At 41.8% G+C, this 144179-nt stretch overlaps 2 protein-coding genes across 6 annotated transcripts; one reads left to right on the plus strand and one right to left on the minus strand.

Annotated features, from left to right (window-relative positions):
* Positions 1-35275: 35275 nt before the first annotated feature.
* On the minus strand, positions 35276-94566 carry LNX2 (ligand of numb-protein X 2). 5 transcript variants are annotated; one of them, XM_014879675.2, is made up of 10 exons: positions 94433-94566; positions 61519-62040; positions 53491-53729; positions 52225-52424; positions 48289-48660; positions 46659-46805; positions 44306-44483; positions 42355-42586; positions 40461-40619; positions 35276-37680 (listed from the first exon to the last, which is right to left on the minus strand). In XM_014879675.2, the coding sequence occupies exons 2-10, from the start codon at positions 61917-61919 to the stop codon at positions 37545-37547; spliced, it is 2064 nt and encodes a 687-aa protein (XP_014735161.2). In that variant the 5' UTR covers positions 61920-62040; positions 94433-94566; the 3' UTR covers positions 35276-37544. The 5 variants fall into 5 exon arrangements, with proteins under 5 accessions (XP_014735161.2, XP_014735162.2, XP_088015649.1 ...); XM_014879676.2 differs by lacking the exon at positions 94433-94566 and adding an exon at positions 87410-87430; XM_088159523.1 differs by lacking the exon at positions 94433-94566 and adding an exon at positions 76276-76379.
* A 526-nt stretch (positions 94567-95092) lies between these two features.
* POLR1D (protein) lies at positions 95093-112586 on the plus strand. Its single transcript, XM_014879695.2, has 3 exons — positions 95093-95239; positions 103124-103198; positions 111228-112586. The coding sequence occupies exons 1-3, from the start codon at positions 95214-95216 to the stop codon at positions 111511-111513; spliced, it is 387 nt and encodes a 128-aa protein (XP_014735181.1). The 5' UTR covers positions 95093-95213; the 3' UTR covers positions 111514-112586.
* Positions 112587-144179: the final 31593 nt, after the last annotated feature.

Raw genomic sequence — 144179 nt, forward strand, 5'->3', positions numbered from 1 at the left:
GCTGAGGACCTCTTTCCTGAGCCCAGGGATTCATCTCTATCGAGGGATGCTGTTTAGCCATCCAAGCAGGAGCTGGAACAACACTCAGACTGAAAGTGTGCTTGTGTTCAGAATTTAGTACAAAATGAAACAGCTGTCCTTCCGGCCTAAAAACAATCAGAACATTTTAGCTTATAGGCTTTAGGCCACAGCTAAGTGACCCTTCTTTCCTCTCCCCCTCTTCTGTCCAGGAAGAAGAAATACAATGGAAACCTGACCTTTATGCTTTTGGGTTGAAAGCTTTCTGTGCTTAACTGTGGTCTTAGAATGGTTTCATTTCATGTGTTTGCTGTTTTTGTTTGTCATTGTGGTACATACATGTAAAAAAAGGTCTGCCATTACCATGTCTTCTTCACAGAAGACATCATGTGGTAAGCATCTGCAAACCCAGAAAACTTTACTAAATCAGTTCACAATATGAAGTTCATATCACCTTATCCTCATTAGAAGTCCTTGCTGGTAGTAATGAAATTGGAAGAATGCCAGTAACAGAATTAGCCAAATAGATGGTGAGCTAAGACCCTGAATGACAACTGTAGCTTCTCCTATTATATGCAAATAGGGCCGAATTTTTCCATCCTGCTCTTTTGTGTTTTTTTTTTTAAATTTCACTCAAGCTCTATGCCTTTAGAGTTGTAAGCTCTTTGGGAGCACGAATTACCATCACATACAGCAGTAGAATGCCTAAGAAAACTGGATCTCAGTTTGAGGCTATTGAAACATAAATTATTGAAATGCTACAGTATCCAGTTGTGGAGAGTGAAATATTCCACAATAAGAAAAGGCGAGACAAAAAAAGGTTTTAACTGCTCTCTTCATGGTCTGGAAATCAAGTGTGGAATTTGAATAAGCATGAAGGGAAATTTTGGCAGAGCTGAAGCCTGAAGAGATATTTTTTTCATCATGGGCTCTGCAATATGCATTAGAAGAGAGCGTGTCAGCAGCCCCCTTGCAGTTATCGACTATTGCCACTCTGAAAACCATCCCCACAAGACAGATAATTTTCAGCACTGTTAGTAGCAGCAATAAAGCTAATAATCCTTTTCACTGTGATAAAAACTACCTGCATGAAAGCAAGGTACTTCAAAGCATGCAACTTGCATTCCTTCTCTCTTCGTGTTGTTTAATTCTGTTAGGTTTAAACCTGATGCTTGTTTTACTTCGTGCCTTTCTAATTAAATACAATATGCCAAGAAATAGTGCAGCCTTCTAATGCTGTTTGTCCTCAATTAAATTGATCTTTCTGAGGGTTCATTGTACTCTTTCTCCTCATTCTTTGTCTCATGTCTGTTTACACTGTAATTGTCCTGGGGCCATTTTTTTAATATGTGCCTGCCACAGTGAGACTGCAGTCTTAATTATTTGAAAGATACTATCATAAGAAGTGCAGTTAATAATAACGTTCTTCCTTCTACTTTGCCTGATGCACATCATCTTCTGCCCACCCCTGACAATACACTCAGTCATATATTTGCTTTTTAATTCTTAAATCTTCATCTGCCTTTTTTTATATGACATTTACTTACAAAATTGTTGTTTTCACGTTGTTATTTTTTTATGCCATATTAAGGCCTGTTCTGCTAGACCTTGTGCCAAGCTGTAGATATTTCATTCTCCAGATAATTTTAGATGCAAATATATGAGAAGGGGAAAGGATGGGTGGGTGGAGAGATTTCTGATCCTTGTACATGAGCAGTGCAGTGATCTGCTGTCATGGATGCTATTAATGTTGGTAATTATTGTGAGGCTCAAGATGCTACTGAGAAACTTCTTCCACATTAACAACTGATCTCTGGGGGATGGTTTCAGTACTCCCTGAGGACGTTGGAAACTGGTTCCAGCCCTTCTGTGTTTTGGGCTAATTTCAAAATCAAAGAATCATACAATCATCCAAGTTGGAAGATACCTTCAATATCATCTAGTTTAGCCATCAACCCAGCACCAGCATAGTCTCCTCTTAAAATCTTCCCCCAAGGCTGTTCATTATGGGTACAGTGAGAGCAGTTTGCAATGCTCAGCAGAGAGTGAGGATGCCTGTGTGTTCACCTAGAGACCCGAGGCTATGGTTTACTGTCATTCAGACTTCATCACTCACTTTGTGGGAGCAGGAAGCAAGGTGCTGAAGTGCCTTACACCTGCAAAGAGCTCTTACCTGCTGGCTCTGGGTAGAGGACTGTTCTTTCCTTGGTGACTATCTTGCTGCTTCCTAAACTGGTAAAAAAAAAATTGAGTGCAAACAAGATTAGGAATTTATTACTGATATTTTTGGGTTTATGCAATGCCTGGGACCCTTGGACATGGAGCAGTGAGTGGGACAGCAGGTTTTTCCACTCTTATTACTAAATCCATGATTAGTCTCCTGCACACTTGTGCTTACAAAAGTACTGAGCCTCTGGAGGGCTGCTTACCCTATGCACCTCTGTTTTCCTGTTTTTTTTCTGTATAATTCCCTCTTTCACAGGGTGTTTCAGCAGGGAAGCTTTGGGGAAGACTTGGAGAGAGTCTCTTACTCCTCCCCACTCCCCAGTCCTGCTGGCAGCTGGCATAGCCCCCCTCCACCTTCCTGCTGGTTATAATCGTGGCTGTGTGTTTCTGCAGACCCCTGGTTCAGAGAGGGGCCATAGCCTCCCCTTTACACTCTTAGTGCTCCTTTTCCCGTTTGTGTTTATGAAAGACTTTTGCACATAACTCAGATGAAAATCTCCCTTGTGCTGAGCTGAGCATTGCCATATGGCAGAGAACACGTCAGAGTAAACATGTATTTAAAGGACACAGAAATTCTGGATGTGTAGTAGGTCCATATTTCTGGATCTGCAGTAGCTCATTTACTCCTTTTCCATCCACAGCTTTTGAAAATTTCTTCCTACACAAACTTCTCTATTTTTATTCTATCAAGACAGCAAAAAATTAAAGCAAACCGCAAAATTTTGTTGTAGTGAGTGGTAAATGGTCACTGCCAACTGATGCCTTGCACGGAACATACAAATATAGTTGAAACAGAGAAAGTTTTGTATCATTTCTGAGATCTGCTCCTGTTGTGGGAATTAAAACAAATCTTTTAAAGATGCATGCTCTGCCATTAAATTGCTTGGGCTGAATTACTGAACCCAGGCAAAGAACCAATTTTGCTCCCTGAAAAGCAAGCTGACTGAATTTGTTAAAATGTTAATCATAGAGCAAGCCTGTGGGTCCCTGGGGCGAGATGCAATTAGAGTTAAAAGTTCACAGTATAGAAAGATTTTTAACTGTCTAGTTTTACATCTTGACTGTAGGGAGAGGAGTTTCCACTGTACATTGAAGACATTGTTCTACAGCTTTTGCAAGTTGTTGGGTTCAGCTGCGAAGATTTTAAAAGCTGCTTTTGTTGGCAGCCTAGGACACATCCGTGACCTTATTAAAGTGGAAGTGAAAGCTCTCTTCTTTATTTCTTCTTTTTTTTTTTTTTTTTTTTTTTGCAACAGTAAATCTACTAATTTTACAGTCAGTTGAACAGCAATAGATTAATTTGTTTAAAGTCTGCATTCACAAAGAAAATGTGAACTTTGCTGCCTTGAATACCCGAAACTACAGTGCGATATTTAAAGGGTAGAAACTATTACAACTTGCCCTAGAATAGTCCAAGCAGTTCCCTGTCACCTGCTTCTCAGCACAGGTGCTGACCTCCCCGTCTATTCTATCCCTCCTGACAGACTAGCAGCCAGGCTGGGGCTTTGTGTGCAACAGAGAGCGCTTTTCCAATGACTGGGCCAGTTTTCTTCAGCAGCCACAGGAAGCAGAATAAAGAAAAGGTTAAGGGCCACCGCAAGGGTCAGAATGGGTTAAATTTAGTTAACATCAGAGGTTATAGCTTTTAACAAGAGCATGAAGGAAACTTATTCGAAGATGCAATTTGTTTCTTCTTTGTCAACCATTATTTTTTTTTACTCTATTGATAGTGACAGCTTAACAAAGTTTTTATATGCCAGGGTTTTCATCCTTTAGAGGATAAAGAACTGTGATGCAAAAAAGAGATGCAGGTGGAAGACTTTATAAAGCCTCCATGATTTTCAAATTGAGGGTTGAAAGTAGGCTCCCTGCGTGGCTAAGTCAAAAATAATTTGTAAATGTTAAAAAAAATACACATTATGGACGGAGGAGCTGCCTTTTTTTTTTTCTCCAGTGTAGCTTGCCAAGAGTAGTGTTTTATCGGAAGCCTTACAATCTGCCTGATTTAGATTGTATTTTTTTCCAAGGTAATCTTATTTTTTTTCATCACCCTCTAAAGATGATCAAAGTCAAATGCCTTTAACAACAGTCTTCATCATCTCCCTTCAAGATATTTTAGGCTATAATGTACAATGCTGGGGTTTTTGTGTTTTTTTTCTCCCAATTTATTGAAGAAGCAGAAACTAGATAATGCACTCAGTGTAGCTGCAGTGTGAGGTTCTCAGTCAAATTCTTGGAATGCAAAATGAGGAAAGTTTAAGTCTTTCTGAAAATTATTGAAGAAAAATAATTTTTAAAAGGTTCAGTAGCATTTTTCACACTTTTGTACACTTTTGTACAGATCATCATCTGCCAATTATTCTTTTGGCAAATTAATAAAATCACTAAATTTTTTTTGTTGTTTTATCCTGATACAAAGTAAAGAACTGAAACTAAAATGTAATTAAATCTGATAACAATTCATAAACACGAACAATGCATTTTGGTAGGTTTCTTTTTTCTTTTTAACATATTTTCCTCAAGGGGAAAAAAAGCTTATGTGATCATCTTGTCTCCCTATCCATCTGTCTCTGCAAGTTCTCTCGGCAGTTTTAATTGCTTGGACACTTCAGCCCAGTTTGGCAAAGAAATAAGAACCTCAAAGATATTGTGCATTTATAATAACTATATGTATTTCTGACAAGTTTTGTGAAAATAGTGGAGAGACCTTCAAATTGGTGTCTTATTCTGACAGAAGGGTTCATCCAGCTGACCAGGCTATGTGTGTCTGTGGGCTGCCCAGGTAGCACACAGATTTTATCAGACCTGATTTTAACCTTTCAGTACTTCAAGGGGGCATGTAAAAAAAGAGGAAAATTGACTTTTTGCACTGACAGATAGACGTAGGACATAGGGAATGGTTTAAAACTAAGAGGAGAGATTTAGAGTAGATGTTAGGAAGAATTTCTTTACTCAAGAGGGTAGTGGGGCACTGGCACGGGTTGCCCAGAGAAGTTGTGGATGCCCCATCCCTGGAAGTGTTCAAGACCAAGCTGGATGGGGCCCTGAGCAACACAATTTAGTGGGTAGCATCCCTACCTTTGACACAGGGGGTGGAACTAAATTATCTTTAAGGTCCCTTCCAACCCAAACCACCCTATAATTCTATGATGCCATGATCAGCTACAGTCCACAGTGTCTTTTGCCTTGCCAGCTGCTCAGGGACTCCACGGATGTTGTGTAAGGCTGAGGGGGATTTTGAGATGAGAGAAGGAGTCAGAGCATCTTGATAGCAATTGAGAGGTGTAGGGAATGTGCTGGGCTGATTTGGATCTATAATCTTGGTATTTGATACTGTAGGTCTGCTGTAGAAGGTAAGAAGACTGGGAACTGGCAACACAAGCCTCAACAATTCAAGTATCAGTTATTTCAGTGCTCATTTGCTCACAGGAGAAATTTCATCTGATTTGTGGTGTCATTGCTATCAGTGTGACGGAGGCTTGGAATTTCCAGTCCACTTGCTGTTGATTCAGGCTAGTGGTGGGTCCCCAGCTGTAGAACCAAGAGCTGATTTTGCTCTCCAGAGAGCTGGATTATGCCTTTTGGTGCACTGATCACTTCGACCTTTCTGGGAGGGTTCTGTTTGGAACCAGTTAGTATGAACTCTTTTGTTGGTGTAGAATTAATTCTTCTCTAAGGGACAGCTAGCACATCTAGAGAAAGTCTGTGCAGATCACAGACAGAAGCATTTGCACTGGTAAGGTGTACAGGCAGGTATATAGACTCTTGACTGGCTAAGGACTAGAGAAGGGGAAGAGGGAGCTGGAGAAATACAGGGCCTGCTCTGTCCCCAAAGACAGGGAAAGGGGCACAATCCAGCTCAACCAGCTGAGCACGCTGTACCCCCCTCTCTTTGGTCCACACAGGGGCAGCCTCTGCTGAGGAGGTGACTTTGAAAGGCCTAACTGCAGTGAAAAACAAATGAGAAAAAGTGTGGATCTCCATAGCCCAGACAGACTGGCCTGGAAAAACACAACAGAAACTCCCACTTACTATTCTGCTCACAAGCTGCCACCAAAACTCAGCTGTGAGGAGAATAAGAGCATCTTTTTAAAAATGTAAAACTGTCTTTTTTTTTTTTTTCTTCAGAGCTGCTCTTACAGGCTTTAAAGCATTAATTTCAAAAGCTTCACAAAAGCAGCAGGCATCAAACAGTTCAGGCTGAGTGGAAGTTTGGGGAGGAGAATTACAAAGTAAGTTGTGAGGGTGATGGCTGCAGACACGGAAGCAAGGTTATTTGTTTGTTACAAGTCACCAATCATAGCTTGCTTTTAATGGTGGAGCAGCAGAGTAGGAGAGTTAGAGCAGCCCAGAGAGCCTTGGATTCACACAGCCTAAAGTTCAGCTACATCTTTTGTCTCATGCTTCTGTTGTCTGGGTGATTCCTGAATTGGGAGTCAGGAGATGTGAGTTTTGTCTGCAGTGCTGACGTGCCCTGTGACCTTGGACAAGTCTCTTCATCCCTGTGCTTCTCCTCTCATCTTTTTGCTCACTTAGAATCTCGCTTCCTTTTTCCTTGCAGTGTCTTTCCCTAATTATACATCTGGATCATGGCTGTCAGAATGCAGCTGTGCTCTCAGGTTAGGCATTGCTATTGTCTGAGTCAACCATAAAGAAATCCTGCACTGAGCACTTACCTAGGACTCTCCTGTTATCTCAGGGTTTCACTGACAACCTTAATAAAATGAAAGTCCTTCAAAAGACTGAGGGTTCCTGCCTACTGCCCAACTGCCTGCTTTTTCTGTCGCATCTTGAACAAGAAAAAACATAAATTCTCATCCCTGGCTTGTCAGAAAATAGTGATTTATAGTATTTTATACTTCCTGATTATTGGTAACATATTTTTTGTTCCTGAAGTCTCAGCAGTAACTTCATCGCTTCACAGTGCCTAATTTTCTTCAAAGTGAATTATAAACCAGCATGGTGCTATATATCTTACTCGTTTTGATAGGTTTTCCTTAACTTTGCTCTTTTGTGGAGGTGCAGTTCATGTGCCTGAGACTAGGGACAAAGCCTCCTCCAGAATTAATTATGCAGTACCTCTGAAACCTATTCTATTTTATCCTCATAAGGACCAGTGCCGGGATAACTGCTCTGCAATGTGTTCTCAGCAAAATTGTGTATGTTCTTTAAGTTCAATTTTCCCTGTATACGCTGCTGTACCTTGTCCAAGATGTCAACGTCATATACAAAAACCCTACTATAGTCTTGGGAAAAAAAATTATCCTTCAGCAACAAAGCATGCACACCAATAATCCATATCTGCCCTTGCATCTCCTTCTGTTCCAACGAGAATTCAGACTGGATTTTTCCATGAGATCTGTAGGGAAACTCATCATCCAGAGTTTTGTGCTTCACGTTTTCCTACAGTGTTGTATGTTTTGTCTTTATATCAGGTGTGCTCTCAGACAGCATCTACAGCAAACCTCTCACAGCTGTGTCAGCTTTCAGTGTTCTGCATAAATTGTCTGATCCCAAAGTTTGTACAGTTGTGGTTCCAGATCCCAGAGTGCATTACCTCACGTTTAGACTTTGATAGTCTCCCTCCCCTTTCCCTTCTGTCCTCCCTCCACATCATATAGGATTATAAGAACAAGTTTTTGGCTTCAGGAGAAAGGGCTGTCAAAGACAATTTAGTTATTTGTGATAAAAGTGCAGAATTGGAGAATAATTTGGCTTGGAAGGGACTTCAGGGGAGTCATCTTCTCCTATGGTATACTAAGAATTTTGGACCATGACCTCAACTTGGGTGAAAAAAACCCCTTACTTATCTGTGAATCAGTTCAGGAATCAGCAAGACCTGAGTGATTCTATGATGCTACCCTTTTACATTCTACTGAAGGGTGGAGACCCTTAGGTATACATTTTCTTAGAATCAATTACAGTCCTACGAGCTCAGTCCACTTCAATATAAGAAAATAGTCTGTATTTGAATAGAACATTGAAGATTTGCTAATGATTTTAAAGCACTTTAGTTGTGCTGACACAAATCTACATTCCAATCAGTTTATATATTTATTTGGATTCATATGCCAGTGATGCTTACATGGTATCAGACCATAAGTTATTTACATAAATTAAACATGGATGATGGAGCCACAGAAATGAGTCATAAATTTTTCCTTAAAGAACAGCAGGAGGTAATTGTTTTTATAAAGAATTCAGAAACTAGCTCTGCATCAGAACATATAATTGTACTCAGAAATCAAACAAATTATTCCCATATTCAGCTAAGATCAAGTAACCATCAAACATAGATGGTGTTTGAAGGACTGAGCATTTATTCATGCTGTAAAGGCTCACATACATTCATTCTGTTTAAATTTGTAGAAGGAAAAACAGTCTGCAAAATATGCTATTAAGAAGTTTTGTAAGTATTATTGACCACAATACTATCTTTAAAAAAATCTGAATGTATTAATCTGCAGCTATATAGTTTCCCTGTGTTCAGTGTAGTATAAATTTAGTGTCTGGCCCTAACAAGTAAGAGCATGTGCATACATAGAGAAACTGAACTTTCTTGTTTGTCTGTTTATTTGCAAGGAAATAGAGCAACAGAGCTGGAATAATTTTTTTAAGATGCAAATTCATTAATCTGAACCAACATGTTTCAGCATGTCTTTGAAAAAGATAAGAGTCCTTGTTAGCTATTTCATGTCTAGTTAAAAATAAAGTGGGAGAAATCACAGTATCTTTTCTGAAATGGCCAAAAAAGGGAAAAAGTTAAAAGCAAGCCTAGAAACCAGGCCAGTTGGTGCTTTATTTAGTGGTTCTTTTTCCATTAGCTCACCCTGCTTTTGTAAACTTTGGAGAGGAATGCTGTGTTATAACAGTAGCATTTGCTTTGCTTTTATAGTTCCATATGTGGATAATGAAAAACAACTGTAATTTGTGGGCTTGAAGTATAATTAACTGATGCCCTAAAAGGTAAACAGTTTCTTCTAATTATGTCAAAAAAACCCAGTCACGAGCCAAGCAAAGTGATTTATATAGAGGAAATGTAACAAATGACTGAATAAATATAGAGAGACTGTCCCACTCTATTTTATTTTGTTTTACTTGTATTAATCACAGATCCTTTTATGTATTTCTGAAAAAATTAAATATAGTATATAATGTAGCATTTCTTTGGAGCCAAAGGCTTTGCTCAGGAGGAGCAAAAGACAGGTTCAAGTTTTCACTCTATCAGCTTCATATCAAAATTTGTGATCTCTCATCTCTCCAGGCTACATATGTGAACCTAGTTTTCCACATTCCCATGTTCACAAACTGACTGCAGGAGAAACAGAAAAAGCCTACAGAATTTCCAAATTTGTATGTAGTCAATGAAATTAAATAATTTGCTTTTGGTTGGCAATCAGTATATTTTTGTACAGTGGACAAAGCTACTGATCTTTTCCTCTTGAACAGATTTCGTCAAAGTGTAGAGCTGAATTGATTTGATATGGAAATGCCCTGAGGCTCTTCATACCCTCATTGCCCTCTGCAGGCTGGGTTTTCTAGCTGAACTAAATTTCATTAAGTACACCAATTACTAATTTCAGTAAATTGTGCCTCAGTAGTTAAGCTGAGCCCTGAAAAGAATAAAATAGAAATAGAAATAGAAATAGGAATAGAAATAGAAATAGAAATAGAAATAGAAATAGAAATAGAAATAGAAATAGAAATAGAAATAGAAATAGAAATAGAAATAGAAATAGAAATAGAAATATTTAAGTTGGAAGGGACCTACAGCAATCATGCAGTCCAACTCCTTGACCTCTTCAGGGCTGACCAAAACTTAAAGAATTTTTATTAGGGGCATTGTCCAAATGCCTTTTGATCACTGGTGGGCTTGGGGCATCAGCCACCTCCCTAGGAAACCTGTTCCAGTGTTTGACCACCCTGTGATGAGTCAACCCACTCAGCTCAAAGGATCCCCACTCTGAATATTCAGAGTAGCATATCCCCATGGAAATGTGCTTTGTTTGGGACACTGTTCACTGGGACAGAAGGGGGACAATATTCCACAGAGAGGACACATCTTTCAGTAAAAAAAAAAAGCTGTTCATTTTCAACTTGAAATTTTCCATAAAAACAGTTTCAGTGGAAAATTTTTGGACAACCCCTAGATAATAACTGCAAATAAAGTTTGCCAAGAAAAAGGGCAGAACATCATTGTTTATTGACCATATAAGCACTTGTCTTTGTTGAAGACTATATGGGTTGGAAATATGTGCTGTAGACTGAACAAATGTGGAGTCCTAGGATGGTTTTAGTTCAGTCACTGGAATTGCATAATGTCATTTGCATAATCACTCCTGTAGCAGTAACTACTCGATACCTCTGCAGTTATGGTGGTAGTTTTGTTGAATGCATAAAAGAGGAGTTAAAGAACCTGCTTCTCCTCCCATCCCAGTTCCCTGTTGATGGGAAAAGGGCCCATTATCTGGGGCAGGCACATAGGGATGTGCACTTCAGCAAAGGGTTATGATCTGTGTTCATTATATGCAAATTTGCTGGAGCATTAATCTGCTAGGCATTAACATAATATCAGTTGGGGCCTCGGAGTAATTCTCATCTGATCTAAAACATTCCTCATGCAAGCAAAACAGTTTGGCTACATAGCGAAATTATGAACTAACCATATCAAAATCAGCAAATATGAACCAGAGTTGAATGTGACCTGATTTTATGTGCAAAACCCCACTGCCTTACAGGCAGTTTATTCAGTTAAATAATCAAATTAAACAAGATAGTCCTAAATAGATCTTGCTTAACTTGATTACTTAAATAAGCAGCCATCTGGCTTGAATGACACAGATTAAGTTCTTCCTTAATTTTTTCTTCTTTTCAGTTTTCAACACCAGGATTGTTTTGTACCTTGTGCTTATTTCATGTTACTTCTCTGCTGGAGTATCTTCACGTAGAGATTGGGGGCAGAAGTTAATAGATATTATTACACAAGTACAAGCTGAACTCACTGTCTCTACAACTTGATATTAATCAGCTGAAAGGAGTTGAAAGATTAGCAACCCTATTTATACCATTATTTTAGCCACAGGAGAATCAATTTGTTGCTTGAGGAATACAGCTGAAATTTGTCAGTATTAGAAGGCAAGGTAGTGTAAATGAAAATCCAAGCAAGTTTAAGTAATCCAGTTCCCTATTTGAGGTCAGAGACCTGATTTCATTTAAAGTATTTTTGTCTCATTGAAAAAGAAACACTTTTTGCCAGTCTTCATTAAATAGAAAATGCTTTTGGGTTAACAAAGCATTATTTGGGGTCTGATTCTGTGTGTTAGAACTGCTTTACACATAGGGGCTATCCTACTGATTTTGAAGGTATAAAAGGCTTGAGGGAAGTTATGTATGCAGGAGAGTGCAGAAGAGCTGGGACTGCTGAGGGGCTCACTGGCATGTACCTGCACAAATCTTTGCTTAGAGCTTTGGATAGTTATAAGGATTGTAATACAGTGAAATTAGTAAAAGCAAATGATGTTTAATTGAGGTGGAATGTTTTTTACAATGGCTTTATATAGTCTCCTGCTTACAAATATGTGCTGTGCTTGGAAGGGTCTTGAGAAGAGAGGATCCTCAGTTCTGACACTTGTGTATGACCAGCAGTTCCTCCTGTCTCTTGATGATGCAGGCCTGTGGAGCTTCACGTAGCTCCCAGCACACACATCAGTTCTGACATTTGGGTCTCTAAACGTTCACTTTACCAAATGCTTTCAGCTCCCACCTTCTTTTGTTATGTGATTCTGGAAAGCCCACGTGTGTGGGTATTGCTGTGGCATTCTCCCCATGCATGTCCTGGGCCTGTCAGCTGGATAATGTGCCCATCTGCCAGCTGTATCTTGCTGTGAATGATCTGACTATTGCCATTCCCCTCCCAACTGCTCCCATTTTGCAGGTAGAGGGCTGTCCATGTGGAATAGTTGCAGGCAATGCTGGCAGTCATAGCTGTACTTGCACTTATGCAGGAGGAGTGTGATGGAGAGGAGTTGTTCTTTTTCCTTTGTATCCACATGCACATAAGGTGAATTTCTAAAAAAGGGAAAAAATTGTGAGATGCTTGTGGTGGGCAACTGTGTGTGCTGGCAAGGTGGCTGTTTTGATTTAACCCCATCTGGCAGCTAAGCACCACACACCTGCTTGCTCACTTCACACACACCCTCTCCCCCTCCCACACACACACACAGTCTTCACCTGTGGGATGGGGAGAGGCGTGAGGAAAGAAAAGAAAATCGTGGGCTGAGATAAGAACAGTTTAATAACTGAAACAAAATAAAATATAATGATAATGCTAATTCTATTAATAACAGAAAGGAGAGGGAGAGAGGCCAAGAAACACAAGTGATGCACAACACAACAGCTTACCACCCACTGGCTGATGCCCAGCCTGTCCCTGAGCTGTAGTCAAGCTCACTCCCAGCCAGCACTGTCCAGTTAATATACTGAGTATGATGCTCCATGGTATGCATGTCCTGGCCATGCTCTCCCCTGGCTTCTTGTGCAGCTCCTCACTGGCACAGCATCTGACACTGAGAACTCCTCGACTTGGGGTTAGCACTACTTAGCAACAATCAAAACATCACTGTGTTACCAACATTATTCTCACACTGAATCTGAAACACAGGGTTGTACCAGCTACTAAGAAAATTAACTCTGTCCCAGACAAAACCATGACACCGACTCAATGAGAAGATTCCTTGATTTAGTATTTGCCTCCTCTTACCCCAAGACCTTTAAAAGTAATTTCATTTCTTTGTACTGCCATTTCCCCCTCACCTGTTGCCTTGTTGCATTAGCCAGCAGGTCCCCAAGGAGTTTTCACTGTGCTTCACTTGATGTTCATACAGTGACCTTCATCATAGGGATACACAGCTACCATGGCATCAAAGAAGACTTTGAGCCCAACTGAGCCCCGGTTCTCTGACTGCACAGCTGCTCCTAACCTGTGGGACACACAAGGAAAATCTTTTAATGCACAGCTCATTAAAAAGGTTCCTGTTAATGCTGCTGATTGGTTCTGTCACACCAAGAGCTTACCACATCCACCTCTGGCTCACCTCTCAGGAGGAACTGGGCAGATCAAGATAACTCTGTGGTACATTCCTATCCAGCCAGGGTCTTCACACAAGCAAGTAGGAAAATATCCTGAGCAAGGATATTTGTAGAAAAGGACCCGAGTAGCATTGCTGTGGTATTGAACTAAGTAGTATTACACAAATTCAGTTTCCTTTTCTTAGCTCAAAATGCACTGAACATCACAGAGTCATGTAGGAATGGATAACTAGAAGACTTGTTACTTCTGATTTATTAGCTTCAGAAGATTTCTGCCATGTTTTGAATATTTTTTATCACCTACAGCAAAGATTCCAGTATGGAAGGTAAATAAAATGGCAGGTTTATCTCATTCCAATGTTATTCTGAATTTAGATTTTAATGTAAATGTAAGAATGAGGTGTCTTTCATTATTTAGTTAGAATAACCTTTCCTCCTCCCCACCCTGCCCATACTCACACCTACTAGTGCTGTTAGTTGTAGTAATTAGCTCAATGTGCTAATGACAGTTTCCAGGGAAAATGCTGACAACACTAATTAATGGGTGAATTTCACTTTAGTAAATGTATGGGCAATTTTCTAAATGCAGATGGCATGGTCCACCCTAACAGGGGCCCAGCCTAGAGCTACTTAATACACCAAGTGTCTGGGGAAAGTGGTTAATTTGTAATGTGCTTCATGAGACTGCCTTGGGTTTGCATGTCGAGGTTTCGGTGGTGGGGACCCACAGGACTGGTCTGTGAGAAGCTGCCAGAAGCTTCTCCAGTGCCAGCCAGATCCAGGCAGTGATGGCAGCAGTGCCTCTGGGGTAACACAGTCAAGAAGAGAGAAAAGATATTGGGCAGAAGTAAACAGCAACCAGAGAAGAGGGACAGCTCTGCAGACACCAAGGCCAGGGAGGAAGGAAAGGTAGAAGGTGCTCCAGGCACCAGAGATCCACACTGGAGCAGCCTCTTCCTGAAGGATTGCACCCAGGCTGGAGCAGTTTGTGCAGAACTGCAGCTTGTGGGAAGGACTCACATTGGAGGAGTTCATGGAGAACTGTCTGCTGTGGGAGGGATCCCACACTGGAGCAGGGGAAGAACTGCAGGGCTACTCCCCCTGAGGAGAAGCAGCAGCAGAGACAACGTGAATTGCCCGCAGCCCCATTCCCCAGCTCCCTGAGCCACATGTCAAGGGGGAGCTAGGGAATATCAGGAGTAAGGTTAGGCCCAGGAAGAAGGCAGGGGTCAGGGGAAGGTGTTTGAAGATTTGTGTTTATTTCTTATTATCCTACTCTGTCTTGATTGGTGATAAATTATTTTTCCCCCCTCTAGCTGAGCTTGTTTTGCCCGTGCCAGTCACTAGTGAGTGATCTCTCCCTGCCCTTATCTCGACCCATAAGTCTTTTATTATATTTTCTCTCTCCTTCCCAGCTGAGAAGGGTGATGACAGAGCAGCTTTGGTGGACACCTGGCATCCAGCCCGGGTCAGACCACCAGATACTGATTAGAAGAGAAATGATGCTTATACCTGCTTTCCAATGCATTATTCATTTCTCAGTAGTAAGGAAATGCGATGTCCTTTTCGATGTTCACCTTTTCCAGACCTGTCCATTGAATCATGCAGAAGGAATGAACGTGCAGTGTCATCAGAGCAGTCTCACATGGTTTTCCTGCCAGCCTGCACCTCCCAGTCACAAGGTTTATTTTGTGTCACAAAAGGAAAAGAGCAACAGGACACTCACTTTGGTATAGCAGAAGCTAAGAGTGTGACATAGGCTAAAACATTTGTTTGCAAGCCTCAATCCTGCCCTTGCAGGTCCAAGGAGACTTGGACCCTCCTCCTGGTGTTTGCTATCTCTTTTGTTCCAAGCTCCTCTGTAAACATAGTATTTATTGACTTAATTTTGTCATACAAAATTCCAAATCTCCATATGACGACAGAAAAGCAATATTCTTACCTGTCAGATCCCAGCAGAATTCAGGATTTTGCAATTTAGTTTCCTTCTGGCAGGAGTAACCAGAAAATGTATAAATTGTGGGTTATTTTTTTTTTACCACGACCTTCTTAGTAATGCACAGATGCTGTTCTGTGAACAAAGATGGTCACAAACAAAAGCACCTTCTCTTGCTAAATGCTCAAGACAGCTGCCAGTGTCCCAGGAAGCAGTTGTATGTGAAGAATCAATTCCAGTGAGAGACTTGAGGACAGAGAACAGTGCTTGACGTCTGTGACAGTGATCCAGAAAGGGAAGGGAGCGGCATGGGAATGAGTCTTGGGAGAGAGAGGCCCTGACAGTGCTCAGGGTGGATGTTTACAGTAGGATGTACTGACAGAGTACGTGCTGTTTCTTCCCTGGTGTACCCTTTTGGCTTTGGAATAGTTGTGTTTGTGTGCATTCATATACATGTTTGTATTGACATATCCATTCCTGTTTGTGGAAATGTGTGTTTCTATTTTCTTGAGCTAAAAATTGCGTTGCCTTCTTATTTTTTTAATAGAGTTTGATTTTTTTCATATGCTATTTATATTTTATCCCTTTTACAACTCATCTGTGCCTTTATGTATCTCATACCTTGTCACAGTTGCCAAATTTAAGTATTTTTCTGTTCCTTTCAAAACCTGTTCTTTGAGAAGCAGCAAATAGCCATTCTATTTGGTTTTCTCAATGTTGCTAATATTTTTATTGAGAATTTATTAATAATTTATCTGTATCAGTCCTCATTTTTTTTTGTAAGTATCCTCATATCTGTAGTCACTTCCCATAAAAGTAACTTCATAGCTTTAATATCCTTATCTCATCATTTGTCAGCTCTAGCACATGCTTTTAGGGTAGTGAGACAGAACTGATAGAATATCCAAGGTCTGAGTACATCCATACCAGAGCATAATGGTGTCTTCTGTTTTGCTGTCCCTTTGCTTCCTGATAACTCCTGACATCATATTTACCTTCTTGACCACCACTGAGTAATGAGCTGTTATTTCAGAGAGCTGTTCAAAGAACACTTCCCTGGTGATAATACCTAATTTAGAGCCCATCACTGAGCATCCATAGCTGGAATTGTTTTCCCTCATGCACATTACTTGGCATTTTCCAGTGTTGGATTTCATCTTCTGTTTTATCCTCAAAGTCACTGCACAGCATAAAATCCATCTGCAGCTCTTCATACCCAGTTGTCATTGTTACTCCCAGGCAATTTTGCAACATCGGCAAACTTTGTCACCTCACTATTCTCCCCTTGTCCAAATCACTTATGAAAATCTTGGCCAGCACATCTCCCCAGTGGGCATCTCCTTTACTGTGAAAAACTGTATCATCTTTTTCACCTTTAGTTTCACATCTTTTAACCACTTTAGATTAGTTGTTAATCCACATAGGAGGATATTTTGTGACAGCTCCACTTCTGTAAGATTCTTCATGAGGCACCTGAGTGGGAGCTTTTTGGAGAAAAGAAGAAGAAAAAAAAAGCAACAGCACAAACTTCCTTGTGCCCAGAGGGAAAAGTACTTATGAGGGTGGGTGAAGCAAAACTCCTACTGGCCTTGTTGTACCTGAGGTAAGATGAAAGCAAGTGGGGAATGAAATATCTAAGGCAACTCTTTAGAAGTAAAGATGCTCCATGGAGACAGGGTGTTCTCCCAGCAGCCAGAAAATCCCAGTCCTTGCAGAGTTTCAGACTCTGGCTGAAGAAAGCCTTAAGAGCCACGTTTTAAATCATACTTTTCAGCAGTCAGTGCGAAGTCCATAGGCTCCAACCACAGCAGCTGCAGCTCTGAATGTTTCATTTGTCAAGCTCTCCCGTGACTGTCCTGACCCAAGATGGCATTGGCCTAGCCTGTGATGGTCCCCATGAGCAACCCAAATCATCTCTTTGGGCAGCACCTGCATAATAATTCATTTCATGTCCCTCGTTTTAGATAGAAAATTATCTTTCTCCCAGTCAAATCTGATATTAATTGTCATTTATTACCGCAAATTATTGCAATTAGAGATGGCTTGCTATTAATGGGCTCTAAGAAAGTGAATTGATGTTTAATTCAAGCTGCCATTCCATGATTTAGTTATGACTTGCTTGTGTCCTTCAGGCCAGTGGCAATGGTGCTGTGCAAAATGCTCTGTCTGGAGAGTGCAGTGAGCTCCCTAGGTGGGACTGAGGCTCTGGGGTGCAGTTCATCACCCTGGTACACCTGGTAGTGGAGAAGAGGATTTATTTCTTACCTGAATGGGCACAGCAGTGTGAGTGGATAGGCGCCCTGAAGAAAGAGCATCAGCTCTTCTCTGATTCTCTATGGACAGCAAGGGCACAGCTGTCTCACCACGGTCTGCACCACAGGCTGCAGGGGAATCTCAGTGCCAGCACCTGGAGCACCTCCTCTCCCTCTTTCTTCACTGACCTTGATGTCAGCAGAGCTGTTTCTCTCACATGTTTTTGCTCCTCTCTTCTCTGGCTGCAGTTGCTTCTGCAAAGTAATATTGTCCTTCTTAAATATGTTATCATAGAGGCATTACTACCATGTCTGATGGGCTCAGCCCTCGTCAGCAGCAGGTCCAGATTTATTTGTTAAGCCTTGTTTATTACATTAATTAATTTATTAAGCCTTATCATTTATAGGGCTTGATTTTTGAGATAAAGTTCAGGGACCACAATATCACAAAACAATTTATATTCCATGTTTATCTCTTCAGTCCCCATCACGAAGTGTGACAATGTACATCTCCTGCTTCCTTTGTTTTTATCACACCAATCTTATGAGAAACACAGACTCCTTTAAGAAGCCTTACATCATTAGCCATTCAGCAGATTGCACTTGCTAAGCTTAAAGGGGTGTGGGGGTGTTGAAGAATGTTGTGATTATTGTTGTGAAGTCTTTTGTGGACCCACACATCCCACTTTGGTCCTGACTTGGAGTGCTCAATGGTGTTACTCTATGAAGCAGTCTCAGCAGCTGCTGTAAATTGCATTTCCCTTGTTCCAACCCATGCTATATCACACCACCCATTGAATTGAGTGGGAAACTTACGTCTGTGCTGGGAATCGTGACTAAAAAGCTGATCCTGTTTAAAAATAAATATTTTGCAGATTTTTTTGGTTTTTTAGAGTGAGGCCAAAAGCACCAACTCAATTCACAGTGTGGCAGCAAAATGGTTGCTCCAGATCCATGATGTAACAGGGTGCCAGGTGGGCAAAGGAATGTGCTGCAGGAATGAGGGGGCAGAGATGTGTTGCTGCTTGCCACAAAGCTGCAGTCTCACGTGGAGACAGTTCTCATCAGCCACTGCTCTCCTCTCCTTTCCCTGCCCTTTCATGCCCACCCACCACGTTACCACCTGTGCTGTACTGGCACAAGCAGCTTCATGACTGCTGAGCCAAACAGCTGAAAAATGACTTTGCAAAAAGGTGGGTTATTTGTCATCCAAGTAAGTACAGCGATCCTGTTCACCCTGTGTTGCACAAATGACTCTGCTGGCACAATTAGTGGGCAGACCAGAAGCAGAAGCAAATGCTGAAGATGGATTTGGGAGGAAATATGGACTGACTGTCTTGTTAGTGGCGATTAGAAATGTACACAATACAAATACATTTGAAATGTGTACAGCCCGAGAATCATATCCTGTGCTTCCCATGTTTCCAAGGTCCTACCATGCCTCACATGGAGACACCAGAGTCCCCCAGGCAGTGCTGGTATCAGGAATGTTTGGACTTGTCATACCTGCCGGGTGTCCGTGTGCCCCCATCCCTACTCTGGAGCCCAAACACACAGGCAGAGCATCAGTGGCTGCTCCTGATACCTGAGAGTCTGTGCACATGTTCTTGTGTCCCACGGCTGCTGTGTGGTAAAGTGCTTAATTCAAATACCACAGGGGCACACTGTCCCTCTGCTCTCCAGCTGGAAGCCATTTCCAGGACAGGAGACACAAGACAAGGCTGCTTAGCAGGTTTCCATGTCAGCTTTCTGTGCGTGTGTGCCTTTCCTCTCCTCACTGTGGGCAGAATAAGTCGGTGCTCCAGCCCTGCCCGTGAGCTCAGGCACACACACGGATAAGCTGTGGAAGTTGACAGCCTGTGGGTGTCCCTGAGCCCCCTGCCTTGGCAAGGTGTCTGTATCCTGCGTGCCAGCAGAGCTCTGCAGGGGTAGGGATGGCAGGTCCCTCCTGCAGCCCTGGAGCAGGCAGGTCAGGGTCCCCTCAGGCATGGCAGGAGCTGCTCATCTCCCCACAGACAGGTACACCAGAAATCTGCTTCCCTAGACAGTTTTTGTGCCAGCTCCTTTCCTTAACTTGCTGAAGTAAGTCATATAATGCCCATGTCACCCAGCACTGCTCCAAAACTCTCTTGGACCAAATAATTTCTCTGTTTAGTTTGTTCCAAGCTGGCTATAAATCACACAGATGGTATTGTCCCCCAAATCCCTCTCAGGCCAAGAATACACAGGTGGATCCTTCTGAGAGCATTCCCAGCTCTGAGGGCACCAGAGCCCAGTGGCATCTAATGTGGGTGAAGTTCTGAGACACCCCAGGCATGGCTTGACCACCAAAGGCACAGAAGCTCCTGATGGTAACAGGGCACCAGAGAGAGGCTGGGACAGCCTGGCAGTACCTGCATGCAGAAGGTGTGAAGGAAAAGGCAATTCAGTGTCATCCACTGGGCATGAAATACGCTCCATGGCAAAGCCTCTGCAAGGTCACCTGCTCACAGGGCCAGCAAATGTGGGCTGCAGCCTCCAGACCCAGCTCTGCAGCCTTCTCTGGAGGCTTCTCTGGAGGGAGCAGGAAGCATTGCTGGGATTAAAAAGCTCCATTAGTGCAGGGACAGCAATTACTACCAGGTGATCCATTCATCTGGGGGGCAACTGTGTTCAGTAGTTGTAATCTTTTGTTGGTTTTATGGAAGGGAACACACTTTTGTCCATCTTCAGAACAGAATGTAGTTAATTTCTCCTGGAAGAAGGAGAGATGCTTAAAGACAATTAAGGAGACTACAGCTTTTTTTTTTAGTACAGCCTGGCACACCCTGTACTATGGATCATTTTCCTGCAAAAGAGGCTGAGTGTCTGCATCCAGCCTGGAGAAAGATGTAATAAGCTGCTATTAGCATCATGTCTGCAGGTTGCTGAGCACTGCAGTGAGCTGGTTGTTGTGAGCTCTGCACCAGGTTCCTGCTGCCTGTGCTCTTTGAATGGAAAAGTCCTTGAAAACCCATCTGTTTCTTAAAATAGAGAGCTCTGATGAAACTCACCTCACTGTAACTATGCAATAGGATCAGTTTGATGCTCTTTGGTTTGCCAGCACACTTCTGTGTTGTCTCTGTGCTCACAAACTTCCATTTTCAGTAAGGTGCACATTGATGACTTTGTATGTTACTTCACTGTTGCTTAAATTACTGTGCTAGCCCATGCCCTGGAGTGGCTTGTGCCAGGCTGCCTGCAGGCTTTGACCACCATCTCATTCCCTTGATCTTGGCATGCTTGCATCAGCTATTAGCAGGGGGAAAGAAAAAATATTTGTGGAAGTGGGAAGAGGAGATTTCTTTGTCACTACCCAGGTTGTGCTTCTGAAGTGTAGAGGGAAAGCTTAAAAGCAAACTCAGAAAAGTCCAGAACAACGTAAACCACGTGGTTTTCCGGGTTATTCAGGCTGGATCTGTTGCAGAGCATCAGCTTGATGGACAGGAAATCTGCTGATAATTTTCTGTACTATATGTCATGACAGAGGGACTTGCCAGGTGAACTGGGACTTTCTGGATTTTGCATGAAAAAAGGCAGGGGCAGGGGGGAAAAGCCAGCCATGGTGTTTTACGTCTCTTGCTAAAGCATGGAGAAATGGGGAAAAGCTCTGTTCTATCTTTCACCAGTGATCCTGCAGCTTTTTCCATTGTCTGTCCCTCTCCTTAACACACATACACAGACAAAAGCAGTTTGGGGAAGAGGCAGGATGAAGGATGGGAGAAGAATATCCATCTCCCTGCTTGGGTCTGTTGCTGCAGGAAAAGTGTTAATTTTTATTACTCTTGCACAAAGAAGATGCTGAGCAGCCTGCATGAGGAGGGAGAGAGCAGCCCCAGGCGCCTGGCAGCACAGCTGAGGTGCGAGACGTGGGGCTGGTTGTCTGTCGGGCATCTGATGCTTTCTGGCTGCCTCTGCTGCTCTGCTCAGCGTCCGCGGCTGCCAAAGCTGAGCTGACCTCCAGCTGCCTTCATCGGAGGCAAAGACGCGTGTGGGGTTCGTCTGTTTGTAGTGGAGCAAGGAGAGTTGGTATTTAAGCATGGCTCCTGTGGTAAATCTCTCCCTTCCTGCCTCCACCACAATCCTGTGTTTGCAGAGGACCACACACACGCACACACAAAAATTTAAAATCCTACTTTCTCAGAAACTTCCCAGGGTGTTTTTTATTTGCAGAGCTGGAAATTCTGGAAAAATCAGCAAATGTGCGACTGCTGTGGTATTTCCATCACAACCCTTTCAGTGAGTGCCCAGGTGAGCTCCTTGCTGACCCAGCTCTTCTGCCTGCTCACAAACACAGTTCCTTCTCACAAGCCCGCAGGCTATTACATTTCATTCTCACCTCTGTCTGGAGCCCAGTTTCTTGTGTGGGAATACAGGCATCCAGCCTTGAGCTGGCAAGCACTATTGCCTTTGGCACTGAGAGTTAATGGTTAAGCAGCCTGGCTGGTGAAGGTTTGCACCCAGCTTCCAGGCTGGATTTGCGAGGCTGCAGCTTCATTCCTCAGTTTTTGCTATGACTTTCTCCTCTCTATCTGTGCCTTTGCAACCTCTGTTTTCTCTCTGAACAAAAGTTCGTCAAATTGTAGCAAGGTCAGCTCTCACTATCCTTTACAAGCACTTCAGGTTTTTCACAGTAGTGTTTTCTCCAAGTCTTGAAATGTTTAGGTTTTTGTTTGGTTTTTTTGTTGTTGTTTTTTACTGTAACTTCTTAAATATTGAACAGCTTCTAGAATTGCAGAGGTGAAAATCGGATACCGTGATCAATGTGAAGAGTTATAATACCCCTTTCAACTCCTTTGGGTATGCAAAGACCATTTAGGCACACAAGGGACATGTTTTATTGCTTTTTCCCTGAATTTCTCATCCCTGCTTGGATACAGTCTTGCTATCCTGCCCCCTTCCCTGCTGCTCTGCATCTAGTTCCAGGCTTCAAAAGCCTTTTCTCTGTAGGGCTCGGCAGACTGAGAAGCCCAGCTTGGCTGCCCTGTGCCTTCCAGCTGCTCCTGAGCCGCTTGGAAAGGTGCTGCTCTCCCGGTCACCAGAGGGAATGCCAGTCCCTGCTGTCTCCTGGAAGCCACCCCATCCTGCACCCGCCTGCTGAGTGTCCTGGGGATGCTGACAGCTGCTGGATGAGGTCATCACCCCTTTCAGGTGCCGAATTTTAATTCTTTTTAGCATCGTTCTGAGGTGGAGCAATGCGAGTGTCTGCCCAGGTAATGAAAAATGCAGGACAAAGCACAAGGGCCAAAGGCTGCCACAAGACAGAAACCAAAGTGAAGGTCCCAAGGGCTCAGGCATCCATCCGAGTGACTGAGCTCACTGAGCCCCTGCTGTGTGATGCCTGCCGGGCTCCAGCTGCTCCTGGGAGAGATTTAGGAAGGTTTTAAGCATTTTTTATGAGCACTCACTTAGGCGGTTACTGCAAAAAAAAAAGCATTAGAAAATACCTTGTTGCAGGAGCTCCCAGGACTTTTGCTCTTGCATGCTCACACAACCTCAGCATCTCCAGCCTTCAGAAGCAGCTTTGAGCAGGGTGGATGGTTCAGCCTTCCCTAAATTGATGGATGCATGGTCCATCACAGGGACATTGAGTCAAATTTGCAGATAGATGCAGCTTCTGTTAAATCCAGTGCAAAATCAGTCATGTAAACCAAAGCTGGCTTTCAGCTGGAGTCTCTTTATTCTGTAATAAATTCCTAAATGGACTGTCAGATTTGATATTCTCTCATAAACGTCTAATTAAGGAAAAATAAAGCCTCTGCTTCATAAAATTCCTGACTGATAGTACTAATAAGATGTCATAAATAACAATGAATGTTGTGATAATGCTTTTATAGACTAATTACCTTCCATAATCATTAGCACAGAACTGATAAGCATCCAAACTAAGATATCTCGGTGCCATGGTGGTGTTGCCAGGTGCAGGACAGAGAACGGCCAGGAGGAAAAGGAGAAAGGAGGGGTCTTCTTGTCAGCTGCTGGTTTTGGTGCCTTCCTCACCTCTTCGCTGGCTGGAGCTGACACTGTGGCCCTGGGAGCAGGGAGCCCTGTCCTCAGGCTCTCGGGAGTTTGCTGGCACAGCCTGTCCCCACGTGTGGTGTGCCCTGTGGAGCATTCCCCTTGCAGCAGGGACTGAGAACAAGGGCTGTGGCTTGAACCACAGCAATCTGGGGAGGCTCAGCTCAACCCCTTCTGTGTTTGAAGCAAGAAGGAAGCTCCTGGCCCAACTTGCTTGTCCCCAAGCAGGGATGAAGGCAGAGCTTTGTTCCCCAGGCATCACACCAGGGAAACAATCCCTGCAACTCACACTGGCCCCACAACCCAGCCATGCAGGGGCTGCAAAGTTGGAGATGGTTCCCTGGAAATTATGTGCAAATATGCAAATTATTTCATTATGTTGCTGGCATGAAGTGGCACACATAGAGCAGTTAAAAGCTTGGCAGCTACAGAAATGGGGAAAGTGAAAAGGAGTTCAAAGGGGGATGCTAAGCTTCCTTATCCTGTTTTTGCCCTCTGTGTGAGTGAATGAGGTGGGGAAGAAGACTCAAGGCTGGCCAGGGAAAGCGTGACATCTCCACCTAGCACTCCATGGCTGCCTCCACTGTGTTTGGTTAATGCAGCTGAACATGGATACTTTGGCTGGAATGTGTTCATGTACCCAGCAGCATCTGTGCTGTGTTTGCAGTACAGGTGGATCCTTCCTAGCCTTGTCCAGGAAATCCTGAGTGGCAGAGAAGGAGGCACCACGAGCTTCTGTTTTCTTTATCCTCTGAAGCAGAAAGTCAAGCAAATACATTCTTTTTGCAGAATTCTCTGTCCAGCGCAGTGGTGCTGGAGGCTTGAAGGGATGGGGTTGTACATGTGAAACACCCGGAGTTACCACATCGAGGGAGTTTTGAGAGAATACATGTAAATTTTCCCAGGATGTGCACTGTTTCCATCCACAGCTGGTGTCACACTGGCTGCCTGGATCCAAGCCCGGGGCTGCCAGCACTGACCTGCCATTGCTCTCACCCCAAGCTCCACAGCCTGCTCCAACATCCTCACCCTGGCTGGTTTCTGTTGGCCATGTCCAGCCTCATGCTTGGAGCCTCAGCAATTAGATCATTCAATAACCATCTCAATTCGGGCTGTTCTGTGTAAAGCATTTTACCTGGCTTTATTTCTCACATTGCTTTGTATTCCTTCAAACTCCAAACCTGCAAATCGATGCGGTGCTGCTGTTTTTGCCTCTAAAATGTTTACTCCTGGCTCTCTTTAGGACCTAAAAGGCTGAAAACTGCATCATAATTGTCTAATTAGTCCTAATGCTGCGTAGTGTTGACTGTTTAGTTACCATATATTGTGTACAGAACTAATTGTGGTGAAAGTAAATGAATGTGAAGGAAACAAACAAGCTACTAGAAAATAATTACTTGGAGTGTTTCTTTTTAGTACCTGTACAGCAGATTTCATTATAGTCAACAGCTTCTAAAGCTGCTTGAAATAGCGGTATTTGTCATTTTCATAGAAACTTGATAATGACATTAATTTATCTTAATGGTCTGTTCTATTGTTATAAATAGTAAAATTAGCTTAAATTGTCTTGCTTTTGCTGGTTTTGGATGGCTCCAAAGGGCCCCACAACAGCAGATGAGTAGATAATTTGGTGTGCTTGACAGATTTCCAATAATTTGTTATGTGGAACATGAGGTAATGCTAGTACCATTAATGTTCATTTTCCTCTAAATTCATTACTGCCCTTTTCCCTTTTATCTTTTTTAATGTCTGGGCCATTTTTCTATATTTCAAGTGGAGCTACAAAGCCTATTCATATTCAGCTATAGTAGCTATTAACATTCTGCACATAGAGAACATCATGTAAGAAAACAACTCTTTATGAAATGATGAGGCTGGTGGCTATTTATGCTGAAAAGTAGGAAAAATGGGTTGTTTGCTGGTATTAGGGATTGGCTGTAATTAAGTCAAATGTAATTTTAAAGAAATTTAAATGTTTTCATTTTTATAGCTAAGGTAAAACACAATTCAGGGAAATTCTAAGATGGTGTAAATGCATTAATAAAAACTATTTTCCCTGTTTTCTACTCCTCCTGATTAAACTTCACCGAGGATTTTATGCATGGCTAGTTATTTGCACAATATTTTCTACCCAATTTAAACCTAATTAGTCTTGGGAAAGTATTAAAATTAATGGTACTTTTATGTGGGTTTGCTGATATGGTAATGATCTGAACAAACAGGAGAGCTTTCCATAGGGGAAGAATCATTTTGCCTCCTGCTTCTTCTCTTTCTTTTTTACCTTTTTCTCTAAACAACACCAGTAGCCTCTTCCCCTCCAGGTGCAGAGCCATGGAAGGAGAGGAAGGGACGAGGTTTTGTTGTCTGTATCTCACTGGTGTGTCTGCAGCGTGTGTGGAAATCTGAGCAGGAGGAGTGAGACACGAGGCTGGGGTGAGCATGGAGGGATGCCTGGCACCACAGCCACAGCCCCATCATGTGCCAGGGAGCAGGGACAGGCCAGGCGGGGAGGGGGTGCTCTGGGAAGAGGATGATGCCCTGGTGCTGCATCCCTGCTGATGCAGTGGTGGTGATGACCCCCTGTCAGGGTGGGAGGAGGATGATCCTTTCTGCTGGAAAGTGCTCAGTGAGCCATGGATCTTGGCAGGCTTCCATGAAAGTGTATTTTCATGAAATTTCAAACAAAAAGTGCTCCCGAGTGAAGGAAGAATTTTTGAAAAACTCAGTTGTCTTTCAGGAAAAGCTTGGTTGAGAACATTCTAAATTTCTGTATTATTTTTAATAATGAAATTATTTTATTTCATAGGATCACAGAAGGTTTGAGGTGGGAAAGGAGGTCATTTAGTCCAGCACCTTAAGCCAGTTCTCTAGGACCGTGTCCAGCCAGCTTCTGAATATCTTCAAGGTGAGAGTTGACATTTCTTCAGTTTAGGTATAACAGGCAACATGTGGCTCTGAGAAACCATGAATTACCATAATAGTCAAACCAATGCATTATTTTTGTGTTTAAACTCAGCCACTGCTTATGCCTGATGTAAATGCCTGCCCTCTAAGCCTACATCCCAGCACTGTTGCTTGGTTGTGACAGTGTGATGACAGGCCCCCCTCATCAGGGTTTAGGGCAGCCCTTCTCAGGGCTAGCTTGAAAATCTAGCTTGGAAAACTCCTGCTGTCTATGGTAGGATTCCTCTCACCGAGCTCTAGACACTGCTGTGCAAAAGCTGCTCTGCTCGTCCTCGCTCCCTTTCAAGAGGGGGAGAAGAAAAGCTATGTCCACAGGGTGAGTCATCTGATTTGTTTTAGACAACACACTAGGATGAGATGAACAGCACCAAAAGTGCCAGTTTCTCTCAGTAAAGGAGAAAGGGAGCCCAAGGTCCCTGGTATAAACATTAGGAGATCAGATCCCTGTGCCTGGGCAAAGCATCTCTGTCCTTGTGCCTCACTCCCGGAGCTGGGTGGGACAGATGTTCATCTGCTGCAATTCATCTCCATCACAAAGGTCCTGGGTAGCCCAAGGATTGCACAGCTGTGTTTTACTTCTGGGTATGGGAGTGCAGCATAATTACACAATGGCAAGTTTTTCCAGACTTCCAGGGTTTATGTATCTTTCCAAGTTTGGGCTGAAGCTTACCTGCAGTCTCCCTAGAGGTACATTTTGCTTTTGCTGGTTTGTATATATGAGTTTAATTTTTTTTTTTTAAGATGTGCTTATCTTATTTTTAAATTTTGTGGATGTTGCTGTGCATGCTGAGTTTTAAGAAATTTTTTTTTCTCTCACTACTTCTGTACTGAGAAATGTATTGACTTGATTGAGCATTTATAATTAAAATATCTGCTACCCAAATCTTCCAAAGACTCACTGAGTGGCAGTCAGACACACCTGGCTGAAGCTGGAATCGGCACACTTTGTCTGTTGTTTGTGAGTGCCTGTCACAACATGCCAGGTTTGCTCCTTGCTCCCTGCTTAGCTTTGATCTGTTCCACAATGAAAAATAACGCTAAACAAAGGGAAATTTGCATCACAAAGATGCATCTCTGTGCGCAGCCTTCCACCCAGAGATGAAGTAGATAAGTTTCCCATTTCCAGCATCAGAACCCATGAGATTGGTAATCAAACACTCCTAAGCCCAGGTGAGCATCTCCTGCGAATGGGAGAGCAAGGCAGCAACTGAAGGGTAGGGCTGACAAAGCATTTACCCTAAACCAAGGCAGATGTCCACCTGCCTTCTTATTTGGAACATAACAAGGGAAGGATGAGCCTGAGCCCCACCTCATTCACTCTGACTGAATACCTGGAGTCCCTGAGAAGGAGCTGAGGCTGGTGCCCAGGAAGACCCTGCCAGCCTGGGGCAGCCAATGGCCACCACAAGGCCACCAGCATTGGGCAGTGTCATGATTGTGAGGCAGTCATCAGAGTGGCTCTGAGCAGGGGACTGGCAGCATTGCCACTAAAACCTCCCCTTCCAGGACTTTGGCACACGTGTGTAAAGGTTGATTTGCTTTGGAGCTCTGCACAGGGAAGTTTGTTTAGGGAGCAAGTTTTTTGTGTAATTATATCTCCAAGAACAGGCATTTGAGTGCCCCAGCCATCATCACCAGCAATAGCTGAGGAGCTGTGGCTTCCTGTGCTGGCAGAGCCCAAATTAAGGCACAGCCATAACAGAGACCTCCTGTTGGTAATCCAGGTGCAGCACAGTTGTGTGGCACATGGGACCGTAACACACACACACAAAGACGTGGGTGGAGTTGATCTATTTGCTAACAGAATTAACCAATCATAGCAAAAAAAGGAAGGACTTTCTAAAAGCAAACACTTCAGACTTCATTAGATTAGGCAAGGTTTCCTCTGCCTCACGGCAGATGGGATTTCAGCAGCAGCAGCTTCCAGAAGATCTTTCCGTGGTGCTTCTTGATTGACTCCACTCCTGACGAAAAACCCCTCCCTGTGCCTTCCTTGCCAACAAAAATAATGACACACAGAAGCACAGAAGCATTGCTGCTGGATGCCTTCAAAGCCTGTGCTGGGGTTGAACCACCTGTCCTGGCTGTACTCAGCAGCAGTTCTGGTCCAGGGTGGTGGGGTCAGACCTTCCCAGGTCTTTGGAAAAGGTAGGCTGTGCAAACACTGAGGGAAAAGTGAATTAGGAGAGAAGGAAGAAAAGGAAAGCTGAGTGTGGGTGGTTTTTTAGCCTAGCTTAGGCTGATTTACAGCTGTGTAAGGAAGCAGGGCTGTGCCTTGAGGAGCTGCAAGTCTGGAAGGAGAGAAAACAAGCAAAGTTCAGTCTTGCTCACTGAGCCACCCAAAAGCTGCAAACCTTTAGGTAATTATCCACAATTTGTAACCTATATCATATAGGTAGTTTTAGTTAGTTATAATATATGGGTAATAAGTATCATATAGGCCATGAAAACATATTACCTATAAATATGCTAGAAAACTACCTACAGTCTCATGTCCTGAGGTTTTTGTTGATTACACACCCTCATTCTTCATCACATCCAGCCTGCCTGGGAAGCAAGACGTTGCCAAAACCTGTTCTTGTGCAAGAAATGCTGTTACAAGTGGTTCTGGGCCCAAGCCAGAGATTTTGGTTTGTTGCTGGAAATTGGTGCCTCTCACCCTTCCCGAGGGTACCTGAGGAGGCAGATGAATTACAGGTTTGCATACATGGCCACTGATAGAGAGAATATTTTCCTGTGATTGTGTGACTCCCAGGAGATTCAGCTAATGACAATGATTCCTCTGTGATTGATTGTCTCCCTGGATTTCTGGCAGATATTTTTGGAGAGAGATTAAAAAAAGAGTGAATGTTTTGTTCAAGGAACTTCATGCAAAAGTTTCTTTAGATGGCAGTTCAGGTTGCTCTGGACAGCTGAGGGCCTTGCCCTGAAAACACATCTATTTTTGGTTTCAGGGAAGGTAGTAAAACTTCCATAGGTGATGCCATCATCCGGGAAAAGGCAGTAAAACTGGCACTACTGACGGATGAGCAGCTCCTGGCAGGATACAGCATGTGGGAGCAAGGACAAACCCCGCACCTTGGGAGGACTGCCCAAGGGAAAACTGCTTGGGCAGGAGGTGGGAATGCTCAGGGCTCTTCTTGCCTTGCTAAAGGAACCAGGATAAGGGAGCCTACCCTGCTGTTAATCCCAGGGAGCTGCTTGTGGCAATCAATGACTTTTCTGCTGCAGTATCACAGTGCAAATGTGTTCAGTTAGATGGGAGATAAATCTGGGGGACACTGAAATAGTGTCTGTAAAGATAGGGTGGCTCTGCAGTACGTCTGCTCCATGGGAGGAACAGTCTGAACCTGCTCTGAATCTCCAATATCGCCAGGGAAGAGGAGCAGTGGGACTGGTTTCACTGTGAGAGATGCAGAGCTGGATCCTGGTCCATCCCCCACCCAGTTCATATGAAAAAGGCACTGGGGACAGAGGGACTACTTGCTTTTCCACTCCCCTGGAGAATGATGCACTAAATGCACCTCTGCTCTGCAGGAATCTATGAAAGGAAGCTGATGCAGCAGAAGATGCAGAAGAACCTGCCTCCTATGGGGCAGGCTAACCAGGATGTAGGAGAAGGGCTGGCTCCTTTCTCCCTGATACGGGCTGCAACCCACCAGCAGCACTCCAAAATTTGCCAGTTCTCAGAGGCTCAGTTTAACTGAGCAAAGTTGGAGATGGAGTAACTGAAATTCAACAAGGCTCAGAATATTTGTTGTTCTGCCTTGCAAGAACTCACACAAATCTGTTTTTCAAGGTTCTAGTAAAACCCCCTCATGGAGCTCAGCCCAGGCTGGAGCTCCTTTCTGCATCAATTCCTTGACTTGTTTTTCTTTTTCCAGAGCTCCCTGCAGGTCATTCTTTTCCAGTGCAGCAAAGGATGGAAAAGCACATTGAAACAATTATTGATAAATAGTTGCATCTCGAAGCTACACAGAGCCATTATTCCTCAAAGATGCAAACACAAAATTATTTTGCATTGTGTGAATTATTTTCCTATTTGAAACACAGAATATCTCTCAAATAGCTTTAAAACCCTCATTGTAGCAGAGCATCCAGTTTGTTCCATTAACTACTCACAGAGTCAACTGGAGAACCACTGTTATTAATTTCAATGGAAAGCTAAAATGCAGTTCATTTTCTGTAATTGCAGGCCCATCACCTAAAGACCCAGGAAAAGCTTTTAATCCGAGGCATTTTTAGAAGGGTATGATTACATCGAATATCTTCATAAGGTGCATAATTACCAGGGCGCCAATGACAAAGAAACACAAAGAGCCAAACTTCCCAGGCTGCTAGAGAGTGGGCCCTGCCCACCAACCTGGGGCCACCGGTGTGTGGGGTGCTGGGGTGGGCACCAGAAGTGGGGGACGTCTCCAAGAACCAGCCCTGATGCGTCCCAGTCTTCCCCCGGGTGGGGAGAAGAAAATCCAGCAGTTGTCCTGGTGCCACCATGAACCCCCAGCTCCAAGCAGCCTTTACAGCTCCCTGTCAGAGGATGATGCAGAGATAATCCTGGGAGCCAGGATGAAGCATTAGTGGGCTGGAAGATGCCTTGGAAAAAACAGCACTTGAGACAGTTGTAGAGAAGCAGGCAAAGGAATTTGAAGGGAAGAAGCAGTTGTAGGGAAGTTGTAGGGAAGTAGCAGTTGTAGGGAGCGCAGAGGGACAGTGGTGGAAATACGCAAAAGAGCTGGAAAAAAATGGTGGAATGTTTGGGAAGAAATATCTGAAGGTAAATGCTATTTAATTTAAGGATGAGAAAGGCTCTGTGAGGTACAAAATATTCAGCTGAATAAAATTTCACCCCAAGGTGAAAACCACAGATGCGTTGGTGTGGTTTCCACCCTGGGGTGAAAACGGGAAGAAACCTGCTGCCTCTGGAGAGCTGACCCAGGATCCCTGACCAGCTCCCCAGGATGGGATGAGGGCTGCAGTGGCATGGTGGCTCCTGGCCTGTCCTGACTGCCCTCTCAGCCATCACCCCGTGCCAAGCTGCCAGCCACATTCACACTGCAGCCAGAAGAGACTGCCTGGTTGGAATTTGAGGTCTTTGGTACCCTGACTCTGCTCAATCAAAACAAACCACACAGCACCTCCGGCACGTCTGGGGGAAGAGGCAACTCCAGCTGCAGGGGAGAAGAAAGGAAAACCCTCAGTTTTAAATTATTGCTTGGCTGTTTTGCCCAAGGCGGCACAGCCACAATCGTCTGCCACCATTCAAGGCGGCTGCAGCCCGGAGGTGTCCTGGCAGGACTCACAGCTACGGGCAGAGGTTCAGTGCGAGACCACTGACTCCAAGCACGGTCCTTTGTACTCACAGTGGTAACTCAGGTCTGTAGGAACACAGAGATACCAGAAAATCAACCCACTTAAATCAGGCGTTTGAAATGCATTAACATCCCTTTCCTTTGGCTCTTGGCTTCAGTCCTCTCTGGCTTTAAGCACTGCTGGATGCTGAGCACTGGCTGCAGCAGTGGAGGGGCAAGAGAGCTGAAGATGTTTCTTTCCAGGGGTTTCACCATTAAAGAGGAGCCACCTCTTGCTGCATCCTACAAGGGACACTTTATCTGATTGCAAAAAGAGTTAAGTGTACTTAGCACCTTGGTAGATGAGGGCTAAGGTGGGTAATAGCCACGACAGAAGTAGCTGCTTGGGAAGCAATTTAATTAATAAAAATGTAAGAAACAAAAAGGTCAAGTCTTGCCTCTGCTGTGCTGCATTTAATCTGCACATGTACACAGGACTTCAGCCTCGCGGGTGTTGCTTTTTTTTCCAGCTGGCACATTTCCCCAGACACGATAACATTTTTTAACTTTAGTGGATGACATTTTGTAATATGTTTAAGGATGTGTAATATTTTATGCTTACAGCTTTTTGCTATTGTTGTTCCAATATGGCACTGATGCTGGTATTAAAGTTTAATATGATTAGAAAGCTCAATTGTATAACCAAGGGGTTATACTCTTTATCTATTCTAATCTGATTAAAAGGCTTCTCTTCTGTAGATTTCCACAATCACTTTGTATCAAAACCTGGGGGCAAAAGCAACCAGCACTTTGGTTTGTCCCAGATCAAACAAAATATCAAATGGATTCCTTAATTGTGTACGTAATTCCTTACCATACAAAGCTGTGTCCAAACTGCAAACCAGCTTGTTTGGCTTTAGTGGAGCTGCTCACTGAGAAAGGGCTGTGGAACCAGATGCCCAGGCTTGCCCTAAGGCTGCTTAAGGCTCAATAGCTGCCTGTTCATGGGCAGAAAAAAAGGCATTTTGGGTGTTGCTGCCTGGTGGTTTTGCATCACCATATACTATGCTTTGGGGTTGCCAGAGAGAGTTGGCAGAATAACCCCCTATACAGCAGAGGTTACTCTGTGTGCTATGGATCCATAGCATTAGCAAGCATAGCTCCAAGACCCGAGTTAAGAGAGTGCTCCTGATGTGTTTGGATCAACCCCTGCACCTGATTCTTAAAAGTGCGTGGGGGGATTGTTCTGACACCTCCCTCTAAGACCCCCCCCAAAACTGAGTCACCACTGGGACCACCAGCTCCCATGGAGGTGAAGAAGCTGGTGTTTGCCACCATGGCAGCTGCTGGGGGATGTAAAGTGGCCTCAGGGCTATTCCCTCTTCTCTCTAAACCTGAGCCATGGTCTCTACACCTGGTTGCTGTGGCTAAGCCAGGGTAAGAAAGGTCTGGGGGGGAAGTCAAGGCTAGTATTTGTGAAGGACAGCAAAGAGGGGCAGCCCCTCCTAGATGTGGTATTTGCCCTTGAGAGTCACAGAGCAGGCTCTGTCTTTCTATTTCATGCCCAATTCCTCCCCAGCCTGTCATGGGAGCATTTGGCCCTCACCCCTCCTTGTGCAAACAAACTTGGCTTCCCCACCGAGGAGCATGCTGTTTGTTTGGCTGTGCTTGCAACCCACAGACTCCCCCAGCCAGCCCTTACCAGCATAGCTCAACAACAAAAACAAAAACAACGCCCAAGCCCAAACACATTCCTTCTCCTTCTAACCAGCTTCAGGCCCAGTGGATGCTACAGCTGATGCTGAGCAGGCTGCCTGTAACCAGACTCTTGAGCCAATTTGGTTTCTGAGATTTCTGCGTGAATCTACAGAAGGGATTTCATCACCACTGTATCAGCTGCAATGCATCATTGACATGGGTGTTGCATCCATACTATTCTGCTGATATTCAGGAGACTCATCCACGTGTGGTATGGCAACAAACAGAAGGACAACATCAACATTTAGTTAAGAGTAAGCTTTCTTATCCACATGTTATTTGAATTGTCCCAGAAGTATAAAGTCTAAAACCTTCTCATCCTCTGAGCAACAAGTAATTCAAGAATTGTTCTTCACTACTGAGACATTACTTCAGGTGTGACAAGGTCTGTCCTTTCTCTATGTGTCTACAAAGAATCACTTTTTAAATAAGTAAGCTCACCTAGAAGTTGTCTGAGACAACTGGGATGAGGATGTTCAGTGACCTTCCTCAGCATTACACCACCTTTTTTCTTGGACCGTGTGGCATGTACTGGCTTAACTCAGTGTATGCCACCACTGCTGTCCTGCCTGGCATACACATACTTTTGAGTCATCAGGATCTCCTACCTTAGTTTGTTTATAAATGTTTATGATCCATCAAAATTGCCTTAGAAGTAAATGGTCAAGTTTCTTTAAAAAAAGGAACTTGCCTTGTATCTGATGTTGTCTGGGTCACATTCTGAGAACCAGGCTTAGATTTTCATCATACCCACCCCAGATCTATTACAGAATTTGGAAATATATTCTTAATATATATTTTTAATTCTTCTGTGACGTTGATTTTCCCCTGAGTTGTTCATGACTATAAAGAGAAAGTTCAGCGTGGCAAAAGAGCTTTCTAGATTTCACTTTATTGGCATGCTATGACGCAGAATAAACTCTAACATTCCTAACTGGAGATCCCTAGGGTTGTTTGGAAAAGGTGTTCCTCCCATGAAGCTCCAGCACACAGATGACCAAGCCCACTACTTCACACAAAGCTCTGTGCACCTCCCCCTGCAGCAAGGAACTCTTTCATCTGCCTGTAAACTAAAACTCTGATGGTCTGGCTCCTACCTTACAAGAACTCATAGCCTGCTGGCAGATGTGTACAACGGCCTTTCTGTACACAGGCATGGTTCTCTTTTAAAGGAACTTAACTATTCATAACTACTGCGAGGAGCAGCAATACAGTCTGGGCAACTTTACTGCAAATCACTGAGAAATTGCTTTTAGACTCATTCTAGCATTGCAGACATCTAAGGATAGATCATCCTTGCCTTCAGGAGATGGAGATGGGAACTGATAACCAGGAGGCTCGAGTTTCAGCTGTAAAATGATGTTTCCAGCAAGACTGTCTCCTTGCATCAAGCCTCTGCTGTGAAAACATCCTCCAGCTGATCAGTACCAGCTGGCATGGAGGGGGAAAAGAGGAAACTCTACTTGTGGCAAAGTACCATAAAGCACAGATCTTACCTCCACTTTAGAAACATCTCTCAGGGCTGGGACTAATGGTTAAACAGCTGGTATGTCACCCTGGCAGGATGAGCATACCCTCAGACTCTTATGGTACATTCACTAGCTGTAATTTATGATAAATCAGAAGAGGAAATAAAAATTATCATCAAACAGAATCTGCACCAAGCTCCCCGTATCTTCTGCAAAGAGTAAGACGATACTTTTGAGTTATTACAATGTGTAGAATGAACTTTTATTTTCATTCATCCTTCATTAATACCATACAATTAGATAGCAATATTTGGAAAAAAAAAATCTTGAAATAATTTAAAACAGAAGGCACAGAAAACCAAACCCAACTATGCTGCTACAAGAGAAGGGGGGAAAAATGACTGAGGAAGCGAATTTATTCCGAAAAGTTTTATCGCTTAGATATTCTCATCAAAAGCTACAGCACACAGAAACAAAACTGCACAGTTTAAGCTAACCCATGCTTTTGTTACATTTAACATATAAAAGGAAAAAAAAAATCTAAAAATATTTTTTGCAGGATTTTGAATGAAAAGTGTAAATTTTAAAATAAAAAACACTAAATCTAGTACATATGTCAAAAACTTGCCTAAAGCCTACACACTAATATGTACTTCACAAAAAAGTCTGCATTAAGGGAAGAGCATACAATTAAACACCATCTGGGGATAGGAGAAAACTGGTTCTTAAATCAGTTAGAGTATCAAATAAATTTGGTGTTTGCTTCAGAAACAAGGATTCTCACTACAGTAATATACTGGAGAGGACATTCTTTTGTATTGTAATATTATGAAATTTAACCAATAGTATACATTACAGAGAGGAAGAGAACCATCCATATGAGATTTTTAACCTTTTTTTTCTTTTTTTTTTTTTTTTTCTTTGCAAAAGAGTAATTTTATTTATTTTGAAAGCAAAGCTACTGGAATTAATGACATGCGATAATATGTCCCGATATTGTACCAGCTAAGTTTGAAAATAAAGTACATGCTTCACAATTGAAATATGCTGTGACACTCAAATACATTCTCTGGTAATTAATAATACAATACAGAGGTCATTCATAAAATCAGTTCAGGTGGGGAACCTGGTTTATAAATGAAGCTCTTTTCAAATATTGAGAACACTGACAACACACAGGGTTAGCTCCAGGTCAGCACATTTCTTTCTGTGCTCCACCCCTCTTTTCTTAAACAAGTGGGTGCTTAGCCTGCAAATACCATGGAAAGGCAAAGTCTAGAAGTTACAGGTTGGTTTGCAAAAATATTAAATACAATCCAAGACAAACAGTATTACTGACAACTTAATAGCAGGTGCTCTCTAAAGGAAAAAAAAAATATCCTGAAATGCAAAAGAGATCTTTTCAGCATTTGATATCAAGGCATTTGCATGTTTGTCAGGAGGTGACAGTAAGAGTGAACTTTGCAGCTTACTTTGCAGTTGGACTTGAAATCAAAGAGCTTTCCTTCTAGCCTGCTCACCTGTAAACCATAACATATGGTTTCTTAATAGCTTGCTTTTTTCCCTGGAAATAATTTTCTCATTTAGAAAGTACAAGTCAAAGTATTGTTTCCACACTTGAATAAAGAGAGCTGACAACTACAATAGAAACGGTAAAAATGATCCTCATAAAAATGTTCATCAAAATTCTCTGACATAGCAAAACATTCATTTGTAAAGTAAAGTCTAATACTGCAAGCCATTCACTCAAAGGCGACCTTGGGCACATGAATCCTTGCCAGCATTGCAACGGGAATTAATTCCGTATTACTTGTCATTATAGGGTACAAACTCTGTAATATATTAAAGTTTCCTAACAAAGAGTCCAATTATTGCACTTTATAAAAATTCTAGTAATATCAGGCTTTTGTCCTACTTTTCTATGAACACTGATGCCCTGCAAAAAAAATTTGGGGGACCAAGTAACTTCTAATGAGCAAGACTGAATACTTGAATCAGTCCGAAATATGGAATCAAAAATGGAAAGGTTTACGAAATGAAGAGATGTAACCTTTGGAAACAGGTTTTGGTTCATAGCAGCTGACAGATGTGTCATTCTGGTACTGACACACGTTCTCTTTGCTGGGAAAGTGGGCACATGAATGTTACATTTATGTACCACAATACAACTTGAGGACTTTGCAGAGAAACCCAAAGAACCACTAAGTTCTTCTGCTGACCCTAAAAGCCTGATGTGAAAAGCTCAATGACAGCCATATTTGAGTGGGAGTTTCTCTGTGAGCTTGAATACATTTGCATTTGTGTCAGCAACAGACACAGCAAACAAAAATAGCTATTTCAGGATGGCAAAACAGGTAGAGTAGTCTGAGAGGCCTCTAAAAAAGGAAAATACAGCAGTTTTGGCCCTGCTTTTAACCAGCTGTATCAAGAGGGAAAAAAAAGAGAGGAGATTTTTGTGCCAGCTATCTAGAAAAAGACACTCCTTGAACCGAAGTGATTCACAACTCTATATGAGGCTTCCAGGCCAGCAAATCACGGTTAAAGTCACTTTGTTCCTCTGCTCCTTCAGCATGGGAACGAGTGCAGAATGGCTCATTCCAACCGTGGATAGTCCGTTTACAGCAACAATCATATCACCACACCTAAGAAACACAAGAAGAAAAGAGAACACATTATGAGTCCTGCTCTGCAGTAATTAGCACACCAACACACAGCACTTCACTGCTGGGGTGGTAGATTTGCATCAGGGTGGAAAGTGTCACTAAAATTCCCAAAGCAGTTCAATTTGAAGTCTGTCCTATTACTGAAAGATGCCCCTGCTCATTGCAAGAGTGTTGGACTAGATAACTTTTCAAAGGTCCCTTCCAACTATTCTAGGATTAATCCAAAACTCATTCAGGAAATTCCCAAATCACTCTATTTCAATTCTAATAGTTCAGGATAGTTCTGCATTAAGAGCTGACCTGTACAGAAACATGAGAAAAGACATTTGGAAAGACCTATATGGAGTCAAGAGAAGATAAGATAGCATGTGCATGACAGAAGCACTTCTGTTTGTTTGTGTGGATTATAACACATTTACACCAAACATGCCTTCACTGTAGGAGGTGTAAGTAAAGATACTTATGGTTACCAACCAACCACATTCCAACTAAGAACTTTGTTTTCAGTGGCTTATGATTTTGTCAAATATAACCATTTGGCTTGAAATCTCCCTCAGCAGATGGTTCAATTGCAGCATCTCTGCATTTTGAAATGGGTAACAGAAATTTGTGAGGGTGCCATTTGCTGGCCCAGAAAAAATTCACCTTGAAGGGTTAAGTTCTGGTTTTTTAAACCTCAAGAGACTTCAAACATGCACCTAATTTCTTTCTGTATTGAGCATCCTCCTCTAGACATCTCTATTTTGCAACTTAAGTGTGTGACGTTCCCCAGAGTAGTCAAATGTGACTCGGAGATCAAACAGGACTTTTCTTGAAACTGATCCATTCAAGTATTGAAGGCACCAAAATGGGTGGCAAAAAGATGCTCTCCTGAGCTTTCTCATGTCTTTTCTCTGAGCAGAGGAAGAGGAAGCAGAGTTACCAACACCATTCAAATGTGCACTCAAAAGTCCTTCTCTGCCTGAACCAAGGAACCCCATCACCCAAACCAAACCAGTTCACTGAATGACATCTCACTCCCACAGCCTTTCCAAGGAAGTCATTTTGCCTTCTGTAAAATCACTCCAGACAGATCATGTAAGCAGAAAACTGTTCTAAACTATTCAACTGTGAAGTTAGTTACTCCCTTTCTCTCCAGCCTAACATTTAGGTAATTTAAACAGAACAGAACAGCTTTAGAAGAGACCTGCTCCACAGTAACTCAAGGTGCAGGTTCTAAGGGGCTCTCTCTTGTTGGGGCCCATTTTTAAGGCCATATTTTCAGTTGAACAGTACATTTGAAAAGAGAGTACTATATCACATTATCACACAAGAGCATATTTTCCATAGATTACAAGAGGGTAAATGTGACCATGATGATTCTTCCACTCATCTTAGGAATGATGCTTGAATTTCCATTTGTGTGAATACTTCTAGTTATTAAGTCCCCAATCTGAAATTATTTGAGTTGAATTGAGATCTTTAATTTAATTCAAACTGTTCCACAGTTGGAAAAAAAGGTATTTTTGTGTTCAGCCAAGTTATTTTTTCATTTATTTAGTCACTGAACTGAAAAATCAATTACTGTCAAGGCTTTAGGCATAAGTACATTCTTTTCTTAAGTCACTTTGTAAGAAAATCTGCACGTAAAAATCATGCCACAAAACTTCAAGTTGCATATTCTTGACTGCTACCTTCACAAAAAATCAATTTTATGAACAAGAGAATCCTTAATGGGAATTTTAAGTCCTAGTTCTGAACTAATCCTACACGAGGCTAAGATGTGTATCTGGATACCAAACAAGGGGGCTTCATCCAAATGTAATGTGTAAGTAAAATCATATTATCTTTAAGGTCAAAAGGGACCTCAGGAGGTCTATAGCCCAACCTTTACTGCAAGCAAGCTCAGTTGTAAGCTCAGACCAGGACTCTCAGGGCTTTACCCAGTAGTCTCAGAAACCTCCAAGGGCAGAGACCATGCAACTTATGCCATTGCCTGACCATCCTCATGGGGAAAGAGTTTCTTCTCATAACCAGTCTCAAGCTCTTTTGTCCAATTTGTGCCTGTTGTCACTCATCCTCTCACCCTGCACCACTGAAACGCCTGGGCTCTGTCTCCTCAATAATCTCCAGGAAGGGGCTGCTGGTTGACCTGAAGCTCTCTCATTGTGGGGCAAGTGCTCCAGCTCCATCATCTCAGGGGCTTCTGCTGAACTTGCTGCATTTGTCAGTGACTTTCCTGCCAATTAATGACAGAGTAATGCCATGGGGACTTGGTCCCTTATCAGTCTTTTCTATCATCTACTTTCTTGCCCTTCTATTAAAGCAGCAGCACTCATCTTCAGTATCAGTTTCCAGCAGTAGCTTTAGAAGGCTATGTGAAAGCATAAAGCAGTTTTGCCTGCTTTGCAGACATTCTAACTTTTAGCTGTTCTATAGGAAGACAAAAACTAGCTAGTTCTGCACATATACAGTGCACATTGTCTCCTGGCCTAAAGCGGAATTCAACAGGGAGACAGCAGGTGACATCAGCAGCGCAGCTGGGGAAGAGAACAGGAGATGCCATCACCTCTGAGATGCCCCTTCCCCAGCACAAACACCCTGTTACTTCCCTGCATCCCACTCATCAGGGAGGGACGGCACTACAGGGCGGCATGATCCAGCAGCAAAAGACGTTACAGTTTATTTCCTTAAGCAATTAGTTGCACATAACTATTTAAAAGTGGTCCATTATTGTTGCTGTTATTACTATTATTTTTCCCATTGTTACTTTGGCTTACTTTAATCTTCCATCAAAGTAGGCAGGGGTTCCAAGAACAATAGTTTTAATGAAGAAAGGCTGGTTTGTGTGGTTCTCCTCGTAGCCACCGACAATGCTGAAGCCCCAGCTCCCTAAATTGCTCCGCCGCAGCACCACGTCATGGCAGCTATGCAGGCAGCTGTGGAATGGAAGCACAGGGTAACAAGAGAAAAAGCCATGCGTGGTTTTACAGTAGGCACAACATCTGCTATCTCATCGTTATCACAGCACTAAGTGTGGAAGAGAAGGGGAGGAATGGCGATTAGACCTCTGTTCCCAGAGTAATTTTGTAATATTCAAACCAATTACCAAAAAACCCCCACAATCTTGAGACAGAAAAGCGTGTTAAAAGAAGTAAGGCAGTGCTAGAATAATTACTTAAACACAGTTAACTCTGCAAACTGACAGCAAGAGAACTGCATTTTAGGGATTTCACAGGTGGCAACAATGTGGGTGGAAAATCAATACCTGATGTGTTCAGTTTGCAAGTCAAAAATGCAGAGCGTTTGTCTTCCACCCCCAGCCAGTTTAAGCTTTTTCTGCTTTAAGTAAAAATTAAAAACCCATGCACAATCTTCATTCCCCTGTACTTATTCATCACCAGCAATGAAAATATGACTAACCATTTTATTACACAGAATGTAAATAATTCAGATCACTAACTGTACTGCTGTATGTTATCAGCCCTAGTGAAAATTAAGTCTTGCCAGTGAAGTTGGCAATGATTAATTTAAAAAACAAACAGACATAGGAATTAGCTTTTCAGCAAAAAGATACCAAGTTCTTTACTGTTATTTGACACTGCTTTAAAGCACAATGCATAGCATAATATTAGGGGCCATACATGGGCATCTGTAGCATGAAAGCAATAAACCACTAGGTAAGAAATAAACTGCTGCTAAAGCATGAAGAGGAAGTATATTTACCAAAACTGAGAGCCATTTATTGAGATAACTCATTAATAGTTCAATAGAAGATACATTAATTGACAGTTAAACTCAGACAAAGTGAAATCTCAGGAGGGCCAATGCATGGTTGTGTTATCTTCAGCTGTATTCTGCTTCAAGCCTGTCTGGGTCGTGGTGTGGTTTTACACTTTTACATACAGACCTGGTAAATGCATCAGAGGGAAAGGAATTAACCTGCATGCCCTGACTGAAGTTAACAACTCTACTAGCTGCAGTAGGAGCTCTTCTTGACAACATGTGATGCCAGAATGAGATTACAGCTGCAGCCTCAAGAGAGTGAGGAGTACAAATGAAGTGATGTCCAGCAGATTGCAGAGTAGTTAAGGAGAGGGAGCTCGCTGCAGACTTCTAAGAGTTTTTGTGTATGGCAGAGATGGTAGTGGATTATTGAAAAAAAAAAACAACAACGTGAGCTTATAGTTACATGGCTACAGTCTTGGCACTGGACATGTCAAGAGTCTGTCAGAATGGCCAAAATCTGATGCAATATTCTGAAGTTAAGTATTTGGCCTCATAAACTCAGGTAGCAGATTTGCAAAGAGACAGATGGATATATACTTTGTGGTTTTATTAGTAATTGCCCTGGTTTTAGATATCCTGTAGAAAGTTACATTACAATAAAACACTAAAAAAGATGAATTGTGTCTGAACAGAAGATTCCACATGAGTAGTTACTATGGTTTGTGAAGGGATAAATCCACTCTATTCATCTTTAAGTTTCCTAAGGGAACACTGTTCCTGTTCACAGCCCAGTTTCTAAGCACACTGCCAACTGAATACAGCCGAGATGGGCAGGCAGAAATAAGGACAGATGTGCTGCAACTAAGCAGGTCTCTGCTTCTTTATGTCTCTTGCAAGACTTAGCTTAAAACACCTAAGAAAGTATTTAATCAATTAATTCCATACCTTGGAAGTCCCAGCCACATGACCCACGAAGGTGACCAGCTGGCATCGTATTCATTTTCACTGATGGTACTCAATTGTTCTTCATTAGCCTGGGGCTGTTCTTCTACAATCTGGACTTCCAGAGCTTTCAGGGCAACTACTGAAGAGGCAGCACTAGCCTTCAGCATGGCCACAGCCTCACTGTGGCTCAGGTTGGTCAGATCAATGCCATTGATGTTGAGCAGCACATCACCTGTTCAAAGCCACGAGGGAGAGCACATGGGTCTCACAGTCCTGCCCACCCACAGCACCTCCCACGCCAGGGCTCCATTCCATACTGGAGTCTTTGGACCTGAGACAGTCTGAACTAACAGACTAATAGCTCTGAAGCCTTTATATTGTCAGTTTGAAACTTTCATCTGTTGAACTTGTATCAAGTTGGATCAGTATAATTTATTTCCACATAACACATACTGTGACTCCTATGTATACTGCCCTGAAAATCTGAAATAGAAATTACTTAAGTACCTCACCAGCTCATCTGCAACTGCTACTGCAGATGCCATGACACAACTGTTTCCAGGTGTGCATCTTGGGTTCACCCTAACTTTAAAAATGGAGAAAGAATGATGGCAGGAACAATGCAGGCAACTCAAAGTTACCAATTATTGTAGACAGGTGAGGTTCCAGAGAGTGCTTTAATTAATCTGGTTTTAATAACTTGCTACTTAGGAGAAGAAAATGGAATTCAAAAACTACTGGAAACAAAACAAAGTTTGTACAAAGTTGGTACAAGACTCAATTAATTCAAAGACAGAAACAGAGCATCCCTACAAAGATAATCTGGAAAGAGTCAAAGCCAGAAAAAGATTTCCACAATTTTAGTTTTACTTTTTTTAAAAGCACCAGGATGAAAACAACAATGTTATTAACCATCCAGTGGCAGACTCCTTTTCACATAATGTCTCCCCAATGAAAGCCAGAAAAACCGGAGCAAAAGTGCAAACACCTGGGTCACACTTGGTTTTTAAAAGGCTTTTCCTCCCAGTAGTATCTGTGGCTACTTTAATGTTACACAATGAAAGGACAATAGTGCTTCTTCTATCAAGTGTGTTTTTCATAGTAGTACAGAAAAAGAAAGCATACCTGCTGGTGTGTAGGTGTAAATCTCCCTTTTTCAGAAGCATAGAAGGATGCTCCCACACTGTTCTTTTAAATGTACAATCTGTGAAGTTTTTTTCCTAAATTTCTTTCCTGAAACATTCTGTAATTGTGTGAAGTGTGAATCGCAGAGATCCCATAGGCAGTCTCTGATTCACATATGACATAATATGTTTTAATCATCAAATCCTTTGCTATCAATTACACAAGATTGCCTTCACCTATGATGACTAACCTCCATCTCCTAATTCTCCTCTTTTCAAAGCCAAGGAACAAGAAAAGGTATTGCAGCACCCCTGAAGACCAGCAAACTCATGCTGCCCCAGAGGACAAGAAAGCTTTTGGGAACCAGGATTAACACTGATTACAGGATTAACAGCTTTTGGGGCAAATTTTGTGTGGGTGAGCTGTGGCCATCAGAGCTTCTCTGCCATTCAGATATTATAGTGGGGAGCAGAGATTTCTTGGACAGAGATTTGGTACAACCCACTAAATTAAACACAAAAACAGGATGTGTCTGCATCAGAGCAGACCCTCAGCTCAGGGGATTATCATCTGGTCTAAAGAATTTAACCATACATTTCCTGATCTTATCCACTTCCCCTGCTATCATGCTGTAAACATCCCCTTCCCATAGAAGGTGAAAGTGCAACACTAAATACTGTATTTCCATTATCGAATCACGAAGAAAAGCATCCATAACCACTTTCCTACATCTGGGAGAAGACTTTGGGACACCACTTGACTCCAGAGAACACAGTGATAAAAAGTAACCAGAGGTAGCCAAGCCACCAGGGAAGTCAAACCCCACCTCGTTTAATCCTGCCGTCTCTTGCCAAACACCCGTGAGGCTGCACACTTGTCACAAAGATGGGCAGTTCGCCACTTTTGCTGCCTCTGCCTCCTGCCACTGTCATTCCCAGAGATTCATGTGGCTCTTTTTTCACAGTAATGTGCTTTTCTTGGCATGTAACACACTGGGAGAGATCCTGTTTAATAAGGATAAATAACATTGTTAAAATTAAGGAAAAAACCAAGCAAACCAAAACCAAAAACCAGAACAAAAGAACTAAATACACCCCAAAGCCACGTTTTGGCACTTTAATAGAACAGTTTAAAAGGACTAAATAGTGGAAACCAGCTTTGGCTGGATTTCTTCTAGGTCAGATCCCTGCCCCCTCCAAAAAAAACCCCAAATCACCAACAAAAACCCCATGGATGTAGATATTTAAACACAGATAGAATGCTTATAAAAGGCCTGTTTTGAAATCTCACCTTAGTTTTTTTTTAACATCCTACACTGGAAGAGGCTAAATTTTAGGACTGCACTAAAAACCATATGGTCAAAATGTCTGGACACAAACCATTTTTGTCAAGATACAAATCTTTTGATGTCTTGGTGAACGTCAGCATTACTTCATTTGTCAGTAGAATTTGCCCCAGAACTACAAAGAAGCTCCTAAGAAATGAAAACATGTGTTTTCATGATGACAGTAAGAGACCCTTTAAAGCCCTTATGCATCCTTTTCTCTTTTGCAGCTGTTATGTAGAACCTCCCAGAGCACAAACTATGGCCAATTGATGCTAATGGCTTGTAATGAGTACCTTGGGCATCCTCCCTAATGATTATAATGAAGACTCAAGCTTGAAACAAGAAGACATCCTATATAAAATTTTCCAACAACTGAATGATGAAGTTCAGCCTGTATTTAGTTCTGCCCAATAAAGAAAACATCTAAATCTAAAGCAAAGTAAATTTTATTTGCCAAAGCCTTTTCCTCAGGCTATTAAGTAAAAGATTCAAACCACTGCACATACACCTGTGGCAGCATCTTAAATTGACAGAATACTTGCAAGGAATCCAAAATAATGAAAGAAATAACCTGGGATATTCTTCAAAGTGTGTATATGCATATATTCTCCTGCCTTCTCTTGACCTCCAATGCCATGTTGCTCTTTCTGACTGGCTCTGCTCCTCACATAGACATTGATCATGGAAGTAGCTATATGTAAACACACTGTGGCTTATACAGACAGTTCAATTCTAAGGCTTCAGGCCTGGCTGTTGCTACACAATCATATAAACATATTTTAAGCCAAAAGGCTTCAAAGCCAACTACAGGTTAATGAGAGAAAGATAATGATATAAAACATGAGAAACGTCCACTTGCTGTTACACGGGACTTCCAACTTTAAAAGAGCCCACAGATAACACTGATCTGTGAGGGAAATCCACTCATCCAACTTTGGATCAACTGTGGTAAGAGCACAGCTCATGCTGGCACATGCAAACTTGCTTCAAGCTCTGACATCATCAAGTTAATTACTGTGTTTGTATGGTCCAGGGCTGTGGCCTGTACCCACAGCCATGGTATTCAGGAGCCTCACCTTTGTCCCTCAGGAGGAAAACAACTTTCCTAGAGCCTCATTTGTTCTTTTCTGAAATGATTCCCACTTTTAATGCGTGTAAGTTTTCCCAACAGAAGTATATGACTCTAAATAGTAAAGCAAATAGAGTGGACAGGTGGAAAGGTGGATTTGTTGACATGGTCAACATAACAATTATTTCATAAAGTCAACTTCTTAAGAGTGACAAGTTGTATTTTTGCATACTTTGATACTAGCATATTTTGCATATTTTGATAGTAGCTTCACAAAAGCCTCTTCATTTTGCCTTTCTTTCCCTGCTTGAGACCCTGCAGTACTCAGCAGCCTTGCAGCCAGGGCTGTTGACTCATGAAGGAGATGACACATCCCTCCAACATACTCTTTATATGCTGGATGATGGGCACCACACCTCTTTCCTGGTTGCAGCCAGCACAGCAGCAACAAAAACTGTAACAGTCTTGAATGACAGCCCTTCCATGCAGGAGTACCACCCGCTGTCTTAGACAAGGCCTAACAACTACAGCTGTATGAGCTCAACAGAACTTGCTTCTTTCACTGTAGTCAGCAAATCCAAAAACATACAGAAAACCTGTTGTGTATCTTTTGTTCCTACTCCAGACATGATGCAGGACTTGAGTACTTAGAAGTCATCACCACTTTTACATTAATTAGTTTTAAAAAAATATATAATCCTTTCTTCTAGCTTTACCTTGCTACACACACCACCACATGAGCAAACCAGTATTTTTTCCCTTTTCAGAAGGAGAAGCACCAACCTTATGTGAGTTAGGTCTGCTGTGAAACAGCTGCTGGGACTGGTGTTGGTGTGAGTTGCTGTTGTGAGTCCCGGTGTCACGGATAATGCTGACTGTCTGTGACTTCAGGGGTCTAGAGATGATCAAGTTCACTCTCTCCCCACTCGCCTGTTTAATACATTAGGTCATCAAACGTCATCAAGTTTGATAGGATATTGATTATTAGAAAGGGAGGAAAACATATGACAGAATGTGAAACAAGACAACCAAAGACCTTGTTTTCCAGTTCCTTTTTAGAGTGCACACTCCCTTACTTGCTTCTTTTTGCAATTCCCCCAAGAATGGAGGGGAAATTAACACCAGAGCTGAAGGAGGAATGTTACTTTTAAATCAGCTAAAAGTCCTTTGACAAAAGGACCATTTCTCACTTTGTGTTACAAAGCTTCAAACACTAAAATTCACCCCTTTCCATTTACAGCCTCTATGAACTCCAGCAACACGTAGCAATAAATGGAAGAAATGCCTATGTGATAGCTCCAAGATCTGCAGCTTTTGATCAAAAGCTCTGAACACCTCTGGTACTTCCCAAAGGTACTTGTAAGAAAGATGTTACATACCAGCATACCATCATATTCTGGATTTTGGGGAATACTGGGAGACCCAATTATCAGATGTTAAAAGAACATCAACTCTTTTTATTGCTGCAAAGCCACACCTCAAAAGGTAAGTTACCCAATGCTAAATTCCAATCACTGTATACAAATATTGGGAAACGGAACTTAAAATTCCCAAGATCGTTGTTATTTCTTTTCAATGCAAGGAAAACTCTTGAAATGATCCCTGAAAGAAGTATTTACTACTCATTTGTATCAGAGTTCTCTATGGGGTGCTTTAAGCAAAGATGACTGTAGGAACATACCACTGGTATATTCCAACTTTCCTAAAAACAGAGCCATTTTCACCAACATCCCATCAGCAGGAAGTAGCAAAGTGCTACATCTGTTTCCTTACAGACTGGGAGAAAGGCATGGAGTACAGGTTTTCCTGTAGGGACACAAAAGGGTCACATGTCACACTGCAACAAGCTTTGGGTAATATTTATGTCCAGAATATAGCCAGACATTGGAAATAGCCCTGTTTTGAACATTCAGAAAATGAGTTGTACCATGCACAACTCGTGGAAAACCTCTATTTGACTTCCCAGCTGCTACCTGTTGACTCTAACATCTGACAAATTACCTTCTTGTTTTAACTCAATTCCATGCACAGGCAAATCAATAAAAAACAAAGTCCACTTCTATAGAGCTTACTGAGAGATTAGAATACAATACATACATAAATAGAATAATAATAACTCTCTTTTTGTCTTCTTCTCTGCTAAACAATAGGGTACTCTCCTGGCTCACATGAGCTGTTTTCTAACCTTCAGGCTGCATTCCAGGGAAGACTAATACATTTTTCACTTCTGAGGAGGTAAAGTTCATCTGGTAGGTACCAAAACAGATCCAATTCTTCACTATTATTTTCAGAACATACATCACTGTAAATTACATTGACACAGGGGTTTTAGGGCTCACACAACGTGTTCTGTTTGGGAGCAGACTCTAGAAATAAAGCCGAGCTAAGGGCTCAGGTAGGGAAAGCCAATCACCTGTATAACTTGAGCAGCAAGCTCGGGCGTGCCGTGCTTCAAGTCGTGCCCATTAATAGCCAGCACGCGGTCGTTACTGCAGAGCCGGCCGTCCTGAGCAGCCAGCCCGCCTTCCAAGAGGTCGAGGATGAAAACCCCGGGCTCGTCTGTTCTGCGCACCAGTTTGATGCCGAGCTGCTCGCTGGAGTCGCGCTTGTGCAGGGTCACCTGGAAGCTGTCCTCCCGCGCGGAGCCCGCCGCGTCCGCGTGGCCGTGCGTGCGGCCGCCGAACCGCCGCTCCCGCAGCACCGTCAGGTGCAGCACCGAGCACGGCTGCGACAGCACGGCTCGGGCGTGGTTGTGCGACACGTTGCTTATGTCAAAGCTATTGACCTGCAAAACAACGGCAAAAAAAGAGTCACAACCGTGTTTGCAGATGTTAAGTCCCGTCCAAAGTAAGTTCATGCGCTGCAAAACCAGCCTTGGAGCAACCTGTATGTCTGAACTTACCATGCTTCCCCTCGTGTCGTTCCATTCTTTCTTGCAAACTCACACTGGATATTCAATCTACAAACTTATTTTTATGCTGGAAAAGATCCTCAACATCATCAAGTCCTAGTGTTAACCCAGCACTGCTACCTCCATCACTGAACCGCGTTTCCAAATTCTACATCTACCTGTCTTTTAAACAGCACCAGGGATGGTGACTCCACCACTTCCCTAGGCACCCTATCCCAATTCTTGACAACCCTTTAGGGGAAGACATTTCTCCTAATATCCAATCTAAGCTTCTCCTAGCACTATTTTCAGGCCTTTTCTCACAAAGGTGACAACATGTCCCCAAAAGTGAACACCTGCCATCATAGGCCAAGGTTTTTATCCTCTTGGTCTCCTATACTTGTCCTCCTTAGATCTGCACATTGTTCTCCAGGAGAACATGGTATGCACTTTCAGTGTCAAGCCCAGCATCACTTAAAACTGCAAAATAATAGCTATAAAAAGAATGCATCCAAATCTCTGAAGCAAGTTTGTGTCTTACAATATGCAGTACTTTCATTATGTGAAAAAAACATTTTTTAAAAACCGAAGTAATGAATAATGAAATTGGTTCATTAAGGCAGTATAAAAAAGGCAGTTGTTCTAATTGTCAAGTCTTAGCATGAACTTAGATTTTCCACAGATTTCAACTAGGCCAGAGTTTCAGACTTATATTCTGTATTACCCAAAATTCACCTATAAATGAAGAACAGATTAAACTTTCTCTACCTAGAACTAAGAACTGTGTTTGTTATATGGCCCATTGATCCAAAGACCAGTAATCTTCAGTCATTTCCTGCACTGAAAAAATAAGAACTGACAGTACAATGAGATTTGGCAGAAAAGAGGAGTATGACAAAAATTCAGCACAAAAGCTGTGTTGCCTTGTTTTGTAAGAAAGGATTCAAAGTTAATGTTAGAATTTCATCCTTAGCCTTGGTGGAGGAACCCCTGCCCCACGATTTCAGCAGACAGAAACGAACACCAAATGGTCTATACTGATTGATGTGCCTTACCTAAGCCTTTTAATACTCCCCCCATGGCAACCTAAATAAGTAAAAAACCAAACATGCAGCTTCTCACCATCTAACAGCAATATTAAAATTATAAAAATATGCAAAGTAATCTATGTACAACAGCTGCCACATTTACATCTGAGTAACACATCTGAGCTGAGGGGCTCCCAGAAGTCTGTGCCGAAGCATTTGGCTGTGGTGGTTTCTGATGGTGAAGGAGGACTGCACCCTCCCTGAGACACCTCCAGCCCAAAACCCAGCACTGCTGCTGGCAGCATCATGAGCTCAGACAGAATCACGGTGCTGTCCTGCTCTGCTACTGCCCTGAGACTGGCTGTAACCCTGGGCAGAGGGAAAAGAGGCACAGCTAGGAGAAAGAACATTTAGAACTGCCTCCTGCAAAAACCACCAAGGCCCATCCATCAGAGTCTTTAAATTAAATCTATTTTTATTTTTAACTGTAGCTAGCTAAAGTAAATACATAAAATATGGGAGTACTCAAAGGGCACAGAAGAACATACACAATAAAATGTAATTCTTCTTTCTATAAGGCAGTTTAAAATTTCAGAAGAAAATAGCCTTAGCACTTCTTGGGCTAAGAGATTCTCATTAGGACATGCTTCACATGAATTACAGTCACAGTCCAGCACAAAAAAGAGACGATTTGTAGAGCACTTTGAAAATGTTAGGCACCTATCTGTACCTTGCAGACAACACAAGCTTTTATGTAGCTGTTACTAAATGCTGTTCCCACAGCTCTTAAAAGGGTAATACTTCTTCTTTGACTGGGCAAGAAAATGCTGAGTTTGATGTCACAGTCCTTTCTGGCTCTTTCTTTTAGACCTTTACAGCTCAAAAAAGCCCTGGAAGACATTTTCAGAAATATCCAGCTAAAGTGTGCATTCTGAGCTGCACCTAAGTGCACCTAATTACAGATGGCAGAGATTGAACCTGATCATTTTAATACAACAGCTCAGCACCTGCACAGGTAAATTCAAAGAAATAAAGATATTCTATCTCCCCAAAAAATTTAGGTTTTACCCTCTTTACCTCTCCCTTGGCATGAGAGAAGGACTTTCATCTTAGCACTCAGCATCTGACAGCCCCACTGCCAGGCTGTTGATAGGGAAGACTCACTGCAGCTAGTAAATTCCTATTTACAGTCAATTCATTGCCATTTATGGCTTTGGAAACTGTAACTGACACCTGCCCAAACAGCAGGAATTTCCAAAGCTTCACTGGAACTCAAGCTCCCTATTCTGTCAAACAAGTAGAGCCCTTAGTATAAAAATAAATGAGGCAGCATTCAATCAGTGTCTGCAATTACTTGTTGAAAAGGCAACATCTTGGAAACCTCTTGGGTTGTTTTCTTGGCCAGCCACTATGCTTACACTCCAAGAGAGGAAAAAGGCACATTTCTCAAAAGAGACTTTATTTTCTGAAGTGCAAGCTAATTCTATGCCAAGGGTAACTACTGTATTTAAGCTACGTCTATCGGCTTGATTTCAAAACAGTAAAAGAAGAAGGCTTACAACTACATTTGGACTGATCTTAGGCTGCCAGATCAAAAGCAAACATTCTTACTGAAGTAACTTTGAATTTACAGTAATATATTTGTTTCAGGTGGAATGATTAAAAATAGAAGCTGGATGACTGTTCTGTTTATGCAGCACTCAGTTACTGCCATTCTTAAGTGCAGTATAAACAACTCCTTCCCCTAATATAAAAACTAAAACTTCTAAATTAATAGAATTTGGTCTTTTTCTACTGCCTGTGGTTAATTACTTAAAACCAAAACAAAAATACACACTCGCTCAAAACCAACTTACATTTTGTTATTTTTTTCCTTAAATACTTCAAGCACCTTGCTTTAAATCCTTCCACTGAAGCCTATCACTGAGTCTTTCATGCATACTGAAAGATGCTGGTCAACTGCCTCAGCTTTTGGAAGGCAAGAGTGAAGTCAGATTAAAATAACAGTTTAAATGAAGCCAGCCTTACAATCCACAAATTGCTTTTTACATAGGACAAGTTACGCCAACTTGCTAGCCAGAAATAACCTTGGGCTCCTTTGGAATGCATGCATAAAGTTGAAATAAGGACCAAGTCCCCACAGCATTTAAAAACAGAAAAATAAACTTGTATTTTAAAAGTTGACAACAGATGCTAGGGAGGAAAGATAATTCCAGGGAATGGTCCGACAAACAACATAAAGCACGATAGCCAAAAGTGCTAGAACAACAGGCTCTGCTCTGAATATTAATTTGCTTCCCAGCTGATAATTGCAAAGCTAACATTGACACAACACAGTCTGACAAGGAAAATCTTCCATCTCATTTTAACAACAATTCTGCAAGGAGCGAATAGACAGCAAGCAAACAGAATATGTAATTAGATTCCATACTTGAAGTATTTGGTCTCCAGCAAGAAGTCTTCCATCTCTGGCAATGATCCCATCTCGATAAACCTCTTGAATGACAATGTTGATCAAAGGTGTTTCATTGCCACCCACTATGCTAATTCCTAATTCAATATAAGGATTGGACCGATGAATTTCAATAGTAGTGATCTCTCCTTCAGGCAAGGTAGGTGGCTGTTGATTTGCTGCCAATTATTTTTAAAAAGAAAGACAATTAATATATTTTCTACCTCATTCACTTCCAATAAAATAAATCACAAAAAGATAACGTAGACAGGCCACAAAGCAGCAGTTTATCAAAAAACTAAACCAGTGCAAATGGATCAGTTCCACTACTTGTTGAAACCCCTAGCTTATTAGAAAGGAACTAATGACTTAGTAGCATCCATGCTTGCTGAAATGGGGTAATTTGGATTGGAATAGGATAATATTTTGAACCCTTCAGATCCCATCCTTTATAATAAATTTCATATCATTCATTCGGTCACCTGGGGATTTGCATTTGGTGATGACAACAACAACAACGTGTTTTAGGGGTTACCCCGCAAATAACCTCTCTGTCTTGCAATTGCATGAGGAGCTGCTATTGAGTTACTGGGTAAACTGAAGGAGCCCATTTCTGAAGCAAACATGGAGACAAACTATGGAGGAAAAAGGCGAATGCTAAAGGATGGCAAATACAGAGAAGAAGAAAGGGGACAGGACCACCTTCCTCTGTGGTAAGGCTCAGCACTTCCTCTCTAAAATCCCAGATGCTAAAGGTGTTACTGCTCATTCGGTGCAGATGAGTGCAGGGGTAACTCAGCTGCCTTTTTGCTCGAGCAGGACAGCACTTCATGTGTGAGAAGGCTGCTGATCCAGTTGTGGGGAAAGGGTGAAGAGGGAAAAACAAATTTCATCTTGGAAAACAAAACTTTTGTAATTTTACAGAAGCTACACTCCTTCCATGCCACTTGTGAGGCCAGTCCCACTAACAGATTAACATGAACTACTGTACCATGACACAATAAATAACGATACAGTACCACACTAGCCATCACACACTCTGAGATATTTCTTTCCTTCCTGCGACTTTATTTCAGTTATAAACTTGCACATAATCAAAACCTACTAATATTTCTCCAGAAATTGCAAAAGAAAAGAGCCAAAGATGAAGATGCACATTCACAGTTGGTAAGAGACAAAAGCTCTGACACCACAAATGTTTCCACATCTGATAAAAGAGACTTGAGAAGATAAATGATGACATACTGTCTGCTACTGTGCTCTCCTCAAAAGGCGGATTGTCGATGCCGGGCTCGTCTGTCCAAGAGGGCAGGGCGGGTGAGGTAAAGCTCGGCTCAGCTGGCACTATTCCCTGCTCAGGGTCTGGAGATAAACTGCTGGGCTGCTCCGGCCCGCCAAGACCACTCTCGCCCTCTGCTTCTGCTTGCAGCTTGCTTGCTTTCCTTCTCTCCAGAGCAACTCTCCGATGAGAAGCCCCAGGACACCTGTAAAGACAACACTGACATCATGCTTCAAGCCTGCAGCCCTGCTTGTAACACAAAATGCCCAAGTACTTCATCGAGTTAAATCAGTCTTCTTCAAAGCCACAGCTCTAAACACAGCATAAAAAATTATTAAATACGCTAAATTTTAAGGCCAAAACATGTTTTAGTCGACAAAACCCCAATACTGCTTTCTTCACAAAGCTTCTACTAGGTAGTTTTTCGGCCATGAAGTCAATGTGCTGTAATATCTTCTGAATGTGGACTTACTCTGTTATCACAGAATGGTTTAGGTTGGAAAAGGCCCTAAAGACCATCTAGTTCCAAATCCTCTGCCATGGACAGAATCACATTCCACTAGAAGGTTGATTCTGTACATTTCAGTTTCTGGAAGATAACCTGCTGGAAAGATTAAACAGGATGGTCAAAAAAATCCACATAAGAGAAGTCCTGTTCCAAGACACAACTGGAGACCCAACGAAGCCATCTCCTTTCACCTTACTAAGCCAAAAGAAATAAATATCATATTTTCCTGGGCTCATTCAAAGGAGGAAAGAGATTAAAATTTCACTTATTTTGCAATCTAAGTGTTAAAATACTGAAAGAAAACTCTGCTTCCTCTAGAAACCTGTATGAGAGGTTGAGCAAAAGTAACAGCTCTATTCATCATCTCTTGGCCCAATAGGTGTTCTCATCTCCCTCCTGTCTCCTTTCTTTTCTGACTTCACATAGGAGGTGCAATTTTTGTTTCCCTTATGCAACAATGCTCCCTTAGCATTTGATGCTTTTCACTACAGAATCAGTTTTGTAAGTTTCCATTACTCTCAATGCAGTATTTGTTTTTGCTTATGTTTAAAAACCTACAATAGTTTATTACAAAAAAGGGCCACAAGGTAGCAAATGTACGGAAAACCTTCATTTATCGAATTGTATTAAACTTATGTGCACATAATTAGATGTGGACATCAATTTTATATCTGCCTCTGTGACAGTTTTGCCAGTGTCTGATAAAACACTTCTTACAGTATTTAACGTCCCTAAATTTACTGCTTCTGAAGCTGCTGACCACCTAAAAACACTCATACTGTAGCAGTGTCAGAAAAAAAGGAGCCACTTTCTCTAAAGGATTCAGTGTTTGGGAACTTGGCAGATCGTTATAACAAAAGAAGAAATTATTTATTCTTGCAAGAGAAGAAATGTGTTAACAGAGTAAAAGACAGCAGAAGCCTAATGACATCCTAACTTATTAAAGCAGAATGTTTTGAGAATCACAATTCTGTTCTGACATTCTGTAAAATGAAATTTGGTAATTACATGGTTAGACTGTTTCAGCATGGATTTTGAAGATAACCTGCTAACAAAGTTTTCAGATCCAAAGAATGTTGATAAAGCTTTTGTAACCCCCAGCCACGTTATACATACATAACATTATATATATATATATATATATATATATGTCTCTGAAAATACCTTTTTTCTCTATTTAATTATATACATAGAATCATAGAGTGTTTATGGTTGGAAGGGATCTTAGAGATCATCTAGTTTAAACCCCCCCTGCCACAGACAGGGAACACCTACTAGACCAGGTTGCTCAGGGCCCCATCCTGCCTGGCCTTGAACACTTTCAGTGATGGGGCATCCACAGTTTTTCTAGGAAACTTTTTCCAGTGCCTCGCCACACTCACAGTACAGAATTTCATCCTATTATTTAATATAAATCTATCCTTTTTCAGTTGAAAGCCATTCCCTTTAACCTATCACTACATGACCTTATAAAAAATAATCTCCAGCTGTCTTATATTCCTTTTAGATACTGAAAGGTGCTGTAAGGCCTCCCCAGAGGTTTGTGTTCTCCATGTTTAGAAGAATAGAAAAAGGTAACCCAAATATTCTTTGAAATATGCATAAAAACATACATTAGAAACAGTTCATATTATGTCACGATGCATTTCAGAAATAATTCCTTGGGGCTTTTCCCAAAGCAACTGCTGATCGTTTTGTTCTTCAAAGTTAAGCAAGTGTAAGCAGGAAAGATGAAAATTATTTGAAAGGTTTTGCTTTGTGAAAACATTTCTCTTATTTTAATGATGGAACACAACTCTATTTCTTGGCTTTGCCCAGACAGTATTTATTACAGTAAACCACTGGTATAGTGGGACTGATTGGCCAATATATCTGTCTGGTGGCCAGACACACAATTACAGGTGAAAACCAGCAGGAAATTTCTATCATTGACCATTTCACAATGCAAACCTCAAAACAACAGTCCCAAGAGACCAAGAAAAGGAGAGATGCTAACACCTCCCTCAGTATTTCTAACATACTTTAACTTGATGGGTTAGCCTCATGCTCCCTCAAATCTTAATGCTGGCAAGATGAAAAAAAAGAAAAAAGGAGAAATCTACAACATCACTCACTTCTGCAGCAACACAGCAAGGGGTAAATGCTCTTGCAGAGAAAACCTGTTGTCTGCTGGGAGCTCAGACAGACATGCTCTCCTCCACACTGATTCACAAGAAATTAGGACAAAACCACCCCAAACCGTGCCCTTGATGTACCTGAACTGCTGTGCTATAGAAGTAGTGATTTCTCAGCAAAGAGGTGAATAAACAGTTCAAAACCAACACTGTCTCAGAGAACCAAGCTTCAATCCCTCTGAGCCTGACAGCAGAGTCCAGCCTTACTGAACTACATCCATGAGCCAGACGCTTCCTCAGATACCTCCTACAAACCACTGCACTGTTGCTCACTCTGACTCAGCCATCTCATAAGGCCCGAGGAGCCCAAAGGACCTGCTCGAGGTGGCAAAGCACACATTAGAGTTTTGGGGTTTTTTAAGCTGTGTCAAACCAGGACAGCACGAAACTCATCCCTGGAAGTGTCCTATTTCTGTCAAAGCCTTCTAAACCACAGTCAGGTCCTCCTCCACCCTCCTTCACAGAGCACATTCTCCCATCATTACCTGGCAGCTGATGAAAGTCATCACACAAAATATAAATAGATTTGAGGTTTATTTTGGCCAATGATGTTTAATTATAATTTCAAAAGCTAGTACCAAGAAATGTAAACAGCCTCCTGAGCACACACCTACTCAGTTCAGTGGAAATCCTTTTGTGCAGCACTGTATGAGGCAAAAAAGGGCAAAACTCCACAGATTCTTCCCCAAATTAACCAGTAATTGTAATAGACTCTGAATTTCAGTCGAATTCAGTGCAATGGCATTGCCAGGAAAGTAGCAGTCTAATGGAGATACTAATTCATGGGATGCCAGCTCCTAGGTCTTTAAACACAGCATGCCACCTACCAAACAGCAAAGCCCTGTATTGGTATTCAAGCACATCTCTACGGAGATTTTTTTCTTTCCACTTGCAACATAAAAACATTTTTGTTGGCAGTAAGAATGTATTATTCACGAACAGCAAAACCATACAGCAGTTGTAACACTTAAGAACCAATAAATCTCTAGAGGTGCACACTTTCACTAATACCAAGTATCTGGGATAAAGAGCATTTTGGACTAAACCTTTTAACAAGTTTTGTACACAGATGGGCATCTTGTGATCAAAACAAGCTTTGAAGATTGGATTCCTTTACTCATAAAAACATTCTCATAAAACAAATTGCATAAGTAAGGGTTGAATTCAAACGTAGAGAAATGGTATTTCATAGCTAACTACAAAGCCAGAATATCTTGTCTAGGAGCAAGAACAAAGGCAGGACTACTTTAAGAATTTTTAGAAATTCTTTAATTTCCTTCATGAATCAAGATGCTCAAGAGTAAGACTCCAAATCAAACTATTCTATGATAATAGAAAAACTATGATAGTAGTAAAACTACTCAGCTAAAGCGACTGAGTAATGTTACTTAATGGGAAGATTGAAGGGCAGTTATTCTAGAGATGTGAAATTAGCTTCTGCTTATATTCAGCTTTTTCCTCTACCCTCTTCAGCACCAGCTTCGGCTCAATTCTGGATGGTGACAAAGTAGCTTTTACCTTCAATTTTTCTTAATTCATATCAGACAGAGAAGAAAAATGGATCTTCTTGTTTGGTGGGTTTTTGTTGTATTTTTTACAGCCAAGTCTGCTGGATTTCTCATTTAAAAGCTGACTTCTTGGAACACTAGCAGCAATCCCTCTTTGCTGATAAAAAGAGCTTTCATACAAAATTAAGATGTAGTTTACAGGGTATTTCTGCAGAATAACAGTAGGAGCTTGAAAAACACATTTGCTCACTGACTACTGAAAAGAAAGAATTCATTGTAACCTAAGCCATCAGCTTCTGCCCAGTCTAGTGATTTGATAAAAGCAAACACACTAAGTAACCTCAAACCAGTTGCACTAAATCACTTTCCAAGCAGGAGCTGTATTTAAGCAAAGACTGCAAAGAAGCAACCAAGTGCCTTTGCTATTGCTCATAAAACTTTGCCAGCAAAGTGACCTTAAGCAGTAATTCTGGCAAGATTTACAGCCGCAATTCAAAGTAAAACCTGGTGCTGCTTTGGAAAGTTAAGCATCTGGGTGTTAGTTTCTCTTTTGACAGGAAAAAAAAAAAGGAAGGGAAAAACAAAGTCGGGAAATTGAGGCACCAGGAGTTATCTAGGTTTGGGAATCAGAGAAGACTAAAGATAAATAAAATAAGAGTGACTTTGTTTCATACTTCTCTCTCCCACCCAACAATGTGAGAAGCTTACAAGGAGTCAAGTGGCTTCACAGCAGAAAACAACCACGTAGATATTGTTTACCTTTCCAGCTATGGCTGGAGTCCATAGGACATGTAAAAACTGTAAGGATCTGTTGCCTATCCACTTATTCAAAAGAAGGTTAAATCCCAGAGATCCTCTTCACTTCTGGTGCTCCAAAGTGCCAGGCAGGGACAGTGCCTGCAGCTAACATGGGAGAGGGTGGGAAGAACAGGGCTCACCAGCACTGTCATAAACACAAAATACCTGGGATTGCCATGATTTTTAATGATAAACTTCTGTACCTTTGTAACTTGTCTTCCTATGGATTTTTTTACTCTAAACCCATATATTAAGCATGCTGAGCAACACACAGTGAATAGCTCAACTGTTTCTTCAATTCCAAAAAATGCAATACTATATAAAGTCCAGACTTAATTGGACATAAAATTATCTGCAATCTTACCCAGTTGGAAAAATGTCTCCCTCCAAAATGGTAACTTAAGCTACCATAGGGAAATACAGGAAGCAAAAGCTAAAGCCCAACTCAAAAGCAATAAACACAATACTCAACCCTTTCATTATAAAGTTGTAAGAATTTCACAGTATGTCTTTGTACAATAGACTTATTTTACTTCTGAATAACCCATAAGAATTAACTCAGTTAAAATCGTAAAAATCTTATTAACTTTTTGTCAGATTTTCTTCTCATAACTTTACCTTTGATATTTAAGAAATCACAGAATCACAGCATTAACTAGGTTGGAAAAACCTTTGAGATCATAGAGTCCAAACATCACCATGTCAACTACACCATGGCATTGAATGCCACATCCAGTCTTTCCTTAAACAACTTACTTTGCCAAACATTAACAAGTTTTCTATACCAAGTGACTGAGAAACAGTACAACATGACTCATATGGTTCTTCCCTTTAAATCATATTACAACACTGTGTTTAACTTTAAAAACCAAGTTTGCAAGTGAATATAATGAAACTCAAGAGTTGGAGAAATCAGGAATATTTTCTTTGTGCAATGAGGTATCATGGAGTGCAATTAGTGACTGTGAAGTAATCAGGTTTGTGTCTGATGCCTCTCATCTCCTCGTGGGAGCATCTTGCAGTAATGCTCCTTACATTCTGAGGCACCTGGTGGATACAATGACATTTTCTTCCAGCTTTTATGCTCAAATGAAGTCAATAAAAAACCACTGGAAAAACCCTGGTGTGAAGGTTTTTAGACAGCGAAAATTAACCAACCATACTGCTTTCTTTAGAAACACAAACCAGTTGATGTAAAGGCTTGTTGAGACTGGTTTATATTAATCAATGCTGACAATTACAATAATACTGAATTTTGTATTACTTTCCTAAATGTAATGATCAGTAGTAGAAGTTTACTAGATTCACTAATCCACATAGAATTAAATTCAAACTATGCAGTTGCTGCCATCATTTATGTCAGCAATGCTAATTTATAGGTGCTCAGATGTTTGCAAATAAACTTAATTGAAAACTGTAAATCACCATATATTCAAAACATGTATCAGCCAAGATAACCAAGACAACAGAAGGAATTGAAAATGAGCAGCCTTCTGCAACTGAAAGCTTTTTTCCAGCCGACAAACAGGAAAAGCCTGTGACTCAGCTCACTTGGATTCCACGACAACCTTGTGCATTAAGCAAATGGATATTTCATGTATACTAAAGGAGTGCATACATAGTGTTCTATGTACAAACAAATTACATGACCCTGTGGTAAACAGCCCTAATATAATTCAAAACAGTGTCAGCCAAGGAAAAAGGACTGAAGAGGTGAGGGATATGACAGTGGGAAAGCAGAAGATGAATCAAATACTTAGCAGTAGTCCTGCTAGCATTTTGCCTTTCATTAAAATCGAATCAGTTAAATATCAGGATTATAAATCATAAAACAGTCAGGCCTCCTCACCACTCCAAGTCATCATATAGATCAGAAACTACTTGCCACAAGTAAACAAGCAAGTCCTTAAGCTAACACAGAAGCTATGTGGAGAATTTGAAAAAAAAAAAGAAGATAAAAACCTAGAGAGAAAGGCTCCTAACATGGACACCATACAACAACAACCAAAAATACCCAGGCAGCTCCATGCTCACCACTGTCCACAGGGCTGCTGCATGTTCTGCATGCCCAAAGTCCTCCCAGCCTCTGAATCCCCAGAAGCCTTCAGGATGTGTGGAAAAAGGAAGAAGGCACACTGGAAATACGAATGTGAACAAACAGTTTCCAAGGCAGGTGGTGTCTGTCTTTTTCCTTTTCTCTGCAGGCACACCCACAGCACACACAAGCTCTCAATCTCCTCTGCAATATCACTCTCCACCCAAAGACAGTCTCCAAGAGTCTCCAAATGGACAAAGACCAAGACTTGGAAAGAAGTCCATGGAGTTGGTCCATGCACCTCTCAAATGAGCCTTTCTGTCCATGTCACCAGTGTCCCTGGACTGGACAGAGGGCAGGCAGAGAAGGCCCACCAGTCCTGAGAGATACTGTGTCCATCTGCCTACCTCAAAGCAGGATCAATTCTGATATAACTATTCCTGATGAAAGTTTGTTTAACATGTTCATAACACTTCTAAAAATGGGGAATGGACAACTACCACCTAACCAATCTATGCCAGCGCCTGACCATTATAAAGCTTTCTCTACTAAAATATGACCTTGATCTTCTTTGTTCCTACTGCACTAGTTCTCTCCTCTCTGCAGACAGAGTTCGCATATCTCTCATTTTCCCACTCCCTCAGCCTTTATTCCCCTACTGTAATCAACTGCCACTGTATTTTATTTTCTTGATAAATCATTTTCTTCAGATCTCTAATGATCCACGTCATTCTCCCTATGGCTATTACTAAGCAGCCTTCACTATTTTCTGGTGTGATATACAAAAAAGGGTAATCCAATGCATTGCCTCTGCACAGTTACAGACTGACCATTTCCTAGGGTCTTCTGCTGTGAATTTAAAAGCCACTACCATCTCTCCACCCGTCTCCTGCCCACAATTTCTACTGCTACACAAACTGGCCACAAACAAGCCTCGGGGAAAATGCAATGCAAGCACGTGCAGCACTCACCTGTTTTTAAGATGTGCCGCCAGGTCACATCGCTGCATCACTTCCTGACACACGGAAGAGAAGGGGCACAAAACAGCGAGCTTGTCTAACAGTTTATGAACAAGGATGCTCGATTTTTTGCAGAGTTTAAAATGGAGTCTTTTTCGATCCAGTGGGCAGAAATCCTTCTCCTGCAGAAAGTTCCTTAGGCACTTGTAGCAGAAAGTGTGTCCACAGGGAGTGTCCAACGGCTGCAACAAGGGCTGAAGGCAAATGTGGCACACCAAGTCATCATCCACTTCGTTCTGGTAGTTGTAGAGATGGTTCTCCCTTGTCCAGTGCTGCTGGCCACACTCAAAGCACAGAGGGTTCAAGGAGGCATTCTGCTCAACTGCAGCCATGTCGTCACCTGTAGTCCCCATTTTACAGCTAAGAAGGCTGACAGATCCTTCTCTTCCTTCTCATAGGATGGGGATGCTCATGTAAAGCTCACAGCGAAGCGACTGCTTCCAGGGTGACTTATATATGCTCTTCAGTCATTTTCTGCAACACATAAAGAAATCGAAATTATTAATTTTACAGGAAATATGGAAGGTCTCTTCAAAACACTTGACTTCTGGGTTTACCAAAATACATTAGCAAGATAGAGCAAGGGAATATTCCTGTTTTCTGTAAGTTTGTCATAGAAAAGAACAACAAAAAATCTACAAGTATGAATCCTTTTATAACACAAACATTTTGTGGTTGGTGCAGTGCAGTCTTCACCTGCAAGATGACCATTTTGTGACAGCAAGGACACCACATTATGCATTGTCACAGCAGAAGCATGCAATTAGCATCTGGCACAAAAATACCCTATTGTGGAATGATGGTTATATGATCAAATAATTAAATGTGTTTTTTAATATGACATAATTTTAATCTAGTCCTACTCTGGTTTTAGGATTTTGACTATACAGAATATTAGGTTATTAGTAACGTTCTAAATACACTTCATTAAATAAAATAAAGTTAAATAAATAACAGCAAACGGCTTACCCTGGTTCATTCCATTAGTAACATTGCAGATATACCATCACTTACTTCTAAGTTTTCTCTGTGCATTGCTACACAGTAAGAAGGACAGACTCCATCCAGTATGCCCCATCTGATTGAGTACAGAGGTCAGTAATAAAAATATGGAATAAACTAATCATATGAAACGACTGGTTTCAAACAACTCACTTGTTTTGCTTTTTACCTAACGAAGTTACAGCACACTCAGTGTGGCAAGAAAGGACTCTAGGTCTGTCAGCATGGATTTATTTTCTAAACATTTTATGTTATTAAACTTTGCTCCTCTTAAAATAGCTGCTTGGGCAGGAAGTTGTGCAGCCATCAGTCTGCAATTTCAAACACTAAATCCTTTTCCCTCCCAACCTTATTTACCCTTCTCTCCCTTACAGAATCACACTGCTTGACACACGTAGCATGATAATTTAGAAAATAAAACAGATTTTCTCACAGTCTTAAGACACCTCCATATTTGTTAGTTTTGGTAAATGCTCTCACTTGTGGGGGGAGAAAAAAATAAAATTTGAGCAATGCTTGCTTTGTACCTAAATTCTTGACTGCAATTCAGCAAGCAACACTCACGACAGAGACTGTTTTCTAGCAGAGCAGTAGAAAAGATACAGAGAAATGAAAACTAGTAGTCCAGGTATCAGCCCATCATCTTTATTTCTGACTGTTGAAATGCAGTTCTAAACATATATTCTGAAATTCACATGGAACACATACATTTCTCCATGTCTAACTTTTTACTAGATTCCCTATTTTGATTTTTGCCCCGTAACCTCACACAGTCAAGCTCAAGACTTAGAGCACATTTTACAAGGATTATTATCTCTTTTGACGCAAAAAGGATTAAATAGTAATTTGTAATCCAGGCTTCTGTTCTGCCATGGAAATTGATGCTCATCGTTGCCTTGTCTCGTAGTAGATAACGTGCACCTTCTGGAAAGGATTTCACAAAGGAAGAGCATACCAGTTCTTTGTTGCTGGAGACTAAGAACGCAAAATGAGACCCCAAAAGAGATTAGTCAAAAAAACAGTCTTAAACATATTATATAAGAGCTCAAAGATTGGAGAGCAGATAAGGAAAGCAGCGCACGGGGCCCTTGTGCTCAAACCACAGCTCTCTCGCTCTGCATTCATGCTGCTGGATTAACACAGAAGGGATGCAACCCATCTAATGGCTGGTCTTTATGTAATGCAAAATAAACCAGATAAATGCTCTAGAAAAACACAGCACTGATTAGTGCCTTTAGCAAATTATTCTGACAGTCAAGGCACCAGGGGAGGAATATATGGCACGAGTTGTATTCTACCTGGGGGTACATGCAACACCAACAAGCCCCGCAGAGCAAACTGACACAGAACAGGCAGCAAAAACCACTGTATGAGTGTGCTGCCCAAATTGTAGACCTGTTCCTACTACTGACTACAACCAGCACTCTTCCTCCTTCTCCAAGCAACCAAAAACCCAAGAAAGGACCAAGTCCTGATACGCAGAATCATAAAATACTCTGAGTTGGAAGGGATCCATCAGGACCATCAAGTCCAACTCCTGGCCCTGCACAGGACACCCCAAGAATCAAACCATGTGCCTGAGAGCACTATCCAAACACTTCTTGATCTCTTGTCAGGCTGGTGCTGTGACCACTTTCCTGGGGATACCATTCTAGTGGTCAACCATCCTCTGGGTGAGAAACTTTTTCCTGATATCCAACCTAAACCTCCCCTGCCTCAGCTTCATGCTGTTTCCTTGAGTCCTGTCACTGGTCATGAGGAGTGTGGATATTGGTATTGTCCCTCCACTTCCCGCCTTGAGCATGCTGAAAATCATCAGTGAGGCTATGGAAAAACCCAACACCATTCTGTGCACTACTGTAACAGAGATCCAGTCAGGACTCCTGAGTGTGACCATCCCAAATTCACCTCTTTGAAGGCTTCTAGCATTTCTAACATTTGAAGCCTATGTAACTCACATGGCAGTCTGTGACAGAGCATGAGTCTGTGCCATACAGTAAATATACCCATGAGATACTTTGACCTCCGTAACTGGCTATGGTCAAAGATCTATATGGTGCAAATCTGCACTTGTCTTTTAGGAGGTTGTAATTAAAGCTTTTTTTACATTAAAAATTTTAACAAGTTCCTTTAAATTTTGAAAAAAATGTAAAACCAGAGAAGTTATTGAGCAATCAGGCATTCGCTGCCATGTAAAAAATTGTAATGACAAGCCTTCTCTCTTAGGAAAGGAATACCCAGAGACAGGCTCTATTTAGTGTCATCACAAGACCTTGACACAGGCAGTCACTCTACTGCCCACCGCTGCAGAAGGTGAGCAGACAACCTGTTCCTATGGTTGACTCATCCCAGTGTCTGAATGCTGCTGATGCAGGGACAAATGCCCTGGGCTGTGCTTTGCTGCAGAGGTGCTACCCCAGGCCAGAGACAGGCTGTTCCTGGTGGCAGCCAGCATTGCCTCGGTGCTGCCACTGCCCTGGTTACTTAAACCATCAATAAACGCCATATAACTAAGCCCACCACCTCTTCTGCAGCTGACGAGACCACCCTTCCACCACCTCTCTGCCAGCAGAGCTGTGGAAGAAAGTGAATTACAGAATGAAGATTCAAAAGAAAAAAAATCTCACTCCCACCACAAAAAAACCACCCCTAAACCAACATAAATAAATAAATAAATAAACCATCACTCCGAGAAAATAAAATTTTTAAAAATCGATTTCTTTACTTTCACACTGCTGTGCTGTACTTGGGGCAAGCACATTCCATGACCGAGGAAAAAATCACCAGGATTTTTATTGATCATATACTGTGGCTGCCTAATTATTAATCTCATGACATTTTACTGTCTGTTCCCAGAGCAAAATATCAACTTATTTACAAAGTTGACAAACACAGAGTTTGTGTTCTGAGCAACAGCGGGGATGACAGGTCAGGTCAGGTCAGGTCTAAATTTCCCTGATATAATGTACTATATTCCTGAAATCCAAAATACCAGAGCACTGCCATTTATACCACCCTACTTCAACCTTCTTTCTGCATCCCTTATATTATTTTCTGTATCTCTTATCACAGCAGATCACCAGCTCCACAGGATGATAACAGCCCAGGAAAGCTGCAAACAGGAAAAATAACTAGAATTATAAAAAATATGAAGTGGGTAAAAGAGCCAGCCAGGCCTGCTATTCAAGTAATATAATTCCCTAGAAAATAATTTTCCCAGGACCTCATTAAAACAGTCAAATAGTGCAGGTGGTGCCCTGCTTTCAGTTTTAAATTACAATCCACTTGGGAACTGGGCAACACTGGACATCCAACTGTGCAAATTTTTATTTTAGTTTTTTAAGTGGAATGTGCACAAGAGCGATTTTACACTGAAAAAGGCAGCCTTATCCTTAGGTCTCCTCTAGTTCTGATTTATTCATTCAAAGAACATTCTCTGAAGAAGCTCAACACATTTTTACAAAAGCATTAGATATCAGGCTTTATACCTACATCAGATTTCACAATATTTATTCCTTCTGTCTGAATGGGTGCTATTAAAAAAACCAAACAAACCACAAGCAAACTGGAACTGTAACAGTAAGTTAACATTTTACCTGTAGTTGTCTTTACATAAGTCACAAATAATTAACACTAGTTCCAGTTTGAAGTTAATGGAAACATGTATTTTGCAATTAATGCTCTCAGAGATTTAAGCAATCTATTTCTAAATTATCTTATTAAAATCCTATAGATTTACAGCCCATTAACTGACTGTTCAAAATTTTACAAAAAACCCAAGAATACCCCAGAAGTAAACAACTATGCAAAATATCCATCTTACCAACTAATCTCTTTTAAAATTACTTTTGATATAGCCCAATTTTCTATTTTGTTTACAACTGTCTATGCAATTTTCTCAACCAAAAGCACATGTCAAAAGAACACCCTGAGATGAATGACACCCTTGTTCCTTTGGAGGAACTCTCTAACCAGAGGGATGTGCTTGCATGGATATCTATTTAACCACTGAATTGATGATTAATTTCTTCTGTGTAATTTAAACCAGCTGCAAGTGAAAAACTGTCCACTTGTATTTTCCCCTCGATTAAAGGCCACTGGGTATTGGTTGCTCCTTCTCTTCACCCCAGAGGAGATGAGATCCCAAAATTTTGCTGCCTGCTGGTATCACAGGAACACCTTCCCTACCCCTCTCCAGTGTGGCAAGGGAGCATATGGAAAAAATTATAACAGCTATGGCGAAGGCTTCATGTGACCCTAAATTCAGGCAGTCCTGTCCTGGCAACACAGATTTGACCTTGAAGAGCAATACATAACACACACCAATCAATAACTCTGAACAACAGCACAGTCGTCACCCTGGATATCAGGAAAGGTTGGTTTAATTTTAAAATGTCACAGGATTTCCACAATCTGTTCTCCACGGACAATAGTCCCTGACTGCCTAAGCTAGCTGGGAAGGGTCTCCTAATTCCCAAATTCCCCTGCTTTATTCAAATGCCACGGCTGTGAACAGGATCTCTGAGCAGTCAGGAGTGGATTGACATAAGCCTCAGGAAAATAAAACTAGACAGTGGTTAAACCCGTTGCTTAAAACCGCATCGTACACATTAATTAAACATTACTTCTTGGTTCCGAGTCCAGTATACTTCACAAGAATTACAGCATCAGGCTGATGACTTTTAACTGTTCTCAAAGCAGACTCTAACTTAAAAGAAAGAGTAAAAGACAGAAGAAATTAATAAAAAACATAATGAGAATAAATAGCTAGCAAACATCACCATAGGGGAAAAGTGTTATTTCCCATCTCCCAATAAGTATGACCTAGCTCATTAGATACAATCTCTGCTTTAATAATAAAGCCATATAGCAAACAAGTGAAGCAGCACTAGCAACATGTATTGACTTTACAATATCCATGTTAATTATACTGATATCCAGTATCTGATGCCTTGAAACACTACACTCCGATTGAATCCTTGTTCAGGTTTATCAGGCAATAATCCTGTTAGACTACTCCTCTTTTGAAAATGCAGACAAATGAAAGTTTTGTCAAAACATGGCACCTGGCAGCTCCAAGTCAAAAATCTACAAGAGATGGACAGGGCACAGCAATTAGCCTGAGACACTTTCTGCTAAGGCTGCAGCTCCACTGTCACTGAATGCCAATTACCCAATACACCTATTTTCTGTGCTGATTAGCAACCTTTTCCATGTTTTTAAGTCGTTCAGCAGAATGACTAGAATTTTTATATTCAAACTAAATAACACTGTGCCTGAATGGTGACTTTGTTCCACTGAACCACAACCAGGCAACATTGGGCTTTCAGTAAAACCATTTCTCCAGAGATTATTTTTTGCCTCTGTGCTAGTCTTTTTGTTCCATCAAAGGAATGCCCTCACAGACAAGGAGTCAGCCCCTCACCAGGTGTTGATATGGCATCATCACTGCAAAGGCAACAGGTCACAGGTGACAGTTTTTGTTCCTCGCCCCAGGGGTGAAGGTTTCTATATGCAATTCCTCAAAAAAAGTGCACACGCACTCCCTTGTGGGGATTTTCACAGTCCAGCATTTTTCAAGGATGCAACACGAAACTCTGCTTAAATCTGACAAATAAGGAGCATTTGGGGAAAATAACAGGACCGTAAATTGTGTTTTGTATTTGTGGAGTGCTGCGTTTCCGTGGCAACTGGGGGCTATGGGCTTTAATTACCATCGCATCGTTAAGGGTCCCTGCTGCACAGGGGCAGAGGCGCAGCCAGGCAGGGGGACCGCAGGAGCACCGCCTGCACTCCCCTCTCTGCCCCACAGCTGCCTGCGGAGGTCGAGGGGATCCGAGCAACCAGCACACCAGAGAGCAGAAAGATGCCTGGAATAGGGAAACCGAGGGGAAGCACAACAATGACCATCTTTAGGAGAGATGACGGATGATGCCCACCTCCCAAAACCACCACCTCAAAGCCAGGGGGATGCTTGACATCAGGGGATGACAGGAAGAAAGAGGGACTTGGTGCCCAGAGATAAAACAAGTGGGCAGAAGGTTTTTGCTTAAACAGGAAAAGATCCTGCTGCAGCCATCTTCTATGGCACAAATGGAATGGCTTCTATTTTGGGACCAGGGGATTAAAATAGCTTTACTTTAGTCAAATTGGTCCTGAATGAGACAGGAAAAATAAGGATAAGGACCGTGACTGTACGGAGGTCCCTGCAACGAAATATCCATTTTTTATAGCAAATACAGAGCTACATCTGATAAATCATCTCAGAATGGAAGAAAAGAAGACAAGTATGAATCTTTAACAAAGATACAGCTACACATCTACAGATTAAATTTTGCATAGTCCTGCTGAACAAGAATAACGCTGAAAAAGGAGGAAATATGACACATAAACCAAACCAGATTAGAGCCACCCAGGTTTGGATGGCCAGTCAGATGTCCTGGTCTGGAGGAAGCACAAACCTCACGGAACAACTTGAACTTGCACCCTCTCTTCTGCAGGTACTGCTGCCCACCCTATCGAGGTGTTACTCAAGTATCTGCCTTTCTCTGCCATCATGTTTCATAAGAGAGGTGGGAGCCACATTTACAATTTGCAAGAAGATGTATTTTCTGTAGGTACATTAAATTTTCTTTTAAGTGGAAGATAAAGTGCCTGTTTCTGGGGACTAACAGTGCTTTGTATCAGAAATCACTCCATGGTAGGAACCCCGAAACACAGGACAACCACCTGAAGAGTTCAAGGTGCTCCCAGGACTCTCAACAATTGAGTAGGTTTGCAACTTTTAGGCCTAAGTGTATTAAAAAAAATCTGCAAGAAACCTCCAAGTTCCTAAACTCGTTTCTGGATTTTTGCAGCAGTGAAAAAGTAAATAGAAAGAAACATAATTAAATAGAAGTGAAGAAGCTCAGACTTACCTGCCAGGAGACCCAATGACAAATTTCCTTCCTCGCACAAAAAGAATAAGGAAAGCAGTATTTAATTACTGCTGCTGTAACAGGTGGGCTTTTATATCCAGTGGAAATGAAAAAAGTACCCCAACAGTCAAAAACCCATGACAAGGAGACAATTAGTGAGGCTTTCTTCCTGCTGATGGAGCAGAGGAGAAAAGCAAGAAAGAGTAAAACATTTGCTTATCCGCCATGGATATTTTCTGCCGTGCAATCTGTCCACCAGCCCTTGCCATATGTGCCACCCTTTCTGCTGGGAGAGATGAAGGCAGCAGAAAGCTGTCCATCAAGATGCTAAACCTTCTGGAAAGCCCTCCCCTACGCACTTTGCCCTGAAACGGGGACTTTTGTGGATGAACAGAATACACTTAAACTAGATTAAACGTAGCTCATTCCTGGGTATGTACAGAGAAAATTTGATTTGATTAATTCAAATTTTAAGGAGCAGTAGTGGTTCAAAGAAAATAAAGGAAACTGAGAGCTATGTTCCCTTTTTCTGCACTTCTTTATAACCAGCCCCCATCTCTGCGGGTGTGCACGGAGGAAATTCAGGGAGACAGCACTGGGATTAATCACGAAATGGCTTTGATGACAGAGAGAAGCTGGGGGTGGAGGGGTGGAAAGGATAAAAGAACTTTCTGAATAGTTAAATTGTAGGACTTAACTATTTTCATGGAGAAACACCATCCCATCTCTTCCTTCAGGCGTATGCCACCTTGCATAACTTGTTACAGCTGGTTTCCCCCATCAATCACAACTTGAGTGATGGTGAAAGCTATTTTCAAAGGTAAACTATGCCGTTACTAAGCAGTTTTTTAGCTTAGACGTAGCACAAAAAGAAATGAAGCTACCTCCTAAGCTAACAAAAACCTCCAATCTCTTTGAAAACAGGCATTTCTAAGACAGAGCCAAGAGGACATGGCTGAGAGACAGCTCAGATAAATGATAAGCCAAACACTGTCCTCCTGCAGGAAAGGAGGTAGAGTCCTCTGCAGGAGTGAGTGCCTGTGCCTTGCAAGGAACCCATGACAACCCATGGCCAGAGGAAGAAACTTGAAAGTACAGCAGAATGAGTGCAGAGAATGGTCTAGACTTGGTCTGAAGCTTGCAGTTTCAATTTTCAGCCTCAACCTGCCAAGCCTCAGCAGCTAAGGAACATCACTTGGTGAGCTAAGTCAAGCCCCTAAACCGGTCTGCCCTGTCTAGAGACTGCTTATTTTGTATCTAATGAAATAAAACAAGTATCACCACATCAGAACTCTCAAAGAAAAGAGGAAAATAAGAGCCTTCTTGAGCCCATAGTCAAGAGTATTGAACTCAGACTATCTACATGCAAGCCAAATTATGACTTGCCCATGAGCAGGAGTACTGCATGCCGAGTGACTGACTCACCACCACCACTGCCTCACTTGGTCTGCAACCCAGCACAACCAGGGATCAGGGAAAGCTGGGCTGGCTCTGGCCACCACTTGACAAGCAGGTGACTCATTCCAAAAGCACTGCCATTCCTGAGCAGTCTCTGCTCATGCCTGGGAATTACATTAGGATGCCATGCACTAGCCATCACTTGCATTAACTCCACAATAAAAGCAAGTTCTTAGATTCTTAACACTTCAGGATGATGGCTGTGCCTCTCTCTATTAAGTCTGCTGAAGACATTTCACTTTGCTGCTGCACATAACTTAATTTCCAGTTAATTTCCAGGAGGAACTTCCCTTCTGATACGTGTAACAAGCTGGCTGACCCAGCTTTGGGCATGCAAAAAAGACAGAACATGATGTACACAATACCCCCATATTATTTTGTAGGATGCTTTTCAGAAATTAAAACCTTTACATTAAGGCCTTCCAGTTAGGCTACCTACTTACTGCAACAGATACACTCTGTACAGATACTGAAATTAAATGGCTCCACACATCAGCAAAATTTACATAATAAGAACATGTTAGATCTCGAAGTTGTAGTCTTAAAATATACAAATATTATCTTAAATAAAATCCATTTGAATATTTTGTATGTAAACAGGTCTTTACATACACAGTAGACTAGTGCTTGATCTGAGGCCTCCAGACAGGATTCAGAAAAGGAAGTGGACATTGAGTTGACTATGTAAAATCCAGTCTGGTTATATGTATCTAACAGACACAAAGAATATGGAAGCAAAGATTGCATTTTCTTTTAGTCCTTCTGTAGGAGCCATATATTCTCAACTTCAGCCCTTGTAATTACAGAGCCACCAAGAATGAGACAATAACTGTTGAATGAAAAAAGACCCAGACTTTTTCCAAAAACACTTCTCTATTTTTATTAGAGCTGTTTATTTCACATTCCCTATTAGCTTGGCTGATTGCATATTTTATATATATATGTACACACACACACACAAATATATGTTAAAAAACATAATTTGGTAGCTATTACATAGGTTAGCTTCTATGGTGCAGCTCTTTACCTGCCTAAGGTGCAAAGTTTGGCTGCTTTCTCTGAATCCTGTTAGTGCCCTCAGAAAGAAGCTACTTCAGTGGTAACACTGCTGGAAAACAGTTCTTTAAGATTCAAGTGAGAAATGTTAGCAAAGCTGCATAGTTGCACACACACAGAGCAGGCCAGCAGGCCCTGCTATGTATTCTCACATGAGTGACAAGGGCTAAATATTAAGCAGCAATCTAATCTCCTAACTCTCCATTGCAGAATGAATAATGTGGAAGAGGGAAAGCTCAACTGCTGTTACTGTATTTCTGTCTGCTTTTCTTGGTAGTCTCATTCTCTTTAAAAAAGGTAATATTCCTAAAAAAAGGCAAAAAATTAAAATCATTATCTTCTGAGTAGCAAAAATTAAAACTAAAGAAAAAAGAAATTACACTAAAAACAAGTAAGTGGCAGCATCTATGTAAAACGACAAACTGGCAGCCATATGCAGAAATTATACAGAAGAGATACATTAATAGAACTATAAATCAAGAAATAAACGACAATAAAATTGCTCAATAAAATAAAGTCCTCAGAGAAGGCTACAGGCAAACGGGGAAAGCTCAGAAGCTTGCCAGGGTGGGGAGGCATCAGGGCTCCAACTGCTACACTCATCTAGCAAACAAAACCCAAGTCATTAAAAAAAACAAAGGCATGAAATTACGAAAGAAAAATGCATTTCAGTTCTTAAGATAGTTATCAACGAATTTGCAAAATATATACAAGATATTACTCACATCAGCAAGGAATTCCAATTCACCACGTTTTGAGAAAACAGTGGTAAAGGAGAACTGTGCTAAAAAGTCCTACCAGTTCAGATTCCTAACTTCAGGCACCACTTTTCTGTATCCATGGTCAAAATGGTTGCAGCAACAGAGGCTGACAAAAACATGCTACATCGGGAAGGAGCCAACCTTCTCCTCCTCCTCCCTGTCCAATCTCTTCTCAGCAGGCTGAAATTTTGCATCTGTGGGGGATGATACAATTTTCGCTTCCTCATTTATTCTATGTATTCAACCCTTAAGAGCTAGCTTTTAAAATACCAGTCTTGCTTTGAAGGATATTACTTCATTAGCAGTGCTTTTGGAAAAAGGTCTTTAAAAGGCAGACGACTCACCCTCTGGAATATCCATCTTCTTTGCACTCCCTAACCACAATTTTCATTTTCCCAAACCAAGCACTTCTCAACAAGTTAGGCTAGGTTCACAGACATAAAAAATTAAAACCACCTTTTATTTCCATAATTTTTTTAAACTCCCAACTCATACTAAACACTTTCACATGTTTTATGCCAGATGCTTACATGAAACTATTTTTTAAACTTTATAAACTTTATTTTTTAAAATTGCTACACTGTCCAAAAGCCAGAAACCACTCCAGGCAACACTCCTGCTCCATTGGGAGCAAACGAACCCAAAGTATCATGGTGTCTCCAAGGTAAGGATGAACATTCCCATGGGATGTATTTCTTTTCCTCAGAAAGCGGTGCTGTGCACAAAGATTGTGGGATGCCAGAAATGCAACACGAGGATCAGAGGGGCTGTAGACACCTGCCTAGCTTTTGCACAGAGGCAGCAGCAGTAGCTGCTGTGTTCATAAGACCAGGACATCTTCACACAACAGACCTAGCATGCAAGAGATTATCTGGAAATAGCAGACTTCCAAGCTTTTTTTGCTCCTATGAGCAGCAACAGGGATTCAAGGAGTTACTCGGAAGCTCACCTGAAAACTGCCTGTTTGTAAAATCCAGATCTTTTAAGAAGTAACTCAAACTTACCATCAAGTTCAGACTAGTGCAGTGACTTAGAGGAATGGGATCTAGTTGATCAAACAGATAATGCCACAAGTCATCTTCATTTGGCAGTCATTAAAAAAGCTAAGGAAGACACAGAAAGCAAGTGCACACTATCCTGAGAAGGATCCCTTCTGCAATAAGCTTCTAATACAGGGATGTATGAGGGAACTCCCACAAAAACCCCCAAACAATAGTCTGCTCTGTAGTTACTAGCTTCCACCTGAACACAGACATTCTTTTTGCACAGAACCAAACTTTTTGAACTTCAGTGAAGAACTGTTTAATGCAGCAATAAGAAAACAGCCTTGATTTTCACTGATTGTCAGAGTTAAAAAGCTAATAGTTTCAATTTAATGAATGAAGAGGAGGGCAAACAGGGTAATGAAAAGCCTTTATCCTATCCTTTCTGCGTGCAACATGAAAACCAGAAGTGCAGGCAAGAGCACGATGAGAGTTTCATTCAAAGATGACAACTTGCTTTAAAAGCAGAAGGCTCAACTACAAGCAAACTGCCTCTTAATATCAGAAACAATAGATAATATCCCAGGCAACTTGACACTGTAAATAAAATATACAAGGAGGACAGAGTCATGAAAAGGCCATCCTAGCTGAAGAATTTTAAGATGGAGAAGATAAAACTACTTATAGAACCAAGGAGTTACACTGGAAAGGTACTGCAATAATACATCCTACTTTGGCTAAAGGGAGTTATTTGCATATATTTTCCTTTTTAAACTTCAGGACTAGAAATGTATGAACTCAGATTTACTGCTTGTCCACACAGACCAGTTTAACTGAATATTAAGTTTCAATAAAGTTAAATTCTGAAACGATACTTTGCTATTAAAGCATGTTCTGTTGCTTTAGCTAGTCCTTATTACCAAATGGAATATAAAACAGAAAGTGTTTACAAAGACTCTTTTTGTTTCCACTGAGTACATGAAAATAAATCACTGCAGCTTTCTCATATATAATAAAAGGTGCGTTTTTTTCCTAGATGATAGATTTGGAGAACAGTACATCTGCTAAGGCTCCGTCTGGCTGGAGACCCCCGTTTTCTACTGGCCTCCTGACTCCTTTCAAACTTGCAAATGCAATCAAAGGGGTGCTTTGGCTTAGAGATTACTAGTTAGTTCAAAACTGGGGGCCAAAGTGTGCAATGAAGTTGCTATAAAACCTTATCCCAAATAACTGGGTTTAACATTGATACACAGTATGCTTGGTACACACCAACAAAACCACTGAACCTCTCTTCAATTAAAAAAAGAACAACTCCTGACAGCCTTTGCTCTTCCATTTTTCTCTTCCCTTCCTTCCCCTCCTCAAATCCTGGAAAAACAGCAAAATGGGAATTATCCTTTCAGACAAACACTTCCACTTGGAAACATTAAGCACAGTTTTTTCAAAATTCCTACACATCAAAAAATCCTGAAGGCAGATTTAGTGAAAATAAAAGGAACAAATGCCTGAATGATCTTCAGTTTCTCATTCTGTTTTTCAGAAGCATATCATCCCGTCCTGATTTTTTTAAAAGCCTTAATCAAAGGACTTGTGTTACTTAAAGTCTGCATGCTCTGCACAGCACCTGGCAAAATGAGCAACCTTTTTTTTTTTTTTTTGCAGGGCGGTTAATAAAAGCTACCTGGAAGTTTACAGGGTTTCTAGGATGCCCAGTGGAAAACCTTATGGTTAACTACAACTATTACTACATACGTATCCTAGGAGACCAAAGAGCTTTCACATTTAAGAGCTTATTTCCCAGCCACCCTTTCGATACACATCTCATGCAATTATAAATAATACAAATAGCCATGAGAAAGGAGGACAGTAGTTTAATTTCAGGCAGAAGGTACACAGACCTCCGCTTGTATCTGCATAAATATTTCATTTTATTTCACTTCTTCTCACTTCCTGACTACAAAGATACTCAGAAAGATTATCTCACGCAATTATTGACGTGTGTTTTTAAAACTGAATTTCACAACTGTGCAAAGCTAAATTTTTTTATCTTTAAAAATTCACACACATACATACAAATCACCAGAAAGAGCCTTTGTATTTAGTAAAGTGAAATCTAGATTCCTGACCACAACATTCAGAAAAGCATCACCCTGTTAAAAAAAAACAAACAAACAACATACCAGAGAACCATATAATTTAGCAAAATGCCTAGGACAAATTTATTTAAAAAAAAATAAACAAAAAGCACAAACCAGCTAATTTAAAAGAGACTCACTTTACACTTCATGTATGAATAACCTATGCATTTGAAACAAGCCGAATCAAAAGCATCCCCCTCATTTCTTGTTTGTAATTCTCATCATAGGGTCTAACCTGCAGTTAAGGACTTGGCACCCAGTCTCTTAAAAGGAGCATCCTTAAAATGCCGAGCAGAGCCCTGGAAACACCCTGGTACGATGCCTTGGCAGCCAGAACCCAGGATCTGTTACACAACCTGCAACACAGAGCACGACAGCCCCTTCCCTTCATCACCTTTTTAGTCTACATTTCTTAGCCTTTCATCCCAGTGGAGGCGAAGAGGCAACACAGAACACCTGCCCAAGAGGAAAAGAAGAATATACTGTTGGTCTCCTGGAGGAGGGGATATCACATGACAACAGGGAACTCCAAGGAAAAAGGTTGTCGGCGTGCTGGTATACACAAATTAATTCACCAGTGGGTAATTAAAACAGGACCAGTTCCTCCTAAAGCCACTAAGCAGCTCCCAGGGTTTTATTTCCTTAAAGTAGCAAATTAGTCACCTAACCTCACACGAATACGAGTGATGCCGTAACAGCTGTGGCTCAGCAAATACTAACCAGAGCAGGAGCCAGTGTAAAAGATCTGCAGGCACTTTCTTACACCGTGTCCTTTTCAAAACCTAAACTTAACATTAAAATTAACTGCGGGCTAAAATGTCACCAGCAATTTCTCATGAATGCATAATGAAACACTGCTAATCCACGTAGCACTTCAGCTTTGTAAGCACACCCCAGAGTGTGCAGAGATGACCCACCCAGGAACCCTTACAGGAACTCCATGCTATGGTGGCTTTACAACACAGATGGGACATGTTGGGTCCCTGTCATGCTATATGCTATAAATACTATGTAAAGCAACACAACGTTTGCAAGAAAAACAACAAAGTGGATTATGTAACATTCTTTTCCTTTCTTCCACTCCTCCATTTAAGAAAATTCTGTTTTTTCAAAGAAGAAAACTAAAGTGAAATATTGAAACTGTTCACAAAACTGCACATACTTTCTGAAAAAGTCTCAATTTCTGTATAGTTTTATAATTCAGTATCTCAATTCTGAAAGTGAAGTGTATTCAAGGCAGAAAGCCTGCTTTACATCCTGAAACTGCTTTACTTTTGTCGATTAAAAAAGGAGTGGAAAAATTACTATTATTTTCTTTCAAATTAATTAAGTTTCTGGCTTTTTGAATACTGTAAAATCGAGCTTATTTGCAGACTCACAAATTACAAACAACTATCTTCCACAGGAGCTTATGTAAAGTCTAGTAATTCTACTTGCAAATTGAATACTTGAGTATTATTTTTCCCTTATACTGGACATAATACAAATTACATACAGGAGAGCTGATGATCAGCTAAATATGATAACCACCATATCCCTCAAGACCGCCCTCTTCCTTCATTTAGTTCCATGAAGTGGATGAAAAAAAAAAACAAACCCAAATCTACAAACACCAGGATAAATGAGCAGTACAAGAGTGTTCTCCAGCAGCAAAGTGTTCAGTTTGAGGTCTCAGTGGATGCTTCAGAAGACTTCAGGGTGGCCTTTATAATACACTCCACTTGAGAAAACATGACTGCAAAGTAAATCATCCTTATGAAAAAGCAGCAAAACTGTTTTCCTGCCTTTTCTTGGCTTGGTATGGCTTTAAACAAACAGGCTTGGATAAACAGCATAATGAAGAGGACTGATGTCATTCTGGTTCACAGAAGAACTGCACGGCCTAGATGAGACATCACCCCTGGTGAGACCATCAGGCCAGTTAAATAAATTGTCCATCAGAAGTGAGACCCATTCTGCTCCTTCCCACGAGATAAAACCTGTCATGGTATTTCAAAGACATAGCACTAAGAAAACTTTTGACCTCTGCTAGAGACACTTCCAACAGCATTAAAACGACAGTGTCAATGATATTTATGCTAAGCTAGCAGCGTTTTCTTTGGGATTTTACATCTACTTGTAATACCCCATTTCAGCTGAAGAACCAACACAAACCAATCCCAGCTACTGTACTCCTCTATGAGCACACCAGTACTACACCTACGTGGGCTTTCTTCAGCACACGTCATTAATTAAAATGAAGTCATAGCTGGAAATGGCATTTTCTAAGACAGAATGATTTTTACCATGAGGATCTCAGCTGTATGGACGGCGTGGTGAAACACCACATGGCAAAGGAAGGGAGTGTAAGCACAGCCCTTACCCTGACACACAAAAGCTGCTCCACAACCCAGCCCTGCTGCCACAAGCCTCCCTCTGAACTGCAAGCATCAGCACTGCTCCTTCTACTGAGGAAAGCAGAGGAGGACAGTCAAAATCTGCCTGCTCGGCCAACGGGCTGAACAAGAATTCTGGGTGTGAGCCCCAGAAATGCCTGCAGAAGCCATGTCTTCAAAAGACCTGAGTGGCCAAAGGAAGCCTGTTCTCCTGAAGTGTTGAACCTGTTCCCTCCAACAATGTGAGCCTGTTTAATGCACAGGCTCTACAGCTTTAGTAGTACTTTCCAACACAAAATTTAACATTTTAAGATTCCATTTAAACTAAGATATGACACGTGATTGCAAAGAGCAGTTGAATAATGAGATTTACGGGAAAGAAAAACCTACCACAAAACTCCATATTATACTACCCTAAAAAAAAAAAAAAAAAGGCATTTACAAAGGAAGAGGTAAACAACTTTTACCCTCATTAAAAAGTTGAGAAATGCACACACCACCACTAAAATATAATTAATACACAGCCTTCAGGAGAGTCCAAAGGAGCAATTTAATTAACCACCCACTGATTTCATAAATGACAAGAACACACAAAGGTAATGGCACCTTATAATTGAAAATGTCCTGTTTATTTAGCTGAGCAATTGTGCTGGTCTATGTTGTGCATAAATATGAGGAAACATATTTTCAACTCATGACATTTTAACTTTGTAAGGTGTAACAGAAAAACATACTGCCCATAATACAGTCACCATATACTCTACTTATTTAATGCCTTTACCCAATAATCTCTAAGTCACTGATAATCATAAAGGTTTTAACCTTTACAAACTTTTCTGATGGGCTTTTTCCATGGCCTCTTCAGAAATGTGGAAGAGCTGAAAGAAAATAAAAGCCCAATTTTGCTGGTATGCCACTTCAAACAAACTATTGCCTCATCTAGGGACTTAGCTTGTATCTGTAGTTCTGCCATTTTTGTACAAAGGGACCCTCTGTAAGCACCATGAAATATTTCTGCTGATGATCTTCTAAACTAATTTTCTCACTTTCTTTCTTTTCTTTCACATAAAGAAAGCTTCCTTTCAGCCACTACATCCTTTGTAAAGGCTAAAGAGAAGCAGCTCTCACCAAGGTACGAAAAAGAACTTAGCAAAATATGTGAAAGGCTCTTGCCTGCTTTTTTTCATTGAACCTTTCAGGGATAAAGCTGGAATTAATATTCCTTTTTGCATTCACAAAACTCAAAATGGCTTTGTGCTGCTACATTACAACCATCAAAGTCTATTTGACTGAACATGAAACAGAGCAACATCTGAATTTATGAGCTGTTCATCTCCCTATCTAATGGACACATTAGAAGCATTCAAAAGAGATGTGGAGAAGGCCCAGAGAGGGGAAAGATGATCAAAGGACTGGAATGTCTGCCATATGAGGAGAGGCTGAGAGAACTGGGTTTGCTCAGCCTTGAGGAAAGGCTTAGGGGAGACTTTATCAACATGTTCCAGTATTCAGAGGGTGGCTACAAAGAAGCTGGAGACTCCTATTTTATAAGTAGACAAATGGAAAATATGAGGGGTAATGGGTACAGGCTACCTTTGTGAAGATTCTGATTGGATACAAAAGGAACATTTTTCACAAGGAGAACATCCAGCCATTGGAATAATGTCCCCAGAGAAATGGTGGATTCCCAGATGCTGGACACTTTCAAGATGCATCTGGAGAGGGTGCTACACCATCTTGTCTAGGCTATGCTTTTGTCAAGAAAGGTTGGACCAGATGATCCTTGAGGTCCCTTCCACCCTGGTATTTTCTGATTTTATGATTTATACTTGCTTTGAGGCATACATAATTAAAATAACAGACTGAAGAGATTCTTCAGGCATAAAAGCCTCCATGGCAAAGCTAACTTGCCATACTTTTAAAAGGCTTTCCTTACAGGATTCAACAACATACCATACAATGATCCTCAGCAGTCCAACACCACCACAGCAGCAGGGTGTACAAGAATGGATGTGGCTACCTTGTACATCAGTCTCACATCTCTCATCCCACCTGTCCCCCTTATCAGCCACCATGCAATGACATCAATGACTTTACAGAACATTGTCTTCCTGCTCACTTAACATAGGGAAAACATTCCTCAACAGAAATTGCAGCATTAAATGTTGATCCCAACAGCATCACTGCACAATGGAATACTTGAAGCAATTAGTTCACGTGTACACATTAAATATACGTTTCTGCAATTCTGGGTCCAAGAGAGAAAGCTTTACCTAGTGTTATTAGCTGGTCATGCTTACTGCTCCTAAGGGTTTCCCATCATTAGGTGTTTATGATATTTACTCAGTCTGTAGCAAACTGTTACCAGGCATACCTAGCTGGATTAGCTGCCCATCAGTTATGCCATCAGACCTGTAAACATCTTTTTAAAATGATTAAAGCTTCCATTACATTTATGCATTATGGTTTACTTACCAATCAGATGAGGAAAGAAGAGTTCTTGAATAAATACCATAAAGCATCCTCTAACATTTTTTCTAAGCTCTTTTCTTTTCAAAATCTTTCCAGCTTTCAGTGTTAACTGAAAACTTTCACATCAGAAACTGGCAGGTTCCAGCTACCACCTGTGCCTCACACCCCAGCAACAGCATCTTTGAGTTCCTTGTTACAACTCCATTTGGTCCTCAAAGGACTTTTGGGCACATTACTACAGGATTGAGCACAGCAGTGTCTTCCAATGGTTAATCATGGCAGTTGCTGCATGTTTCCAGGATGCATTCACCCTGTGAAAATGGTTTAGATTTACTGCTTCTAAATGTTACAGAAGATACACTGCTTAGATTCTAATACATTGTTCAACTGCCTGCAGCTCCCAAAACTATCTAGACTGCTCAAACTGAGTTGTTTCTAATGTTTACTACTGAAATGAACTTAATCAGACATAGTTACCTCCTTCCATGCCATAAACACATTTTGAAAGAAAATCAGACTCCACAAGTCTCTGAAAGAACTCCATTTACCCATCGTATTTCTCCCTAACAACCGCACTCAAAGTTTCTCCAATGGTCTTACCTGCAATAAGAGCCCACCCATTATACACAGATTCCACGTGCTAAGTTAATGAGGTAAGAAGCATTAGGAAAGATACTGACCACAGCTAGAAAAAAACCTTTATCATACTATACTTGTAACAAGTGTTGTGCTCCACTGGGAAAAAGCTCTCAAAGATAAGCAGTGTTTTGTAACTCACCAAAAGTCATTGTGGATGCAGGACAGATGGACAGTAACAGTGAGTCCTCACTAGCACAGAAGAGCTCTTAATTCTTCACAAAGTATCAGAACTTCCCATTGCAGCAAGCAGAAATACTGAATCTTGAAAGCTACCTTCCTCAAAACCTTCCTGTAGGAACTCCTGTATTGCCTGTTTCTTTTTAATTGGGTTAAATGCTGCCTATTTCCCCCCTACTGTTAGGAAGATTATTTTTTCCTTTATAACAGCATTCTTCCAAGTTCTTTCCTACATAAGTTTGAAGAGAGAGCCAAGGTGGTCTGCAGCTTGTTTATGAAACTGGCCCTCACTATCTCCCCAGTCAGCTGAGAAGGACAGGCAGTAGCTGGCCATCCTCCCTCCCGAGGTGATCCCTCAGACTACTTCTACGGGATGTGGGATGGATGCAAGGAGATAATTTATTAAGTTATCAAAATACACACAGAAAAATAATTCATTTTAAGTATTACACGAGGGATATAAGTAGTATATTAATTGCATCTTCTAGATTAATTCCTAATTCCATCAGGTCATGGCACAGTGAAGTAATTTAAATCAAGAGATTTAACAGCATTTTGCATTGGTTTAATAATGCTAAACCTTACTGTATATATTCAAGTATTTAACTCACAAGAGTTGTGTTTTTTACCATTTTGTAGTATTAGTTTAAAAATCAAATGAATTTCATTACCTTTCCTGGTAGAGAGTCTTATTTAAATTTTACAAGAATAATGAAAACAAACAATATAATTTCATGTTTAAATACAACTTAAACCTTTAAACTTAAAAGAGCTCGATTAAACAAATAATACTGCTTATTATCACAGAACTATTTCTTTTGGTGCAGTAATATTACTCTTTTCCCGTCTGTCCCCACTGCCACCAAAGGCTTGTTTGTATTCCACCACAGCACACAATTTTGAAAGCAGCAGAGTCTTGCCTTGAGCTTGGATCACTGCCCCCAAAAATCTCACCCTTACAAAGTTTCTTTTACAGTCTCAAAATTACAATAAATAGAAAACAAAGTATTGTCCAGAGTGGTTTTTCAGTTTCTCTGCACACCAGCTGTTTGACATCAACAGGCATGCTCAGCATAGAGCCCTCTCTAGTACAACCCACGCAGATTCCTCAATCCAGCAGCTCAGACAACACTTGCTGTCTTTTAGCAAGTACCTGCTCCTGACTGCTTCCATTTCCACAGGCTTTCCCATGGCTTCTTGTATGAGCAACCTTCAGGGTGCCTTTCAGTAGCTCTATCCTATTTCACTTTTCAAGAGCACAGGGCTCAGCTCTGTGTAGCTCACAAATCCAGATCTTATGCCATCTCCCTACATCTCTACTAGCATCATAGCTGGAGGGTTATTTTTAAAATGTCTTATGTATGTGTATTACCTGGTTTTAATGAAATAAGAAATAGAAAATTCTACTCAAAGAAAAATACACAGACTACCTGCTGTAAAACTGTCTGGGCAAACAATTTTAAAATTCCTTAAGGACATCAAATGTTCTTTAACTCAATTTTCTGAATTGAGGGGAACTCACTGTAATGCTACATTTCCTAAGTAGCTTCTTACAGAAGAATTACATGAAGAGTTGAGGAAAAAGAATTCTTTCCATGCTAAGCCCTATTTATAAACTGAAGGATTTCTAAATACACGTAAACATCTTAAATAAATAAATAAAACACATGAAAATTTTTCTTCCAGAATCACTCTGCAGTGTAACAAGAACAGTACTTTTCCTTTACTGCATTATTATGTTCTGGTACTAACCCAAAAGTTCACATCATTTTCATTTCTTTATTGCCAATAGCCATCTAGGAAATGCTGCCATCAATAGTAAATCTACATGAAGTCACACTCCTTTGGTGCATTTTGTGAATAGCAATCAGTTCGTAACACAATCCTGTTCGTTTAAATTCAGTTTATTCTTCAATTACTCTGCTAGCCCAACTCTAATTTATTATATTTTCTGGTACATTTGATTTTGAATATTATGACATCCTGGCTCATGCCATTAGAGAGGAAACATAAAATGGTGAGGATGTCTAGGGACGGCTGAGAGTAAGATAGCAACAGCCTGGAAAATTAACAATACCACTGCCTGTGCTCAGCTAGACCGCTCCCGCATTAGCAGTAAAAAAAATTTGTCAGTATTTCTCTAATATAGACTTGTCATCTAGGAACAGCCTCAGAGGCACCATAAAACCCCAGGCAGCACAGCAGGCAGCTGGGGTGATTGGGTGGGCGGACAGCAGCCACTGAGACCACTGGGGCAGCTCAGCGGCAGAAGAAAGGAAGCACTGGCCCTGATGCTGCTTGGAGCTCCCCAAAGAAAGAAACCAACACAGTTCTAAATGCCATCAATACTATATGCATTGATTTTTTGGTTGGCTTTTTTTAGCTTTGCGTTGTCTCAGTCCCAGCTACCATTTCTTTTTTTCCCAGTACCCAAGGTGAAATGTGAGGCAGCAGCCAGAAGCCTGCTCAGAGCACCATTCTTGAGGAGCCGGGCAGAAGGGAGGGCTTCACCTTCCCCTCCAGCTTGGTGACCGACTTCATTAACCTTCAGGGCACGCTGCCAGTCCCACCTGCTTACTCAGGCTTTTGCCAACAAGGGAAGCTCTCACTGCACTGCTTTGTCCTTCGAAGATACATCCTCTTTCGCTTACTTCTTACTACTGCCTAACATTTGGCATTGCAACTCCTGAATCCAGAGAATGGAGGGGCAGTCCTGATGGGGAAACATCAGACTCCTGTATTCATATCCGACCTTTTTCCCTACAACAGATTCTGACAACCTCAAACATGAAAAATGCTTATGCTTCTGCACAGCTTGCTCTGTCCCAAGAAATTCCACACTGCGTTTTGAAAACAATATGTATTTCCCTTCTTTTGTCTGTTGTTCTGAAAGCCTGAAAAAAGCTTACCAAAACAACACACAAGAGTGAATGCTTTACAGGGAAACTCAGGCAGACGGGCCCATAAGGGGCTGCCAGCATTGGAAAGAAATTGCAGTGGGGAAAATCTGGCTGGATCCAAATCTTCACTCATTACTTTGTCCTCCAGAAAAAAAATCAAGCAGATTTATTTTCCCCTAAAGGATAATAAAGTTTTCAGCTGTTTCTAAGCTGTCTTGTAGCTCAGGCAGTATTGCCAACTTTTCCTAAACCTCATAAGCAATAAGGATTTTACTAATGATGCAGTTGCTGCAACTGTTGCATTAAAAAGACAATGTCAAAAGTTACATGTAGAGATGATTACAATTACATGGAGCTAACTTACAAAACCAAGAAGTGCCATGTTTTAGCTTATCCACTGCCTTTCAATTTTCCCTAGTTTCTCCTGATTACATTGTAATCCAGTTGCTGGTTTCTGAAGTTTCTTTCCCCTGCAACCCAATCCCACACAAAGGATGGACACAAAAGGGAGTGGCATAAGGGATGCTTAAGCATACTTCCACTGTTAGGTTGCTTAATTTCACACTTAGGAGACCCCACTGAAAGACAGTTATTGGTGCACGAGAAATAAGGGGTACAGTTTCAGCTTGTGAAACCTGATGGAATCAACTCAGGCCATATTTAGGTAGGATGAAGAACGGGGACAGAGGGGCTCTCCCCCCCGTTAAGTGCCATCACAAGCCCCAGTGCAATGTCGCATTACCAGCACGATGAGAAAAGCTCCTCTCATTTTGGTACTGCTACCAGGAAAACACACCACCCAAGCTCTTCAGAAGCAATGACAACTCTGGCTGTAACCATTTTCTCTTCTCATACCATGTACCCCTAAGTGACCTGCCCATGCTTACACTGCAAATCAATGCACATGCTCCAGCGTCTCCCTGCACCTGCTCTCATTACTCCGTGTTTGAAACAAATCTTGAACTGACACTGGAGACTCAATTTCACTTCCCAGTGGGCAGAGTAATCATCAATAATTGATGTCAGTTGCTTTCATTTGGGGCACTGCCTTGGGCGTGCAACAGAGAGTTACGGTATGCACCAAGCAAAGGAGGATTTGTATATAAAATGATTTGATAATCTGAAAAAATCCCTCAGTAAACAAAGGAAATTTACAGATAATCGTATTAAAGATTAGAGTTGTTTTAAAACAATGCAGAATGTATTTGAGAACATCTGGGAAAAAAGATGGTAATATTAAAAGCAAAATCTTTGGGGAAAATATCCCCCCCCTCAAACAGGAAACAGTAATTAATTCATTATTAAATCCTAATCCTTGTCAATTCATGTTAAGTCAGAGCACTTTTTCTAATAAAGACTGTTATCACCATACTCAAATGCAATTTTATATGTAAATACTTAAACATATTTAAATACAGTTTTAACTCTGATTAAATGGTTGCTTGATTATTCCATTTATTAATTGCTTCTAATTTATTTCAAATTTGAGAAGCAGAATACTTTTATATCAGAAAACTAGGTTTAATATTAAACAAGGACAGAACAATCTGTGGACTGAGAAAAAAATATCATGACAGCAAAAGTAATTTGATGTCTTTGCTTTCATGTTTACTCATCAGCTGGAAAATTAAGAAAATAACTCCTTTTATCTTACAAAGATTACTATTTTTTCATAATCCATTTACTATGTTCCGAAGTTTTGGTGTGGCAATTTACATGAAAATCCCCACAGTGAAACCCATAAACTGTTTATGACATTTTCTATAATCAGTGTTGACAATTAAAAGTACTGCTCTTCTATTTAAACATCTCATGATTGAAGCTCCTCACTGCTGTTACTGCTGACAGTGACAGAAGACTATTTACTTCACAACTAAAAAGTAAAAACTACAGAACTGAACAATAATTAAATTGGTAAAAACACCCTTGATCAGATTTCTATAACGTCTTTCACTGTTGTATTTCTTCTATAAAAATACTTAATGTTAGAGCTAAATCTGGATTTCTAAGGATTTCTAAGATCTGAAAAGAAGAAAGAAAGAAAAGAGAAAGTACAGGTTTGTTTTTTCCCTTTTTACACTGTTTTACTTATTTATGTACAGAAATTAATTTTATATATACACACACATGTAAAGTTCAATGATAAGCAGAATGTTAACCAGATCTGCACCAGCAGCTATGGAGCCTTAGCAAAGAATGCCAGTCAGGGACACTTTGTTTTAACCATATCATCATAACCGTGCTGAATTCAGTGACTGCCTTGGGAGCAGAAACAGGCAAAAGGATTCTCACGCCCATAAAGGATCCCATGGAGTCACTGCTGTGGATTCAACTGTAAAAGTCAAGCTACAGGGATGGCAAAATAGGACTCAACATGTGATACAGCACCTGAAAAATGACATATACAGGATAGCAATGGCTCCTAACACACATGGGTGCATTGTAGTGAAGGCCCTTCTTTCCTGCACATCAACTTAACCTGCTTAGCAGGTTTTCAGGTATAGATAGATTCACCTACAGGAACACTATAAAACAAACCATCTTCTTTATCCTTGAAGCCAGTATCAGCTAAAACATAACTCTCTCCTCTTCGACAATCTGAGGCAAAAATTAAAAACTCAGCACAAGCTGACATTGCCGTGCGAAATAAGCTGCCTTCACTGAATTTGAAGTTTACTTAAAAGCTTCACCTGTTGTGAAACTCACATCTGATTGTAGAAGGCAACAAGTCAAGCTGTACACAAAAGTTCCTAGTCAAGCATCTTCGACTTCGTAACAGCACAACACTTAGGAACATTTCCTGGCTTCACAGCTTTCCAAACTTTTCAAAATATGTGTTAGGAAAGCATTACGCTTCTACAGCATTTCTCTGGTCAATGGCACACATCCCTTATTGCAGAAGAAAGGACTGTTAACAGTTTTCATTTCACACTCCAGTAACGCAAAATCTTGTGTTACCACTCACTTCAGTGTTACTTTTCCCACAGATTCTCCTTTTCTGCTTACACGGCAAGACAGCTCAGGTCAAATGCCCAGACAAGCTGTGCTGCTGATTCTCCTTTTTACCACCACTGAATCACCTTCACTTTTGCTTCACCACAAAGTTATTTTCCCTGCAAAAAAGCAGGAGAGACACATTCAATCAAAAGTCGGCAGCTACAGTCAAAATGGATTTCAAAGTGGGAAAAAAACTCTCCTCACAACTAAATCCTTAAGGATTATTTATGCAGGATCATTCCAACACTGTATAAATACACCAGGACAGGTATATATGTTGCTGCTCATGCGGTGAAGCCCAATTTAGCTTGTGTCCCTTCCAGCTGCAAAATATAAAAGTATCAGTGCTGAACAGACATGCTGAGCCACCCTCCTGATAACAGGAATGAAGAGTAGTTACTTTGCCAGACAAAGTAGAAAGATACCTTTTTTATTGGAGATTTCAAAAAAAGAAATATTTGGCAGTTGTCACTGAATTCTTATGATGCTTTCTTATGTGCACGTACGGACCTAACTTACACAGTTTTAAGACATTTGCATGAAATGCATGATAGACCCACAATACACAAACATATCTTATGTATTTTTAGCTTAATTGAATCTGAATGAGTCTAGCTTTACGTTTAACATCTAATGGAATTAAAATAGTTAAGAAGCAAACCTAAAATCTGAAGGCATTCAATACTGGTTTAATACTATGCAGGAAACCCTGTGAATTTTAAACCTTCCATATTCACTTAAAGCAGAAATGACAGTTTAGCAATGGACTAATTGTAAAAACAGTCCAGGAATTGACTTGTCCTAATTTTTAATTAACATAAAGGCAGGAACGAACTATTTTATTAATTCACCCTGTGAGCCTTCATTAGCTTCTGTCAATAACAATAAAAGGCTGAGAAACCTGCTCTAGAACAAAAGATATAAAAACAGGAAAAAGAGGCCAGACAGAAGGAAACCCTCATTGATCTGCTCTGGAAGAAGTTTGACTGAAAACGTTTTTTGAGAAGTTTAAAAAACAAGTTACTTCAATGCAGAGCTGGGGCAGCCCCCAGGGCTCAGTGTGGGTTTAGCTGAAAGCTGTGGTGCACATGCACAGTGCCAACGGTGCTTAGAGCTGTTTGATCAGGACAGGGTTTATGGCAAACTCTTCAACACCATCAGAATGCTTACACAACACATCAGGATCTATGTGATCTTGTGATGATGCATCGATCAACTTTCACTCACTGTTAATTCATTCTGGTTATAAACAAGTGCTAAACAACTCGATTAAAAAAAGCAATGTAAGAGAAAATTACATGGGGCAGGGCAATAGATCCAGTAAGAAGAGGCAAGAAGACAAAGAAGGGTGGGCCACTAGTAAACAAATGCATAAACTTGGAAGTAACAATAAGGAATCCTCCTCTACATGAAGTGGCAATAGTCATAACTCGTTTGGATTTTTTCTGTAACTTTTAACATCCAAACATGTAGAGGCAACTTAATAAGATGCACATTAAAGTATTTAATCTATCACAGATATTCAGTGCACTATCCACAACGCACATCCAGATGTTAATGTCTCCAACATCCTTCGTGAAAGGTGACTTGCTCTAGATGGAGGCTACTTGGCCATAAGATGGACTTCAAATGTGCTGCTCTGCACGGGCTGTTACTGATGGCCGTGGAAGAATTAGCTGTGTTGAAGTCAAAATGTGGTTAGCTTAAGTGTCATGTAGGGGTTACAGGCTTTGTTCTTGGTATTTTGGTTTTGCTGGTCAATTAGAGGAATTATTTGGATGGCATGGCCACAGCCACAGAAACCCCCACCAGAGGCTCTATTCTACTGCCAGTACAACACAGCTCATTTCACCTGAGGACTATGAGGTATGGAGACAAAAGCACTTTCACTTCGTGGCAAAGTAAAATGCACCAACAAAGGTGGCTCACTCACACTAGTCAAGCTTTTTTCGTTTGTTTTTTTAAATTAAGACCTTGCTCAGGAATGCCAACCAAAACTCGACGGCCAGAAAAATCAGGGCACCTGGATTCTGAAACATTGCTTTGTATCATAATAAAAGCCTCCTGGGTTGGTCCTTTCAAAGCAAACATAACATTCCTGTGGCAGAACATGTCAGCTTGTCCAAGCACAAGACAGCAACCACAGAAAACCCTTTCCACAGACTGGTTTTGGTACATAAGTCAGCCTCCATCAGCTTTGGTTGAATTTAAATTTCCTTCTGTTGTGCCAAAAAACCCTCTGTTGCACCAGCTTTCTTCTTCCTATCTATGAACTCCGAAACAAGGATTAGCACCAATCTGAAGAACAAGAAAGCCACAGGAAGGCAAGAGCTTAAAATCCTCCATCACCAGTACTCTTTGGTCTTTTGAAGCCACAGTTTGTACAATGACGCTGCAGTAAGAGAGAATTGTCTGTGGCAGAGAGCTCAGATTCAAGCAAAAATTGCATGCGAAGAACATAACAAACATCTACACAATGAGTACAACTGCAAGAGTCAATAAAAGTGTCAAGATTTAAGAACACTGACTTGAACCCAATAATAAACTGTGCTTACTCCTAATTGTCTTCTAAAGAGCCAGCCCCTGGGAATGTACAACACAGGCATCCTGACATCTTCCACTGGGCTTGTGCAACCTCTTTGGAGAAGGTCATGGGAACATGCAGTGGGGTAGTGTGACCTCAGGGACTAGGGAACACAGCCTGTATCACACTTCAAAAACACTCCCACTGTAAGGAATGTACAAAGCAGAAGCAGGAAGCATGTAGCTCATTTTTTCCCCACTGTGCAGAATAATATCTGACAGCACTACACCATTCCAGGCACCACAATCCAAAAGTACTGGTTTGCCTTTCTGCAACTACTGGGTGCCTCCCTTTGCCTAGGCATATACAAGTTGTCCCTTAATATGGATCATTTTTCATTGTGCTCTATTGCTAGAAAAAGGACAAATAAGTCATAGTTCCTTCTATTTCGTTATCTAGAACTACTTATTACTACAATTTACAACATTTTAAAACTGGATTAGTTCATATATTGGATATACTACTTGAGCAAATCACATTTTGTTCTACAAACAAGGGTTCTTCTGAAAAATTCTGTACAGCCCATCAAACAGTGGTTAAGTGTATCAAATCTCTCCAATGAAATACAAAAACACTTCCAAGTGACAGAAGAGCCAACAAGAAGAGGTGCTATGCTGAACTTTGTTCTCACCAACAAAGAGGGTCTGGTATGGAATGTGAAGCTAGGGGAGAGCCTTGGCTGCAGTAACCTTGGAATGGTCGAGGACCTTAGGGCAGCGAGCAGAGCAGGCTGAGTACTCTGGGCTTCAGGAGAGCAGACTGGGCTCTTCAGGGATCTGCTCAGCTGAGCATCATGGGATAATGTCCTTGAGAGAAGAGATGCTCAGAAAAGCTGGTTAATATTCAAAGATCATCTCCACCAAAATAAGGCTTTGACCAACCTGGTCCAGTGGCAGGTGTCCCTTCCTGGGGACTGAAACTTGATCTGTAAGGTCCCTTTCTACCCAAACCATTCTGTGATGACTCAATGATTCCTCTCTGTGGAATGAAGGAAAAACAGCCAGGCAAAATACGTCTATCACTCCATCCCAAGGTGAACCAACTCTCCCTGGGTAAAAATTACCTTCCATGTAACATTGATCTGACTCATTTATAATCTAATAGTTACTTTCCTACCTTATTTAGTCTGGTTTATTGTGATGACAGTGAGAAAATTCTAGACATTCTTAACAACATGCCACAACTCCAGAGCAGTATCAACTTGCTTACTTGAAGCAAAAATGAGACTGCAAATATTGAGCTATGTTACCCCAAGTTTCCATGTCAAAAATAGTTCCCACTATTTGAATGGAAAAAATGCAAAGCAATTTGAAATCTTGTACGTTCACAAGTCATCTGACTTTATACCAAACAGCTGCATACTTTGGCTTTTCTGTTCACCAACTAACACAGAGCTCAGCAGGAGAGACTCTCTAAGAGATTCTGCTCCTGTTCCAGCCTGCAAATTACTTGCTAAACTGACATCAGTAGAAATAAGCATCTATGAGAACATAAAGGACTGACATCTCTGGTACCACCAAAGTGCTTCAGAAATAAAAGACATGCCTGTAGTATTGCAGAGCATGTTGCAAGGATGAAGTCAGCTTGGATCCCCTGTAACAGTGGGGCTGGGGGCATCTCCACGTGTGTCGAGGAGCAGACCTATCTGCCACCAACACCATCTCATGCAGAATACAGAGCAGTCAGTGTGAAAACACACAAGTTCAGCCCCTGCATTTTGCAAACATTAATCCTGACCCCGAAAACATTTACATGCAGGCTTATCATTAAGCCTAAGAACAGATCCTCTAATTCCAAAAGAAATACTTGGATGTTTAAAACTAGGGATATGCAAGCACAAACATGTACAGAATTAGGACCAAAAAAACCACAAAAGAAGACTCCATAATATTATTAATTTTTATTGCTCCATAGAAATCTTGGCCTATCAGTTATATAACTTAATACTAATATTTAAAAGCATTTTCATCTTTAAAAGGACAAACTCCACTGATCTAATCAAGCAATAAAACAGCATGCAATTCAACGGTGTCACATTAAAAATGCTTCTGCAAACTAAATCAACAAAGAATTTTCAAATATCAGAGACAAGCCACTGCCGTATCAAATAGGGAACCAGCTTCCTCTGATGCCTTTTACACCAGGGAGCATTTTAACACCAAATGAATATTGTTTTCTTATTAGTTACAGCTCTTAATGTCTACTAGCTCTTTAAAGAAGAAGCATTTTGCTGACACGAGGCAGTAATTTATATTAATGTAATGTCTAGTGTACATCATGTCTTTCCACATTTCACTTTGATGCTGTTCTTCCCAGTTGCTTTCAAATATGTTAACATTTGTCAGAAGTACAGAAAAATGACATAAAAGAAGAAGGGGATATTTTGGCCTATTTTCAAGTATACAGTTTTAACTAGTAGCTAACAGACTTCTGCTGTTTTTTAGTAATACAGGCCCATAAATATATACCAAGATTGAAACTGCTCAGTATGGATAAAGGCTTACAAAAAAAGAAACTTTCACTCAGGTGATCAGTGCTTCCGTGCGAGTATATAACAAACAAATGTCAAATGTTGCAATACTAAAGCAACCATTTTTGGCAGGACAGGTTTTAGTAAGCTTATTTTTTAACCTGTCTCAGGAGAACAGTACTTTTCCACACAATCACCAGCTTACATTCCTCTTGAAAAGTTCTGTCCCTAAACTGTCACATGTTTTTGTTGTTTTGATAACAGAAAAGTCAGGTGCAGTGTTAAGAAAAGATACCACATTTGCAAATCTCAGACCTGAGCCTCCAAGGCCCTGGGCTCCCTCTTGCTGAAGTCACCATGCAAAGTTAAGGGTGAATACAGTTAGAAATTCAGTACCGAAAACTCATGACAAAATTATGAGCTTTAAAAAATATCCATAGATTTTAGCATTGCAGCAGTACAAGCACCTTAAAACATAATATTACAACATTTTTATTATTATTAAAAAAAAATCTACTAGGGCACAATAGTGTTATTTGCAGCCTGCTGACTCTGGAATTAATAATTTTATATTGTATTGTGTTCAGGAGAGAGGATTCCTTACTCAGTGATCTGATAATTAGAAAAAAAAAAAAAGAGTAATTATAAAGGACTCCTATTAAGTCTTATAGTTCTAGCAAGTACACTGATATAATTTGTTTCCATTTTGAGGAAATTCGTTTTAATAAAGTCGGGGCAGCATATGGTACAAGCATGTTTATTTTCCAAGTGGTAGGGACACTAACCAAAACCATCTGATGTTTCTTTCTAAGCCTCCTTGATCTGCTGCTGGATTGCAGCTTAGAATAAAGCATCACAAAGCCAGAAGAAGTGGGTAGACGAATAAAAAAATAAAATCAGTAATTTAAAGTGTTTATTTAATGAGAGCGCAGCTGAGACTAGTTCCTATTTCGAACAGAAGTTCGAAAGTATTTATGATTGGAAATTTATTTCTAGAGACTATCACATGTAGTTCAAAGCTAATCCCTCACTGACATTTTTTATTTTGCACACAGACAAAAAAACCCCCAACCCTAATATCGTGTAATTAAAGGAGGAATTAAAGGAAGCTCAGAAGTACTTAATAGGTTTCTAGAGAAGTAAACAATCAGCACGATGCGTTGTGAACACGGTAAGAAGTCACCAGGGACTACCAGATGCATCCCTACCAGAGCTCCAGGAACGATTTTCTCAGTTAGCTGACCAAGTGCTGCGATTCCGTCAAGAGCAACGATAAAGTACGCCTTGTTAAAAGTATAAAAGACGAAAAGTTTTCTAACCACATTTTCAGTGCTAAGAGCTAAAAAATGAGGTGGGAAACCAAGGAGTGTGGGTCAGAGCTCCGAGGGCTAGAGCGAACGTCTGGAAATAGCTGCCAACCACACGGACTCCAGCGGCATTTCGCAGCCAGCCCCGAGTTCCTCTGGCGCAGCTGTAAAACACACAACCTGAAACCCGCTCCTGCAGCAGGGGCTCGCTCGCAGCTGTTCCTCTGCCTCCCCCGCACGCAGTAATCTGACTCCTTTCCAGAAAGCAGCTTCTTTAACGAAGCCACCCGAGAGAAGCATAGGTGTATCGGGGGACCCAAAACCAGGCGCCTTCCAGTGGGTCTCCAGCACCCGAGCCAGCAGCTCAGCCTGGCAGAGACGCGCTGCGGGGACAGCCGCCGCCGAGCTCAGCCCCGCCGCCGAGACGGGGGCTCCAGGGCGGGGACGCTGCTCCCAAGCTGCCGCCTCAGCCCCGCACGGCGGCTCCGGGGCCCGGCCCCTCTCCCGTACTTGTTGCCAGCGCAGAGCGGCTCAGCCCGGCCCCGCGGGGACCCCCGGCGCCGCTGCCACTGAGGGAGGCTGAGCGGGGCTGAGCCGCCCTGCACCGCGCGGGGCAGAGAAGTTACTCACCGCGCCGGCTCCGCGCCGCGCTCTCCTCCTCAGCCGCGCCGGCTGCACCCGCCCCGCCTTAGGGGAAGCAAACTCCGGGCAGCAGCACTTGGAGAACGTGTCTCGCCGGGCCGGGCCGGGCCGGTGCTCCCGCCTCCGCCCCCCGCCGCGGGCAGCGGCGCGGCCCAAGTGACAGCGGCGCTCCGCCACTCCGGCGGCGGCCCCGGGCGCGGGGCCGGGCGAACCGCAGCCTATGGCAGCGGGGCCGGGGCGGGACGCGGTGGAGCCCCGGGCCGGGGTGTCCCCGCCGCTCGCCTGATCGGCTGTGCGGAGCCCGGAGCGGTGGGGAGCGCGGGCGGGGCTGGCGCGGAGGAGGGGCCGGGTGGGGCGCTGCCCGCCCGGGGCTGCCCGCGGACCTGTCCCCGCCTGCCCGAGCCCTGCGGCCGTGCCCGAGGAGCAAACCCTGGGCGTCTCCGTGACTAAGATTCCCAGCGGCCGTCCCGCCTTCCCTACACTCAGTCACCGCCCCTCGCCTGCTTCCCCCGCCCTGTTGGAGGTGTACGGTGGTCCTGCCCGCATAGGGAGCCCACCGGCCCCCTCTCCTTTGGGAAGGGGCGCGACCACCGGTGCTGCAGGTGCCCGGCGGGGTGTGGCAGGGCCCGGCTCGCACCGCCCCGGCTCCTCCCGCCGGGGTCCTCGCCGTCCCCTACGCCCGCCCCGCTGCCCCGCCCCGCCCGGCCGACAGCGGGTGATGGCGCCGGCCTGCGCCTGAGGAGCCGCAGCGGGGGACGGTGGGGCCGCCATGGAGGAGGACCCGGAGCTGGAGAGGTGAGGGACGAGCGGCAGCGGGGGGAGCGGCCCCGAGAGCGAGCGGCCTCTGCGGGGGCTCCTGCGCCGCTCAGGGCCCGGCAGCGCCGCGAGGCCCGGGCAGCGCCGGGCCGGGGCCGGCGGCGGCCGTGGGGCGGCCCCTCCCGGCCCCAGCGCTCCGCGGTGCGAAACTGGGCCCAGCTCCGCCGGGCTCTGCCCGCTGTCCCCAGACTGCCCCTCCCCAGTGCGCCCCGAGGGGAGCGCGGCCTGGAGCTGCTCCTGCCGTGCCTTCCGCACACAACTTGGGGTGTGTGCTGGTGTCGCTTAGAAACAAGATTGGAAGGACTCGGGTAATTCACCCCTCATCAGTTCGAATTTGATGAGCTGTGTACTTGATAAAATAAATTTTAAAAATCCCTTATGTTGGTAGGAATTTCAGTTTGCAGTGCTGGATATGTGCCCGTTGACCAGTTAGAATCGTCGTGTTCTTGTATCAAAAAAATACAAAATACTTGGCAGTTACTTTGCCAAAAAATAAAATTGTTTTCTACTTGGCATTTAATCGGGACTAGTGCATTCCTCTTGTTGCACATTTTGAGTTTCAGTGCTCCCAAGCAAACACTGAGGAATAAAACACTGATTTCTATATTTGGATACTCAAAGTAGGCCTCTCTTGTTTTAGGAATAGGCTTTTGGTGTTTATATCACAAGTGTTTTGCAACACAGTCCTATTGTGTAATTGGAATTTTTTTTTTTTTTTGCAAGGTTGTTTCTGGGTTGTTCACTTTCCTTATAGGTGTTTAAAACAACTGTTAGAGTGAAGTGATGACCAGAAGCTTTCTGAACTGCTCTCCTCGTGGTTCTCTCCATTAAGAAACCGTGTCTAGGAGTGCTTATAGAAAAGAACTTTTTTCTGTTTATATCTGGCAGGTATTTGAAATGTGCCGAAAGTAATAGCACTGAGACAGTGGAAGGGCTAGAGAGCATAATGCTTTCTAAGAGGCTTTTAATTCTTGCTAAGCTACTTCTGCTTTCAGATCATCAGTTTAATAATTAAAGCTTCTTTCTGTATATGCATGAATGATATTTTTACTAGTGCCATTCCACACTTAAACCTTTTTCATTCATGGCAAGTTGAAACTATGCCACTGTTCTTCCATGCTGACTTCTGGTTGCTGTTGCCATGCTGGGAACCTGGGGTTCTCTAGGCAATTCAGGGCATAGCTGAACTCACCAGCTATAGCTGACTGCTCCACAGTCTCCTCCTGACTGATGCTCTTCTTCCCAGGAACTACATTTAAAGTTTTATCTTTCCTCAAAGGTTCAGTCCAACTTGGGATGTGCTATTCCTGTTGTGTGGCAGCATGGCAGATAATGATGAAGCTCGGTGTCCCTTATCAAAGGGTACACGGTAGGGTTTAGCTGTCTGGTGTCACCAATCCACCTATTCACCTCAGAATGTGTTTAGTCAGTCCCAAACACATTATAACTACAATATAGTGCACTTGACAATTAGCTCTTTTTGTCCTGGATCCACCTATCATTAGTTACTTTTTCATTCCTTAAGTTTTCATAACAGCTCTATTTGATAGTAGCACCCTGAATTCAGCTTGTGCTGTGTGCATTTAGAGGATGTAATTTGGTATCACTCACTCTAGATAATGCTTCCCTGTACCATCTTCAGTACAGAGCCCTTCCAGTCTAACACAGACCTTTTTTTATCCTTTGGGTTACAGACATTATGCCTCAGATTCATATTCAATAACTTACTGATTATATTCTTCTGTGTATCGTGTAGCAACAGTAATTTAGGCTTATAATTTAAGGGTTTTATAATGTGGCTTTAACGTACAAATAATAGCATTTCTGTTCTGTAGCCACAGCATTAACTACTTTAGGTGGATTTTTAGTGTTTAAAAACAGATTTATGTGGAAGATTATGAGTCGTCTGTCTCTAAATTCAGGCTTGTCTTGCAATGCACAAGTCTTAAATAAAAGCTTAAGGTGTTTGTACACCTTTTATTTAATTTACCATGAAGGAAAAAGAATGTTATATTTTCGTGCATGCTTTTTCAGGTCAGAAATTAATTTTGTGTCCCAATATTGCAAAAAGTGATCTGTTAAGTCAGTTGCTCTATTTTTTGGTTACTATTTAAGGAGAAGTCTCTTGATCTAGTTTCTTTTGTTTTATCCTTACTGCCGTATTTCCTGATATATTTCAATTTTATCATGTCAGACTCTCACTTGATCTTACTTTTGATGTTTTCCTCACTTTAATATGAAGTGAAGTTTTCCTAGAAAGCTGAGTACTGAATTGTAAGTTCCTGTGTGACTGTTGGATTCTGTGGATTTTAAAACTCTAAAAGCTGTAAATACCACAGATGTGTAAAACAGTAACATTTGCTCCATTCTGCTGAACTACGTCCTCTGCTTCATCTCACTCAATAACCTTTGATGGAAGTATTAGCTGAGATTTTCCCATGTGAACTTGCTGGTACATCAGTGAAGACCCTGAGCCTTGAGGTTCCATGTGATTCTTAAGAAAATTCTAAATTATGTTAACATATAATTTATGGTATTGTGATGACCCAAGAAGGAGGTGGAAAAAGTTGCAAATCAGCTAGTAGGAGCTGTTCAGTTTATTTCCTCTGCAAGCACCTGTAAGTGCTTTTCCTAGTTTATTTCAACTAAATGTACACTAAGATCTTATAGAGGTCACAATTTTCATTCCTATCTTTAAAAAGAAATTAAAATTTCTTCCCACTCTGCTTCTTAAAATATTGTCATGGTTGTTCTGTGTGTTTGAAGCACAGAAGATGCATCATTTCTCTTCAAATACAGGGGAAGTGGCTTTGTGATACTGTGTGTCCAAATCTTTCCATAATCCATTCTGTCCTTCAATAGCTACAAATATTTCACAACCTTGGATATCATACTGTATTAGAAGTGCTTGCCAAGTTTGTTCAGAGCATAATTTATTTGGGATTAAGTGTTTCCTAAGGAGATGCTGCTCTGACTCATAAAGAATGCTATAATTCTGTAACAAGAGGCCTGTAGTTGAGTTGAGAATCAATAATCTCATATTTTTGCTGCACAGGCAGCCCAACTGCACTTTTTAACAAGCAAGCTTTGTGCCTTGGAGAAAACTGATGGTTCTTACTATTGACTTTAACAGTCAAGTGTCAGGATTCAGTATTCCATACTCCTAGAAAAAAAATAAAAAAAAGTGGCCTGCAAGCTAAGATTGGTGTTTGAAATGGAGTGGTATGTTCACTACTCAGGCTGGTGAGAATATCAGCACAGAAATGTACTGCAAATAGCACTTACAAGGCTGACAAGTAGAATATTTAAATAAGTACAAAACCTGATCAGCAAAGAATGAGAGTATTCACATTCCCGATGTGGAACGTCTTTGCCTTTGAACAAATGTTGTGGTGTATTGTGCTTCTTTTCATTCTTGCTCTTGTAGTCTTGTAGTGGCCTAGGTTTTATTCCTGACTTTCATTTTCATCAGCTTTCTTAGTAAGGGTGAGCAGATAGGACCACCTCATGAGATTTAATTTTAAATAATGCTGTCAGTGCCTTCAGTAACTTTTTTGACTGAAGGTCTTGATATTCATTATTCAGCTGTAATTGGAATACCAACATTGACTTCTATTTCTAGTCCCATGCACAGTTAAAAATAAGTTGTATAGTTAGCATAAAACTGCTTTGAGAAAATTGATTTTTAAAATTGCTAATTGTTTTTCCTGAGCTTGCAGCTTGCTGTCAGGACCTAGAGTGCCTCAGGAAGTAGGTTTAAGTGTGACTTTTGACAATTGCAGTAGAGGAGAAACTTGGTTTTTGAGCTTTAATGGTAGTGGAATAGACTGCAAACAGTGATTAATGCTTTCATGAGGATGTGTTTGTTAAAGATGTCCCTTCTCTGACTGAGATATGGATATGTTGGATATGAACACTGCCCTTCTACTCCCGCTCTGTGCCCTTGTGTAGCTGGCTGTGTGCTGTGAAGCAATTCCAGTACATAGATCTTCATTAGAGTTCTCATCAGGATCTTTAATGAGGTGATAGCGTGGGTGGAGATGGCAGAGTTTTTTAGGTTATGTGCGGACAGCTCCCAGTGAGGACTACAGAGAGACCATGATGGATGGGGGCAGCCCAAACATCACTTAGTCCTGGCTTTTCCCAGGCCTATTCCAAGAATTACCAGGCCATCAGAGCTCTATCTGCATGAGCCCAGAGGAGCATGGGGACACATACAGTAGGTGGGAACTCAGAGTAAGGTCAGAGAAAAATGCATGTCTTCTCTGGGCCCCCTCCCACTCTGGGCTCATCCCAAGAGACATCCTGAGCATCCAGCCATGATACCCATCAAGATGAGTCAGTGCTGGAGCATCTTTGGGACTTAAGGGCGTTTCTGACATGGTTGTGGGAGGGGTTATGGGATGCCAAAGAAAAGCATTTTGTGATCACATATGGCATGTTGGGAGGAGAGGGTAAAAAATTGAAGATTTGGCAAGGGGGGAGTAGTTTTGCTCAAATGATGTTGCAGCTGGGAATACTAAGAATATCAGTGTGGGACAACTTCACATATTATGCCTGCTGCTGATTATACTCTGTCTGGTTTGACAGAGCTATAGAGATAACATAAATGTTACCAGAGACTTAAGAGGCATTTTCACAGGCGAGCTTGAGCCTCCTGCTGAGAGAGAGAGCTCAAAAGCCCAGAGATGATACAAAGTACAGCAAGGTGATGAACTGCACGTGTGCAAGGCCCTTTGATAAACTGGGGTGAGCAGTGGGCTCCCGTGGCCACCCGGATGTACTGAGCCTAATGGAGCCTGTGTCCCTGCTGCACAGCCTTATTAGTGAGGTAAGGAAAGAAATCCACACTCTGCATCTGTGGCTTGGTGGTCACCTTGGTTCCTGTCTGTGTTGATTCACTTGTGGTTTATTGTGGGATGTGCAGGGGAGAAAAACCAAAGACAGGAAAAGCAGGAAGTTCAAGTTATTTGGGGAGAAGTAAAAGAGGGAAAATAAAGGAACAAGGGAATAAAAAGGTCTGGTCGTGTGTATAGGCTGCTGGTTGGTACTCTTGTCGGGCTGTGCCCTGCTCCTAATCATCACAGTCTGTCCTGACTTCCTGTTAAATTCCTTTCTAACTCTGTTTTGAGTGAAGGACTGTTTGGGGGGTGAGGGTGTACATCTCAGTGCTAGCAGCTACAGGCGGACTGTGGGTTGGAGGACCATATGTCCATGGTGCCAGATGGAATATGTGAAGGTTTGGATGCCATCAGCTGGGCTTGGACCCTGGGCTGTGGAGGCCTGTGTACTGGCAACTGGGGACATTTCATGGAATGAGTAAAACCAAATATTAGCCCATGAAATGGGGTTGGGGACCATATGTTTATCTGTGTTGTAGTACTGGAGCAAGTATGAGTGTGTGAGGGACCATGTGGCTGCTGGTGAAGATGAAGCTGGAGTAGCTGGTAAGTGGGTGAATAAGGAGACAGCTGGATTGTGAGCTTGTGTCTCCAAGACCCAGGAGGAGCTAAGCTGTTTGGGCCACCAGGAAGTCCTGGCCAGTTGCTGGAGTGACTGTGGGCTCAGGGGTAAGATATGTATGTGTGCCTGTGTGTCTCTACAGGCAAGACTGAAGTGGGGTTGGATATTGGGGGAGCAAGGTGTCCCAGTCAGCCCTGTGTGATGGTCTGTGCAGGCAGTGTGGTTTGACTGAAGTTTTGGGGGCTCCCATGCCCAGCTGGAGAGAAGAGCAAGATGAAGCTGTCCATGTGAGCGTGCTGTATTTCTGTCTGTGTGATGGATGTGGCCAGCAGTGTAAGTGCCTGGTGTGTGCACCTGCCTCCTAGGAGCTGAATTTCAGCCTTGCTACTGGTTGTACCTGGACATGGAGCTGTGACTGCCTGGCCTCTCAGCTGTCAGATCCAGCGTCATGCATCTTCTCCTGACAGTCATCTATAATCATAAACCATGGGTGGTCCCTGTAATAACATGGTGTTTTCATTGCCTGTAACTATCAGACATACCTCTTTATTACCAATTATTCATTTTTTCAGTCTATACATTTGACCTTTTGGAAAAAAATGGTGAAGCTCTTCCCCTGAGTGAGGAATAGAAAATACTTCTCATTTTGCCTGACTAGGAGCCTTTAGCATTATTCTATTCTTTAGACATACGCATTTGTGATACTGGTTATTAAGATACATGCAATGGGAGCGTTGCCTGTAACTTTGGAATATAGAGAGAGGAAAAAGTCTAATCCCTCAGAAATGTAAATAGGTCTTGTACCATACTCTTGAAGATAAAAATGTCACTGCTTGTACCTTCATGTTACTGTAATTCTGCAGCTTAATTGCCCAAAAATAATTGCAAGTTTTAGGTGGTGCTTGCTTTAAAAGATGTCAGAATGATGACAGAGTACTTAAATGTCCCCCTGTCCCAAATTATTCCTCCTATCAGTCCCCCAATGTTTGGATGGTTCTCATGTGAAAGTTGCATGCTGCATTCCCTTTGCTCATGCTGCTGCCCTTAGAATTGAAGCTGGCAGCCACAGAACTGTTTGTATTGTAACCAAGCTGTAAAAATGAAGAGAGCAAGGAATGTCCCGCGAGGCCTCTAAAAGCAAATTTTAAAAACTTGTTTGCGTAGCTTTTGGCTTACTTGTGTAGAGGATATAAGTTCAGTGAGTGGAAACATTATTTCAGGCAGGATCTGGGCATTGCGTTTCATTTGTCTGTGCAAGCTGAAAGGGCTTTGTAAAGGTGCAGTGAATAAGGGCGATGTTCAAAGAACAGGATTAGGAAACAATGTTTGATAATGAAGGTGTGGACCTAGAAGGCTGCTAAGGTGGACAAGTCAGTCTGAGCTTTAATATAACAAAAAAAAGTCTCAAATACTTAAAGGCATGTAATTCCTACCTGAGTTAATAGAATTGGTGTCACCATATTAATTTATTTGTATGTTTTCCCTAAAACTGAATCTTAGCTGTTTAAAATACCTATGTGTGTGTTTTATTAGTGCTTTGTAGCTCAGATTCTTTGGTTTCTTATTTCAAATATAAATTGTGACAGATTTTATAGTACAATAATAATGACAGGCTTTTAATCTTTCAGTCAGATTTCTTAAAAAGAGAATTACCAAGTTTTGTAACTGATAATTAAAAGTCAGACACTTTCTTCCCCTCTTTCCTCACCTTTGTCTGACGTTGCTGTTTGAAGGCTCAGGGCAAGCTTCTATAAAAGCCGTATGTTCCTGTCATCATCGCTATAACTTAGCTCAGGATGCTCAGATAGCAAATTCTGGGTCTGGAGAAAAATCAAATTTTGCTGTAATGTTACAAAGATCTGTGTATGCAACATCTCTCACATTCCAGCGCTACAGCCTGTGTTTTGCACCTTTTTTTTTGGTGTTTTTGCAAGAAGCCATCCCACACCTGTCACTTCTCTTACCTGGGAAGGCAGCAGTAGCTGGTGAGGTTGCTGGCGCTGTACTTGGCATCTTGGAGAAGGTATCTCCAACAGATGATGGCTTACCTGGGAGACACTCCTTTCCCAGGAGTCCCTGTGGTATGATGGGATACACAACATCTTCACAGGCAGAAGTATGCTTAAAAAGGATTTGAAGTGCCCCAAGCCTTGTTGTTCATTCAGTGTTACGGCTTTTGTATTTGCAACAACTTTAGTTGGTTTTAATATTTCAGAATGTTTCTCTTTATCTTGGTGCATAGGAATTTGAATTGTCTTAAAGTCAGGGTGATTTTAGTAGCTTCTTTATTGGTTAATTCACTACAGTGAATACAGCTATCTGTTTTATTTGCCTAAGTGCATAAAGTGGCAAGTTCTTGTGTTACATAAGGGGTGACCTTTTTCTTTTTCTCTTTTTTAGGAAGGCTGTGGAAGAGTTACTTAAAGAGGCAAAACGTGGGAGAACCAGAGCTGAAACAATGGGAGCTATGGGTTGGTAAGTTGTGCCAAGAGGAAATAAATGCTGATGCCAAAATAAATCTTATCTTTAGTGTGTGACAGAAATCTCTACCTTTTTATGTGTTTCATATTTAAATAGTTTGTCTTCATCCACATTTTAGTTTTGGGCAAAAATTCCAGTCTAAATAAGAAAGAAGTTCAGGTAAATTCTGTGTGCGTGAAATTGCTTGTCTGAATGTGTTGAAGACAAAGCAATTGAAAAATTTGGAATATGTTCTTATAATAGATGGAATTGCAGAGTTTTCGTTGGAATCTCGTGAGTCTTTAAAATGCCAGTTGTCTTCATTGTGCATGTACTCACATACTGGCTTCATGTTACTGGGTTAGACTGTGTTTTAAGTGAAAAGCATTCATAACCTGACAAAGAAACCTAAAGCCTTATATTAATAAAACAACAAACTATCCTTTAGTAGACAATTCCTGTGCAAAGTATAGCCAAAAGTGAACTAAAATGTATAATCCAGTTTTGGAAGATGGTTACTTTTTTATACTAAAAAAACTCTAAAACCCAGGGGCTAATTTGTATAGTAACTGGGAAAAAAAATCACAGTATTTACATCTTAAATACACCACTAATTCTTCAATGCAGTATTCCAGATTTTACAGCTAGATTGTCATGGAATGTAATGCATGTAATTGTAATTAGAGAAGTAATAACATGATGAGGAGAGTCATTCATCATAAAATAATGTATATGACTTTGATAAGAAGCTGTTGGATCTAGGGATGTTCACACAAGTAGTGCACCAGTTGACTGCACTAAACACACTTGTAGATAACATTTGGCTTCCTCCATCAGCTGTAGTTAGAGATAAGCCTGCACTGTTCATGAAGTTCTCAGCTCAGTTGTCTGTTTGTTTTAGTAGCTTTGAAGAGATTAAAATAACGTCTTGCTGAAAAAAAAAGTAGTCCTTTATGTTTTCAGACAGGTTTGGGATTTTCTGTATGCTTTACTCAGTGTTTCTTCTAGAGATGCAGTTAATACCCTTTCTGTTAAAATAGCTTAATTGGTTTAATTCCCCAGGGTGGCTCTAGCTGTACTGATCCACCGTGTTTTGACCCTGTCAGCCTAGCCATGTGGCCAGGTAACCCAGTGCACATAATTAGCACCATGAAGTGGTGTATGCATCCAGTTACTGTGAATTTGCAAGTTGATTCCAGATATGGAAACTAAAGATTTCTTCAGGGAAATAATCAGGTGTCACTGTACAATTTTGCTGCCACTTGTGCAGTCTGGAATACCTGCCAGGAGAGTGTATGGGCATCTGCTCCTGAATGTGGCTCCTTATTCCTTGTTTGTAAGAGGGTAGTGGTTCTGTGCAACTGGCTGTGATGATCAGCTCAGGATGCAGTTTGTTAAAGCCTGATGCCTGAGGCCTGCCAGGGAATGGGATAGGCAAGGGTGACCTGTTCATCAGAGAAGTTGCAGATTAATGGTGTCTGGCTAGGCCAGGGTTCTGTTAAAGTTGTAGGAGGAAAGGGCTGTCAAGAAGGCTTCAGGCAGAGGAAGACTGTTGACATAGGGATTGGTGTGGTGATATCCTGAACTGAGACTGTTGAAGTACTTTAGACTGCAGAAGTACAAGTGAACAGCTGTACTGAGTCAAACAAAGGATCCATCACTGTGCCCTGTGTCCATCAGTGACCCATATCCGGTGCCTAGGAAGTGCTTTGCTGAATATCTTTGTTTCTGAATATGCTTAGTACCTTCTTCAAGGTACTTCTTCTTCACCTCAGGATATCATGCTCTTAGAGGTGATTTCTCTGTATGTAATGCGTCTCCAGGGATTTTTAGCACACTGAATTTATCCTTAGAGAGATTTGTAGTAATCCTATTTGTGACAAATCTACTGCTGTAGGGTTTGGCATAAGCTAGTGTATGGCTGGCGTGTGTGGCTGTAAGGAAAATATAAAGTCCCCCAAAGGCGAACTCTCAATAAGTCTTTGCTGTCCAGTTCTGCAGGCACAACAGACAGAACAGCAGGTGCAAGCAACCACTGCTGTCACCTCTTTAATATTTTTTATGCCCTGTTATGCTGTTCTGGTGCTCCTGAACTGGCACAACAGCTAGATATTGCATAAAGACATGGGAGATACAATGGGTAAGATATTTGGAAGAAAACTTAATGATGCTCAGTTGAGTTTCACACTCCAGCAAAATGCTGTCGAGTGTAACTGATTCTGAAGGGCTTCAGAGGTTACATCCAGGTCTACTGACAAGATGTAAACTACTTAGAAGAAGGTAATTTCTGCTCAGAGCTCTGTTGATAGCAAATTAAATGAGCAGAAAAGTTAGTTCATGAAAATGTGTGTTAGTAGACCAGATGAAGGGAGTCATAATTGATAGAAGCAAAGACAAGGTTATCACCAACTTGTCTAAAAGCACAGTCTTAACAGGTAAAACGCAAAACCTTCCTCCTTGCCAAACTCAAAATGCTTACAGGTGTGTTTCATGAGGACTTCTGGGATTCCTTAGCCCTTTGTCAGAGGAATCCTGGAGAAGAGATGCACAAATCCTGGAGACATCTAGTGTAAGGCCGTCAGTCCTGCATTGGCACTGGAAAGTTGAAGCAGCTCAACCTATGAAGAAAAGATTTGTTCTGCCATCTGTCTTTGGGTAAGGAGAAGCAGAGGCTACTACTGCTCATACTTCACTGATTCCAGTTTATGTTGCTCTCCAGCAGCTGTTGAGTACTGGGAAATACATTTCTGGAGTCAGTGGCATTTGTCAGAAGTTGGTCAAAGGGAGGTGTATGGAGAAGCGACATTCCCGGGTGGGGTGACTATATTGTGCATACCATTGCAAATGAGTAGTGTCTCCTGGTGGATGTTGATGGCAGTAAAACCTTAGCCAGCAAGCCTCTCAACACAGTTTTGGGACTGCTTTCAGGTTCAAGCCATTGCTCTGTTACTGTCCAGAGCGATTAATTCTCCAGAGCTCAAGTTTGAAGACGTTCCCCAAGCACCCTTGCCTAACCTTCTGCTGTCTCATCATTTAAGATGGATGGTTAGCTGTTGCTAGAGCCTAAAATACAAGTATCCAAGCCAACTTAGCTGACAGGTAGAGAAAAAATGTACAAAGCAATCACCCTGCAGCTCAATCTCTCAATGACTGAGCCTTGAAATCCAGGACAGTATTGTTAGTATTTCTTCCAGTTTGGGAATGTTTTGCTGGTTTTACATTGTCTTACAAGTTTAAATGTAGATGATATGGGCAGGTGCTGCAACCTTAGAGGCTAGTGGAAGGAAGACTCATCCCTGTCTGGGACAAGTTACCAGCAGGGAGGTTGTCAGTGATAGTGGCCAAGAGTTTGTGTGGGGAGGGAAATTACCTGAAACTCTCTGGACATGGAGCAACTCTCAGAATTGCCAGAGGGCTGCAAGATCTCTTGGTTGAGATCTTAGTTGGTGAAGAATCTCAGCTCACTGGACTCCATACTCTCAGGACTGCTCAGATAGGCAGTATGTAGGTCCATGGTAAATGAATCCAAGAACTGCTGGATATTCTTTTTGGTGATTTAATTCAGCAATACAGTATTTCTAGTTCCTGGAGTGTTCCTTTTGTATGTACTCTGTGGCCATGGTGATTCTTGTTGGGGGTCTCCTGAATCCTTAGGATAACACATCATGTAGGTCTTATTGCTAATGTATCTGGCTCAAGCATTAGTACAGCTAATCACAAATAAGGAAATGTGTGAGAGAAGGGTAAGGGAGAATCCTCTTCTGAAGGTGTCTTAATCCTGGAAATGTTAATCAGAACAGAGTAGAATCTATGGCTGAATCCTAGTGATAATGCTGTGAACTGGAGACTGGAACTTCTGAGATGAGAAAAAACATCAGAGCAGCAGTCTGGAAGCTAACATTTGAAGGATCAGTTGGTTCCAGAGTGAGAAGTTGTTGACAAATGTAAGAACATTTGAAATGGTTAGATAAATTTGTTTCATCAGAGGCTATTAAACACAGATGAAGTAGAATATTTGGGGGTTTCCACTGTGTGTAGTTAAAAAGCCAAAAGTCCAGCTTCCCTGAAGTGTTTCTCTAGATTCTATGTACATAATTCATAAGCTTCTTTAGAGCAGTGAAGTCCCATTTTGAGCAGTTGTTCTACTTTAACTAAGAAAGGCAGTTAAAGTGCCACAAAAGTTACTGCGTGAAGAAAGTTCTAGATGCCTTTTTTCAGTGTATAGGTCTGATCTTCAAAGATGCTGATAACACGAGCTAAAGCAAAATCGGATGTAGCTTCTCATCTTATTTGAAAAGCTTATGTAAAGTAAGAACTGGAAAATAGGATATTTTTGGATGGTTTGTTCAGCTCTGCATTGTAAGAGCAGATGAAATTACAACAAAAAAAATTTGGAAGCATTACATTATTTCTAACTCTATTTTTTGTAAAGCAATCCTAAAATTGCTTTCATTCCTACAGATAGCTTTCTGTTCAATACCAAATCTGTTAGAAGTACAGCAGAATACAAAATGATGATGATGAGGATACCAGAACTGTGAAGTCCTGTGTTGCATCTTGTCTTTGAATGGGTGTTGTGTGACTGTGCAGGAACACTGCAATGTGATTCCCCTCAGCTTTTATTTGAATATGAGGAGGAGGAGAAACAGGGTACAGATAGAGATTGAAAAGTAAATCTGTTAAGATCTTGTAACCAGGGCACATCTAAGTCGTCACTGGGACAGATTGCCCAGAGAAGCTCTGGATGCCTCATCTCTGAAAGTGTTCAAGACCAGGTTGGATGGAGCTCTGAACAACCTGGTCTAGTGAAAGGTGTCACTGTGAAAGATGTCCAAGGGTTGGAACTTGATAGTCTTTAAGGTCCCTCCCAAACCAGATGAATCTATGATCCTCCAAAGTCCTGCCAGCTGTACCTAGCTGCCAAGACCGTATTTCAAAGCTTTCAGTGTCCTCTGAGGCATCCTATTTTGTAAGGTCCCCTGTAACAGAGTAACATCGATTACTTGGTTTGGCAAAACAACCTCTAGCTGTTTCTGCCTCCCTCCGCCCCCTTCAGTCACTCTTCTATTGAAATATTATATTTTCTATGGCAGTTTGGAAATGGTAGAAATGTACCTGTTAGTTCATCCATAGTGAATTTTTTTCTTGGAAAGATGGGCTTTACTCTGTTTGATAAGGCTGATTGTGCCAATCCTGTTTGGTGTGTCCAGTTACTCAGCAGAGACGAGACTAGTACATGGCACTGTGCTCTTGTGTCTTAAATGGTGTCAGCATGTTTTTACTGTTAAGAACTTGTGTAGTTAATTTCTGTGCTGAACTGCCCTACTGCACTGGATGACTGGCACTGGTTGTAAATTCTGTGTTACTGCACAGAAGTTGATTTAAAGGGTCAAAAATAGGGTTAATATTTGACCTATGTTCACAATGATGGATTTAATTTTTTTTTCTCAAAAGGCAGTATCATTGTCAAAATGGAATGTGTTGCATTGTCTTGGTTCTTGCATAGTGGAGCGATTTTGGGAGGTGTGAGATTTATTTGTGGAAGGAAGCTTTTCTGTCAGGGAGAATAGCTTTTGGAGCATGCAGAATGAAAAGTGAACCTTACAGTGGGTGAATACTCTGCTACAGAACTGGAGTCTGGTAGACAGGACGGCTCTAGTACTGCAATTTGTGTACTTGCCTCGCACATGCCTACAGCCCTGCTTGGGGCACATTTCAATTCAGAACTTTAATGTTCTTTTAACTTGTATGGGTTTTGCTGGTTGGTTGGTTGGTTGGTTTGTTTTAAAGCAAAGCTTCTCAAATCAGTTCTGTGGCACTGTTTGCTGGTCACAGCAGTATTGTGTTCCACCATGCTCAGGCTGAGATTGCCTCCCAGCCCGTCAGAACTCACTTGAGGGCAAACCTGTTTGTGAATTGAGCAGTGCGGGATCAGATCCTACAGCAAACCCAAGGTGGTCTTTGGAGATGTCAATTTCCTCACCTTTAGAGATGCTCTCAGAGATATCAGTGGATTCATACAGTTCACTTTTAATCTTCACAGTTCCATATATACCATATATGTGGTATATGTATGGCTATATGTGAAAATGTGCTCTGTGTGTGCATGTAATGTAGCACATGCCATACATCTTGTTTGCTTTAAGATTTCAAGGCAGGATTTGCTTTGTTGAAGTTTGGACTCAGTAAAACTAAGAACTAACGTTTTTCTTCAGTGCCATGACTTATTGCTGCTCCATGAGAGCCTGGTGTCTCACTTTAATCACAGTATGATGGTAAACTAATGGCATCTCTTAGCTGACTCTCAAGTCCAGCATTTCTCATTACTTTTCATTCTTAGTATAACTCAAACAGCACTCATAGTGCTTCAGCCAGATGGATTTATTTAGGGCAGATTGACTGTCTCATTCTGGCATTGTATATGTTAGTGCTTAAAATCAGTGCATTAGCTCTTAAGAAAAAGCAGGAGGAAGAACAAATGTGAAATAGATTTTGCCTGGATGCAGCCTAAAGAAGGCTACCCTCCTTGGTAGGAAATGTTGAGGTACAATAATGCACTCATAAGACATACAAAGGACTTCAGTGTTGTCTGGTTTCTGTTATGTCTTGAGTGTAACCTGTGCCATGACTCATTCAGCACCATGTTCATCAGTGATGTAGCTTGAAGTAGAAACCCTGTTCTACTGACATTTATAAGCCTCATGTTTTTACTCAGTAATACAATTAGCAGATAGCTTCTCTAATTTACAAAAGAGTTATACTAGATTAACAATCTTATTTATTTAATCTGGATTTGAGAAAAATAGTGTAGATTTATTTGAAGGAAGTTTAGAAAATTCTATGTAGTAGAAGTATATCAGAAAATACCTAGTGGCTATATACTTCTAAAATTGCTCTCCTAAGTTCTTGAAAGATTTAGGACAAGAACAATTATCAGGAGTGCATATTAGGCAGACCTGAAGCAAAACACCATGGTAAATTCCATGTACAGATAAGTCATGCAGTATGCTAAATAATCATACACGATCTTTGTTGTAGTTTGCTTCTTGTTCTGATAGCTCTGAAGGCTTAGAGGTGTCAAAGATTTTTGAGTAGTTAGGGTATCATTTCCATACTTAGACAAAATATTGAAGTAGAAGAGATGATGTCAGCACTGTTAAGATTCCATTACTCTGTGGTGGATTCAGTAAGTGGCTGTGATCTCTAACAGCTCTGATTTTTTAAAAGCAATCTCATAACTTCATCTCAAAAAGGTGAAGACAAACACCAGTGACTTCAGCTATATACAAAGTCTTCAGAGTGATTTCTGCTTTCTGTAGGAACATACTTAAACATGTTTTTTCTTATTCCAGTCTTTAAGAGATGATGTATTGGGAATAAGTAGAGTACAGCTGATACCAACAAGAGAAATGAAATTTACAATACTTGTTTCCTAAAACTAGCTGATAAATTGTGTGCAAAAGTGTTCAGCTGTGAGAGGAGAAAGTAAAAAAATGGAAAATAGTTGGATAAGTATCTTTACTGTTTAAGAAAACGAAATAAAATACTTTGGTGGTTGCTAAGTGTAAGTTTAAATTGGTATGTCTTGTATATGTTTATGGTACAGCTGTTTGGGTTCTTCATGTATGTGTATCTTACTTTTGAATATTGCAGTTCACTAGATAATGCTGACTTTAGAAGATCATGATCTCTGTAAGCCATTCTAATTTGACTTAGAATATATTACTAAATGTTTGATTTCTGAATACCTAAGTTAGGCACCATCAGCCTTAAAATATATTGTCATGCTTTACTTCCCCCTACACACACTACATGTGGATTTTCACTGTGTTGAAGTAAAATAATTTTCTTCCCATAAAGGGTAAGACAAAAAGAGAGTGGAGATGATCTGGAACTTACTTTTCTGTACTGAGAGTTTACACTAGGTGGCATGCAAGGAAAGCCAAAATCAGAATCCTGTCTTAAAATCACTGAAGTTAAAATCTCAGACTTGTTTTGGAATATTTTTACCTTCTCTTTTGATCACTTTTAAATGTCTTTACAGGTTGAAATGTCCTCTTGCTGGTACAAATAAAAGATTTCTTATTAATACCATCAAAAACACGTTGCCATCTCAAAAAGAACAAGACCAAGAGCGCGAGCAAAAAGAAGATGGTAAGGAGTCTGAGCCAAACAAAAGCAGGAAAGAAGAAAAACCAAAGAAGCGCAGAATTCACCCATATACACCCAGCTTTCAGTCCAGAAGGAGAGTCAGCTACTCTCCTCCAAGGCACCAAAGCAGGAGCCACCACACAAAGGATAAACATGAAAAGCGATCAAGCAAGCGATGAGGAGAGGAGAGTGACAAGTATGTGTTGTTACAAGTCAGGAATGTCATTAAGTATAAGAAAGCGGGAGTGTCTCAGTTTTTCAAGAAGAGTTGATGTTCAAACTTGAGTTTTGAACCAAGTTGCTTGTGTGAGAAGTAACCTTGAGGTAGCTTTAGAAACTTTTCTTTGGGACCTTTAAAAGAAAAGCAAAGTACAGCATAGAACTTCCAGTTGTTTTAGAACAGACATTCCCTTTACTCCATTCCTCTCTCCTCTTCTGACTAAGCTTAGGGTCTTGGTGTTGGAGCGTGATACGTGTGTCACTGTCGAATTCAAATCATTTAGTCATGTCACTCTTTTGGAAATAAGTTTAAATTAAGCAGAATTCTATTTATTGTGTGAAGTTTGCAGAACTTCTTTGCTGCTAACCAATAAAGAAGTTTTGCTTATTTGGGTTACAATCTAGAAGAAGAGAAAGCTGGTCAGTGCCTGACCAAGCATATGCATTTTGTATAGAATATAAGAGATTACTTTCTTTAATATAAAAAGAACAAATTTAAAATGGGCAATGCTGGGTTTGCTTTGCAGGAGGGACTTCTGGGAAATACTGATTTTGCTTGTTAGTGTATATTCACAAACCTATCATAGATAACAAAAGACATAACACCTAAAAAGCTGCAACTGCAATAATTATCTCTGTTTAGACTCCCCTCTGTAAGGAAGTAGTTGGAACAGTCTGTTGTCACGGTGCTTTCAAAACAAACCCTGAGGAGCAAAATTTTAATGTTTTCTGTCTACTGCTAGAAAGTTTCCAAGTAAATATGTAATACTAGAAATACAGTGGTGATGCTTAAACTGTCAAATGCTCACTTTCCAAGCCTCTGTGACAATTCTGTAGTGGTACAGTTCTTAAACTTGTGACTGTGACCACAAACGATACACATTGGCATTTTCTATGTCTCACTTCTGTTTGTGTTACATTAACAAACTTATTTGTGAAATATTTTATATTTTACTGTTCTCAGAAATAATTGTTTTCAACATAGGTTTGTTTTTGAGTGTGTTGACAATAAAATGGAAAATGTTCATTGAAAGTGCCCTGTGGGATTCATGTTTTTAACGGGTTTGTGAACTGAGATGTGCCTGTGTAAGGGACAGGGGGAGCGGGGCTCCGTGGCCCGTCCGTGTTGAGTCAGAGCAAGAGTGCCACCTATGGGCGTGTGAGCGCCTCGCCTCCGCGCTTACCTGCCTCTCGGAGAGCTCCTGCCAGCTGCCCCCTGCCAGCGCCAAAGCGGAGCTCTTCTATGGCAGGATTTTGGTGCATGAGCTGGGAATTGCTCTTCTCAGCAGCGGGAAGGTAGCTGGCGCTGAGCCCTCCGGAGACTGCCAGGGTCAGCATATCCAGTGAAGTAGGATACTTTCACATTTCCCCCAAGGAGTTATGCACAGGTCCTCTATATCCCTGCAAGACCCACAGCAGTAAAATAGAACTCACAGCCTTTCAGAAAATTTATAATTATTTAAGTAGGATCAATGAAATAGTAGTATCTTTGGAGAATATAAGGACTGCCTTCAGTTTTAAAAAACAGATTATGTTTGCAGTCCTTATTTTGCTGATCGCTGTTGTGCACTCCTTAATAATCCTTTTTGGAAGGACAGCAGCTATAATACAGGCTGAATTCTGCTGTAGTGACAGTGCTGGATGGATGTGACTTTGAAGCAGAGAATTCATCTCACCATTGGTCGGGATTTGGACTGGAGATGGTCCACAGAACAAATTTTTGTGAATTCTTGCTGGTCTGGCTTGTGCTGGTATATGCTGTCCTGAGAGCTTTTGACTCTCAAGCTTTCAAACACCACTTTGGGATAAGGGCTGCTTATTGATGCTATATTAATTTATGCCAGGCTTTCAGGTAGGGAAACTGATTAGAGCATGCTCTCAAAATTAGTCTGGATTGCTGATAATGCTTGCATACTGGAAATTCTCAGCTAAAGGATCTGACATAACCTGCACTGATAACTGTAGAAAGCTTTTCATCGGTGGTGGTGGTAGGTTCAGATTTAATTGCACATTTTATGACTTACAGAATACACACAAATTATTAATCTTGCACTGGTTAATTCCATCTTTTAATGTTGTCTTTTTTAAGAGAACTTAATACAAACAAAATCCTGTGCTTCTCATTGACTGTTCTTAAGGCAGCTATTTATAGAATCACAGGATGGGTAAACTTGGAAGGGAGCACAGTGATTACCTTTTTAATAAGAACTTGGGTGCACAAAGCCAGTTTTGTATTTTGTCTGCAGTTGCTCATACTGTGCAACACCAGCATGTTTATAAGGCAACTTCAAGATAGGATTTAACCCTGAAAATTAAGAATTGTACAACTTTTGCAAACGTGTTACTAACTGCTGTGCACTTGTTACTTGTAAAAGTGCTTATCCTTAAATAAATGTGTTAATAAATAGTATGTTCTTGGTCTCAGCTTCCCTAGTTACTCCCATGGGAAGGAAATGCAACTTACCTTAAGTGTTGCTTCATCTGTATTTCACAGGTGTTCCTTGTTAATTTGTGAGCTACACAGTGTTGTCTGTGTTTAGTTTCAGTGCATATTATATGGATAAAGTTTATTCAGGTAAGATTATTCTCTTGCCATAGCTAGAATAATTTGCTCATTGGACTTTATTATTAATGTTGGATAGAAATCCTCCAAATGTTCATTTTCATCAATCTGGTACTGAATATAGATCACAAAACAATGTGAAAGAGGAGAAAACATTTTATGTAGCCTTCATGAAATGCTTTTGTTAGTTTTGACTGTCAGAGAGATAGTAACATGCAGTTCTTACATTCATTGTACAGCCTCTTCTCTTTTGTAAATCCAGTTTGAGTTATTTACAATGAATCTTGAACGTCCAAGAAAAGCCTGACAGATTTCATGTATAACACGACTTAGAGGCAAAAACACACCCTCTTTTTTAGACTGGATCACTCTAAACCAGAAGTTTCTTGAGGTGCAATTGAAAGAGTGTTCCTTAGTGATCATGACATTTCTACAGAAAACTAGTTAACAAAGGAGATGTAAATGTTTGTAGATCAATGGAATAATGTAGCAGGAGGGGGTTGCTTTTCCTGCACAGAACTGGTTTGGGGTTTGTTTTTTTGTTGTGGCTGCAAGATGATCACCAAGGAGCATGTTTCCTCTCCTGTCCTGTCGAAGCTCTCACTAATAATTATGTGCTTTCAGTTAATTAAGCTGGAACAACACAAAAGCAGACTTGCTTGGGTAAGTAGCAAGAATACATATCTGGATCATGTTTGAAGAAGGGTTTTAGTCATTTTATCAGTGGAGTCACTGATCCACCAAATCTTTATTCATGTGAGTGATCTTTGCACTTGCAAATAATCCTGTTGTAGCTCACCATGTATGAATGAAACTCCTGTCTGCATTAATATACACTTTGTTTTAGTGACTGTCAATAGGAAATAATCAAGAGTAAATGTTGAAGAGCACAAAGCTCCAATTAAAAGAAAGCCTTAACGATTTTGCCTGCAGAAAGTGCTACAGCAGCAATATGACCACTCATCTCAATATCAATTGTGTAACTACAACCAAAGTCTAGTTTTGGAAAACTGGAGTGGGCATTCTGGTCTGCTTGAGACTCTGTCTTCTGAATTCTCCAGCTCTTCCTGGAAAAGAATTGCCCGTGTCTTTTAAAGCACCACACGAGGGATGAAAGTTTGCCTAATACTAGTCATTTAAAAATTCTCAAAGAAAAATGACAGCTAGCAGCTAATCCATCAGGATCGACAACAACTGACAGTTACTGGTAATGAACTGTTGTTTAAGTTAAATAATAAAAGTATTGAGAGAGGAGTATAACACATGAAGGAAAACCAAGGCCCTACATGAGCTGTTACCTTGTCTTGATTCTGTATGTTATGTTCAAATACAGTTTTCTCTACCTACCATTGCTCCTCCAGGCAGTGCTGCATGTTCAGTGCCTCCCTGAACCCCTCCATGAAGAGAAGACACTTGCTAAGTCTCTGGAAAATAGAATACGTTTTGTCTAGAAAGGTTTACCCCCTTCTTTATCTCCAAGTGTCCATTTACTAAGTTGAGGGATGCCCCAAGGAGAGGCAGGTGAAGTTTCCCATGCTCTGGCTCTCCACCTCTCTCCCTGAGGACTCCAGCAGGATGCTGTGTGGGGTATGGCTACTGGAAAGACCTCTTTCATGTCAAGCACCTGAGACGCTCTAGTTAAATAAATCTCTGAAATTGCACAGGCTCCTAGGGAAGTGATTCCTAGTGGTTCTGTGTCAATGAGTAAGCCCTCAGCTGGTGTGAATCAGGGAAGTTCTGCTGTGCTGAGCTCCTGCACGTCCTACCTGCCACAAGTGCTACAGGTCTGCAGGAAGATGTACAGCTCCTTGCAATATCTATCTAACCAAAGGGCTGAGGATCAGCCCCACTGTGGGGGAATTCCCTGAGGGTGGCTCTGCGTCTGCCTCTTCAACAGGTCTCATTTAGACTTGGATCTCTTCAGGAAACTTCTTGCAACAAGAAAGGGACCAGGAAGGCACAGCTCTACCTTTGCAGAACCTATTGCATCCTGCCCAGTAAGCTCCCAGCTAAGAAATTAGTTAAATTAGAAATAAAAGTCAACAGGAATTCATTTTATCTAAACTTCCTTTTTTTTTTTTTTTTCCCGTTGAAAATAATTTCCCAGGCATCTATGCTCTTGGAAAGGAACAGTGAGCCCCCACCACACTCCCATTACTTGAGATTCACCTCCAGCTGTTGCTGCTAACATTTTTTCCTTTTTTTTTTTTTTTCGCCTTTCTAGGTTAAGTTCTTTAATAATTTCGTGTCTCTTTCAGTCTAGGCTCCAGCCTGGGAAAAACAAACCTGCTAGCCTGGCGAAAGCCAAACACACATGGCCCAATTACCAGCTTCCCCACTGTTCCTTTGGGCTGGCTGGTATTCTCCCTGCCTTTGTTTTGCTGCCTGCTCCCTGCCTCCGAGCAGCTTCCTTTGACTCCGCTCCATGCAGCCAGGCAGAACAAGATCCAGCAGGTAAACTGAGGAAGGCCTATTGTCTGTCTGCCCCTCGCCTGTGGATCGCTGCAGTTTATCTGCCAGCAGAGCTTCCTGCAGGCATACACCTCTGTGAAGAGCTGCTTTGCTTTGGAATTAGGGAAAACACCTTGTTCCTTGTATTTGAAATACTTGTGCATGTGGAGGGGAGCGCTGGTGTGCCTCAGTAACAGCAGACCAGGTATTGCAGATGGGGTGCTGAATACAAGGTCACGTCACTCCAGCTCTGTGTGCTGCTTGTGTGTCCTCCAACCCGTGCCTCGGCTAGCACTTGTCCTGAGCACCTTGGGAAGAGCCAGGAGGATGGATGGCATTGTCTTCACAGCCGTGCGCTCCCACAGCTCTCCTGGAGGAGGGAATGTGTGGGAGCAATGCCCTGAGGACTGGCCTGGCTGCCAGGGGAAGGATGGTGCCCACTGATACCTGTCAGCACCATTTGGGGGGTGGGCAGTAGCCGGCCCTAGGGTAGGGGTAGATGCTCACCGTGGCAGGGTCTCAGCTTGTGCCTCTGCCAAACGGGAGAGCAAACTGCTTTCCAAATGTGTTGCACAGCTGGGAACCCTGGAATAGCTCTTGGTATGAGAAGGAGTGCTGGTCTTATATCCATTTGCCAGGCTTGTCCCCTTGCCCCAGCTCCCCAGTCGTGCAGTGACCTGAGCTCCCTGAAGCCCAGGCTGTCCCAGTGATGAGGGCAGTGCTGAGGACAGCTCTCCTCACTACATCAGTTCATCCTTCAGCCCCAGGAATGCCCTCTCACATCTGCTTGGCTGCAGTACCTTAAACAGGGCACCCCAGGCAAAGCTAGTGCATCCAAAGCTGTGCCAGGGTCACAAGCCTGGGATTAGGTGGGTTTCTCCTACTGACTCAGCCAAGTAGCATAAGAGTGTGAGGTGTCAGCCACGCAGCTGGCTGCTGGTACCTGTCCTGGAGAGCAGGATGCTTTGGGAGCTGCTGTGGATGCCCCGAGGCAGAGTACCCCAAATAGCAGCCCTGAGGCTGCTCTATGAGTTAACAACCAAAAATCATCTTTGAAGGGTGAGAACTGACTGGAAACAAAATATCTTTCCCGTCTTTTCATTAGCACGACTAATAAAATAGACTTGCCCTGCTCAGAGGGTTTACAGTTCACGAAGGATTTGTGTGCGGGGAGGGAGCCAGCAAGGGGAGCACTGGGCAGAAGCTTAGAATTGTTAGAATGTATCTCCATCTCAGTGCTCAGTTTTTAAAACAAATTCTTCAGACAGGTGCTTGAATTCACAGGCTCTTCAGAGGGAATTTATCAGCCTTCAGGAATATACTGGCTAAGAAAAAAAAAACCCTATCACCATCAGCTGCAAGGAGGGAAAAGCTAATCATCTAAACTTTAAGGCGGGAGAGGTGCAGCTGTCAAAGCTATAAGGTAAATGAGTCTGAGGCTGAAATGGTTTTTGCAGCAGAACTCTGCTCCCTGTTAAATAGGGGAGATTGAACTATAGCACTATTCCACTATTCCCTGGTAATGCACCATTTTGGGGCTGACTGGGTGGTCTTAAGTCCATTGCCACAGTGGTTATATCGCTGATACCAATCAAGGCCCCGCAGCTGAGACCCTGAGTGACCTGCTTCAGCAGCTTTTTTCAAACCCCAATTCACTCATTTGTGTGGGATGCTTTTCTGCTACTTTATTTATGGGATTACATAAATGAGCCATTAAAAATGTAAATCTTCAGAACAGTTGAATAATACAGATTTAAACAATAAGCTCAGGGCGGTACAGTACAGAAACTTCCCCGAACCAGCAGTACTGCACCATCGTGGCTATGGCAACAATAGCGGGTTAAGGGAAAGAGAGAGCAAGGAGGAAAATAAAACGTCCCGGCATTGTTACAGTCACTGGCACCACAGAAAGATTAGGGATTTTTTTTTTCCAGAGTATTAGAACAATAATGAAGATGTGTCATTATGCACCACAAAGGAGACCATGCCATCCCTCACATAGTGCAGGTGTCAAAACAATCGAACTGGCCACAGAATTGAGTTTAAGTGAAGTTTGTCCTACCTCACCACAAAGCATTTAACCCTTCCAGGACCAGAGCCAACTACAGCCATGCCATGGCTAGAATAGGCTCTTTTCCTCTCTCCTGTGCCAATAGGCATTTGCTCTGTGCATCCTTTTCCATCAGCAGCAGAGCTGTACACTATGTACCTTGCTGAGGAGGAGTTGGCTGCAGGTTTTATTTGGCTTTCATTGTGCTTATATCACGTTAAAGTACCTGGTAAAGCAATAATACAGTGAAGAATTGTACTGAGGTTTAGTTAAATCCCACGACAAACTTATTTTTGCAAATGATAAAAACATGAAAGTAGCTTCTAAGCCCTGCTAAATTCAAAATATCTGAGCTACAATAGCAGTTACTCATTTTCCCTGTTCAGAAGTATATTTTAGCTGTTGCATAATAATCTTAACATGGCAACTGTACTGAAGAAGATGTGCACACCTTGCAAACAAGCTCTGAGACACAGCAGTGCTCTCCCTAGAACCAGACTACACCATATGTTGTGTTATTTCAGTAAGTTTTTCCTATTATTTGGTTCTGGAATTGAATAAGTATTTTATGTAAGTAAATTTGGGAGAATAAATTTGGAGAGTAAATTTGGGAATTCATATAAAAGGCATATTATCTCTCTATTTCAGAGGTCACCGGTCCCTGAATTTTAATATTTCTAAAGGCAAATGTATACCTCTACCATCCTAATTCCTATGCTTGTAAGAAGGGCAAAGTTGCTGCCTAGTGAATCACAACTCACTTGCAAGAAAGACCATGATCCCACCAACCATAAACAGAGCTGTGTTTATAGGTCTGACCATGATGGAAACAGCTGCATATAGATAGAATACTTTGAATGGCTTGGGCTTATAAAACTTATGAATGAAGCGCCTTGTGGGGAGGAAAGAAAAAAAAAAAACAGTTAAATTCTTCTGCAATAATATAAGTAGGCAAGGTGCTAAATGGCTTCCAAGCTACGTTTTCCACAACAATGGCCTTCCATTCATTTCTGTACTTAAAAACACCTTATTTCAGAACTATGGGACTTGGTCTGGATTCCTTTTTTACATCTGTGCAATCCCATAAACGAAAGAGTTACTGAGAATTTATGCTGGTGTAAGTTTGAAGTGAAGCTGTTTTGTAGTCTTTTATCCTTAAAGTTGAATATCCTTTGCTGATTTTTCTGCCTTTCCTTTCTGAAGACTGTTTCACATTAGTTTATCAATATCATAGTTTATAGCATTATTTTAACACTCAGCATTCAACCTAGCATCACAGAGGAGCTGAAGTTGGAAGGCATCTCTGGAGGTCACCTGGTCCAAAACACCAAGCAGGTGCCACCTAAAGCTTGTTGACCAGGACCATGTCCAGAAGACTTCTGAATATCTCCAAGGAGTTATGAGTATCTCTAAGCATCACGTTGTGATGATTTGTTACTGGTTCAACTGCTTACTGGTAACAGTGTGGTTCATTTCACTGTATTAGATAATGGACACCATAAAAGCATAGCAACTCCCTAACATTTTTTACCTGCTCTAATGGGACAAGAAGAATTCTTGGTAGTGGAAATGGAAAAATACTTAAAGAATACTATGATCATCAATTATGATAGCATAAAGATGTTTGTTTTACTAATGGTGGCTCTCCCAATGGGATAGCTTCTTTGGCTTGGAGGAAGAAAGAGATTAAATGGGAAGTTTGACTTACTGGTAAAATAGAAGCCACAAGAGCACAGAACGTAGACAGCTTTGTGTTAATGAAGAGTCTTCCTCTGGGAAGGAAGATATGCTTATGAGCCTTTTCTAGATCACTGGATTGATCTCAGGGCAGAATTGGGGTTGTAGTATAGACAGATCTTGCTCTCAGTCAAAGAGGTGGTATTTCCAGATGTTCCTGCCTTACTGTGAGTGCTGTTATTAGTTACAGGTGGTTACAGTATTGGTCTGTGCAGCCACGGGCACTAAGAGGGCAGGTCATGGACTGCACCTCCATCCAGCCCAGCCACCAGGTGGGTAGCACATCAAGAGAGGTGCATGTGTTGGGCAGCCTCTTCAGGAGTCCTCACATTAGCTTTGCCACCTCAGTGCAGAAAGTGGAGCAGGGTGATACTGAGGAAAGCTGGCCTTGAGGAGGATCTTCCATGGGTTAATGGGTCATGTGCATGTTCAGGCTTCTAAGATACTGTGGATGGCGTGATCTGGATCCAAGTTTTTAAGCATATTTAAAGAAGTAGCAATGGGCTACAATCTTCTTTGCTTCAGGGGAATACCTGAATATTAATCTTAAACTTCAATCAGAAAGCAAGTATATAATGAAAAATAGTGGCTTAAGAAGATCAGCCACTCCATCATCTTAATGTACATTATTTACTTTGTTTTTCATTCTACTTCAGCTCAAACAAGTACTTCATTTGTCTAAGTTAGACTGTACCCCTCTGGTGTCATCAGTGGTTTTCCTCTTTGTTCTCTCACTCACCAGCACTGAAGAAAGCTTTGAGGTCTTACCTAGTTTGGAATCTCTCATGATTCAGGAATGAAAAACTTGAACCTCAGTGGCGGGGGGGGGCGGGGGGAGGGGTAGGGAGAGAAGGAAAAGGGGAGGGAGGGAAGGGAGGGAAGGGAAGAGGTGAGAGCATTTTTAATGATCTGATCTGTAAGGCAGCTTCTCTCCTTCAGGCAGGATCTGATGCTGAGCTCGCTGGTGTCACCAAGAGCACTCTCCCTTCTCCCACCTCATCTTTCTTTTTCTGCAGGCAGCTGCAAGGCTCTGCCAAAGGTCACCTGCACCAAACTGCTTCGTGCTGCTGTCCTGGGTCAGGGAAGCTCATTAATATGAGTTCAGTGGGGGAGAAAGGTCAGGGTCATTGTCTCTTCTAGGGAATATATCAAGGAAAAGTCAAATTTAGCTTCTGGCTTTTTAGAAGGGAGTCTTCCCTTATAGCTTTCCCAATATGCCATATTACAAGTACTTTGGCTGATATTTAAATGGAGCTGGAATCCTTCAGTGAATGCAGAATCCTAGGCTGGAGAGATGTGTAGAGTTTGTGAGCCTTTCAGAGCCCTGCTTCAGGAGCAGTTAAGTCAGGAGATGAGCTGGTGGAAACAAGAAACTTGTGTCCATGTCCTGAGTTCCTTAAAGACTTCAGGGCAGCCGCGATTTACCCTGGCCTTGCTGCTTTGTGTTACCCCAGGCAGGAGTCCCATTGCTGCCTGACTGAAATGGGAATGTCCTGTGTGGACCTGACAGCAGCGTGAAGGCTCACCAGGGCCAAAGATCATGAGACCTTCAGCTGCAGAGCTCCCCTGTGTTCTCTGGGTGGAAAACTTGCTGCCAGCATCAATGAGGTCCTCGCTCTTTAACTTGCTTCAGGTTACAAATGCAAACCAACACAACAAGATTTTTGGGGAGAATGAGGGACAAAGGGTGTCTCTTAGCTTCATCAGAATTTCTCAGGTGGGTCAGTCCTTTCCCTATAACCCTGAGGTCAGCAGAAAGCATGACCATGAAGTAGCAGAAAACTGAACTCCCTTTGAAATCAAGGCATTGAAGGAGCCTCTCCAAAAGCTGCTATTTTCCTCACCATGTCTGCACCAGTGCATCTGTCTCCAGTCCTCTGTTGGGATTCATTGCAGAAGGTGGCCAGGAGGCAAGGGCAGTGGAGCTGTTGCCTCTTGGTTAAGCCACGGTCAGGTGAAAGCTGGGATGCTTTGGAATAGCAGCAGCTGTGGATAAAGAGCAGCAGGGGCGGGTGCATGCAAAGCACCGTATGCAGGGAGTAGTGGTGTCTGTCACAGTCTGGAAACATGGGAAGTCCTTGGAGCAACAAGTCCTTCTGCTGACCCAGAAAAGAGACAGAAACTTTTTATGCCTGAAATCTGTGGTTCTTGTACAGATCTGGAGAAAATCTCCTACACCTGAAGGTTTATTTCTCCATCTCTATCATTGGTTTAATAAAAAGCTTCCATTACACTGACATAAAATGCTTTCTTTGCTTGTTTTGCCTTTCTTCTTTAACCTGTTTCCCCCCAGATGAAAGCGACCATTCGACACCCTGAATAAGGCGAGATTTTGCCTCCTCATAAACCACAAATGTAATTGCAGGAACAATGTTGACTATGACCACATGGTTAAAAAGAGAAAGAATCAAAAAACCAAAAATAATCAGTGTGAATTCAAAGTGAAAATGAATGGAGTCTGTCTCATTCATAAATGTCATACGAGACTTCAGTTAAAAAGGCAAGCCTGTCATCCCAAGGCCAGCAGCTGTTGTTACGTTGAACAAAATGGATACAAATGGGTATTATTTTAAAGTGAAATGCTTAATCCCAGGCCTAACAAGCCCACTGTCCTCTCTGTAACCCTGTGTCATACAAGCCATGATCTCCAGTAGAGGGCTTGATTGCACAGGAAATAAAATTCCCTGGCTGTGCCCTACCAAACCGACAAACACCCTGGCAATGTTTGAGTTACTATGGCAATCACAAAATAGGAAGGCCTTTTCTTCTTTTCCCCATCTCTGCATGCAGCCGCAGGCTGCTCCTGAATAGCTCACATCTGCAAAAAGTTTTAACACGGTACTCAGATAAAGAAAAGGATCCCAAAAATGGGCATTGACCCGTCTCAAAAAATGTTGCAAATTTTATATACAAGAATTGGGGAGCTGTGCCACTTTGTGCAGGTTATGTCATAATGTGAACAAAAAGGGATAAAAGCTGATGAAGGCTTTTGCTGCCAAATATGGAGAGAGGGGAAAAAGCATAAGTAAATGACAGCTTTAATGCAGATGTAAGAAGAAAAGTCAAAGATGGGTGACAGAAAGTTGCTGGTCAATGAATAAGGGAAAAATTTCTAACACAAAAACCAGACAAAAGAGTAAAATACAATAAAAATCTCACTATAGAGAATACTGAGAAAAGTCCCAAAAGCACAGTGAGCAAAATCTTGGAGCTATCAAACCATGTGAAACGGACATGTGGTTCTTTAGAGTGGCCCATTTCAGGCATTAATAGCTCCCATTATAAAGGGGGAACCTGATCTCTGGCCTGGAAAGCTTTCAAGAAGCAGACTTTTTACAACAAAATTGAAAAGCAAAACAAAACTGAACCTTTCTGCCTTGCACAAATTAACTAGGATTTTGGTCTTTCTAGACAAATTTAGTCCTGCATAATGAACTGTTACACATTTTACCAGTTTTTCTTGGACAAATGTTTTCTGGTAATGAAGAATAATTACATATTTAAATGGAGATTTGCTTTCTGGCAGATCCTGTGCTTTCTGACAATTCACTTTCCACCATTAAAATATACTTATTTTTGATGATAGAAACTTACCTTTACCAACAAGCTGATTTCAAACACCTAATTTAGATGCCTGCATAGAATGTGTGAACATGTGTTAAGTACCTGATGGTCTCACCAAGTTGTTTAATCCCAGTGAGGGGAAAGGTATGAATCCAGAATTTAACATGCACGTCTGCTGCTCTGAGCTAGCTTTGCCTCAGATGTCTGGATCTGTGAGGTAGGAGCTGGAAAGTGCCACCACCACCTTCACATATGGTAGCTCCATCTCTCAAGAAGGTTCACTGAGAGTAAATTTATTCTTAATTTGTTCTTAATCTTAGATTCGATTGACACGTTATAGCTTCTGAAAGTATCATTGCACTTTAAAAGCTCTTACTGACAAGTCACATTAATCACTGACTTCTGAGAAAGGCTTAATGTGAGGAAATGAATGAAAATGACATAAACCGTTCACCAAAAAAAGTCCAAAGGGCCAAAAGAAGCCCCAAATCCAGTAAAAGTGGGACTGCATTATACATTCATTGACTCTTGTTCTTTTGGGGGTGTTTTGGTATGAAAAGAAAGAGACAATGGAAGACAATAGCGGTACCTTATCAAAGTTCATTCAAGCAGCTATTTCAAATACTTTTAACGGCTTGTCACTGGGTCTTGCAAGTCTCCGAGAGTCTAAACACTCTGTCACATTTGTGTACTAACCACTTAAAGTGCTGCTAAAGCCTTTTGACCTGGACTGACTCTCCTTTATCTAGGTCAAAATGCAAGGCAAAGCCTTTGTGTTCCACGGCCTTCATTAAATTCATTGATTTGACCTGTATTTTAAAGACCAAAAGTCAAATGGAATGGGAAGTTAAAGTTCCCATACAAAATCTTCCACTGAGCACTTCGCTGCCTCCTTGAACTATGTAACATACAGAAAAGGCCATCTCACGGCCATTTGAAGTGTGGGCTATAGCTGGAGTGGCAGTTTTGTCCAGTTTTTCAAGAGCTTTGATGGAATTCATCAGAGCTTTCCCTCTCTTAAATGAGGACAAAAAAAGTTGAAGCTTGCAGACAGTCCCACTGGCCATTTTTTTCTTGCCCCAAGTCATCTGTTCAACAGGGCATAGAAAAGTTCATGGGTAGATAAATAATATTTAAATCTCTTCAGCACACAGGCAGGGATGAGATTTGTTGCTTTACATTAGACTCTTGCCATGCTCAGGGTCAACTGCACTATCAGGGAAAAAGAAGTGATCACCTTTTACTGTATCAGGAAATAAACCTTCTGCATTTGGAGATCAGGTTTTGAGATCAAACAATGAGTGTTTAGTCTGCCTGGAAACACAGCATAAAACTTAAGGCCTTTAGACAACAAGCATAGGTTTAAGTCTCAGTGTAGTCTTTATTATGGACTCAGACATCAAACAGCTGGAAACCTGGGGGTTTCACTCAGCCCTAGTAAGAAGGACCTGGAGATATCTGGGTTTCACTCAGCCCCAGTCAGAAGGACCCAGAGATGCTCCTGCATGTGTCTGACCCAGTTGGTGTGGTGGGTTTGAGAAGGGAGAAATTGACTGTAAGCCAGCAGGGGCAGTCCAGGTTGTCCAGAGGGGCAGGTCCTGCCCCGTGGGGATGGGATTGAGGGCAGACACCAAGGTCCCTGACTTTCCCCTGGGATGCCATTGTGTGAGTCTGGATTGGACTGGTCACCTTGCTTGCCTGGCAGAGGTTCATGGCTTATTTACAGTGGGAAGAGTGGAGTGAAATAAAAATAAATTACAAGCATGAGAGTAAACTTCAGTCAAATGACAGGCCACACAGATCTTCAAAAACAACTTGCCTTAAGAAGATCTGCAGTTTTATAATGTCAATAAAAGTTATCATGCAAGATCCAAGTATTTGGTGGCATAAACTTTCAGAAACAAATTGTTTTCATGACTGACATTAGGAGTGAGATTCAGCTGCCTAGAGGTATTAGGTTATGTGACTGAAGGCTCATCCCTGTGAACACAAGCAGAACAGAGGAACAGTGATGACAGGACAGGAGTCCCCATAATCCAATCGGAGTAAACCAAGATAACCTAGTGGAGAAACCTGACTTTTCCAGGGCTCTCACAGACCAGGCACCAGGCCCATGGACTGGGGATAACAGCTCCTAACTGAGAGGGTCCCTGCTCACCTTAAAGACTGAGGGGGTTGGTGCCTACAGAGATGGGGGACTGAGTATATGAGAAGAGGGGGAAGACAGCAAAAGGAATGAGCAGAGAGAGGTTAGCCTGTGCTGTGTTTGGATTCCCACTCTGCCAAAGTTTGGCCATCCCAACACCCACCCTTTTTCCTCTTTCCCTCGGAACACAGCTAGCTCTTCCTGGTCCCCTTGGAGCAGCAATACTCTCAGGAGCTTTGAAGAAGCTAAAATGCTTTCTCAGGAGCTTCCAGTAGAATGCATCCAGCTCTGAGCTGATGCAGAACCGGTGAACTCAGTGCTCTAATCCATAAAATGAATGAACTCAGTAAACACAGCAGCTCATGTGGAGATTGCTGGTGAGTTTAAGTGTTCAAAAGAAAGTCCAGGAGCAGGTTAAATCTCCTTCATGTCCAGTAGGTCTATAAAAGTATAGGCTCTGCTTCTATTTCTAGGTTCACGAAATTATGATTTTATGTACCTCATTACCTCGAAGATGAAAGGAAGAAGCAGAAACATGCAAAGTCTTTGGTGTTGGCTAATGACAGGACATCACCTTACAGAAAGGCTAGCTGGAAAAATTGAGGTATGAAGGAAGGTTTCTATAGCTTTGGATTGAATTGTGTAGTTCCCAGAAATCTTCCAAGGGCAGAGTGATCATTCAAAAGAAGCAATTGCAAACTTAAGGGAAAAAACCACCAAACCAAATCTAAAACAGCCCTTTGAGCCATTATTTTCTATTATTCTGATTTTGTATAAAATCAAGATTCCAAAATCTAGAGCAGGAGTCCTGAACAGAGCTGGTTTATTTGACATTTTCTTGTTTCCAAAATTATCTGTAGAAGGATTTTGTTTGCTTTAATTATTCCCCCATAGCGTTCTGCTCAGCACTGGGCAGTCTCTGGATTGTCTGCAGATTCCTTGTCTATTGCTTTGCACAGTTCCAAGATTTTTTTTATGTTTTGTGCCTGGGTCATAACTGGTAACTTAGAGACAGTATTTTCCAATGTCCAATTGGGCAATTCCTGGAGCTTTGAAGATTTACCAGATGATCCCTCCTACTGTGACTCTTCATGGAGGAACATGTTTGCCAGACTCTGTGTCCATGAACATCCTAACAAACCCTACTGCCCTCACATCTCTGGAAAGGAATGAGCTGAAGGAGTTGAATGCCACCAAAGAAGACTGATTATTTTGTATTTGGGAAAACATTTGTAAAAAGCTGCTTGGAGTTGGCTGTAAACAGGGTCACTCTAAAACAGTGTTTCTATTAAAGGAGTATTGTTTCTGACCACCAGAGCAGAATAAAAGTAACTCCAGGACCACATTTGGAGATGTGAGAATCTTCTAGCCCATGGCATGCTCCCCTTTCCTGCCAGTCCAAGTCTGTCCCTTTGCAGTGAGAGCTTTCTTTGTGCTCTGGGGAGAGCAAGAACCCCTTGGGGCAGAAAACTGCAGGTGGTGAACTTGAGACACACCCTAGTGGGTCAGGGCAGAGGTCCCCTACTCATCTACTCCTGTGTTGTGGGCAGTAGGAGCTGCTGTGAGGAAGAGCACAGGATTTTTATCACTTGCTGAGGAAGCCCCCAGCCCCAGAGGTGATGAGATGTTAGTGGGATACCCGCACAGAATCCCAGCTGAGGAGCCTGCTGTTCACAGATGTGTCTGATCCTGTGGGGAACCTGCTGATACTCTTCAGCTTTGCAGCCCCGCTGGATGCGATTTCCAGATATTTGCTACCAGCCGTGCACTGATCTCTGTTTTAAACCAATCTCCCCAAGTTTCCCTGAGCTCTCTCTGGCACTTGCATTAAGGGATTTACTGAACAGCAGTTCCAAGTTTGCCTTACCAATCACCTTTGTGGTTCAGTGAACTTTGTGCATAACCCCTCAGCCCTCTTGACTCTAAACTAATGAGCCTCTTTAATGTCTCCATATAAACTGGCTGCTTCATCCCAGAATAATTTTCATTTTTTTTCCTGTCTTCTGACTTTACTACATCCTTCTTGTGATGCAGAGACCTGGGTTGCACCCAACAGTCAATGCATAAGAGAAATAAGGTTTTCAATCTCTCTTCTTCCTAAAAAGAAAATGAAAAAGAATACAAAATGAGATAAATGGAAACTACATTACACACTATATAGAGGGTAATTTTATAACTTGAACACCATAGTAATCTACTACTAGTAGTAGTCCTACTCTCACTAGTCCTGTGGGTAGCTTTGGCTCAAAGTTCACAGTGGGAGAGATTTTGTCCATGTGGTATTTCCTGGATGCTCTGATGGCTGCAGCACACGTTGGCCACCTCCTGAGTCAGGTTGCTTAAAATATGAGCCAGGGTAACAACCCCTGAGCTCAGGACACACATCTCTGAGGAGCAGGAACATGAGCAAATCTCACACACGCCCCAGGTAGGATGTGTAACTGATAGGCTAAGGTTTTTTATCCATTTAAGTAACAATTTTGATGTGTCCTATTTATTTTAATACTTGCTGTCTTTACTTGGAAGTTTGAAGCCTACAAACTCTGAAGATTCAAACTATGGCTCTTTCAGGAGCAGAAAGGAGAAAATAAAGCATTTAAGGCTCATTTTATTCTGATAAACTGCAGTCAGTGCTAGAGGCATGTTATGCTGATTTGGATATGTTGCAGGAAACTTTCCCTGCTCAAAGAACTTGCAATCAAAATGGACAAGAGAGGAAAAGGGGGCACAGCAGCAATGAGGTGAAGGGTGATGCTACACGTGGGACTAGAGAAATGTAAAGCCTTGCTCTTTTATTGCAAGATTTATAGTCTTAGAAGAAAGATTTTTCACACAATAAAAGTATCTTCAAACACTCCTACCTTTGTCCTCCCTGCCACCACCCCCCATCTCCTTGCCAAGACATCCCACATCTCCACAGAAATTTGCTCTCAGAAGTTACCTGGTGAGTATAACACAGTTACTCTTGCTTTATAGGAAGACACAGTGAAACAACTTACTTGAGCTGAAATCAAAGCTCAGACAGGAATGCCTCTTTTTCCCAAAGTGCAGTGTACTTTTCCAAAAGTGCAGGTCTGATTCCCAGCTCAGTGCCAGTCCTAGCACAGGCCAGCAGTGGTGCAGCAGGGAGGATGCTCTTGGCCATGGCAGCCAACCCTCTGCTGTGCCTGCAGGAATGCGAGGGTCACCTCTGGAACCACTCTGTGCTTCCCAGGGAATCCAGCACAGCACAGAGCACCCAGGGTCACAGGGTATCCACCAGTATTTCTGTGTGTGCTGGCAGCTTGTGTGGTGTTTGCAGATCAGGCTTTTTGCCCTTACAGACCTTCAGAGCTTTCTCCTTGTCTCTTTCCTTCACTCCTCCGAAGGTGTATGGCTGTACCTTCACAAGTAGCAGTCAGCTGTGTCCAAGTACAGGCCATCCATGCAGTGGACCAGCACACCTGGGAGGAGCTCACATTTTCAGAGCAGCTACAGCAGCCCTTGAATGCCAGCACGAACACCTGGAATGGTTGGGTTTGTCTCTGCTGCCATCGTGATGCCTAGAAGGCAGTCCAGGGGCTTTCCAGATGCCTCACCTGTCCTGGCAGAGTCGCCAGCTCTGATGCCTGGAGGAGCTGGAACAGAGGCTGCACACAGAGTTAAGGGGAATAAAATGGGTATTTATTGAGACGCCTACAAAAGCCACACCCTGGCAGTATGAGTGCCACAGTCGTGGCCCCTGCCTGGATGGCTCCAAGATGGAAGCACGGCAGGGCTTGGTCACAAGATCTCACACTTTTATAGGTTTTAGTTCATTTGCATGGACCCGCCCTCCTCTTTCCACGTTGTTTACGCTTAGGGCCTGAAGTGTGAAGAAATTGTCCTTGAGTTCTCAACTGGAGTAGGATTGTTTTGTCTTCATCACCCTAGCACATCAGAAAAGAGGCAGAATAGAAAAACTTAAAACTTAAGGCATCAATCGGGGCTGTTCCCGTAGCTCCCACTGTCCCGTGTGCATCCTCCCAGCCACCTGTGGCAGCTGGGGTGACACCAGTTGATACAACAGGAGCACGAAGCCCTGGAATTTTACCTTGCCACCTTACCATTCACGGGGGGAAGGGCACTCCCTGCAAAATGCCCCGCCTGAGCCCCAACAGGTGGGAGCCTGTGCCTTTCTGCATGGGAGAGCTGTGTTAATCCACTGCATGGCCACCTGACAGCCTACCAAAACCTAATGATGTGCCACCAACATCCATGCCGAAGACAAGGCCATTTGCAGCAGAGAGACAAGCCGAGTTTGCATAAAAGAAGAGGCATCAATCACCATTCCCGTGAGACAATGGCGATAATTTAATGGCTGTTTTTAAAGAAGAACTGACACTATACAACGATTGAGGAGAAAGGTCTGGTAGGCTTCACCTGCAGCTGAGAGCTATTTGTTCCCATTGTGCCAACCCAGAGCAAGGTTTGAAATGGCAATTTCTGCAGCTGGCATCATATGCATCAAGTCATGCACGCAGCTAAGGGTTTACTTAAATCACTAGATTTCCTGGCTCAGACTGTTATTAGTCAAGCTTGAGTGATTTTACTAATTAATTAACTTTCTGTTGCATTTTAAGTTAAACTGCAGAGCTATATAGTGTGATTTTTCTTCTGTTAAAATAATTTCACTTTTTAGAAATTATTTCCCTTTATCAATTCTGTAAAATCTTTTCTATTGGGTTCACAAAAATAAAATTTAGACCTGGGACAAGAATTTGCAAACCTAATGCTTTTAGCTGAGTCGTACCCACATGCTAGAGACCTATACTTGACACTATTTTATTTTCAGAGGGATGAATCCTTGCAGACACCCTTGCACAGAGCCTAAGATGACTCTACAGAATAAAACTAAAGATATCCAGCAAGCTGAAGTCATCAAAGTAGATTCACTCTGGAAGGTTACAAAAATAAGGCTGGAGAGGTTTTCAAGGGGTCTTTTAGTACAGGCCATCCCCATAAGACATGATCACCCTTATCTGTCAGGTGGAGTATTCTGCAAGCTTTTTGGACAGCACACATCTCTCCAGCACAGCTCCAGTCCCTCACTGTTCATGCTGTTAGGGACTGTTCTGAATGTCTTATGTGAACTGCTGCACTGCACCTAAGTATGTTATTTCTTGTCCTATGTGGGCAGCAAGAGCATTCTGCTCCTTTGCTGCAGGTCTTGATATATTTGAAAAGTATTATCAGAAAATCCCAGACATAGAATAGAGCAACTCCAGTTCTTTCATTGTCTTATCACCTTTCTGGGCTTACTGTCATTATTATTGTCCTCTGTTTTGCTCTCAGTTTTGCCTGCACCTTCACAGATGCAGCATGAATCACTGCTGAGCAGGGAGGGAAAGTCAGTCAGAGTCCAGCTCAGTCTGGGGCTCTCCTTGCAAGATATTTGAGTAAACATCCCCTATTTTGCCAGAGACCTTCTCAAGATTCCAGCATAAGCAACAAATTTGCCTTTGCAGTCTTTAAGGAAAACGTGGTAAGGATACTGAAATGCCTTGAAACATAACTTAGAAACCAGCAGAGTCTTGCAGTGAGAGACAACTGGATTTATCAATCCCAGAACCGTGTTTGATTTATCTGATAGCTTTTAGTTTTATTTTAGCTTAATTGAAATAAATCTTTCCATTTTCTCCAGCACCTATAGCTTCTGTTCTGGTAACCCTTTCTAGGAATAGCTGCTGAAACATATGCCAAGGTGATAGCAAGGCTCTTTAACCATAATGAATGATTTCTAAAGAAATTGCTGTTTTTCACAGATGGTTTTTGGTTTTTTTGGTTTTTTTTTTTTTCATATTTTAGCTTCCGTTTCTATTGTGCTCATCCTAACTCCTTCAGCATGAGCTTTGTGAGCAAGATGGGGCAGAGAACAAGCTCAGTCCATCATCTGCCCTGTTGGCATGCATCCTTCATGGCTTGTGAGTGTGACTCCTGAGGCTCAGCCTGCCCCTGCCCTCATGTGTGGTGAATTCAGTCCATGTGCACACCACAGCTACCCCAGACAGGGAGTGTTGTGGCAATTTTGGTTTTACATCTGGGTTTCAGATACCACTCAAAATGTAGCTTGTGCACCAGGTTCTGCCCAGTTCAGTTCTAGCACTGACTTCCTATTCAGTTGCAAAGCAGAACTGTATCTGCACTGAGAAAGCTCCCAAAGAGACAGAAGCAACAATATCTGTGGTTAAGTTTGCCCAAGTGATGTTGAATGTCTGACCTGGTCTCCCTAAGTCATTCACTTTGTGACATTGCTGAGCCCACTGCTACTTCCAGGGGAGCACCCTGTGGTTATGTCACTGCTACCCTCATTGGGAAGAGCTGTTTTAAACATTTTTAAGAATTTAGTGTGCATTTTCTATCAAGTTCCACTACCTCCCAGCTCCTAAGTGGATAGGGCGACATGTGCAAATAAAAGTATTGACTGGCTTGTTCTTCCAAGCAAGTCAACACCACCCCTATTCATTGTGCTCAGTCCCTGAGACATCCCCAAAAGTCAGCATCCTTCCCTTCCACAGTGGAGGGCAAGCTGGGGTGTTGGAAGCCACATGGAAAGTACTGATCTCTTCAGAGATAACTTAAGGACATGCAGTGCCTGAAACTCTTTCAGCCACCTTCAGTGTGGACAGTGGCCATGCATGCTGCCTTCTAGTTCTTAGGTATGGTTTCAAGCTGCTCCATCTTGGTTATTTGGTCTTCAGAATCACATAAATCTTGTCTCTCTTACAAATATTTATCCTATAAATTGCCCTAGGTGACTAGAGGGATCACTACTAGATCAAGAAAAGGAGCTAATGACCTCCTATCATTCTTCCATTGCTTCTTAGCTACTGAGATGTTAACAGAGATATTAGGAGCAGTTTGGGACTGCTGATTGTGCTGGAAATGGAAATTACCCCGATCTGCTTTGCATAGAGGACTGAGGGCAAGTTCTTTGTGTAAGCTTTATAAAATCAAAGCTGAAGTGTGACTGTCTTAAGGATGGGAAGGAGCAATCCTTGAGACAACTCATGGCTGAGTCACTGATTCCTTGGAAGACAAAGACCAGGTCTCTGTCTCAGCAGGAACCAGGTGGTATGTTTGGGTCATCTTGGTGGTGTACCCCAGGACCTGCACTGGGAGGACTTGGTTACTCATATTCAATAAGTATCCAGACAAGAGGGGCTAGCACACTGCAGACTGAGGCCACCTAACTATCAACAAAGACAGAAGCTTCACCTGGACTGGAGTAATGCTGGTAGAAATGGAAGACAGGTCAGTTCCCCCAATCCAGGGAAGGGTGGAGGTAAAGGGCAGAACCTTCACTGGTACAGTGGCACCTTCACTAGAGGATAAAGGATCCCCAGCCATTTCTTCCAGCTTCATGCACTCCTGGGATGTCATGACAATTTCTCTCTGCAGATTTGCCCTTAGGAAATGCTTTATATAATATGATTACAGTTGTGCTTTATATCTACCAATTAAGTGGATGTGGCATCAGGTCTGTGAGGCTGCTACACTTGCTCTGAAATGTTGTAATCTCCAAAAATTCTGTGAAAAACTAGGTGGAATCTGAAGTGTCCTTATTTTTGTCAGAGCTTTAACTAAGCTTTCAAGGCAAAATAGGTGAAACCATGAGCAGATGGTGTAGAATCAAACAACACTTGTGCAAATATTTGAGCTTTGGCCAAAGGAATAACAGTGGCACCAATGTGCTTCATTTGAGCATGGAAATACTCAGCTTGGACCAATGCGTAGCAAATTATTTTAGCTTTTTCTAAGGAAGTTTATCAGATTTGGTAATCAATCATTGAAATTGACCAAGAATACAGTGTCTTTGCAATAAATGTTCATGCTTGTCGTCATTAACATCATTTAGATTTTAGACTTTTTCTAATTAAGAAAGGTTCCCACCAGCAACAGCAAAAATCCCCACCACCTCTTTCATTATCTCAGCTTTTCTTCCCTTTAATTACTATTGAGCTCCTGGCTGATTAAATTAGGTTTTTTAGGTCTTTTCTGAAATCTTAGGGAAATTATCTAAAAATCATGAAATCAATTCCCTTACGCTGTTTTAATCTTTTATGTTTTGGGCTCCAAGAGGGACGGGCGGACAAGTGCAGCCCCTCGGAAAAGTGTGCAGCACTAGACTGCTTGCCAGCCTTCTATTGCCTTTGTGGACCATCTGGGTCAATTTCCTTCCAACTAAATGAAATGCAAATAAAAATTCCAGCAGTTTTTCAGCTGCAGGCTGCCCAGCTGATTAGCATGACAGAGGCCGGGAGATGAGGCCTGACCCTGTGCACTTCCCCTCATCTCATTAAGTTGTAACTCTACCGTGGCTGCATTCATGGTGTTTATTGACGCTGAAAGGCGTCTTTATCCAAAACTAGCTAAATTCACATTCAGAGTTTTTCCATGAAGGCTTGCCTGCTACAGCATCCACATGAAAGTGAACCTATTGTAGCTTGGTGATGTGTCCTGCTGATTCCTTAACAATCTGAGCTTTCTCCAAAAATGCTAGATTTAAGTTCCAATTAAAAAAAAAAAAATTAAAAAAACAAACAAAACATGAGCCCCAAACATTTTTACAATTCTGTAGTTAAAAATATAGAGAGTACAGACAAGTCTCATTCTGGTGGTGACAGAGTGTGTAAGAATCTCACACGTGAAGAGACAAACCAGCCAAAGTACAGTAGAGAGCAAGTGCCTGTATCATGTGGGATGGCAGACAATGGGGTATTATACATATCCTCACATCCATCAGCAAGGAGAAGAATGTAAGATTCATGAAGGCAACATCTTCAGCAATTTAGAGTGCTCTGGGAGTCACAGCTGGACAACGGAGGGAAATGCACCTTCCATCTGCCCAGTATTTCATGTCTTGTCACAACCCTACATGAAAGGAAGTGGAACCAAAGTCTGGTGGCAATGAGCATAGTGATGACTACGATCCTTTCACCTTTCCCTTTAGTGCCATAACTAGCATCCCTGCTGAAGGACAACAGAGCCCAGGCACTGCTGCTAAAGCTCCAGGGTGGACAGCTCTGGTGGGCAGTGCATCTTCTCCACTCTAAAGTTGCAGGTAAGGTAGATGGACTGTTTCTAGGAGACATGGAAAAGAATAGAAGCTACTACAGGTTTTTGGAAAGGAATAGCCAAGTTCTCCCTACAATCTGAGTCTGCAGGGAATATGCAGTAAAGACTAAAATCTCTCTTACAGGGCTCCCAGAGTGAGAACAGGAGCTGGGGAAGGTCCAGCCCTGACACCAATGCATCTCTAGAGTGAAAGCTCCAGTTTTAATCATTTCTGCTTGTGGTGCTGAACTGGAAAAAGTGAACACTGGCATTTTCACTAAACAACTGCCAAGTGTGTCATGAGATATTCTATAATTGTTGTGGGAAGAAGATATGGGTGTTTTTGTTATGATAGCCAACTTTTTCGGCTTCCTTTGTGCTGAGGCAGATACAGGTGAGTAAATGTCTAAGAGTCAGCCACTTTGGATGGAGTCAGAAGTTACAGATCCGTGAGCATCTCATCAAATAATTTACACTGGTGCAGGGCTAAAAGGTGAAGTCAGTGCATAAGGCAGACTGGCATCACAGGCTGTGAGGAAAAAAGGGGAAAAATCTTACATCATGTCTGCTCCATTCAAAACCCACATGGAGCAGAGAATATTGAAAGGTGATCTCTGATTATCACATGAAGAAGAAATTCAACAGTAATTTACCTATGGCTCCTCCCTAGATTCTCCATCTCATCAACTAATGAGTTCAATTTGCTTCATACAGTCAGACTTGTACAAATGTTGTCTTGATCTTAGAAGTAATACACAACGCTTGGGCAGGAATATTAATTTTTAAAAATTCAGAGTACATTGATATCTTCCCACTGAGCCTCACACTGTTATGAACATCACAATAACATTTTGGATGTTTTCTCACAATCCTACTGAAGTCAGAAATGTTCTATTATTTTCCACAGAGTTTTGATCATATTATTCAATAGTCTGGCTTAGTTGTTTGTTGCCCCTATTCCACCACTCCATGTCAGGTGGAACAAAAACCTCAATGCTTGGCTTTCCTGTTGGTCCAGGTAAATGTTTGCAAGACAGATGAAAAACACTCAAATGTATTCTCACTCAGATGTGTTGTACAAACAAAGTCTTTGTTTAGCAGCATGTAAACAAGGATTTTACTATACAGGCTTCTACTTGAAAGCCAAGAAGAGGAACACGTGGCAGAGCAGTGGCAGAATGATGTGTTTCAGCCACTCATGTTTGAGCTTTGCAAGATCCTGGAAACATCTCCTTTCTATACATCAGTTCAGCCTCACTGGTGACAGAACACGACTAAAGCTTGCCTGAAATCAGGAGTTTAAACACATGAAAAGGCCTCCTGAACACACTGGTTTGCTTTAAATTCACATCTCGTTTCAATGAAATTCAATGAGGAATTAATATTATAAAACTAAACCCAAAACCTTAAGCTGTAGTGAGTGTGCCATCAGTGCACACAGCCTTGGTGAAAGTAGATGAGTTCAAACGTATTGGTGTTTTATCAGGAAAGTTTCATCAAAAGGATTGTGCTTTGTTAATTCAGTACCTTTTCATTTAACAATTCATTTAACTTTAATAAAGAGATATCATCGTAAAAAAATGTTAGGTAATGATAAAATGTATGTGCTACAGTAACATCATAACGAATAAAAATGTCAAACCATTATGTTTTAACCTTATCAAAATGGAATATTTTGCAATATCCATGATTCCTTACTAAGGAATAATAAAATCAGGATAAACCACTGCAAGTTCTAAATTAAAATATTTCTTGCTTGTTATCTCCTTGGACACATGTTGGTTTTGACAAAGATGTTTATATGATAGAAAACTGTCTTCAGGAGTTTCCATTCAGATTCAATTACCATTCAGTAGGATACAGGAGCTGGGGGTTGCTTCACTTGAGAAGGTGAAAGTAGTGATAGTTGTGCTTTTTTTCTTTTATATGTCATTCATTTGTTTATGTAACAAAACCAAATATAACCTGGTTTTTTTTCTTTTTTTTTTTGGACAACAGCAGGGAGGAGTGGAGAAAAAAGTAAGCTAATTCAGAGGCTGAATGATAGTTGGAGATCAGACTTTTCCTGAAGCTGAAAAATAGAGTAGCTACAAACATACACCTTGTGCCCAAGGTAACAGAAAGGAGGGATCACATGAAAAGGAGCAGGCAGGGAAAAGACTTGGGGACACAGAGTCCGGAAAATAGTCCTGTGTAGGGAGTCTGCAATGCAACAGAAAGTCCTCACCTGGGTTACTTTTTGCCATATCAGTGCAGCAAATGGGACAGCAGCAAAAAAAAGTGGACTTTATCATTTTCCGTGTTTGGCAGATGCAGTGAATATCTCTTGATTCCTACTTTTTCTCAGTCCTTGTTTTACAGTTCAGAGTTATATGAAGTTTTCAGCTTGGGCTAAGGAACAGTCATAGCACCATATTGCATGTTGTCCAAATTGCAGAGGAGAGTTTGAAAAGGTGGCTGCCATTGGGTAGAAAACACCAGAAACAAAGAAGACAAGTTGAGATTTATTATTGCAATCACATTATTCTGTGAGATATGGAGCTGTCTATATTGCTTATCTTTGAGGTGAGAGTCGGAAGTGATGTCTATCCTTACTCTGAGTCTGAACAGGATCCTGCAAAAACACTGTCTTGTCAGGAAAATGGAACTAGCTCTCCAGAATGCAAAGAAAGGAGTTTGCAGGTACAGACTTCACTGCAGTAGCACAGATCAAAAGGCATCATACAACAAAAGGCCACAATGTCTCTCCAAATACAAGTTAAAAAGAAAGGAAAACCTCAAAGCAAATTTTTGAGGATTCTGGGCAAAAATGTCCAGCTCGATGTGGGACACTGCAGAGTTAAACAGAGGAGCAGGTCAAGAGTCTGCAGCCAGATGGGTGCAGAGCAGGGGGCAGAGCAGGGGGCAGGCAGTGGCCAACAGCTGCAGCTCTGAGGTCCCAGTGCCTTGCAAAGCTCCCACTGTAAACACCCCGTTGACATTTCTTACATCTTGGTCTGAATCATGTGGGCTAATGTCCCAGTGCTGGGGGACTGGTTTTGTTTCATGCTGTGTTTTGAGGTCTACATCAATACAAACATGTTTGTTTGCATCAGACCAAACATGCCCTGCCTGGGACTGAATCCAGGTTCCTTATTCCTCCACATTCAGCTTTGGCAGCCGCAGGGCAACATTTGCACTGAATTGCAATTTAGCAGTTCATGGGTCTGAAGTGCTTCTTTCTCCCTTGCTTTGCACAGAGAATGCCCTGCAGGATGTGCATGAGAGCCCAGGGTATGAAGCCAAGCTCAAAGCTCGTGGCATCTTTACTCGTCTATATGTTCCTAGGCACGATGAAGGAGCAGAAATTCCATTCTGTGGTATGATGTTAATAGTCACGTTCTGCCCTTATCTGTCTCCTGACCATCCTCATCCCATTATCTCCTTTGCACCACAATTCCTATTTCAGCCATTTTCCCCCAATATTTTATCTTTTAATGCCTTTTGTCATTCTCACAGGCCAGTGATGATGTTTCTGTCACAGGCTTCTTCACAGTCCTGCTCTCTGATCCAGACTCTCCTGTGCCAGGCCACGGTCCTCATTTCTCCACTCTACATGCAATCCTACCTAGGCAACACTGCTGGCTCAGTGTACTCTTCCCAGCCATTCCATCCCTGCCTGACCCTTGCCCAGTCCGTTCTCCAGCTGCTTCTCCTCCTCGAATGCATCAGAGTGTGTCCACAGCCATGACTGAGTCACGCGTGTTCTTAACACCAGGGGCTCACATCTGGAAGAGTCAGGCATGTGCAGGACAGTTTTCAGCCTTGGGGGATGAAAGTGCAGTGTGGTGACAGCCACAGCTCCGGGCAGAGTGTAACTCTGACGGGTGGCTGGGTTTTGGGAGGGGATCCTAGGGGAATGAGGCTGGCTGGAGCTCTTGCAGAGCTGCAGGTCACAGAGACAGGTCTCCTACGACTGTAGATGTATCAGCTGGCCATTCTCCTCTCTCCCAGGATTGAGGACATCTATCTTCAATGGAAAGTCCACTCACAGGATTGATGAAATCATGAACTCACTCAGTTAACCTCTCTGAAATTTTGCCACCAAGTTTTGGCATCTGTCTCTTTCCATAATCCAGGAGCAAGGTCCCAAATGCCCTACCATACCTATGTGTCTGAGACCAAGACTCGAAATACCTCAGAGGTTTTGTCTCCTGTGTTGCTCAGCCCCTCCAGCACCAGCAAAGGTGCTCTTGCTTGCATTCTGCTGCCAGCCAGACCTTCCCAGTGGCTTGTCACAGACAGCTGATATTTCCTATCTGGTCTCCATGAGTTTTGTCCATCAAAGCAGCAGCCAGTGTTGTTTTATGATGTGTTGTAAAACTACCATGCTGCCCTGAGTGTGCTCAGTGTGGCTGCCTCATTTATCACTGCTCAGCCTTCACACTGGGCCATCATCCATCACTGCCTCCTCAGGGCTGAGAGTCAGAACCTGGTCTGCAGTGCTGCCATAGCCTGGAGTCGTGTGAACACTCATCAGCAGGTCCCTTTGTCTTCTGGCTTTTTTTTTCCGGGAAATGTGACTTCTTCTTATACTTAGTTCCCAACCAAGACTCCAGAATAAAAAACCCAACTTCAAAATTCAATTGACTGTGCCTAATGGAGGGGATTTTAATGTGTAGCCTTTGACCCTTATCTATTATTGAAGGAAATAAAGACTTTTTTTGTTCCATATTAGAAGTTAATGGCAAAAGAAAAATTTGGAGGTTTTAATTTTTTGATTCTAACAGTGACCTCCATGTCCTTTGTGAAACCATGAATAATCACTGCTTGAGAAAGGCATTTCTATGAGCAATCTAGAAAGTGGACAAAGGGACCTTTCAGACATATGCAGAAAAGAAGTTCAAGAATATGTTTGTGTCTGGTTTCTCATCTTCTGCCATAGAAAGACAATTATCCTTTTATTAATTTTATTAATCATTTGCATTGCACTTCTGTCCTTATCTCTCACAAGTTTACTCTATTCTAATGATACTAATAAAAAAGCCTGTAAAATACCAGCTAATCTAAAAACTGTAAATTCAGAGCTTTGTCCTACTCCTAGTGCTACCAAAGGTTAAAAATACCATTGCTCTCATTGAGTCTGTGTAGTGAGGTGAATGTATAGTACTGCAAAGGGTGAAAATAAGACTGTGATGATTTCTGGGCTCTAGCACCCTTGTTCTTTAGTGATTTCATCCTTCTGGGTACACAGTTCTCTAACATATGAGAAGTTAACAAACGTGACTCAGGCATCTTATTATTCTCTCTCTGGGACTCAGCCTCCTGTGCTGGCAGAAATGCTGCACTGTGCAGGGCAATTGTCCTCTCGGAGAAGCCAAAGCATGTAGCAGGCAGCTACGTGTTCTCTGCTTCACACTCTTTTTTTGGATGTGAATCTTCATAAAAGTGACCTTCCAGGAGATAGACACAACTGTGCAGGTAGATGGGGATAGGCCATACATTGATTGTGGCTTCCTCTGTTCTAGGACTGATATGAGCATTGTGCAAGTCACATTCATGGCTGTCAGTGATGTCCTAGCAGAAAAAGATGGGTTTGGAGACCCAGATCCTTGTTATCTTTTCAGTGGTCAAAACATCGACAGTTATTAGGAGTAGAATAAAAACTATTTAAGTTTAAGATGGATTCTTTTTCCGTTTCAGCTCAGCTTTCCATCCACTCAGTAATTTAGAAACAAAGCCACAGGCTCAGCATGGCGAATTTGGAAGGCGCGGCTATGGAATGTCATTGTCTCCATGGATGGGTGACTTTTGTCCTCTGGGGCTGCGCCCACCCCAGCAGCAATGCAGCATAATAGGGGTAGGTGTGTAGCCTGAAGTCTCTGCAACACCTTCTTCTACGTTCATTTTCAGATAAGGGGCCATCTTCTGAACATGATTTGGAGCCAATGTATTCACTGTGCCTCTGCTTTGCTGCTTTTGAGAGCCCAGTAGCTGGTTCAGGTCCTCGCAGACACATTTACAGCTTGTACCCACTTCGTGTCCCTCTTGGGTAAAGCTTCCCTTTTTGCTCTTTTCCAGAAGGCACCCTATTCACAGGTACTTAAAGCATTCCATTCACCAAGCATGAGTGTGATATGAGGAGATAGCCAGGGGGTTGTTTCAAGACAATTGAATTTTGCTCCCTATGGAAACACTAATATAAACACAAAAACAAGCAAGGTGTATTGCCTAACATTAGCTCCTACCTTGGATTTAATCACGCAGGATATATCTGCTCTTGAAGGGCCCTCTAAAGTTTGAGCACAGCTCAGCAACTTCTGCTGCTGCTGCTGCTGGCACTTCTGGGATGTGAAGAGGGTGGCTGGACTGTGCTTCCTGATGCCAGAACGGGAAATAGAGGTTTGTGAAGATACGCCATGAAATGAAAGGAGGATCTGAGACTGCTGAACGTTTTTACTCGACTGGTGTGAAGAACAGCACAAAGCAAATTCCTGGAAGAGGGGACAACAACAAACCCTTGGAAAGTATTCCAGGGTGATAGGTATTCAAAAGCCATTGGAAGCAATGGCAGTTCCTCCACTGACTTCAAGACACATCTGACCAGGAACGTGAAGATGTGTTAATACTAAAGAAATAAAGTTTAATTTGAGGCAAGGAAGCACAGATGCAGAAGTTTTTTGCTTGTCCTGTTAGGACGCTGAGAGGTGCCTAAATGTCAGGAGCCATCCACCATGCCCTGCTGCCCAGGACAGGATGTGAAACAACAGAGGGGAAGAGTGACAGAGCAGGTATGATATGTTGATCTGAGGAATAAAATGCAAATGGGGTATGCATCATAAACGACAATGTTTTCTAGATTTGCCATTTTAAAAAGATGTTAAATGAATGGACTGGTTTTTTTGTTGTTGTCGTTCATTAGTTTTTAGTTCTAATTAAATACGTGTCTTTCTCTTGAGCTATTCTGTGAGACTCTGCTGGGGATATTTTTCCACAACTAAGGGAAAATTTATCTTGATTATTCCCTCATTTTTACAATAACATTTTAAATATTATTATTTAATTCTTGATTATTCCCTCATGTTTACCATATAATTTTAAACAGTAAAAATAACATTTGTTGGAACTGGACGCAGTAGAGCTCTTCCCCTTGTGCACTTCCACATCTTGGCTTCCTTCCCCCCATCTCATGGGAGCTGCAGCAGAGATGCCTTCCCCCATTTCTCACTTCCAAGCATAACTGAAGGGGCCACCAAAGGGACGTGTACAAGGAATGTTGAACTTGTACTGCTTTGCCCACATTGCCGGGGTTGAACAAGCTCATATAACCAGGTAAAATATGATCCAAACACACTTGAAAGTATTCTTTAACCCTCAAACAGAATTTCCAAGCTGTGACAGAGATGTGACAGGACCTGTGATGATTCAAGCTGAGGTGACCAGGGGTCTCAGAAGAGCATTACTGTGTTGTTTTGATTCCTGACAAATAACCTGAGCTTACAAACAGCTCAGTCGAATTCTGGACACCAGTAGGCTTCATGGAGGCCACAATAGTGATTTTCATACTCAGGCTTGTATCTTTGTGTGTGTGTTTGTGGTTTGGATAATAATTTTTCAAAGGTTTTACTGGCATCTTTGTTATTTCTTTGGTTTTCAGAGTGGAAAAGAGTTGTCATGTTCTTGACTCTGTAGTAGCATCCTTTACTGGGTGTTCAGAGTATTTCTAGGCAGGTTTTACATGGGATTTTTTTGCCATGTCTGCAAAGTTTCTTTGGCATCTAACTTAGATTGCAAACATGTGTCTCAAAGGAGCATCTCAGCTATAGAGAGGTTGTGAATAGATAGACACAACACACATGTACTCTCATACTTTTTTGCCTATCAATGCAACCTCTAGAGTTAATTCCCTTTGAAAGTCTCCTTCCTTCAATGGGACATTTTTACCATTGATCTAAATCATGCTTCTCTATGAAGAAGCAGAGAAGCCTTGCTGATGGATGCAGCAACACAGAAGCAGGAGCCTTCCTTCTCTGCCTCAGCTCCAAAAAGGAAGATGTAGTTTTAAGACCACAAGTGACTGAAAAAACCCTCCCTTCTGGAGGGAGAAGGAATTTCCCTGATGTGAGATTGATTATATTGCTGGAAGGAATTTGATTAAAAAGACAGAGAGAATCCATAGGACAAATGAGATGGAAAATCACAGTAGGCACACTTCAATCTGTTTTTTCTTGGTGTAGAACATCTCATCTGTCAAAAGAGAACAAGTGGAAGTTTGGTTAAAATCTCTTGAGGAGAATGGACAATTTGTGCAATTGCTGAGCTTTTTCAGTTGGCACTGAAGATTTGATCTAAATATTTATTCACCACTGAGAACAATTAGTCTCCTGACATTATTGAAATTTCTGAATTTATCTCCTCCTCTTTCCTGATTGCCACATTCCTTTTACCTTAGCCTGTTCTTTATGGTGAGCTTAACCTACTGCTTCTTTTTATGTGCCTGTGACCAAGACAGCAGAGTCTCCCCATCTGTGTGGGGGCTTTGTTGGTTTGGTTGTGGTTTTGGTTTTGGTTTGTTTTTCCCTAGCCCTGCATCTAGGCAATGTGAAAAATTTGGAGAAGACTCTATCAACCCTTCTAGTTTGATCTTTTGGAGGAGATAACTGAAAGACTTCAGACTCAAAACTTTTCTCTCACACTTCTGGATGAAAAGCTCTTAGAAGACTTGTTCCATTTACTGAGAGACTGATCTGGCTGAAGAGAAGAAAAGAGACCACAAGGGAAGATGGTGATGGAAAAAATTACAGACACTCTGAAGAAGAGAAGGAAAAGTAAAGACAGCATTCAAGGAAGGAGTGAAGTTGAAAAACTGGAGAGAAAAGTTAGAAGATGCAGAGTAAAGGGGAATGGCTGCCTAAAATCTAATGGATCAATCTGGTCTCCCAGGACAGGAACACGAAACCCACACAGGGTTCTAATTAGTTTCCATACTCTGGGACAGAAGTAGAGTTAAAAGGCTCTGACCTCGTCTATACAAGCTGCAAGAAGTGTCAGAAAAACAATG

This window comes from Sturnus vulgaris, chromosome 2 (genome assembly GCF_052056855.1).
Source record: "Sturnus vulgaris isolate bStuVul1 chromosome 2, bStuVul1.hap1, whole genome shotgun sequence".
In the NCBI taxonomy this organism is placed as follows: Eukaryota; Metazoa; Chordata; class Aves; order Passeriformes; family Sturnidae; genus Sturnus; species Sturnus vulgaris.

Excerpts from the sequence above, each read along its gene's own strand:
- POLR1D (XM_014879695.2), top strand. The coding sequence starts at position 95,214 with ATGGAGGAGGACCCGGAGCTGGAGAG. Across the intron at positions 95,240-103,123 it reads GAGGACCCGGAGCTGGAGAG|GAAGGCTGTGGAAGAGTTAC; the intron begins GTGAGGGACGAG and ends TCTCTTTTTTAG. Across the intron at positions 103,199-111,227 it reads ACAATGGGAGCTATGGGTTG|GTTGAAATGTCCTCTTGCTG; the intron begins GTAAGTTGTGCC and ends ATGTCTTTACAG.
- LNX2 (XM_014879675.2), bottom strand. The coding sequence starts at position 61,919 with ATGGGGACTACAGGTGACGACATGGCTGCAGTTGAGCAGAATGCCTCC. Across the intron at positions 46,806-48,288 it reads TTGCTGCTCAAGTTATACAG|GCGAGTGGGGAGAGAGTGAA; the intron begins GTGATTGGCTTT and ends TGTATTAAACAG. Across the intron at positions 37,681-40,460 it reads TACTTTGATGGAAGATTAAA|GTGTGGTGATATGATTGTTG; the intron begins GTAAGCCAAAGT and ends TGTGTTTCTTAG.